This window comes from Phocoena phocoena, chromosome 20 (assembly GCF_963924675.1).
Source record: "Phocoena phocoena chromosome 20, mPhoPho1.1, whole genome shotgun sequence".
Classification (NCBI taxonomy): Eukaryota; Metazoa; Chordata; class Mammalia; order Artiodactyla; family Phocoenidae; genus Phocoena; species Phocoena phocoena.
The window spans coordinates 25,692,558-25,794,171 of record NC_089238.1 but is presented as its reverse complement, the minus strand read 5'-3'; the positions used below and the strand labels follow the sequence as shown (position 1 = coordinate 25,794,171).

Below are 101,614 nucleotides of genomic sequence, written 5' to 3'. Positions count from 1 at the left end.
GGATTGAACCCAGGCCCTTGGCAATGAGAGCGCAGTGTCCTAACCACTGGACTTCCAGGGAATTCCCCCTTTAAAGGTCATTCTGATGAGAGGTCAAAGAAAAGAGATCTGTAGAGAAAGACTCAGTTTTCTTTGGGGATACCTAAGTAGTCATGTACGGTATGTTGGTAGAAATATGAATGGTAAATGCCATTCTGGTGAGGTCTCAGATGGAAATGAGGAACATGTTATTGGAAACTGGTGGGAAGGCAATCCTTGGTATAAAGTGGTAAAGAACTTGGCTGAATTGTGTTTGTGTTCCAGTGTTTTGTGGAAGATAGAACATGCAAGCAATGAAATTGGGTATTTAACTGAAGCGATTGCTAAAATAAAGTGTCGAAGGTGTGGCTTGGCTCTTCCTGGCTGCTTATAGTAAAATTCAAGAAGAGAGAGATGACTTAAAGACAGACGGTTAAGCAAAAGGGAAGTAGAACTTAATGATTTGGAAAATTCTCAGCCTATCCATATTGCAGAAAATGAGAACACTAAGGATATGGCCAAGTGACCATTTGGGGCATCAGGAAATGAGTAAGGATATGGCTGACACCCCAGGAGGAAAACTGCCAATTTAAACTGAAGGAGAAGAAAATAGGAAGGAATGAAGGAAGGCTGTCAAACTTTGTGGATTTTACAGGATGAGACCGTAGAGCTATTTGGTGAGATCATGTGCTATTCTTCAAGACGAGAGAAGAGTGACCCCAAAGGCGATTCAGAGATCATCAGGGCTGCCTCCTTGGTTTCAGAAAATAAGACCATTGCCTTGCTTCTACCAGGCTAGACAGCCTCTGCCCAGAGCCGGATGGGCAGGGCTGCCCAGAGCTGTGGTGATGGGGCTTCCTAGCAGAGTCCTGGGGGCCGACTCTTGCCTAGTAGGGCTCTGGAGGCAGCACCTCCACCCCAGTGGAGGTGGGGCCACTGCCCCAGTGGGTCAGAAAGGTGGGATTTCTGCCCCAGTGGGCCTGGAGGGGAGAGCATGGAACCAAAGAGGGTTATTCTGGAGCTTTAAGATCTCATGGAGTTTGGCTTGCTGGGTTCTGGACTTGCTTGGAACCCATCACCCTTGCCTTCTTCCCTGTTTCTCCCTTTTAGAATGGGAATGTCTGTCCTATGCTTGTCCCATCATTGTATTTTAGAAACACATAATTGGTTTGGTTTTACAAGTTCACAGCTAGAAAGGAATCAACCTCAGGATGAATCATACCTTAAGTCTCATCCATACCTGATTTGGATAATATTTAGATGAGACTTTGGACTTTAGACTTTAGAGTTGATGCTGGAATGAGTTTAACACTTTTGAGCAGATGTATTTAGTGTGTGAGAAGGACATGAATGTGGGGGATCCAGGGGAAGAATATTATGGATTGAATGTTTATGTTCTCCCAGCCCCTACTCCCTGATGTGATGGTATAGGAGTATGGGGTTGGGGGGTGGGGGGGAGTTGAGTATACAATTAGGAATAGATGAGATCATGAGGGTGGAGCCCTCACGAATGGGATTGGTGCCCTTAAAGAGTCATGAGAGAACTAGCTTCCTCCCTCTGTTTTCCACCATATGAAGATACATTGAGAAATTGGCAGTCTGCAACCTGGAAAAGGGTCCTCACCAGAACCTGACCATGCTGGAACCCCAACCTTAGGCTTTCAGTCTCCAGAACTGCAGGAAATAAATTTCTGTTGCTTATAAGCCACCTTGTGGTTTTCTGTGGCATTCTGTTATAGCAGCCTGGACTAAGACACTTGTTCATGAAAGTAGTTTCCAAAGCCCCTGTGGAGAATCCAGTTTTACTCTTGCTGTTGTTCTACTTTGATAGTCACCTTCTGCTTTATGCCCATCAGATTAAGTGTGGTCTTCCCTGCAACAAAACCATTCCTACTACCTTCAGACAACCTCCGGACCTGCCCTATTTTACCTCCAGGACACACTGAAAGTCCATTCACTTCCGTCTCCTCCCACCCTATTCTGCTGAGCCCGGGCCACCAACACTCCTTGGCTGGGCTGCCACAATACCATTCCAATTGTTGTCTCAGAGCATCCACACTTTAACTTCTCAATCCAACATGTCACAGCAACCAGAGTGAACTTTTAAAAATATGAAGTTGAGGGCTTCCCTGGTGGCGCAGTGGTTGAGAGTCCACCTGCCGATGCAGGGGACACGGGTTTGTGTCCCGGTCCGGGAAGATCCCACATGCCGTGGAGCGGCTGGGTCCGTGAGCCATGGCCGCTGAGCCTGCGCGTCCGGAGCCTGTGCTCCGCAGTGGAAGAGGCCGCAGCGGTGAGAGGCCCACGTACGGAAAAAAAAGAAGTTGACTATATCCTTCGCCTTCAAGTGTATAATAAAATCAAACTCTAGATTTTTTCTGTCCAAACCCATTCCTCCCACTGTCTTCTGCATCTCAGTAAATGGTGACACCATTCTTCAAGTGGCTCAGGCCCAAATCTTTGCCATCACCCTTAACCTTTCTCTTTCCTTCCCACCGCCCATCAATTCCACCCTCAGTGCTGCAGGCTCCACCTCAGACTAGATCCGCCTACTTTCCAGGAAACACACCAGCGCCACTTCCATCCAAACCATCATTGTTTCCTGCTGAGATGATTAAAACAGCTTGCAAACTGGTCTCCCTGCTTCCACCGACGCCTCCCTTCAGTCTGTTCTCACCCCAGGAACCATGTGATCTTTTGCAAAGGTAAGCCAAACGACGTTTCTCCTCTGCCCCCAATTTTCCAATAGCTCTGCATCTTGCTCAGATCCTTACACCCACAAGGTCCTATCCCATCTGACCCCATCTCCTCTCTGGGCTTGTGTCCTTCCGCCTGAGCGATGGCTTGCAGCAACACCAGTCTGCCGACTTACAGAACTCTCCAACAAGTCCACAAGGTAGGGCCTGTGCACTTGCTGCCTCAGGCTGGAGCCCACTTCTATTAGCTCTCTGTGCAGCTTCCTCACTTCCTTCAGGTCTCTGCTCCCATGTTGCTGCCCCTGAGAGGCCTGCCCTGACTACACCCTTCACTTCTGTTCCATTTAGCCAGATTTATTGTTCTGCTTTAGCATTTATTTGCAACCTTTATCTGTCTATTCCTTTGTTGTCTGTCTTCCCCTACTATAATGTAAGCTCCATGACCACAGGGGCTTGGTTCGTGAGGCGACAGACTCTAAGACGCATGCCCCCACCCACGATCCCCACTTACTGGTGTTTAATTCCTTCCTCTTCCATGCGGATGGGACCTGTGATTTGTTTCTTTTATATATATATATATATATATATATATATATATATATATTTTTTTTTTTTTATTTAGGCTGCGCCAGGTCTTAGTTGCAACATGCAGGATCTTTGTTGTGGCATGTTTTTTAGTTGAGGCATGTGGGATCTTTAGTTGTGGCATGCTGACTCTTAGTTGCAGTATGCAGGCTTCTTAGTTGCGGCACACGGAGTGTTAGTTGCAGCACACGAACTCGTAGTTGCGGCATGCGTGTGGGATCTAGTTCCCCAACAAGGGCTCGAACCCGGGCCCGAACCTGGGCCCCCTGCCTTGGGAGCACGGCTTCTTACCCACTGGACAACCAGGGAAGTCCCATGTGACTTGTTTCTAACCAACAGAATGTGACAAAGTGATGGGCTGTCATTCCCGTGATTATGTTACATAATATAAGACTGTCTTGCTAGTGGATCCACTCTCACTCTCCTGCTGGCCTTGAAGAAGCAAGCTGCCATTTGTGAACTGTTTGAGGGTGGCAACTGGGAACTTAACACCTCTGACCAACAGCCAGTTGAAAACCTGAAGCTCTCAGTCCAGGCACCAAAAGGAAATGATTCTACCAACAACTGGAGCGAGCTTGGAAGCAGATGAAGAATCCAACTGAGCCTTCAGAGGAGAACACAGCCTTGCGGACATGTTGATTGCAGCCTGCCCAGAGCCTGAAGCAGGAAACTCAACTAAGTAGTGCCCAGACTCTTGATGCACTGAAACGGAGAGACAATAAACGTCTGTTGTTCTTAGCTACTGAATTTGTGGTAATTTGTTATTCAGCAGTAGAAAACCAACATAGTTTTTTTTCTTCATTGTTCTATCCCGAGTACTTAGAACAGGATCCAGCATATATTAGGTGCCCAATAAATGTCTGTTGAATTACTATATTATTATGCAAAAACAAAACAGAGAAAACAAAGCAGACAATTGTGTTATAATATGCTATCACTTGTGTGTGTATGTGTGTACCGGCATAAATTTCTCTAGAGGGGTCTACAAGAAACTGACAAAAGTCTGGGGAGGAAAACAAAAGTATTAGAAATCCATGAAGGAGGGAGACTTTCATTTCATTTATACCCTTTTGAACTGTTTGAAAAATAGTTTTATGCTATAAATGTATTACTTAAACACATACACAACAGAACAAAATAGCCCCCGTGACTTCAGATTTGAATGTTTTCTAAAGTAAAATCACTTCTTCAGCACTTACTCCTTTAGGCAGTGCTCTGCCTGCCCCATCCAAGCAACACCCTAGTCTATTATTCTTCCACCCAATCCCCCTCCAGGATGTTTCGTGGCAAGCATCTTCAACAAAAGAATTGCTACGGGGACTTCCCTGGTGGCCCAGTGGCTAAGACTCCATGCTCCCAATGCAGGGGGGCAGGGTTCGATCCCTCGTCAGGGAACTAAGACCCCACGTGCCACAACTAAGAGATCGCATGCTGCAATTAAAGATCCTGCATGCTGCTATCAAAGATCCCACATGCCGCAATCAAAGATCCTGCATGCTGCAATGAAGATCCCACCCGTGGCAATATGCCGCAACTAAGACCCGTTGCAGCCAAATAAATTAATAAATATTTTTTAAAAAGAATTGCCACAGACAGAACTAAATATATTTTGGACTTGCACATCATGCTTTGACTGCCTCACAAAGAAGCAGAAAGGCAAATTTTGTTTCCAGACATGTGTAAGCTAAGCCACCAGGGCCTTTTCTACAGTCAAATGCGAGTCAAAATGTGTCGTTTTTCCCTTATTGTTATCATGTATCCAGTCTAAAAGGCATCTCATTCAAGAAAATTTTGAATAACTTAAGCTATAGAGTTATGCTGGAGTTTGGGGCTGGTCTGATAAGCTTTGAAAAATGTGGCCAAAATAATGGGAGGGGGGCAATTTCCATATTGGTTTGGCAGAAGGGAAAAAAAGCCAACTGAAATTTGCAGGTTGAAGACAAATGGACTCGTTGCATAGCAAGGAAAACCGAGTCAGAGGGTATAGCGTAGAGCTCTGAGAGGCCACACACCATGTGCCACAAATAGAAATTGCCAAGGTTACCACTTACCAAAACAAACAAACAAACAAACAAAAAACAAACACACACACCCGCCCCCGTAGACATCATGCCAGTGGAATAGTTTCAAATCTGTAACCCCGATCTGTTTTAAAACTAGCCCATATAACAAATTTAAGATATACTGAAAGCCATTTCTTAGTGCTCTAGAAAATATTTGACATAATTATTCACTCTCAGTAATTAGCAAGGTACTATGACCACAGCAACACAAGGTTACTGACCTTGTTCAAAGTTCTAGAACTGAATCAAGAAAACACACAATCATGAGTGGTCAATGATTAATCAACATCTGTGAATTAACAGCTAAAAAACAGTGAGTAATAAGATATCATGGCTATCCAGCTTCTCAAATCGTAATTCACTTCGTGCGAGGGTATATATGTGTAAAATACTTCAGTTTTTCATAGGTTGGCTTGATTGTTCCATCTGTTCAAGCCACGAAATTTGCCAGTGTGGCTACAAGGTCATGACTTTGAATGCTATGAAGATCAAAAGTTGTGCTCAGCCTCTTGGCCAAAATAACATCCTTCCCAAGAAACATTTGGATACTTAACTAATTGGTATTTTTGCCATTCATTCATACATACATACATTTACTCGTTTCATCAACATTTAACACTGGGGTACATAGAGGCATAAGTCAGGGGCATCATTCATAATCCAGTGGTCCATGGGTGTGTGGGTGTGTTTTCTAATCAGTATATGTCATTGTAGCCCAAACTTTTTTATTTGGCTGGAATGCAAGCACCTGGAGGACAGGCATAGGGGATGTATAATTCAAACGGGGCACCTGGGAGCCCCTGGAGCAGAGTGTCCTGGTGACACATCCTTGTACTCCCAAGAAGAAAGAAGAATGATCAGTAAGGAGCTAGCTCAACATATCTCAAAGAAAAAAAATTGCACGTCTCCCTCATTCCTACGTCTATCAGTCTGTGGACACATGTAATAACAACTTCTGTTCTAAAACTGTTCAAATACATTTCACATGGCAATCAGGCAGTCGAGAAAATTTGACTCTAGTGGAAACTTACATTCATCTATAATATTATATGACCTATAGCTCATTTTTCCAAATCACAGTGAATTAAATATCTTACTACCAAATATGAGAGACCCTCCCAATAATGTTCTCTTACCTTTATTTCTTTTATAGCCATTTCAACTCATGAATTATTAAAGAAGCAAGAGGAAATGGAAAGTGAATAAGAAAATTACTTGAAACGTCCCTGTGGAGTTGGACGAGCTTTCACGTAATACAACATGATGGGCTTCCAGGGATGGAGAGGGAGGATAAAGGATTCACTCTAAAAGTCACACACTCATTTGGAAAAAAATCTTAATTCCAAGAAAACATTAAGTTACATACATACATTTTTTGTGTCTCTCAAATTGACAAAGATTAAACAGTGTGATTATACCCAGTGCCGGTGAGGATACAGGGGAAATAAGCTTTGTTTACTGTGTGTGGAAGGGTCAAGTGGAGCAAAACTTCAGAGGATTATTTTGGTCCATCTATCAAATTAAAAATGTGTATGTCCTTTGTCCCAGTGTTTTAGTCTACTCGGGCTGCCATAACAGAATATCACAGACTGGGTGGCTGGCTGAAACAACAGAAATTTATTTTCTCTCAGTTCTGGAGGCTGGAAGTCCAAGATCAAGGTGCTGATGGGGTTGGATTCTGGTGAGAACTCTCTTTTTAGCTCGTAGGTGACATTTTTCCCCTGTGTTTAAATGTGCACACAGAGGAAAGCGATCTCTGGACTCTCTTCCTCTCCTTAAAAGAACACAAGTTCTGTTGGATCAGGGCCCCACACTGATGACTTCATTTAACCTTAATTACCTCCCTAAAGACCCTCTCTCCAAACACACATTGAGGGTTCGGATTTCAAGATGTGAATTTGGCAGGGGGCAGGAGTTAGGGTCACAGTATAGTCCATAACACCCAGCAAATCCAGTTTTGGAGATTTATCCGACATATGTGTTTGCATTGTGCACAAAGATCTTTAAATAACGATATTTAAAACTGTATTGTCAGGCTTCCCTGGTGGCACAGTGGTTAAGAATCTGCCTGTTATTGCAGGGGACATGGGTTCGAGCCCTGGTCTGGGAAGATCCCACATGCCATGGAGCAACTAAGCCCGTGCGCCACAACTACTGAGCCCGCGTGCCACAACTACTGAAGCCCGCATGCTAGAGCCCATGATCTGCAACACGAGAAGCCACCGCAACCACCGCAACCAGAAGCCCACGCACCACGACGAATAGTAGCCCCCACTCGCCGAAAGTACAGAAAGCCCAAGCACAGCAACGAAGACCCAATGCAGCCAAAAATAAATAAATAAAATTTTAAAAAAACACAAAAACTGTACTGTCTGCTGGAGTCAAAAACTGTAAATAACCTAAGCATCCATCAGGAGAGGGCTAGTCAAACGAATTAAGGTACATTCAGTCAATAAAATACTGCTATGCAACTGTTAAAATGAATGAGCCAGCGTTAAACACGGTGACATGGAGAACTCACTAAACTATATCATTAAGTGGAAACGGCACGGTGCAGAGCAGTGTACAGAATATGATCCAATTTCTGTAAAAAGAAAAAAAAATTAAGCACCAATATTTTCTGGAAGGATTTACAAGAAACTATTGGCAGTCATTACCACTAAAGAGTGAACTTGGAGCATGAGGAGGAAGAATTTGTTCCTTATACCCTTCCATACTGTTTGTGCTTTGCCCACCCTCACTGCCAGGTGAAGGCATGTTACTCTTTTTTTAAGGTAAAAAATTCACGTAGAAAAACATTCACCATTTTAACCATCTAAAAGCGTACAATTCAACAGCACTTAGTGCCTTCACAATGTTACGCAACCATCACTTCTCTCTGGTTCCAAACATTTCCATCACCCCAAATGAGCAATGGCTCTCCCTTCTCCACCCAGCCCCTAGCAACCACTAATCTGCTTTGCATCTCTATGGATTTACCTTCTTTGTATATTTCTTATAAACAGAATCATAATAGTGTGTGGCCTTTCTGCCTGGCTTCCTTCACTTAGGATAGTGTTTTCAAGGTGCATCCATACCGTAGGACGTATCATTCCTTTTTACGGCTGAACAATATTTCATTGTATGAATATCCTACAGGAAGATTTTCTGTTCATTCGCAGTGGGCATTTGTATTGTTTCCAACTTTTAGCTACTGTGAACAGTGCTGCTATGAACATTTGTTTACATGTTTTTATTTGAATACCTCTTTTCAGTTCTTTTGGGTACATACCTGGGAGTGGAATCGCTGGGTCATATGGTAATTCTATGTTTTAACTTTCTGAGGATGAATATTCCTTTTCATTGTATTTTAATATTTAGTTACACGCCATAAATGAGAATGTATGTGACAGGATCTTGAAAGATCTTTCAGTCTGGTCTCTCTTTGACAACGGATATTATTTATCGTAGTTAAAGCAGTAATGTGGGTTTAGCATTATATTTTGTCTTAGGGTCTATTAGATATCCTGTATAAAATGGAAAGTCTAACGTTCTTGCTGCTGAATTGAACTGAAACAGTGCATCTCAGAAGGATACAAGTATTCTTCTGTAATATGAATATCCTTAGACAAGATGCCATGCAATAAACAGTCATTATTCTAATTTTAGAAATATTGTTTGTTTATTTGTTTATTCAAAAAAATAACTATTGCCTACTTCACTCCCATTAGGAGGGCTATTATCAAAACATAAAAAGTAGCAAGTATTGTCAAAGATGTGGAGAAACTGCAACCTCACACTATTGGGGGGATGTAAAATGGTACAGCTGCTGGGGAAAACATCATGGTGCTTCCTCAAAAAATTAAAAACAGAACCACCACACCACACAGCAATTCCACTTCTGGGTGTATACCCAAAAGAGCCTGCCTGTAGCAACCAAAAGGGCCCGCACGCAGCCACGAAGATTCTGTGTGCCGCAACTAAGACCCGGCGCAGCCAAATAAATATTAAAAAAAAAAAGAATTGAAATCAGAGACTTGAGCAGATACATATACACTCATGTTTATAGTAGCATTTTTCACAATAGCCAAGAGGTGAAAGCAACCCAAGTGTCCATCAACAGATAAATGGATTTAAAAACATGTGTTGCATGCTCAGACATGGATGATCCTTCAATACATAATGTTAAGTGAAATAAGTCAGTCACGAAACAACGGATATCATATGGTTCCACTTATATGGAGGTCCTAGAGTAGTCAGATTCATAGAGACAGAAAGTAGAATGATGGTTGTCAGGGGCTGTGGGGTGAGGGGAGTTACTGTTTAATGGTAGAGTCTTGGCTGAGGAAAATGAAGAACAGTCTGCAGGTGCACGGCGGTGACAGCTGCAAAGCAGTGTGAGTGTCCTTAATGCCACGGAACTGCACACTTAAAAGGGTGAAAGTGGCAAATTTACGTCATATTTAAAAAATATATTTATGTATATTTTGCCACAAAAAAAGAAGAGCAACATACGCACATATATGCACATGAATAAAAATAACTACTGAGCTCCTGCTAAGGACACTGAAGGTACCTATAGCAGTGAACATAACGTATAAAACGTAGCCCTTGATTTGATAGAACGTACTGTCTAGTAGGGGAGAAAATACAAAATTTTAAAATTCAATACACACACTCATACTCTTAGACACATACATATGTATCTTTATAAAAACATATTATTTGTCTTAAAAATATAGATGTGTATTTTGAAATGTAACTTTCTTTTCACTTAGCAACCTTAGAGATCTCTCGGTGTTAATACATGTAGATCTACTTTCCTCCTTTTTCTTTTTTTTTTTTTGCGGTACGCGGGCCTCTCACTGTTGTGGCCTCTCCCGTTGCGGAGCACAGGCTCCGGACGCGCAGGCTTAGCGGCCATGGCTCACGGACCCAGCCGCTCGGCGGTATGTGGGATCTTCCCGGACCGGGGCACGAACCTGTATCCCCTGCATCGGCAGGCAGACTCTCAACCACTGCGCCACCAGGGAAGCCCCTACTGTCCTCCTTTTTAAACTCCATACGGAATTTAGCCACACCTCTACAGATGGGCATTAGGTAGTTTGCAATCTATTGCTATCATAAACACTGCTGTACGGAAGATCTTCATAGGAGTCTATGCAGTTCTGTATCTTAAAATGCATGTCTTTTAATAACGACTTTATTTTTATTTTTCTAAATTAATCCCCAGACCTATCCAAGTAATCATCAAGGTGATTCCCCTTCACAGATGCAGAAATGAGGCACAGTTTAGATAAGCAAGTTCTTATATTTTTTATACCTGTCATCTCTCCTGGATTAAAACACTGTTTTTCAAACTAGGTGTATTGCTCTGATTTTCCAATATCTCATTTCATCTCATTCCTGTTAGACAAGAACTTATCAATTGGCTTTCCAAGTGCAATTTCATGTGTAGTTCAGCAAGTATTTCCATCCACACACTCATAGGTTAGATCTCAAAAATCAGCTTTGAAGTTAGTTGTTCAGACCTCAGAATCCACCAGCAATTATGAGTTTCAGGATGAAAGATTTCCCTCTTGAATTTGTTTCCCACGTAATTGGCAATGACATGACAAACATGGGGAGTGCCATCATATTTTCCCACTAGTATTTTTTAACACATTTTTTTCAAATAGCTATATTATTCTGATCCTAAGTAGATCAAAATATAATTCAATCGATCATCAAATCCATTTCTGTTAAACAGATAAGTGAGCTGGCGTAAGCAGTTTTTGATATCTGCAGAAGGAAATTAGTTCGATAAACAGAAATGAGAATTATCTTCTATCCCAGGGCAGGAAATCTCAGATGATCGCCCTGCACGTTGACTAGAGCCACTCCATGGATATGGCTAACGCACAAAACTCTTGCACACCCAGAATGGAAATGTATGAACTTACGAATTTTACACACACATAGTTTTGCCCCCTAAAACACAACTTAAATATGTCTTGTGTTGCTTTGGGTTCTCCGAGAAGCAGGCACTGAGCCAGGGTTTTAAGTGCAAACAGTTTACGTGGGAGGTGATCCCAGGAGACCCCAGTGGGAAGAAGGAAGGCCAGATGGGGAAGGGAGGCAGCGATGAAGGGTTTGTTTTAGTCTTAGTTACCAGTGTGAGTAACTAAGACTTAATCCTGCTGGATCATGCGGGCACCTCAGAGCCACACCCCATCCAGGGGACAAGTGTGCTGGGTAGTTATTACACCACTGCCTGCCAGTCGTTGATGGAAGGAATGGGAAGGGGGAGGTTTCATCCATTCCTTGTCATGCTGGGGCAAAGAAACACCTGGGGGCCAAAGAAAGTCCTCAGGCAAGGAAACGTAGGGGCTGGCAGCAGGAAATTAGGCAGGTGTGCGCCAAGGGGCAAGGATGAGGGCAGATCTGTAGGATAGCATCTGACACATCTGTCTTCCTAAAACTTCTAAGCAGGATTAGTTGCCTCTTTCCCCCTGTTTCTTCCAGAATTTATTTGGCTGCCCATGTCATTACAAATCGCAGAGACTCACAGGCCTCTCATTCTCTGCAGGGACACTGCAAGCCCCCGGAAGGCAGGTACAGCGACTTCCTCGCCTTCCAGCGCTAGCAGGAAAGGGCAAGTTGAGCGCCAGGTAACACGCGGCTTCCAGATCCCTGTTCTTTCTAAAGCCCTCTTTAAAGCAATGCAAAAACCTAGAACACAGGAGGTTTCTCCAGTTTCTGGTTGCTATTCTTTCCAAATGTAAAGAGAAGAAATCTGGGCCGATTTATGGAATTAAAAATATAATGTTCTAAATAAAAGTATATATCAAATGGTGATAAGTACTAAAGAAGAAATATACAGCAGAGTAAGGGTGTATAGTGTGTGCTATTTTATTTTATTTTATTTTATTTATTTGGCTGTGCTGTGTGGCTTGCAGGATCTTAGTTCCCCAACTAGGGATTGAACCAGGGCCCCAGCAGTGAAAGTACTGAGTTCTAACCACTGGACCACCAGGGAATTCCCAAGGGTGTGTTATTTTAGATGAGGGGTGTGGGAAGGGACATCATAATATATGTTATACATAATATATATAATACATTATATATACATATAAGTGTGTGCATATACATATATATATATATATACTTCTTTTCCTTTAGTAATTCAAGTGCTAGGATCTTGTGCATAGATATTCACATAAGTACTAGAATACTCACTTCAGCATTGTCTGTAGCAGCTAAAGACTGGAAACAGTCTAGGTACCTATCTAGGTAAGAAACATTTGTATAGCTTTTAATACGTGTTAGGCACTGTTCTGCGTTTTACAAATATTAACTCACTTAACCCTCAACGACAAACCTATTAAGGGTCTAATGTCATTATTCCCTTTTTCAGATGAGAAAACTGAGGCATGCAAATTAAGTCACTTGTCCAACTTAACACAATGAGGAAGTGGTAGAATCGGGATTCAAACCCAGGCGATCTGGCTCCAGACTCTAATCTCTTGACCTGGATGCAATGCTGCCTCCCTCTCTAAGGGGAGATTAATTAAATCATGCTTCCAGCCTTTTAATGGTATTCTATGGAGCTGCTAATAAAAAGGGGGGGTGGGGGGCAGTTCTATAAAAGTTGATATGGAAATATCTTGAAGATATTAACTAACAACATGAAGATACTGAATAGTATGAAGAGCACACTAAGATTTTTATACAAAACAGGGGCAGGGGGCTTCCCTGGTGGCGCAGTGGTTGAGAGTCCGCCTGCCGATGCAGGAGACACAGGTTCGTGCCCCGGTCCGGGAAGATCCCACGTGCCACGGAGCGGCTGGGCCCGTGAGCCATGGCCGCTGAGCCTGCGCGTCCGGAGCCTGTGCTCCGCAACGGGAGAGGCCACAACAGTGAGAGGCCCGCGTACCACAAAAACAACAACAACAACAACAAAAAAAAAACTGGGGCAGAACACATGTATGAGCTTTATCATGCAAAGAGCATTTCTAGAAGGATGCATGTAAAACCGGAAGGGGTATGTTTTTTGGGGAGAGGAACTGGGAAATAGAAAAAGTTTTCAAGGACTTTTCTGGCATTGTTTAATTGCTTATCATACACATGTAATACCTCTTGAATATAATTTTTAAAAATTGAGGAAATTCCCTGGCAGTCTAGTGGTTAGAACTCGGCGCTCTCATTGCTGTGGTCCAGGTTCAATCCCTGGTCAGAGAACTAAGATCCTGCAAGCCGCGCAGCACGGCCAAAAAATAAAAATAAAAAATTTTTTTAAATTAAAATAAATAAATAATTGAAAGGAAATGTGACCTCTTTCAATAGAGCAATGGGAAATGTCATCTTCTGAATTTTTCAGAACTTATTTTACTTTATACTTTAAGGTCAAAGTGAAAGACCAAAGGTGAAAACTTCCTTATCTTTCATACGGTTTAAAAATTTTTTGGTGGCTTATCAGTTTTACTTTTATCAAATTGTGAAACACATTAAATTCATGTGTAAATTTTAATGAAAATAATTGCACGATACGGAGTTATTTCCTTTGAGTGTGAAATGTTTTTAAAATGGCCATGGGACTTCCCTGGTGGTGCAGTTGTTAAGAATCCACCTGCCAATGCAGGGGACACGGGTTTGAGCCTGGTCCAGGAAAATCCCACATGTCGCGGAGCAACTAAGCCCGTGCGCCACAACTACTGAGCCTGCACTCTAGAGCCCGTGCTCTGCAACAAAGAGAAGCCACCGCAATGAGAAGCCTGAGCACCGCAACGAAGAGTAGGTCGTGCTCACCACAACTAGAGAAAGCCTGCACACAGCAGTGAAGACCCAACGCAGCCAAAAATTAAAAAAGAAAAAGAAATGGCCATGATTTTAAACTTCTTTTCTGACTAATCTTTGAAATAAAAAAGGAAAAGGAGGCGACTATTTCTAACACCTTTGTGAAATCATTTCAGCTCCATGTTCTGTACCTATTCCACTATCTGTAATTTAAAATCTCATGGCCCTAAAAACAAATCCATTATTCCTTTAATTCAATAGCATTCAGTCTAAAAACAAAAACTTCATTTCTTCCTATTTTACTTGAATTACTTTAATTATCTTTATGTTAAATAAACTCAGGAAATTGGTTCCTACAAATGAGAGTAGGAAAGCATTTTTCCTGGTTTCATTCATACTAAATGAAAGCAATTGAAGACTATAACTTCTTTATTCAAAAAGAATTTGTTTTTTTTCATGGACAGGCATACATTCCTGAAAATGTTAAAAGTTTAGGGTTAACTGTGTTGTCATAATTAGGATTCCTATATGAGATTAGGGAGGATAAAAATATATTTAAGGGCTTCCCTGGTGGCGCAGTGGTTGAGAGTCCGCCTGCCGATGCAGGAGACACAGGTTCGTGCCCCGGTCCGGGAAGATCCCACATGCCGCGGAGTGGCTGGGCCCGTGAGCCATGGCCGCTGAGCCTGCGCGTCCGGAGCCTGTGTTCCGCAACGGGAGAGGCCACAACAGTGAGAGGCCCATGTACCGCTAAAAAAAAAGAAAAGAAAAGAAAAGAAAAGAATATATATATATATATATATTTAAGCAAAACTGGAAATCATTTGTTTGTAATTTCTCACTCTGCCTAGAAAAAAATGACTCAAGTTAATTCTGTTCATTAAAATAAGGGGACCAAAATAGTTTCAATTGCAGATATAAATTTCTCTAATACGGCAAAGTTTGAGAATCTTCCACTATATGAAGAAATAACATTTTTTTGGTTAGACAGTAAGACTAAGGTGAACTATTAACTCAAAGACAGGATAAGATGAAAAGAGTGTGCACTAAGACTTTGAAACTCTCAATGTTTGTTACCAACAGAAGCAGTAAACAGGTTTTGAGGTTTGGGGAGGAAAAAAGCAACTTCTTTAAAAGCTAAATTAAGATTTCCTAGTTAGGGACTTCCCTGGTGGCTCAGTGGTTAAGAATCCGCCTGCCAATGCAGGGGACACGGGTTCAAGCCCTGGTCCAGGAAGATCCCACATGCCGCGGCTCAACTGAGCCCGTGTGCCACAACTACTGAGCCTGCGCTCTAGAGCCCACGAGCCACAACTGCTGAGCCCTCGTGCCACACTACTGAAGCCCATGTGCCTAGAGCCCATGCTCTGCAACAACAGAAGCCACTGCAATGAGAAGCCCAGGTGCCGCAACAAAGAGTAGCCCCCGCTCGCCGCAACTAGAGAAAGCTCTCGCGCAGCAACGAAGACACAATGCAGCCAAAAATAAATAAATTAAAAAAAAAATTTTCCTAGGTAAATGCTTCCTCAACTCAAACTACAGGTACTTTCCTCCTAACCTGAGTCTTGCTTCCCATCTCCAATAGACAAATAGACCACTATTCAATTAGTTCCATAAGCTGGAAGCCAGGATGATCCTGGGATTTTCTTTTGCTCTATCGTCCATATCCAATACATCACCAATTCATTCATTTATAGTAAATGAACACATGTGACTCCTTTCTTCAGCTACTGCCTTGTCTCCTTTTTCCCTTCACAAACCTCTCGGAAGACTGGTCTCCGCACTAGCTTCATTTCCTCCCCTCTCACATTCCACCAACTCCCTCCAGGCTGACGTCTGACCTGATCACTCCATGGAAGGAGCCCTTGCTACTGACACCGGTGACATCCGAGTCACTAAACTGGTGGCTGTTTTTCATCTCTCCTCTTCCTGGACCTGAATCACATTCCACGATCTTGGCCCCTTCCTCCTGAAAGCATTCCCTAGTGCCCCTGTCTTTGCACTCTTCTGGTTTTTCTCCTACCTCTCGGGTTGCTCTTGTGTATCCAGGTAAGCCTCCACTGACCTCGCTGACTAGAGCAAGTCTCTCTTATGGCCTCATAACAACCTGTACTCTCTGTTTGTAGCACTTCTCACCTTTGTCATTTACGTTGACTATGTCTGTCTCCTGTGAGTCCACAAGCTCTATAAAGACATTTTCCTTACCTTGGTGTCTTCAGAAGCTGCGTGCTTGGTACACAGGCAAGTGCTAGCATTCTGATGAAGAATGAACTGCTACAAAGGAAGGGTATATAGTACAAGATGCTATGAGTGGCTAGAACACTAACTCCTGACCTTGTCTGGAGGATTAGAGAAAGTTTCCCTGCGAAATTGCTATTTGAGCTGAGTTTTGAGGGATGAATAGGAGTTCCCTAAATTAAGTGGGAAAAGAAGCCAGATGGTGGGTTTGCGTACACATGTGACACAGAGGAGCATGGTGCATTCAAACAACTGAATAAAGGACAGAATGGCTGAAACTTAGCGAGGCAGATAGCAGGAGGAACCAGGGGTCAAGCAGGGGGTTATGGTTAGGAAGACCATTTAATTTAATGTCTAAACTGGAGAACTTTTTTCCCCCTAATTAAAAAACATTATTTTTCTAAGTTTTAATTTTGATATAATTTCAAACTTAACAAAAAGTACAAGAATAGTTCAGAGAAGTCCCATGTACCCTTTACCCAATTCACTAGTTCTTTACATTTTGCCCCATTTGCTTTATTTATTTCTACATTTATATAGAGATGAATTTTTGTTCTGAATCATTTAAGTCAGAGACCTCCTGCTCCTTTACTCCTAAATGTGTCAATGTGTATTTCCTAAGAACAAGGACATTCCCTTTCATAAACACAGTAATCAAATCAGGACATTTAACAGTGATAAAATACTACCATCTAGTCCACATTACAAATTCAACTTGGTCAGTTGTCTCAGTTATGTCCATTAGAGCTGCTTATATCCTGGTCCCAGACCCAATCCTGGATCTTACACTGTCTCATTAGTTTCCAGAGCACTTCTGATAGTCAAATAGAGTGGTGTTAATAATTATGCTGGACTCTCAGGCAAACCTGGACATGTAATCACGCTTCTTGCAGGGGATAGCAAGGATTTTAAACTTTATCTTATGGGTGATGGGAAACATTGAAGAATTAGAGCAAAAAGCAAGGAAGCAACGTAAGTTATTTCATGTTTCAAAAAGACTACTCTCACTCCAATGTGGAGAAAAGATAACAATGGGGGCAGTATTTGTTTAATAAAACACTAAATGTTGAATGAATAAAGAAATCTGTTAATAGACAATTACATCTAGCTCATCATTAGAGAAATGCAAACCACAATGAGGTACCACCTCACACTAGTCAGAATGGCCATCATTAAAAAGTCTACATGGGGGGGCTTCCCTGGTGGCGCAGTGGTTGAGAGTCCGCCTGCCGATGCAGGGGACGCGGGTTTGTGCCCCGGTCCGGGAAGATCCCACATGCCGCCATGGCCGCTGAGCCTGCGCGTCCGGAGCCTGTGCTCCACAATGGGAGAGGCCACAACAGTGAGAGGCCCGCGTACCGCAAAAAAAAAAAAAAAGTCTACATGGGGGACCTTCCTGGTGGTCCAGTGGTTAAGAATTCGCCTTCCAATGCAGGGGACACGGGTTCGATCCCTGGTCGGGGACCTAAGATCCCACATGTCACAAGGCACAGCCAAAAAAATAAAATAAAATAAAAAATTTTAAAATGTCTACAAATAACAAATGCTGCAGAGGACGCGGAGAAAAGGGAAACCTCCTATGCTGTTGGTGGGAATGTAAATTGGTGTAGCCACTACAGAAAACAGTATGAAGTTTCCTTAAAAAGCTAAAAATAGAGTTACCATATGATTCAGCAATCCCACTCCTGGGCATATATCCAGACAAAACTATAATTCAAAAAGATACATGCACCCCTAAGTTCATAACAGCACTATTTACAACAGTCAAGACATGGAAACAACCTAAATGTCTATCGACAGATGAATGGATAAAGACGATGTGGTACATATACAACAGAATACTACTCAGCATAAAAAAGAATGATGCTATTTGCAGCAACATGGACGGACCTAGAGATTATCACACTAAGTGAAGTAAGTCAGAAAGAGAAAGACAAATACCGTATGATAGCACTTCTATGTGGAATCTAAAATATGACACAAATGAACTTATCTATGAAACAGAAATAGACGCACAGACATAGAGAACAGACTTGTGGTTGCGGGGGGGGGGGGAGGCGGGGAGGGGGGATGGGGGAAGGAAGGATTGGGAGTTTGGGATTAGCAGATGCAAACTATCATGTATAAGATGGATAAACAACAAGGTCCTACTGTATAGCACAAGGAACTATATTCAATATCCTGTGATAAACCATAATGGAAAAGAATATGAAAAAGAATGTGTGTATATGTATAACTGAATCACTCTGCTGTACAGTGGAAATGAACACAACATTGTAAATCAACTATACTTCAATAAAATTTTTAAAAATTAATTCAATAGACAATTGCATGTAGAAGTGCACAGAATACTTTTTGACTTAAAGTTAGAAGAGTAACCAACTCAGTATAAAATCACAAATCTCAACCTGATGTCCATGTGTGAACTGAAAAAATCCATAAACAATCTGAACTCTGATGCAGAATAAAGGTATGTATGTTTAAAAATATGTCCACCAATTCTTTGCTATTCCTTTCTTCAAGATGTGGAACCTAATTCTCCTCCTCCTGAGCGTGCGTTGGACTTATCGGTTCACTTACAACAAATAGAACATGGCTGGAATGATGGTGTGTTACTTCTGAAAATAGGTTATATTTATTTAATTTTTAAATTTTATTGAAGTATAGTTGATTGACAATGTGTTAATTTCTGCTGTACAGCAAAGCAATTCAGTTATACATATTCTTTTTCATACTCTTGAAAATAGGTTATAATCAGCTCGGTGCTTTGTGACAACCTAGAGGGGTGGGATAGGGAGGGTGGGAGGGAAGGAGACGCAAGAGGGAAGAGATATGGGGATATATGTGTATGTATAGCTGATTCACTTTGTTATAAAGCAGAAACTAACACACCATTGTAAAGCAATTATACTCCAATAAAGATGTTTAAAAACAAAAAAGAAAAGAAAAGAGGTTATAAAAGGCATCTCAGCTTTCTCCTCTCTCTCTTGGAATATTGACTCTGGCGAAAGCCAGTTGCTGTGTCATGAGGACTGAGGTTTCCTGCCAATAACCAAGTGAATGGGCCACCTTGGAAGAAACCCTCCAGCCCAGTCAAGCCTTCAGCTGACCGCAGTCCTGGACGACATCGTTACTGCAACCTTGTGAGACCCTGAGGCAGAACCACCCAGCTAAGTTGCTCCTGAATTCCTGATCCACAGAAATTGTGAGATAATAAAGTTTGTTACTTTAAGCTATTAAATTTGGGGTAATTTGTTACACAGGAGATAACTAATGCAGTGCATTTATTTGAAGCGTCTATAATTTTCATTAGATTCTCAGCATAATTAATGACCCAGAAAAGGTTAGGAATTACTACTGTAAAATACGTACTAGATTTCTAAAAATCTTTGGTCCCCATCTTATAGTTTCTATCGGTTTATTTTTAATAAAAGTTGGGGATTAGGTCCAACAAATGAGGAGATTCAATTTTCCAAACCACTGGAAGATTCAAAAGAATGTTTAAAAGTGCTGTCTCAAGAACAGGCCTAGAGATGCAAACCATTATATATTGAATGGATAAACAGCAAGGTCCCACTGTATAGCACAGGGAACTATATTCAGTATCCTGTGATAAACCATAATGGAAAAGAATATGAAAAAGAATGTATATACATGTATAACTGAATCACTTTGCTGTACAGCTGCAATGAACACAACATCGTAAATCAACTCTACTTCAATTAAAAAAAAAAAGAACAGGCCTAGAAAAGCAAATTCACCCCAACCTATCAAGCTAAGCTCTAACAGACGCTCCAGTGGAAATGAAGTGATTTTTCACGTTCAAGAAGAAAGGTTTACCCTAAGACCTAATCACGATTCTGACGTGACAATACATCCCTGAATTACTGTTAAAGAAAAAAGCCAAGCTGCAGAACATAATGTGCCTATTGTAGAAAAAATATATTCATGTATGTCTAGATGGATGTGCCCAGAAAGTTCTAGAAGGATACCTATCAACCAGGGTTTTTAGGTTGCAAGCAGCAGAAACAGCATGGCTATCAGAAAATAAAGTTTATTATAAAGTTCTAGGGTAGCTCACAAAACTGATGAGAGGGAGGGAGAATCAGTTTCTCTCAATGGGCAGGAAATGCAGACACAGGGCACAAGGGACCTGGTGCAGCCATAGGAACGGCCTAGCAAGAAACTGCTGCCCCAAAGAGGACACCATTGTGACCACAGGCCTCTTGCTCCTGCCACAAATATCTCACGAACGCTCGACTTGGTGTTGGTTCCATAGCAGTCCAAGTCCTGGGGCAGAACCATCCAAAGGAACACGAATTACTTTGGCAGCAGACAATCTATCAGTATCACAGTCCACTTATAATAGAAATAAACACTTAGAAATAAATCTAAGCTTACAATGAGGTACCACCTCACACTGGTCAGAACGGCCATCATTAAAAAATCTACAAATAACAAATGCCGGTGAGGGTGTGGAGAAAAGGGAACCCTCCTTTTCTCACTGTTGATGGGAATGTAAATTGGTGCAGCCACCATGGAAAACAGTACGGAGGTTCCTCAGAAAACTAAAAATAGAGTTGCCGTATGATCCAGAAATCCCACTCCTGGGTATATATCCAGACGAAACTAGAATTCAAAAACTAGAATTCAAAAAGATACATACACCCTTATGTTCATAGTAGCACAATAGCCAAGACATGAAACAACCTAAGTGCCCATCGAAAGATGAATGGATAAAGAAAATGTGGTACATATATATACAATGGAATATTACTCAGCCATAAAAAGGACTGAAATAATGCCATTTGCAGCAACATGGATGGGCCTAGAGATTATCATACTAAGTGAAGTATGTCAGAAAGAGAAAGACAAATACCATATGATATCACTTATATGTGGAATCTAAAATATGACACAAATGGACTTATCTATGAAACAGAAACAGACTCACAGACATAGAGAACAGATTTGTGGTTGCCAAGGGGAAGGAGTGGTAGGGGAGGGAAGGACTGGGAGTTTGGGATTAGCAGATGCAATCTATTATATATAGAACGGGTAAACAACAAGGTTCCACTGTATAGCACAGGGAACTGTATTCAGTATCCTGTGATAAACCCTCATGGAAAAGAATATGAAAAAGAATGTATATATGTATAACCACATTACTTTGTTGTATAGCAGAAATTAACACATTGTCAATCAACTACATGTCAATAAAATAAATTTTTAAAAAAGAAATAAATCTAAGCAGTAACAAGACGGAGACGATAACAGATTTTATTTTGAAGGGGACAGAATATATGGACTAACCATATACTATAAATCCATATTTTATAAAAATAAAATGGCAAGTAAAGGAAGGAAGTGTTCTGCTCCTAAAAGCGGATGTTTTAAACTAGTATAATACAAGTTTACTGTTGCTGAAAACAAAGTGTTTTTGGATGTGGAGAAGAGAGTGTTAAAATTGCTCGTGTCCTATATATCAGTTAAATTAGGCATACCTTGCAATTCACAGATAGCGGCGTTTTTTACAACTTTACTTGCTCTGTGTTTGTGTCACATTTTGCTAATTCTCACGATATTTCAAAATTTTCATTACTGTTATATTTGTTACAGCGATCTGTGATCAAAGATCTTTGATGTTTACTATTGTAATTGTTTCGGGGCACCACAAACTGCATTTCGTGTGTGTTCTGACTGCTCTACCAACGGGGCTGTTCCGTTACTCTCCCTCTACTGGGCCTCCCTATTCCCTGAGACAAAAAGATATTGAAATTAGGTAGTTACAGACCAGCCCTAACTGGTCTGTAAGTGTTCAAGTGAAAGGAAGCGTCGCATGTCTCTCACTTTAAATCAAAAGCTAGAAACGATTAACCTCAGTGAGGAAGGCATGGGAAAGCCTAGATCAGCCAAAAGCTTGGCCTCTTGCACCAAACGGTTAGCCAAGTTGTGAATGCAAAGGAAAAGTACTTGAAGGAAATTAAAAGTTCTACTCCACCGAACACAGGAATGATAAGAAAGTGAAACAACCTTATAGTTGAAATGGTTTTAGTGGTCTGGATAGAAGATCAAACCCACCCACAACATTCCCTTAAACCAAAACCTATTCCAGAGCAAGGCCCTAACTCTCTAATTCTATGAAGGCTGAGAGAGGTGAGAAGCTGCAGAAGAAAGTTTGAAGGTAGCAGAGGTTGGTTCATGAGGTTTAAGGAAAGAAGTTAACCCCATAACATAAAAGGACAAGGTGGAGCAGCAAGTACTGATGTAGAAGCTACAGCAAGTTATCCAGAAGATTTAGCTAAGATCATTAGTGAAGGTGGCTACACTAAACAACAGATTTCCGATGTAGATGAAACAGCCTTATACTGGGAGAAGATGCTGTCTAGGACTTATAGCTAGAGACGTTATGTCAATGCCTGGCTTCAAAGCTTCAAAGGACAGGCTGAGTCTCTTGTCAGGGGCTAATGCAGCTGGTGACTTTTTAAGTTGCACCCAATACCCCTTTACAATTCCAAAAATCCTAGGACCCTTATGAATTATGCTAAATATACTCTACCTGTGCTCTATAAATGAAACAGTAAAGTCTGGATGACAGCACATCTGTTTACAACGTAGTTTACTGAATAGTTTAAACTCACTGTTGAGACCTACTGCTCAGAAAAAAAAAAATGCCTTTCAAAATATTAATGCTCATTGACAATGCACCTGGTCACCCAAGAGCTCTGATGGAGATGTACAAAGAGATTAATGTTGTTTTCATGCCTGCTAACTCAGCATCCATTCTGCAGCCCATGGATAAAAGAGTAATTTCCACTTTCAAGTCTTATTTAAGAAATACATTTTGTAAGGCTATAGCTGCCATAGTCAGCAATTCCTCTGATGGACCTGGGCAAAATAAACTGAAAACCTTGTGGAAAGGACTCACCATTCTAGATGCCATTAAAAATATTCATGATTCATGGTAAGAGATGAAAACATCAATATTAACAGGAGTTTGGAAGAAGTTGACTCCAACTCTAATGGATGACTTTGAGGATTTCAGGATTTCAGTGAAGGAAGTTACTGCCGATGTGGTAGGAACGGCATGAGAACTAGAATCACAAGTGGAGTCCGAAGATGTGACTGAATTGCTGCAGTCTCATTATAAAACTTTAATGGACGAGGAGTTACTTCTTATGGACGAGCAAAAACTTAGTTGACAAGGAAGCAGTAGGGTTTGAGAGGATTGACTCTAATTTTGAAAGAAGTGGATAAAATGCTATCAAAAGCTTTGCATGCTACAAAGAACTTTGTTTGTGAAAGGAGGCGTCAAGAGATGCTTCACTGGTGACTTAAAAAATTGCCACAGCGCCCCCAGCCTTCAGCAACCACCAGCCGGGTCAGTCAGCAGCATCAACATCCAGGCAAGAGCCTCCACCAGCGAAAAAGATTACAACTCACTGAAGGCTCAGATGATGGGTAGCATTTTTTAACAATAAAGTATTTTAAAGTTAAGGTATGTAGGACTTCCCTGGTGGCGCAGTGGTTAAGAATCTGCCTGCCAATGCAGGGGACACGGGTTCGATCCCTGGTCCTGGAAGATCCCACATGCCGTGGAGCAACTAAGCCCGTGCGCCACAACTACTGAGCCTGCGCTCTAGAGCCCACGAGCCACAACTACTGAGCCCACGCGCCACAACAACTGAAGCCCGCGTGCTCTAGGGCCCACGTGCCGCACCTACTGAGCCCGCGTGCTGCAACTACCGAAGCCCATGCGCCTAGAGCCCGTGCTCCCCAACAAGAGAAGCCACCGCAATGAGAAGCCCACGCACCGCAACGGAAGAGTAGCCCCCGCTGGCCACAACCAGAGAAAGCCCGTGCGCAGCAACGAAGACCCAACGCAGCCAAAAAGTAAAAAAAATTATGTACATTATTTTTTAAACATAATGCTATTGTGCACTTATGCACTAGGAAATCAAAAAATTGGTGACTCACTTTATTACAATATTTGCTTTGACGCGGTTGTCTGGACCAGTATTGGCAACATCTCCGAGGTCTGCCTGTACAATCAAGTATTGGTCCATGCAATTTCAAAAAGGCAGGAAGCAAGCCTGCAACAGAACTGGCTGAACAGGAACGCTGAAGAGATAAGGACTTTCCCTATCTTGATTACTCAAAGGTATTCCTTTGAAAGACTAGATAAAGGCAAAAGATAAAACTACAGATAAAGAAATGTAATTAAATGACTAATATTTCAAAATCAATTCTATCTTAAAATGAGTTTCCATCTTAAAGGCAAAAAGAAAAAGAGAGAAGTAAAGCAGTGATTTTTATTTCCTTGGATAAACATGCCATGGCAGGTTGGACACTTAAAAATATTTTCTAGAAAAAAGGCTCTCACATGAGCTTATACTTCAACTCTTAAAAGAGTGTATATGCTTAATGGACTATTCTGGATAATTTGCAAATAACTGTATTTTAAAGCAGACTTTTTTGTCCTACATAAAAAACTACAGTTTCTATTTTACTGTGCCATGAATAATATTCATACGCTTGCTGAGCTATTATGTAAACAGCTGTAGAGTATATTTAATCTTTTCCTATCTTTATTGTTGTTCTGAGTAGCAAAATTAAATGGTAGCAGTACAGACTCTTAATGCCTCAGAGCCTAAAACATTGGGGGGATGGCACATTTCCAATGTAATAACTCACGTTCCACTGTTCCATAGGGTGATTCTGCATTCAAAAACTGCAACAAGCTTGCTTATTAAGACAGAAAATCACTAACATTTATTTGTTCGACAAATATTTATCGAGAGCCTGCTACGTACTAAGCCCTGTGCTAGTTATTTTGCATAATGTTTATAGGTTGGAAAGTGTGGGAAAGATTACAAAATTGGAAATTTTATCCTCCTTGAAAATGAATATATGCTATAAATATCTGAAGCAGGGAGAACTCTGCAACTCTTCTTCATTGGAAGAATTTGTCTCTCAAAACCACAATGAGCTATCACTTCACACCTGCTACAATGGCTATTTTCAAAAAGACAAGAGATATTTGTTGGTGAGGATGTGAAGAAAAGGGAACCCTTGTGCAATACTGGTGGGAAAGTAAACTGTGTAGCCACTATGAACACAGTAGGGAGATTCCTCAGAAAATTCAAAATAGAACCACCATATGATACAGCAATTCCACCTCTGGGTATAGATCTGAAGGAAATGAAATCACTGTCTCAAAAAGATATCTGCAGGACTTCCCTGGTGGTGCAGTGGTTAAGAATCCGCCTGCCAATGCAGGGGACACGGGTTCGAGCCCTGGTCGGGAAAGATCCCACATGCCGCGGAGCAACTAAGCCCACGCGCCACAGCTACTGAGCCTGCGCTCTAGAGCCCGCAAGCCACAAATACTGAAGCCCACAAACCTACAGCCCATGCTCCGCAACAAGAGAAGCCACCACAATGAGAAGCCTGTGCACCACAACTAAGAGTAGCCCCTGCTTGCCGCAACTGGAGAAAGCCCCCAGGCATCAACGAAGACCCAACGTAGCCATAAATAAATACATACATACATACATACATTTATTAAAAAAAAGATACATGCACCATTTGTTCATTGTAGCATTATTCACAGTAGCCAAGACATGGAAACAACCTAAACGCCCATCAGTGGACGTATGGGTAAAGAAAATGTAGTGTATATACACAATGGGATAGTATTCAGCCATAAAAAAGAAGGAAATCCTGCCATTTGTGACAATGTGGGTAGACCTTGAGGACATTAGGCTAAGTGAAATACATCAGAGAAAAACAAATACTGTATGATCTCACTTATATGTGGAATCTAAAAAAACAAACAAAAAAACACCCGAAAACCAAACAACTGAATGCATAGAGAGAATAGATTGTTAGCCGCCGAGGTGAGCAGTGGGGGGCAAGCAAAATGGGTGAAGGTTGACAAAAGGTACAGACTTCCAATTATAAGTGACTGGGCATGTCATGTACAGCACGGGGACCACAGTTAACAATACCGTATTGCACATTTGAAAGTTGCTGAGAGTCGATGCTAAAGGTTCTTATCACAAGGAAAAAAAATGTATGTGAGGTGATGGAGGTTAACTAAAGTTAAGTCCTGTGCTGGGTATTGGGCCTTTTAACAGGTCAACTGAGATCTACAGTGGGTAAATTTTCAAATCTCCAACAACTCTTCTGATCAGGCAAATGGACAGACAACAGACCTGGTCCAGGGGCCCCACTCCGACAGTGATGCGCACTGAAGCTCCCTCCCTTTGCTCCACCTGTCACCGTACTACCTCAAGGACACTGACAGTAATGCTGGAGATTCTTGGTATAAAGTCTTGTTTTTAATAGCACACATATATTCAAAGCAAGATCCATTAGCAAGCAAACACGCAGTAATAGGATTATCTGATATTTTAAAAAAGATCTTCCAAGACACAAAGCTTTCAATTAAAAATTTATTTATTAAAAAACATATTCTTCCAATTCTGATTCCATTTAAATTCCAATTAAATAAGGAGTGATGGTCCAAAGCAGTATCCGATCAGATCCTTTTGTACAGAGGACGACGATGACCTCATGAGCTCATTAGCTAGTAGTACAGTCTGCTAAATAGTGGTATATGACTCCAACTCACTCCCCTCTTCACAAAAGGTAAGCATAATTGATATACTTCATACCAAAAAAAATTTATAAAGCTTGTCTTCATATTTCAGTTAAAGACTTAGCTAATATAAAATGATAATGGCTTAAAAGAGCATCCAAGCAATGCTTCGGATTTTCATTTTTTGCAAAATTCAAGGAAAACATGATTGTTTGGAAGTGTCTTCACTGCTCATGAAGAAGCGCCTGAGATTTCCTTGTGTTTCCACTCTTCGTGTTTCCAGTGATTAAAATATGCCGGAAACATTTCTGAGAGCACTAGAAATGCCACACAGATCCCAGAGCTTTTAAAGAGTTTCTGACAGGTTCTGGAGTTTTTATGAACTTCAAACTAGTGTACAGGCATTAAAAAATGACTTTCAGGAACACACACACTGAAAGGAAACCCTCTAGTATTCTTCAGCTTTGAACGCTCTGAGGCGAGGACTGGTCTCTTTCAAGTAGTCAGTTTTTTCTCAACAGTTTCTTGATAAGCGACAAACCTTCTCAAGTTCATCTTCACGTTGTCGAGAACACACAGCTGATCTGGACTGTATTTAGCTCTCCCTTCTTTCCGTAACTGCCAAAAAAATATCATATGTGATTTGGTATATATCACTAATTCCTTTAAATAAGAAAGCATTTAATTTGCGGCGTATTTATTTTTAGAACAAACAGCAGTCAGATTTTGGTGAAACATTTTCACTTCCAAGGTGATGGAACACAGTACATTAGCCATAATAAAGATAAATTAAGATTGTACACCTTTTAAATGATAGTTACAAGAACAACTGAATTGTAGACTTTAAAAGAATGAGTTGTATGGTATGTGAACTATACCTCACCTCTAATCCAGAGCCATGGTTCTCAAATTTTAGCATCTGGAAGGCTTGTTAAAAACCAGACTGGTGGGCCTATCCACACAGTTTCTGATTTTCAGTAGGTCTGGAGCTGGGCCTGAGAATTTGCATTTGTAACAAGTTACCAGGTGATGCTGGCGCTGCGGATACCGGACACTTTTGAGGACAGCTGCTCTCAAGAAGTTTTTTTGGTAAAATGCATTGTATTGTGCTGAGATGCAATTTGGGGCTAAATATATACCAAACAGCCTTTAATGCAACTGTGGCTTCATTCACAAAGGAGCTTCATATAAAAAACTACATGTTGCCATTCTGGCTAACAGAGAAATTTCATCAGGGCTTTATAGCTTCGAGAAAAGAAAAACAATTAAATATCACCATCACTGCAATGCATACTAAGTAGGAAAATCAATCAGAACAATGGACATTCCAGAGGTTAGGGGTTGCTTTCCTAGCTCACAGTTTACATCGCTGCTCTCGAAGCGTTCGCTTCTACACAGTCTGATGGCTCAACTGCACCTGCTTTCCTTGCAGCTGCAGGGAAAGGGGACATCTTCTCCTTACCATGCAGACTGCTTTTTCAGAAGTTTAAAGGGCCTGTGATCTTTAAGAACAATGTGGACACCCTCCACGTACTGGTATGGAAATGTCTCTAGGAGACAGTGTTAAGTAAAAGCACATAAAGTACAGGAATGTTAATATATTATACTACCTTTTGGATAATGAAGGGGGAAAATATTAAGGTGCATTTGTCTTTGCTTAGAGAAACACCATTCAGTTTGGTTACCCATGAGACAGGGAACAGGTGGGAATAAAACTTCTCACTGCTTAAAAAATAAACACTAGGCCTTTGGGATCGGGGTGGGTAAAATGGGTGAAGGTGGTCAAAAGGTACACACTTCAGTTCCAGCTGACCCCTGAACAATGCAGTGGTTAGGGCGTCCACTCCCCACCCGCCAGTCAAAAACCTGGGAATAAGTTTACTGTTGGCCACGGATTCAACCAACTGCGGATCATGGGGTACTGTAGTATTTACCACGGAAGAAAATCTGTGTATTTGAGTGGATCTGCCCCGTGTTATTCAAGGATCAACTGTATAAGAGAAATACGTCCTGGGGATGTAATGTATAGCAAGGTGATGACAGTTAACAACACCGTACTATATATCTGAAAGTGACTAAGAGAGTAGGTCTTGTAAGTTTTCATTACAAGAAAAAAATCTGTAACTATGTGTGGTGATGAATGTTAACTAAACTTATTGCGGTAATCATTTTGCAATAGGTACACATATCAAATTATTATGTTGTATACCTAAAACTGACACTATATGTCAATTACATCTCAAAACAAAACAAAAGCCAGACAAAGAAACAAACAAAACTACAGGCTTAAACAAAGCATAATTAAGAGTAAACTGATCAATTTTCCCCCCTCAAGACTAAAGTCACCTACTGGTGAAGCTTAACTCAGTAAGTGTCAGCCACTATCGCTACATTTTTAAATGTGGGATGCCAAAACATGAAAATGTTAAAAACAAACCAATTATTAATGTTCCTAAACTAATACTGATGTAACTGTGACACAGAATGTGCATGGCATGTGCTATTTTTTTCTTCTGCAAAAGAAAACTATTTTTTATGCCTTAAAAAAAATTCAAAAAGTTTAAATTTCTAAACATACAATCCCATTCACCTAAAAACTTATCACAGAGCTCCGGCCACAGGAACTGAATTCTGCCTTAGAAGCTTGTTAGAGAAAAGAAACACGTATTGGAGAGCAACAAAAGTAAGCTACTTTTCCATTAAAGCCTCTATTCTCTTGACAAAGCTTTAAAAGCAAAAGTTTAACTTAAAATGTAAAAGCAAAAAATACAAATATTTTTATTTCTCAAAATGAAATAGAGATTTAGATAAGAGGAGAATTGATAAACTTACATTCGTGGACATGTGATCAAACGCTGTTTTTAAAATTTCTGGTTGCCTTCCCCCAACCACTAAGACAGTTTTTGAACATTATTTTTTTGACTCAAAGTTAGCTTTGATGCTTCTGATGAATCAGTCAATCAATCAATCAATAAAAGGGCAAATGAAGGTAGCTACGTTCTCCATTAGAGTCTAACTTGGAGCTTGTTTGCCTTTTTTTCAGAGCACCAAAGGGAAATATTCGTAACAATGAAATCAGCCTATAATGCATTACATGATATAAAATAAATACAACATGTCTATGAAAGTGCTTTGCAGGCCAGACCGTAGTGCTTACACATAAGCACTGTTAACATTTCTAAACCGCTGCAGAAAGAGGAACGTGTCGACACCATTTTGGCTCATATCACAGTGATTCAACAGAAAGGGAGACTGAGCCCTGACTCAGCCAACAAGCGTTTACACAGAACTGGGGATGGAGTGCTATATGAATCACTGAGATTGCACGGAGGGAACCACACACACCCTCCTCCCATAGAACACTGAGACTTCAGTATTTCTAAATAAAATGCTACATACCTTCATTTTGAAGACTGGCTGGAATTCTTTCAGAGCAGATAACAATTTAATTTGAACTGAGGCCCTTTCAGCTTCTTTACCATCTGCAAAAACATCAAAGAGGGCATCCAAAGCCTCTCCTGCTACTACAAGGGAGGGATCTTTGGTGGCAACCTCAAGCAGAAAGCACCCGATGGTCTGGAGACAACAAAACACAGTTACCATCCAACATCCTAAGTCAGCTTTCGAAATAAGTACTAACTCTAAAGGTGACAACAATTCACGCATAAAATTTTACATAAAAATGCTAGGGAGGGACTTTCCTGGCAGTCCAGTGGTTAAGACTCTGTACTTCCACTGCAGGGGGCGTGGGTGTGATCCTTGGTTGAGGAACTAAGATCCCACAAGCCATGCTGTGTGGCCCATAAATAAATGCTAGGCAAAAATTAAAACTTTAAAAAGCTCAAAGTCAACACATATTTATAAAAATACCAAGTATAACAAAAGCAAGATAAATTTAAAATCTTAGAGTTTATATTCCTAAATAAAATGAATTAAGATCCATAAATGATATATGAAAGACAGATATTGGAAGTTATTAAAATTTCCCCATCTCCATCAAAAAGGCTTTTCCCATGGTCTCAAAATGCATATAAATATTATCTGTAACAAAAAACCCTCCTTTTTAAAATTTTTTTTTTAATTAATTAATTTATTTATTTTTGGCTGCATTGGGTCTTCATTGCTGCAGGAGGACACAACTCTAGTTGTGGCGAGCAGGGGTTACTCTTCGTTGCAGTGCGTGGGCTTCTCATTGCAGTGGCTTCTCTTGTTGCAGAGCACGGGGTCTAGGTGCGTGAGCTTCAGTAGTTGTGGCACACGGGCTCAGTAGTTGCAGCTCGCGGGCTCTAGAGCACAGGCTCAGCAGTTGTGGCGCACGGGCCTAGCTGCTCCACAGCACATGGGCTCTTCCCGGCCTAGGGCTCCAATCCATGTCCCCTGCATTGGCAGGCGGATTCTTAACCACTGCGCCAGCAGGGAAGCCCCTGCTTTTTAAATTACATGAAAAACACTCTAAGACAATTAAAAAACTAAAGAGCACATAATCTCATTTTGCATCACTGTGATGATTTTTAACATCTACCCATTTTTTTCACAATTAGCTAGCTAATGAACAGACCATTCCCAACCTGCAAAGAACTGTTTAAGAGTAAAGTTATTTTGGCTGTTCTGCTTCACACTTTATGTCTTAAGGGCGATGTGCACATCTGTATTACGGGCGGGAGAGTGGAAATGCTGAGTCCAGGGCTTCCCTGGTGGCACAGTGGTTGAGACTCTGCATGCCAATGCAGAGGACACAGGTTCGAGTCCTGGTCTGGGAAGATCCCACATGCCGCGGAGCAACTAAGCCCGTGCGCCACAGCTACTGAGCCTGCGCTCTAGAGCCCACAAGCCACAACTACTGAAGCCCACGCGCCTAGAGCCCCGTGCTCCGCAACAAGAGAAGCCACCGCAATGAGAAGCCTGCACACCGCGACGAAGAGTAGCCCCCGCTCACCGCGACCAGAGAAAAGCCCGCGCACAGCAACGAAGACCCAACACAGCCCAAAATAAAATAAAATAAAATAAAATAAAATAAATTTAAGAAATGCTGAGTCCAAACTCCAGCTCTGCCATAAATAACGGGGTGACTCTGGGACAGTCCCGTTACCCATGCTGGGCCTCAATTTTCTCATCTGAATATAAGTGGTCTAGATAACCTCTAGGATAGTATTTAAATTTAGTATCTTATCATACAACATGAAATATACAGCATTGCCTACGAAGTAGTTTTACTGAAAAGATTAATCTGAATCGAACCTAGCTTTTAGATCTAACTTCCATCTTGCGGGAGATTCAGAGGATAAAGGAACAAACCTAATGTCACAAGGAAGCAATCAGACAAATCCAGAAGCTGAACATTATGAGCCACAACCAACCCGGGAGCTGAGGAGAAAACAGGGGTTGGGAGGTGGCGCAAGAAGGAGCACAGCTCTAGATGAAGAGAGGCTTAGAAGACCCCCAAACAGGCACAACATGTAGACTTTACTTAGATCCTGGTTTAAACAAACCATCCACAAATAGATATTTTTGGAACAACTGGAAAGTTCTGAATATGGACCAGGTATTAGACATATTAAGAAATAACTGTTAATTGTGTACAGCATAATGGTGGTTATATAAGAGAGTGTCCCTCTTGTTAAGATATGCGTACTGAACCCATGGGGGCAAAATACCAGGATGTCTTTAACACACTCAGCAGAGCAACTACTTGAAGTATATATGATAGAAAACCAGTAATTCTTAAATACGCTTGATGGCTATACAAAAATTTACTGTACTTTCTACTTTTCTTCATGCTTGAAAATGTGACTAAATAAAAATATTTTAGAAATCTTATGTTATGCCTGAGAAAAACTCGCTGTTCCCCTGAAGTGGACCTTGGACCTTACAGTCTAAAGGGGTGGGAAGTGATTACACCTACACATGCTCATCGGTATATGTGTACACGTACAGAGCCACACGGCCATGCTCTCTCACTTGGTGTCTATATATAATCAAAATCCCTGGAACGACACAGAAGAGACGGGTAACAGTGGCTGCCTCTCTAGAGTGGAACTAGGGGAACCGGATGTTTAGGAGTGGAGATGTGTCTTTGCACTATAGATTCTTTTCTGCTCTCCTAAATGTTTTGCTATATGCATGTATCACCATTTCAAAATAAGCTTCTAAAAAATACCAGTCACGTTGTTTAGCTCTTAGCAAGTTAAGAAAATACTTTATAATAATCAGTTTATAATCCATTATCAGCAATCTACACTTCAGCAATGATGATTAGCACAACAAAGGGTAATTTTACTATTACTGTTCTTTTAGTTACTAGGCTGTATCTCTGGCAGTGCAGTTCCTAAGCAACTTGTTGAGATAAAGTGCTGGAAGCAAACATGCTGAGTGAGTTCCTAGCGTGCTGGCACTACCAGAGTTGCTGCTTAAAATTTATGAGAGGTCTTAGGATGAACTGGGTGGCTTCGTGCAGAATGCACTACAGCCTGGTGTGCTGAGGAAGCTGTCTGGACTGTTCCTTCATCAGGAGGAGAATACAACATGTACACATCCAACGCAACAGCAAAGGCAGAGGCATCCTGAACAACTCTGAACCCTGGCCTTCCACTGAAGACAAATTTATTTGATAAAACATCTCCGGAGTAAAGTTAAATGGCAAAATGTGACAACTCTTCAAGTACCTATCTGATTCATGGAGTTAGATTAAGCCAAAGGGTATGTTTTAATAATATACCTTAGTAAGCAACTTTTTTCTTGCAATACATATATATATATATATATATTTTTTTAGTTTTATTTTTTGGCTGTGCCGCACGGTAGGCGGGATTTTAGTTCCCTGACCAGGGAGCAAACCCATACCCCCTGCATTGGAAGCTTGAAGTCTTAACCACTGGACCGCCAGAGAAGTCCCCAGTAAGCAACTTCTTGATATGATTTCTTCTCATGAAGTCCACAGAAGTTTTTAAAATCCCACACCAATAGTCACTCTTCTCCCATTTCTAATGACTTAATGATTTAGGTTGGAAGCATATTGTTTTTACCTTAAGAGTGTCAAGTGTGCCATCTTCTTTGGCTAGGACGCTGCCAGTGATTCCTAAAATACTAACCACATTTACCCTCACCCCAACATTACTACTATGGATGCCTGCTCTGCATAGTGTCAACAGCTGGTCGGGAGTCATGCACTGTTGAAAGAGAAGGAGAGAGTATTTAGCATGTTAACCTCAGCCAATTCCAACAGCATGTGCAACGGGATTGGCAGGAGCCTCTTCTGCAAGAGGCGCGATGCTACAAGTGACACACACTCTCGGTGGAGCAGTTATTACATATTCTAATCACTCATCAATAACGTTGGTAACTCTGAACTAGGACGAGGCCTGCTCATGTCACTGTCACCACTTTTTCTATCCCATGGCTGTAAGCCTGTAAAAGAACCTTCAGATCCTATTTGTCTCATTTGAAGACTTTCATTCAGAGGTACACAGACCAAAGAGATTCTCATTTCTTTTCAACGTTGATCATAAAAAATGTAAATAGGACCATGCAGCTTTAATAAAAATGGGCTGAAATCTATACAAGGTAAGAACTGACTCTGAGATTTGTGTGTTATGGTAAATTAATAAAGATTGTAAAACCCATTAAATTATATAGTGCTTCCACCAAGTAGTGGTAATTTTCATTTTAAGCTGATTTGAACACACAAGTGGACACAGGTATCACAAGAGAGTGCAAATGTCACTTTGCCTTTCATAGAAACTGAGGGTCAGAAGTTACGTTCTTTTTTTTTTAGAAGTTACGTTCTTGAAAAAAATTCTCAAATATACAAAGAGAAAAAATTTAAAGAGTATATATTAGAGGCCAACATCATGTACTATATTTAACAGTAAAACACCAGAGACTTCCCATTAAACTCTGGAACAGGGCCAAGTCTGGGTTAGCACTGCTCTAGAGGTGTGGCCATGCAATGACTAAGGACAGAAGGAAGACAGGCCACCAGAGGAAAGGAGGCCCAAGAACTGCGAAGCCAGGTTCCTGGGAAGAGCATCCACGTGGATTCTGAAATCACCTAGAATCATGACGGGACCAGTGAAAAGTAACAGAAACCAACAGCAGGAATCTTCAAGGAACGAGGGGTACCCTTGGGGATGGTGGGTGACTGTAACCAAGAGAGGTGGGGTGGTGTGGTCTAGTGACATGGTACTCAGAACTGGAGGATTTTAGAAAGGAAGCAGTGAGGACGGTTTAGAACTGTAGTTCTCAAACTTCAGAGTGCATGACAATCACCTAGAGGACTTGTTAAAACACAGACATCTCTGGGCCCCTCCCCAGAGTTTCTGCTTCAGTAGACTGGGGGCAAAGCCCTAGGATTTGCCCTTATACACACAGAGGAAAAAGACCACAGACCCGATAGCAAAACTGGCAAAAGATGGGAAAAGTTACAGAAAAAGAAATGCAAAGGCCCTTAAGACACATGAAAAGATGTCCAACCTCCTCACAGTAAGAGAAATGCAAATTAAAATTGAGATATAATTTCTCACCCATCAGACCACTTAAAATCCAACATTCTGACAACATATTCTTCTGGTGAGGCTCTGGCAGAACAGGCACTCTCAAACGCTGCTGGTGGAGATTCGAAACGGCTCAGACTCTAAGGAGGGGACTACAGCAATACCCAGAGCAAAGCTACAAATCCATCTGTTCTCTGAGCCGGCAAGCCCAATTCTAGGAATCGATCCCAAAGACACAATGGCAAAAAACACAACAGAACTTCTGTAAAAAGGCTATTCACTGCAGTTCTATTTGTAATAGCAAAAGACTGGAAACAACTACAATATCCATCGATGCAGACATGTTGAATATGGACTATGTACACAATGGAGTGATATGAAGCTGTAAAAAGGAAATGAGAAACATGTCTATGGTGATTAATAAGGGAGAAGAGCAAAGTACAAAAGCACTACTTTTAAGGAAAGGAGTGGGGCTTCCCTGATGGTGCAGTGGTTGAGAGTCCGCCTGCTGATGCAAGGGACACGGGTTCGTGCCCCGGTCCGGGAGGATCCCACATGCCGCGGAGCGGCTAGGCCTATGAGCCACGGCCACTGAGCCTGTGCATCCGGAGCCTGTGCTCCGCCACGGGAGAGCCCACAACAGTGAGAGGCCCGCGTACCGCAAAAAAAAAAAAAAAAAAAAAAAAAGGACTGAAATACATACATATTTTGCTTATGTTTTCCAAAAAAGAACAATAGAATGATAAATTAAAAAATCAAAAAGGATGATTACCAATGGCACAAAGGAAAGAACAGGGGCAAAGGGACAGAAGCTAGACCTCTCTAAATATATATATATTCTTTTGGGGGGTAAAACTTACCATTTCAACCATATTTAAAAGTACAGTTCAGTGGTAGTAAGTACAGTACATTCACACTGTTGTTGGTGCAACACCACCATCCATCCCCAGAACTTCTTCATTGTTCCATACTGCAACACTGTACCCGTTAAACAACGTCTCCCCACACACCCCACCCTTACCCCAACCCCTGGTAACCACTGTTCTACTTTCTGTCCCACAAATTTAACTACTCTAGGTCCCTCATATGAGGATTCATACAATACTTGTCCTTTTGTGTCTTTCATTTAGCATAATGTCTTCAAGGTTCATCCATGCAGTAGCATGTATCAGAATTTCATTCTTCTTTAAAGCTGAATACTATTCCATAGTATGTATATACCATATTTTTCTCTGAATATACCTTGTTTCAGTTTTAACTCTGAAACTGTGTAAATATTTTATATAATTAAAAAATAAAAATTAAAGCAAACAAAAAATGCTTTAATAAAAGCTGAAACAACTGAAGCTAACTTTATAACAAGCCACAAAGAGAACTTTTCAAGCAACTTTAAAACACAGTAATTTGTGTAGTCCTAGAGGGATTTTTTTCCCTAAGGACATGAAGAATCACAAAGAAATCTTAAACTGCATTCAGTAGTGTTATTGTTAGTAATAATACCATTATTTTGAAATTATTAACTATATTCTGTAGGGTAAATAATTAATAATGAGTTTTTAATGATGGTTTAAAAAACTGGTTATTTTTAGAGACTGCTAGGACACCAACTCATTATTCTAGAAAAAAGGGTGGGGTGGGGGAAGGGAGAATCATACCCTATCTTTTTCGGTATGAAATTTATTTCAAAGTTACCAACTAATTGATGAAATAGGAAGTTTTTATTTACAGAAGAATCACAGCTAATAAATGCTTTAAAAGGAATGACAAAATTAGGATATCTCCATTTTGCAAACCCTATAGTGGTTTGCAAAATAGTGGATCCATACAACAAAAATCACTGGTTGCTACAAGTGAATCCACTGATTAATCTTAACATCACTATTTTACAACAATATGTGATTTGTGATATAAAAGTAGAATATACATACAGCACTGTGAATTATTTTTGCCTAAACGATCTGATTCTGAATCTAATTAAGGCTCTAGACCTAGCTCCCAATTTATAGGCAATATGGGAGACAGAGGGACCTGTTAAATAATAACATTGTTAAAGCAGCCATATCTGAGAATGGGGGAAATTCTTTAGGACAGATGACAGCATCTTCTTCTTCTTCTTTTTTTTAATATTATGGCGTTTTCTGGGTTTTTAAAAAAATTTAATTACTTTATTTTTGGCTGCATTGGGTCTTTATTTTTGGGTGTACGCGGGCTCTTCTCTGGTTGCGGCGAGCAGGGGCTACTCTTCGTTGCAGTGCACGGCTTTCTCATTGTGGTGGCTTCTCTAGTTGCAGAGCACAGGCTCTGGGCATTCGGGCTCAGTAGTTGTGGCTCATGGGTTCAGTAATTGTGGCTCGCAGGCTCTAGAGTGCAGGCTCAGTAGTTGTGGTGCGCGGGCTTAGTTGCCCCGCGGCATGTGGGATCTTCCTGGACCAGGGCTTGAACCCGTGTCCCCTGCATTGGCAGGAGGATTCTCAACCACTGCGCCACCAGGGAAACCCGATAGCTTCTTCGATGAATAAATAGTATGGGGAAAGGCGGGCGGGCAGGGGAAATGTTATAAATTCAGAGATTTAAGAATCTGTCAGTATACTAAAAACTACTGAATTGTATACTTTAAATGGGTGAACTGTATGGTATGTGAATTAAATCTCACTAACCCCGTTAAAATATATGTATTTAAGAGACCAAAATATCAGCTAAGAACAATATATGGATCCTACTTAGATGCTGATTTGAACAAACCAATTGAAAAAAAAAAATTTTTTTTAAGCAATCAGGGGAAACTGAACTCAGACTGCCTATCAAATGATAATTTTAAAACATCTGTTGATTTGGGGGTTTGGGATAATGGTACTGAAGTTAAGATTTTTAAAAATTCATTTTCTGTCACAGACACATAATGAAGCACACAATAAAACATTCATGGGTGAAATAATATGATTTGCTTTAACTATTCCAAGAAGCTAAAACAAAAATGTAGGGAAAGTGCAAGAAACAAGAATGACAGGATGTTGGCAACTCGTTGACACTTGGTGATAATGCTTTCAGGTAACAATACTATTATCTCTGCTTTTAGAAATCTTTGAAAATTTCCTTCATAAAAAGTCAAAAATAAAAGTGATAAGGCACCTATCACAGAGGTGCAGACAGATCACTGTGGAGGACCTGGAGTACATGCCTGTAAATTTCTGTAATAAAATGTTTAAAAAAAGACAAATGATTTCCAGAGAAAATACTTCCAACACAAATGCCAAACACATTATATCAACTAAAGAACTGTGTATGTTTTGATGGGGGTGGTGGGGAGAAGGAAAAGATTTTACTTTCACACTTTCAGTACTTTTGTTTCCACTTTACAAGGATCGTGCATTACTTTTTCAATAGAAATAAATACTTAAAAATAGTCAAGCAATAAACCTTGCCTCCGTAATACAGAATCTTGGCTAGTTCCACAAAAAAATTTTAAAACCTTACCTGAGGAATGTTCTTGGAGGCCACCGTTTGCAAAAGGGCCCTCAAGGCACTACTTATAGCTTCTAAAAAGTCAACATGCTTAGCGAAATCTAAAACACAGAAGTGAAATATAAATTTGTTTTTGTCTTTCTCTAAGAAGAGTTATTTTATAGAAAAAGAGTCAAAACAAAGCATGTTAAATGTTAATATATGCTACAATATTAAAAACATTTGATATTTAAGCCCAAACTTCCACTTCACAGCTCCCTGTGAACTGCATATTTGAGTCGGAAAGATGACCACGATTGAAATAATCAGGATAGTGCTGAGAGTCCTTGACTTGTAGATGCTGGATTTTCATTTAACTCACACTTCAGCACGTGATAAGCCTGAGCTAACCTTTGTAGACTGCATTCAGCTTTTCACAGATTGCTATCACGGTGCTGGGCAGATATAGGGTAGAGTCATCTCCCAAGTCAGAGTGCCTCCTCGCCAACCCAAGCCCACTGCCCAGCCAAGAAGTGTTGCTTGTGCAGGGTCAGGCCACTATGCCTCTGGTTTTCAGTGGCTCCTGTGGTTTTTACTGACCCAACTTCCCCTTCCCACTCTTGCTCATTTTAACTCTTTTCTTATTGTCCCTTCTTCCCACACAGGATAAACAGAACAACAGCAATAAACAATTATGCTAACACAGCCATATAGGAGGGTGAGGACCGCCTAGGTGAGCTGGCTCCCTAACCCCTTTGGTGGGAAGGGGAAGCAATTGATGTGGTGTGATAGGTTATATTTTCCAAAAATAGCCACAACAGGGCTTCCCTGGTGGCGCAGTGGTTAAGAATCCGCCTGCCAATGCAGGGGACACGGGTTCAAGCCCTGGTCCGGGAAGATCCCACATGCCGCGGAGCAACTAAGCCCGTGCGCCACAACTACTGAGCCTGCGCTCTAGAGCCCGCAAGCCACAACTACTGAAACCTGCGTGCCCTGAGCCCATGCTCCGCAACGAAAGAAGCCACTGCAATGAGAAGCCAGCGCACCGCAACGAAGAGTAGCCCCCACTCGCTGCAACTACAGAAAGCCCGTGTGCAGCAGCGAAGACCCAACACAGCCAAAAATTAAAAAACAAATAAATAAATAAATGTATTTTTTTTAAAAACCCAATAAATTGATTTAAAATTTAAAAAAATAGCCACAAGAGTATTTCCAGGTCTGCATGATCTTGCAGAACCTTGCCACTTCCCATAAAGACTGTGGAGTCTATTTCCCCTCTCCTTGAACCTGGGTGGGACTCTGTGGCTTCTTCAACCAGGACAACATGTGAAAGTGACAGGCTAAGTGGTAAAAGGCATGACTTCCACCTGACTCACATGCCTTTGCTCTCTCCTCTCTCTCAACTCTCGCCCTTGGAACCCAGCCACCATATTATGGAAGCCCAGGTCACATGAAGGGATCAGAGGTGGGTGTTTTGGCTGACAGCCCCAAACCAACTACCAGACATGTGAGTGAATAGGCCTCAGATGATTCTGGCTCCCAGTCTTCCAGCAGAGGCCCTAGGCTAGGGTTTCTCAACTTCAGCACTATGGACATTTTGGACCAGATCATTCTTTGTGGTGCATGTGGAGTCACCTGGGCACTAGGATATTTAACAACATCTCTGGCCTCTACCCTCTAGATACCAGCAGCAACTCGCAAATTATAACAACAAAAAAGGTCTCCAGACATTGACAAAAGTCCTCGGGGGGCAAAAACTGCTGCTAGTTGAGACACACTGGCCTAGAAGTCGTGGGGTAGAGAAAACCATCTCCGCTGGACCCTTTCTAAATCCCTGACCCATAGAAACCACGAGAAATAGCATATGATTACTGCTGTTTTAAGCCACCAAGTTCTGGGGTGATTTGTTATATAGCAGGAGACACTTTGTCTTTCTCCTCTGTGGTGCCCTTGGCCAAATAAAGCTTCTGATGCCCCTTTCTGGGCTGCATGAGAGCAAGGCAGCTTCTGCAAATACTAGAATTAAGGCTTGTTTTATCTTTCGGCTCTCTCACTTTCAGATATATGTTATGCACAGAGGTAGGGAATTCCTGTAAGTATCACAGAACAGATACTAGGATACTTTAGGATCAGACAGACCAGGGACAGAATCCAGCCTTTGACATTATGTGACCTCTCATTTTGGTCTCAGCCCAAGTGTTAGCTCCTCAAAGGGGCCTTTCCATACTAACTAGTGTGACACCTCATACCATTCTGCTTTTATGTTTTTCCTTCCTAGCCAAAATGACCTTAAACCTTTATTTATATGAAAATGCAAGCTCCGTGAGCATGGTGGCCTTGCCTATCTTGTTTATGCCTGTATACCTTGGACCTAGAACAGCGCAAGGCATAAAGTAAGTCAATAAATAAATAGTTGTTAAAAGAAGAAACCCCCCCTGAAAAAAGTTCCTAAACCTCTAAATCTCAGCGTCCCCATCAGGCAGGTGGAGTACTAAATGCCTAGCTCATAAAACCTAGTACCTAACAGGCCCTCAAAAATTGGTATAAAATTGTTACTATTAAACTTCCAAAAGTCACCATACTGGCTCTGAAAAGTAACTTATATTTGATTAAAGCTGTAAGTGTAGTCCTGAAAACCTGTCAGCTGCATATAAAACTATTAAACCATGCTATGAAGAACTAACTTGATACAAACTAGAACACATCTCAGAACCAATTTTTTTTCTATCCTCTATTCTTAGGAAAATAACAATTACCTTAGATTCAAAATCCTAATCTAAACTACACGACTGTTTTACATTACGTGAAATTCACATTTTCCCTAAATTTGGATGATTTTTATTTAATCCACATTTCTGTTCATTTATCCAAATTAGGGAAGGAAGTTCAAACAACTCTCCCTTTCTGAGAAATTCTCAGTAAAAGGTCAAGACGTGGTATTGTCAAAAGAAATTAAGTAAATGTCAAAAGAAGTTAAACAAAAGAGGTGATTCAAAATGTCTTTCCCCGCAACAACTTTGTACAGCAGCTAAGAATTTGTAGCACACCTGAATGTAGGTAAATAGTCAACCCACAAGTAATCAAGCAGCAAATTATATTTAGGTGAATTCTGCAGACTGATTTTCAATGTTCTGATATGGAATAAAAACCATACCCCAGAATGGGTGCTACCACCATTCTAACTGTAATGAAAATGAGCTTTCTGCTCCCCAAAATCTAGGGTAGCAGGGAATCCTAAATGATTTTAGAACCCACGTAATGGAAAAAATGACAAACTGACCCAATCTGCAAATACAACATTGCTAAAAATTTCTTATGTTTTGAAGATCAATATTTTAAATGAAGGAGACAAAGATGTTGGTGTTTTGAACACAAGGACCAGACTCTACTAAAAACTTGCTCATTTTATCTCTGATGTCAGCCACAAATCTATGTAGGTATGTATCAAAAATTTTGTAAGTATTCAGAACTGTATTTTAGCATCAAAACTAAAACAAGTTAAATACAATACAGCTGTACGATCCTCATACATTTAACTCGCAAACATGGTAACACAAAAGAGGGAAATTTAGCCCCATTCTCCCCACCAAATTCTTCAATAACAGTTCACATTATCCATGTAGAGCTCACAGGGTTACACTATTTTATAAATCCCAAATATTTGGAAAGACTATACTAGAATAGTATTAATATAAGCAATTATCCTTTATGAAAAATTTCATTCTGATAAAAAGGTTATGTCTACAATAGCTAGGAAACTGGAATTTATTAAAAATCTAAGTGTTTAATTATACTTTCTCACAATTCAGAAACTTTCCATTACTTCTCTAAGGCTCAGCTTGTTATGGTTTTCCTGTGATCTTTCCAGGTAATAAATGTGCCTGTAGCAGTGACCAAGAACAGCCAGCTGAACTAGGAGAAACACACCTAAGTGTTTTCTGCATAAGCAGAGGCACAGAATATGTGCACTTACTTCCAGTGAAATAAACTCTTCATGCTGGCAAGGGATGGGGCTTGTGGGACCTTGACTGGACTCTCATGGAGAAATGGCCCAGAGGAAAGAGATGGCAATTGTGAAACTAGGGCAGACAGGGTTCTCTCAGGTTAAGCAGGTCTTGGAAGCACTAAGAGGTCTGGGTAGGTCCTGCTCGCCTGGGGGCCTAGCTGTGGACTCCCCTATCTGGCCCTGCCCGTTGCAGGGAGCCCATGGGAATGCGTGGATGGGAGGAGGCATGAGTAATAGCAGTCTCCCCCAGCCACCCCGCCACAGGACATCCTGCTGGGCTGACGGAAACCATCCCTCTTGCCCCCCATGCCATCCAGATCTCCTTACGTTTATAAGGCTGGGAGAGAAATATAAAGCGATAGTCATCATTTGGCCAGCTCACAATGACCAGTCACCTCTGTGCTCCAGAGCTGGCCCAGTATGGGCTTGGAACGGGAGTGGGGCTAACACTGCTCACATCCTGTTCAACATCCTGTCTTAGGTATGGCTGGGCATGTGGTTTTCACATGACGGCACCAGCTAAAGAATACACAGCGTGAGATCACTTGAAAATTCCACCTGTTAATGGACAAATATTGATAACTATATAATGAGTTTCTAAATATTTATTTACTTAACCTTTAAAAATTAATCTAGAACTTCTAAAACATGCACCATTAAATACACAGCACCTCTTCATAGAGTGCAAGATAGATGTCTTAAAGAATCAGAGACCGACTCTTGAAGGAATGCTTAAACAGAAACTTGTATTGAGTCAAAAGTGACCATATTTTGATCTTCTAAGAGTTTCAGCTCTTGGACTTAGTACTGTGTCTCAGAAGGGGAAATGTTAAACAGTTTTGCACAGAAATAGAGCAGATTCATATCTCCCATATTAACCCTCACTCCAGACATACATGCGGGACAGAGTAACGCAAAGAATTTTCCTTTACTATGTAAAATATCTCTATTTCCTTTCTCGGTTTTGTGTGAGCTCCTATAGTTTAATGTGCCGAAGTTAAATGAGATTCTACTACAGTGAACTATGACAATCTGTTAGAATAGCATGCATTATACACTGTACAGCTAGATCACTTCAAAAGAACAGTTAACAAACATTCTATGATATTGCGTATATGTGGAATCTAAAAAATGATACAAATGAACTGATATACAAAACAGAAATAGAGTCACAGATGTAGAAAACAAACTTATGGTTACCAGGGGGAAGGGGGGGAAGGGATAACTGGGAGAGTGGGACTGACATATACACACTACTATATATAAAATAGATAACTAATAAGGACCTACTATATAACACAGGGAACTCTTCTCAATACTCTGTAATGACCTACATGGGAAAACAATCTAAAAAAGAGTGGGTATATGTATAATTGATTCACTTTGCTGTACAGCAGAAACTTACACAACACTGTAAATCAACTATACTCCGGTAAAAATTTTTTAAAAAAAGAACACCTATCTAATGTACAGTATCTCTCTAGGTTTCTGCGTACAAATGAAATTAATCCATATCAGATACCTGTAACTTAGAGATTCAGCTTATACCATGCAAAGGTATTTGAAGAAAGAGATGTGTTAGAAAAAAAGCAAGGTGTAGAACTGTGTGTATGGTAGTCTATCATTTGCCTTAAAAATACACATACATACTTTGGTATCGAGAATCTCTCTGGAAGAATACACAAGAAACTGGCCACAGTGACCAATTCTGGGAGAGGAACTGGGTAGTGTGAGAAAAAGGAGGGAGGCTTTCCACTTTATGTGCTCTCAAACCTTGTGAATTCTGTCATACACATCTGTAGCACCCAATCAAATGTAAATCAAACGATTTTATATTTAAGAAGAAAACTAAGGAATAGAGAATTACCCAAATATCTTAATGAACCCTAATATTTATGATATTTGTGACGCAGCCTTAATTGTCCTGACGTAACTGGATGCAAGCAATTTTAATGAAAAAGATAAATATACCCCAGAGGCCTGCCTGCATACTTTGTTGACTCTATACCACCGGCAACTATAAATATATGACTGCTAGTGTCTGGGAAAGGTTTCTGCAGGTTGGATGAGAGACCGTATAATTACAAACTCCAAGTTCCTGGCCCTTCAAAATTCTGCTCCATCCCAGTCGTTTTTCACAATAAGGCCTAAATCTTTACCTGGCTGAGAAAAAAGCAGTTGTGACAGATGCTGTGCAAGTGTCTGAAGGGCTGCAGGTCCTCCCAGATGGTCCACATCCAGGAGGGAGACAAGGCTCTGGAGACACACGAGGGCTCTGCATTGTATAATGCTCATTCTGCAAAGGAAGAGAGAGAATGCTGTCTGTTCCTCTCACAGTAACCCAGCAGAATCCAGCACTGACCTTGAAACTAAGTGTCAGATTCTGACAGGGACCACCTGTAAGCAGAAGGAGGTCTAGGGCCGTGAGCAAGGATTCGTAAAGTGAACTGTTAATCCTACCAGATCAGGCTTCCCTGGTGGCGCAGTGGTTGAGAGTCCGCCTGCCGATGCAGGGGACACGGGTTCGTGCCCCGGTCTGGGAAGATCCCACATGCCGCGGAGCAGCTGGGCCCGTGAGCCATGGCCGCTGAGCCTGCGCGTCCGGAGCCTGTGCTCCGCAACGGGAGAGGCCACAACAGTGAGAGGCCCACGTATCGCAAAAAAAAAAAAAAAAAAAAAAATCCTACCAGATCGAACTGCTTGAGCACTCAAGGCCTCTGAGGCACAGCGCATTTATGAGTCACATGAATCTGCTTGAGAAAAATTTCTATGCGTGGCAGTATCTTTAAAATTATTTTTAATTGTGAAATATGACATACATAAAGCGCTCAACGAATATACAGAGTTTAACGGTTTACAAAGCAAACACCTGTGCATCTAGGTAGGAAATAAACAATGCTAGCACTATTTAAAGGACATGGAAGCAACCTAAATGTCCAACGACAGATGAATGGATAAAGAAGATTTGGCATATTTATACAATGGAACATTACTCAGACATAAAAATGAATGAAATAAAGCCACCTGCAGTAACGTGGATGGACCTAGAGATTATCATACTAAGTGAACTAAGCCAGAAAGACAAACGTCATATGATATCGCTTATAGGTGGAAACTAAAAAAAAAAAAAAGATACAAATGAACTTATTTACAAAACAGAAATAGACCCACAGACATAGAAAACAAACTTATGGTTGCCAAAGGGGAAAGGGGGGGAGGGATAAATCAGGAGTTTGGGATTAACATACACACACTACTATATATAAAATAGATAAGCAACAAGGACCTACTGTATAGCACAGAGAACTATAGGGTAATGACCTATAAGGGAAAAGAATCTGAAAAAGAATACATATATATCTGAAACACTTTGCTGTACACCTGAAACTAACACAGCACTGTAAATCAACTATACTTCAATTAAAAAAAAAGAAAAGAAAGAAATGCTGCAAGCGCCCTCACGGCCCACCTATCCCTTCCCTATCACGCCCCACCTCCTTGACCCCAAAGGTCACCACTCTCCAGACTTATAGCAGAACATTTCCTTGCTTTTCTTTACAGGTTTACCACCTATGTATGCATCACTAAAGGAAACAGTTTAGTGCCAGTGTTCTAGTTCAGATTTTTTATTGCTGTATGTGTTCATCTAATGTGTTAAGAAGTAGCTCAGCTGTATGTCTTCTACTGTATGATTATGTCAGCATTTATTTATCCATTCTGCCACTGATGGACATTGAGGTTGTTTCCAAGTTGGGGCAACTGTGAACCACACTGCTATGTACACTCTCCTGTCTTAGTGAACATATGGGCAGACTTCTCCAGGGAACATACACAGGACACAGGGGGAGAGATCTTGAAGGGGGAGTCGGCATCTTCCATTTAATGGTCCATCATTTCATATAATAACATAATGACAAATGGTTTTGAAACTAGAAAAGTTCTTACTTTCTAATCAAAGGTTTCCAACTGGGGTTCCTAGAACACACGTCAACTGCAGTGCTGTTTGGAAAGGCAGTTTTCTCAAAAATCTAAATTTAAAAAGGACGTAAGGCAAAGGTTAAAGAGTAGGGTTTTTACACGATTCCTTTATAAAATCCCAACATGTGACTTCTAAGTGAGATGGTCAGGCTTGATAAAGAGGTGCTCAGGAATTCCGAACAGCCCACCTCCAGTGCTGGTCACCGTTTTGTTTCCCAGATCTGACCAATTACCCACACCTGGCAGTATTAGCGTACTTCTTTTGCACACAGAAGGAACAGCTTTCTTCAGCCTTCCCTGTGCTCTAGAACGAGCCTAGACTGAAAACAGATTACCTTCTTTGGGATGAGGTAGTTGGTGAGAGCGGTGTGAACCTCATGGGAGAGGCAGAGGGGAGACAGCAGCTGCCCACTGCATTCACTGAGGGAATTCTCCATAAATGAGTCGCTTTCATCACTGCTGGAAAGCTCTTCCCACTCATCGTCAGTGGGATCTGGGAAGAGTGCAGATCACACAGAACTGGACTATTTAAGATAATCCTCATGGAAGCTGCCCTCCCAGTCCAGGGGAGGATATCTAAATGGGAACTGGTCACAAACCTTCACTGCAGCACACGTTGACAATGATTTCCAGAGCAGTCTGCTGAGCTGTCAGCAACGCTATGGTCTCTCTCAGCTCCTTGTCGGTGGGCTTAAAAAAAAAAAAAAAAAAAGCAAACGACCAACTCTCAAATGTGTGGAAAAATATTTTCATGTGACTCTCCCTAGTTAAAGCCTACTAAATGATATTTGCACTTGGAATAGAAGACATGGGTGGGGGTGGGTAAATAGAAGAAAAGTCATAAAGTGCTGGAAGGACAAACAGGCATTATGATTCCTCTTGGCACTGTGCAGTGTGCCACTGTTCACCGGGTTTCCATCTATCTGCACGGTTATTTTCTAAGTGTTGCTTAGTTAGCTGGAGAGAACAGAAAAATATTCAGGAATTCTGAACTAAATTCACCCTGAAACTTAATCTAATGTGTTAAGAAGTAGCTCAGCATACTAAGATTAAAACAAGAGTTCATTTTGGACACCAGGCACTTACACACAACAAACCTGCTTTTAGACACTTACACAGTTTCTTGGAAAAGACTTCATTAACCAGAATTACTAACAGGCCCTTATATGACCAACAGAACTTGACTAAGGAGCAGACAGGCTTGCTGCTTTCTGGCTTTCTTTGAAGACTGCAATAAAGCATTTCTTAAAGACTGAAGGAAGAGGGGGACCTTTTCTCCTGGGAATAAATAACATGAACCTAACTTATCAATTAACATTCTCAAAATGGGTTGTATAAATTTATATGACCTTAATTCTCAAGTCACCTATGAAAAGTGAAATAGCTTCACTCCAAAACAGTACATAAGCTAAAAGTAATGTATATTTTGTTGTCTGAATGTTTCCCAATTTCAAAAGTTTTCTGTCTTTTCAACGGCTGTAAAATATTCCATTAAATGAATGTATTATAATTTATTAAGCATTCCTCTAGCATGGAATATTTCAGATTACTTGGTTATCTTATTTCCTCAGATTTACTGGATCAGAGGTTAAAAACACATCTATAGGGCTTCCCTGGTGGCGCAGTGGTTGAGAGTCTGCCTGCTGATGCAGGGGACACGGGTTCGTGCCCCAGTCCGGGAAGATCCCACATGCCGTGGAGCGGCTAGGCCCGTGAGCCATGGCCGCTGAGCCTGCGCGTCCGGAGCCTGCACTTCTGGAGCCTGTGCTCTGCAACGGGAGAGGCCACAACAGTGAGAGGCCCACGCACCGCAAAAAAAAAACAAAAAACAAAAAAAAACACATCTATAGATACTGTGACATATTCCTGTTCTTTTCCAGAATGTTGTACTCATTTTTAATCCTCCAGCAACTTCTTGTGCAACGATTTAACTGTAATTTTGAACCACATTCTTAAAAAAAAAAAAAAAAAAGACAGCTTATTTAATAGATGTAGCATAGGAATCCCTATGTTTATATTCATTTTATTGCTGGCAAGAATGTATCTAGGGACTTCCCTGGTTGTCCAGTGGTTAAGAATCCACCTTCCAATGCAGGGGATGCAGGTTCGATCCCTGGTCAGGGAACTAAGATCCCACATGCAGCGGGGCAACTAAGCCCGTGCGCTGCAACTACTGAGCCCGCGGGCCACAACCACAGAGCTCACGTGCTCTGGAGCCCATGCGCCGCAATGAAAGATCCCATGTGCCACAACTAAGACCCGACACAGCCAAAAATAAAATTAATTAATTAAAAAGAAAAGAACGTATCTAAAATTTATTCCTACTCACTTCGTGCGTGTATGATATTCAACTAAACATTTCTTAGAGGCGACTCAAAGCTACATGAGACATGCCTTTGCTGGGCTCTCATCCACTTAAAACCTACGAAGATCTGGCTTAGAAGAATTCTGAAACTAAGTTCCACTTCTTTACCTGACTTTCCTGCTCAGAGCATTTCCCTGCTTCTTTTTTTTTTTTTTTTTTTTTTTTTTGCGGTACGCGGGCCTCTCATTGTTGTGGCCTCTCCCGTTGCGGAGCACAGGCTCCGGACGCGCAGGCTCAGCGGCCATGGCTCACGGGCCCAGCCGCTCCGCGGCATGTGGGATCTTCCTGGACCGGGGCACGAGCCCGTGTCCCCTGCATCGGCAGGCGGACTCTCAACCACTGCGCCACCAGGGAAGCCCCCTGCTTCTTATTGTTACCAAATTGACATAAAGAACCAATCTAGAGGAAATGTTATGACAGCTGAGATTTGCTTCAAAATATTCAGTAGTTGAGAGGGGAGAGTGGGTAGGGAAATAGATGAAAGAAAACAGACTGTGATTTGACAACTGCTAACTGTGGAAGCTGGGTAGGGATTGCCCTACTTCTGCATGTTACAGCCACAACTTGGGTCAGTTCTCTCTTTACAGATTTGTGCTTATACCTTCTTAAGTTAAATGATGCAATTAAAGGTTCTGATTCTCAAGGATCCCTGCACAAGCCACTGGGCAGCCTGGAAGACCAGAGCTGCCTGGCTGTAAATTTGTATTCCTGGCACGTGGCAGCACGACGCTTAGCACACTACTGGCACTTCAACACTGGCTGCCTGATCGGCATGTTAATCATCCAGTCTACTCAGCTATGGTGAGAGGCTTTAAAAAGCAAGCTTTCGTTAAGAGAAAACACTGCATTTTCTAAGCACCAAAATTCTATTTCTAAGTAATACTTGGGAAAGTGAATCTCTGAATAACAGTTAAATATCGATACTTTTAAACAGTGGCACTTCATCTTGGTGGATGTGGATCTCAATCCCCACTCACTCATTCCCTGTAGGGCCCCTGAAAGCAAGGCTGGAGATGAGGAAACCCTGCAGGAGTGCTGTTCTCCCAGCCAGAGATGTCCGATCTTTCAGAGTCCCCTGACAGCCCAACTGGGATTTCCACTTCTGCTCTGATGGGAATTCGGGGTGGGGAAACATAGTATAGATGCATCTGGCAGGATAAAGTGACCTGGTCAGCACGATGCAATACCTGCAGAAGAGCCTCCAAACCCTGACCTGTGATAGCTGATGTTCCACATGTGGATCCCAGATCTGTAACTCACCTCCATGTGGTACCTGAGGGGATGCTGCTGGGGTTCTAGAAACACCCTTTGGAATGACAAGGCTCATAGCTATGCCTTTGTCTATCTTGCTTTACTGATTTTAAATTCTACCCACTCTGACTCAGATGCACAAGTGAGACAAGGAGTAAACTGGGGGTTCACATACACGCCTCTTGCACCAAAAGGGGGTGATATGATTTTTTTTTTTTTTTTTTTTTTTTGCGGTAGGCGGGCCTCTCACTGCCGCAGCCTCTCCCGCCGCGGAGCACAGGCTCCGGACGCGCAGGCGCAGCGGCCACGGCTCACGAGCCCAGCTGCTCCGTGGCATGTGGGATCTTCCCGGACCGGGGCACGAACCCGCGTCCCCTGCATCGGCAGGCGGACTCTCAACCACTGCGCCACCAGGGAAGCCCGGGTGATATGATTTTTAAGCCGCTCTACGATTTGCAAGCAACTCAAGCGCAGGATGGCCTTTTCATTTTCGTATTCACCCCAGCACTTAACACAATGCTTTGCACCTAACAGCTGTTCATGGGGAGTGTGGCACATATATACAATGGAATATTAATCAGCCATAGAAAGAAACGAAATTGAGTTATTTGTAGTGAGAAAGTAGTTCTTAACTACAACATTTGACTGCTTTACAAGACTTCATGAATGTAGGGCAGTGGTATACTGATGAGTTTATGCCCACTAAGAATTCTTTAAAAATAAATCTATCAAAACTCTAAGACACTGACCTAAGATACTTCTCAGTTTCAGTTCATTGTACATGAATCAGGACAGGCCACGAGTGAGATGGTAGAAAGTGTGACAGGACATTACTAGGGTTCTTCCAGTTCAGGCTTCATTGTCTTTCTTCCCAATGACTTCAGCAGCCTCCTGTCTGGTCTTCCTGCCTCCAGTCCCCTCAAACAACACTAACCCGCTTTCACCATGCTGTTTCTTACGCCATCCTTTAAGACAGCTAAGGTGTTCTGTCCACAAAGCCTTTTCTGAGAGCGTCTTCCTTTCTGCTTCCATCAGGGCTGAGTCAGGTGTGCCTACTCTATAGATACGACCCCCTCAGAAGTCTGTGCACAGCCCTATCACCGTTCATAGCACAGGCATTATAATAAATTATCATTACATGTCTATCCTCTCAAGACGGAAAAGGTCCCTGAAGACAGGAAATATGCCTTAATCATCTTTCTATCAGCAGCACCTGGCACAGGGCCTGGCACACAGAGTAAGCACAGAAAATGTGCACCTAGATGAATAAAGCCCAACCCACTGTCCTCCTTGTCTTCCTGACGACCTGCTCTCCTCCTTGGGAAAAATGTTTTCCCAAGGTATGGCTCCATCGCTGCTGACCGGCTCAGCTGAAGTGTTCCCTGCACCCAAGACTGCTCCTCCTCACCCCACCGTCACACCCACTAGCACAAATGAGCCCCAGTCAAACACTATAAACCAGGGACTTCCCTGGTGGCACAGTGGGTGAGAATCCGCCTGCTAATGCAGGGGACACAGGTTCGAGCCCTGGTCCGGGAAGATCCCACATGCCGTGGAGGAACGAAGCCTGTGTGCCACAGCTACTGAGCCTGCGCTCTAGAGCCCGCGAGCCACAACTACTGAGCCTGCATGCCACAACTACTGAAGCCCGCGTGCCTACAGCCTGTGCTCCACAAGAGAAGCCACTGCAGTGAGAAGCCCGCGCACCGCAACGAAGAGTAGCCCCTGCTCGCCTCAACTAGAGAAAGCCTGCGTGCAGCAACGATGACCCAACGCAGCCAAAAATAAATAAATAAATTTATAAAAAAACAAAACAAACAAACAAACAAAAACTATAAACCAGTCTGCAAAAACTACAAACCATCATTAATTTTCATAATCACCCAACCTCCTCTGATCGCCAGTAGGGGGTAAATGAAAGTTTGGCTTGCTACTTTGGTAAGGCTAAACACTAAAATAAAAGAGACAAGAATGCAAGGGACAATTCAAGCAAAGTAAAAATTCCTTTAGTTTGAAGACAGTCTGGAAGAGAATGTGTAACTGAAGTGGGAGATGACCACATGTCTCTGAAGTGCTGCTGCAAAAGCATCGGTCTACCCCATCTTTCAAACCTTCTCTGTATAAAAGTTTTGTCTTAGGACATTTTTTTTTCTCCTTTGGGAGATTTCTGAGTTATGAGTTAATGGGAAAACAGGACTTTTTTTTTTTTAACGGAAATTCACTTTATAATTAACTTTGCTGTAACATTTTCCTACAAACCTTAGGATACCTATTGAAAGAAAATAGCTGTATTAATCCATGTCTGAAAGCATCAATCCGACTTACTGGAAGTAAATCTGAAATGAAAGCTTTCCTTCTGACTTTCCTTCTATGAGGAATTTCTTCCATTTCATCATCCTCAATCAAATCATCACCATTAACATTCTGTAATGTGTCCTCAGTCTCTGCAGCAGTTTTTATCCTTTGAGTTTCGGCCTCCTTCATTTGAAGAACCGTTTCACCAGCATCCATTTCCAGAACTTCAGATAAGATCTTTAGTATGGCATTTATGATTTCTGCCTGACTCTTGGATGGAATAATGTCCTTTAGATTCCAAATTGTGCCTGTGGGAAAAAAAATGAGCATAAGGACAAAGAAATCAACTGTGAAATCTTTTATTAAATACAGTTTCCATGAGAGTGGCTCTTTAAGCTCAGGTGTAATTTCAAAAAATCCCGATCCCACTGCCTTTGTTCAGTTTTTATTAAACGTCGAAAAGCTTTGCACTGAGGCAGCTCCCTTTATTACAGCAGTCCTTCACAATCGTCTCCTTTTCTTGGCACACAATGCCTTGCTCTGATACACCAGAGAGCAACAGATCAAGAGAACACCGATCAAGTTTCTTTTACCACGACAAATTGAGTTGCCTGGCTTTCTTTCATCTTAACCTGAGCTGCTCTCCTAAGCAGCTTCTTATATTCCAAGAGTGGAATGGAATGCACTAAAATTCCAAGGTCTCACAGACAACCAGAGAGCAGGTTCTTGGTTTTTTGCTTATGAAACTAGAATAGCTACCACTAAGTAGTTAGACTAATTAAAAAAAAAAAAAATGTGACGGTTAAAATAAAAATCATTCCTGGGTATATATATTCAAAAAGAATTGAAAGCAAGGACTCACATGGACATCTGTAGAACCATATTCATAGCAGCATTATTCAATAACAAAAAGGTGGAAGCAAGCCAAGTGTCCATCCACAGATGAATGGAAAAACAAAATGTCATATATACATACAGTGGAATATTATTCAGCCTTAAAAAGGAAGGAAGTTCTGACACGTGCTATAACACGGATGAACCCTGAGGACATTACACTAAGCGAAATAAACCAGTCACAAAAAGAAAAATACTGTATGATTCCACCTATTTGAGGCACTAGAGTAGTCAAATCCATAGAGACAGAAAGAAGAATAGCAGTTGCTGGGGGCTGAGGGGAGAGGGAAGTGGAGTTGTTTAATGTGCACAGAGTTTCCGTTTTGCAAGATGAAAAGTGTTCTGGAGATTGGTTATTTAACAACGCGAGTGTACACTGCTTAACTATACACTTAAAAATGGTCAAGATGTTAAATCTTATGTTATGTGTATTTTATCAGTTTAGGAGAGAAAACCACCTCTCAAGATAAATTACCCGTGGAAGACCAAAGGCAAGAGGAAACTATATAATAAGTTTCCTACTACTTGACATGTCATCAGATCATTTCTTCTTTCTGTATTTAGAAATTCTGGGGAGATGCATTGCGGGTGAAGATCTTATAGGAAAGTGAATGGTCATTTCTTAGATGCCTACACTACAGTCAACTTCTGAACTCACTGGTTCATAAATAAGAGGGGGTCCTGACAACAGCATTTTTTATCAGACAACAGTAGTTTGTTAAACTAAAAACACATTTAATCTTAGAAGGCTTTGAAACTATGCAGAACCACTTGAATTAAGGGTCTCCACTAAAATATTAAAATTTTCAGAACAGACTAAGCACAGAAAGCCCTGATGTGGTGAAATGGGGGAATAACTTTGTCCCCCATCTCTACCTACTACAAGTTACTAAAAAAGCACACTATCACATATGGCTAAACTTTACCTGCCACCAATGTCTTTAATAGAATATATTCCATGGAATTGACAGGAGAAAGCATTGCTGATTCCAACACATGCAATGCTGGGGCACTGAAAGATTTCAGTAGCTCTGGGTTATCTTCGGTCACCGTCTGCAAACAATATGCTATAAAGACAAACATCAAATATTTAGAAAAAAATGAATTCTGCTAGGATAATTTAAACCAAAATAACTCATCAAAAAACATTTGCATCTGTACAAGTTCTTTGGACACAGGTAGCTTTTGTAGGAGATATACGCTTTCCCTCAAACACGGAACATGCAAATGAGGCTTCCCAAACTATCAGAGGTATAAAAGACCTTTTTTCCTTTTTTCTTAATTTCTAATCCTTTATAAAACTATACTTTTAAAAAATATAATTTAAAAGCCTCTTAACCGCCGTGACAATGTGGAATTACTATAAACATTTATAAAGGTTTAGCCTCTATTTCTGTACTCATCGCAGACCAGTAGCAAACAGCCTGCAGACCAAACACCAGTGCACTGACAACACTCTCAGGGTAGTTCTGTTGTCAAAGACAAGCCCTAGGTTTGGGAACATTCTGGTTTCGCTGAAATTCAGCACGACCTTAAAAGTTAGAGTTATTTCTGGTGAAACGTATTTAAGGAAAAAAGTGTTTTATATAAAAATATGAGCAAGTTAAGAGATGGGTAGAATATTAATAGACATATGATTTACTTAGCACTTAACTGTTCTCTGGCATTAGAACAAGACAATGGATTACAACTTGTAAATTAGAAATAATTAACTGAAAGTATAAAAACAGTTGGGACTGCATGAAAGGTCTGACTGAAGCACAAATGAGGAAGCAAGCCCAAATCTGTTTTCTTTGAGATACTGTAGACCATACAAATCCATTTCTTTCCAGGTCTAAAACTTCCAAAGCAGATCGTTCCCACCCAAATTAGTAGTCAAAATACACGCTATTGCTGTGCTCTATTTTGGTTTCCAAAATACATTTATATATAAATCCATATATATGCATATATGTACATATACATATATCCCAATGTAGTATTTTTTTCATTAAGAGACTAATTAAACTCACTTTAGCAAAAAAACAAGATAAGTTGTGATTGCTATGACAACACAAGCTCAAAGAAAGCTGTATTAATACATAGGATGGAATCTCAGAATTTCACTTTACTATATGTAAGCCGTGCTTGATTTTCAAAACAAAAGTAGTTTGACACTTGTTTAAAAAATCATGAACCTAGGTAAGTGCCAAGGAAAACACTGCTATACAATGCAAAATAACTTTATTCTGACCCATTTTTTTGAAGTTCTTTAAAAAAGTTCTTTAGGAAAAAAACTAAATAACCAAATCTACAAATCTTAAGGCCCCAAAACAGAAGTGAAGTTTCTCTTTTAAAAGCTATGAACTTTCCTGAAATTCTCTTATTGTAATAAAGACTTACCTCTGAGACTAAAAGTCACCTACCAATGTCCTAGTTCGACTGTTTTTAAAATTCTCATTTACTCACAAATCTCCCCTTTGCTAAAGATTCCATTTTGAGAAACTGATTTAAAAATTTTTCTCAGTAGTATTATTCCACTATTATTTTTTCCTTTTCTGTTCTATGTCCACTAGAGCCAAGAGAAACACTGGTAAGGGGAATACACTTCAGTAAGTGGAATAAACTTGTCCTTGCCAGGAGAAATACACAGTTAAATAAAAGGACAGCCAGATGCCTATATTATGATGGGTAGAAAAAAATGCTTTTCACCCACTATTTCTCCACTTGCCCCCAGAGTTCTGCTGAGCCACCCACCCTCTGGTTTCTGTCTCCTCCACCTGCTGAGTAAGGGTCCCCGGTGGCTCTCTAACCCCATGTACAGAAGGCGAGGGAGCCAAGGCAGCTGAAGCTGCCAGACTTTGCTTTCCCTGTCTGGAAGGCAAGCAGGCCTATGTGAAATTCCAATCACTTATTTTCCTCTCTCAAAAAAAACACAGGTTATCAGAAGTATTCTTCTGGAAGTATGAGATAGTGGTACAAGCCATTTAAATAAGTCTACATTCCAATTAACTATGGCTCAAAGGCCTGATAGCTGTGGGTTACTGTTTCTCGGCAAATGGGAGATGAAAGCTTCCAGAATTAATAAAGCTTCTAAGAATGGTAGTATACTAGAAACCACATACGCTCACATAATTACTTTCCTCCCTCTCAGGGTCAAGAGCGGGAAAACTACATGAGTAAGTAAAGCATTAATCACAGACTTTAAAAGATTCGGAATAGAACTCAGCTATGCATTTACATACAATGAGGAAAAAAATCACTCCTGTAGAATAAACATGCTATGTCTGAATTAAAAATTTTGAATAAGGCCACACATACTTTTCTTCACTTACCTACTGAAATAGCCAGGTCAACATTGGTTGAAAACCTACTTAAATACTTTAATACAATCTCCAAACACCCTTCTTTGTTGAATATAGATACTGCTCTACTACTGCATTCACTAAATTGAAGGGGGGAAAAAAAAGTTTTACTATTCACATTTTAACATTATCAACCACAGAAATTCATGAAAAAATAATTAGGCTTTGTAAAAGAACCAAAGAGTTGTAGTCAAACACCCACCATTTTTATAGATGAAGAAACCAATGCCCATTCATAGTCACTGTGCAGGAACACAACTGGCTATCTGTATTTTCTTTTAGCCAATCTCTTTACCCGCATGCCAATTTCCTTACAGGAGGTTAAAGATGGAAGAGAGCTTAGAAATCATTTACTTCAATTCCTCATTTTGTGGGTAAGGAAACTCAGACCCCAAGAGGTGAAGTGATCTGTCCAAAGATCACACACTTTGTTACTGGTCTTTGGGTCCAGCTTAACTTGTCTTTCCACTGTATCACAGTAATAATAAATTAAAGTAAGGATAAAAGGCCTCTATACTTATCACACAAAAAGTACAAATTTAAAAGAAAGTAAAATTAAAATTTTATTCATTCCATCTAGACTCTTATAATTTTAACAGAATTTGTAGATTGCAACAGAGAAATTGTTATAAGTATTTTTGAAATTACACTACTTTTTAATAAAAGAATCAGAATTAATGTTATCAGTGTTATTAATTAACATATATGCTAAATATAGGGTAAACAGAGCTAATTATAATAATTTTTTTCCTGGTTCCAGAGAAGAATATTCCTCCAGACATACCATATATACACATGACAGACTAACAGCTAACAGAGCTGACTAAATTCAATCCTGCTGTCTAAAGATAAACTATTTTCTGTTTGTGTATCCATCTATCCATCCATCCATCCATCCATCCATCTAGCTACTGCAACACTGCTATGAACCTCCCCTCAAGAAGCCCATAGTAAAGTAAGGTATAGTCAGGAAAATAAAGCATAAATGTGTTAAGATAATGGGCACTCAGGAAAGAGAGATCACTGTGGAGACCATTTTTTCAGGCACTTTTCAAAGAAAACTTTTTTTAAATTTCTGAGTTCAACAATTTATATATTAAAGTTATCTGAAAAACAGCACCCACTAGCTTGCTTGAATAAGGCATTTCCTCAAATCTGATCTCTCCAGTTTTCCTGGTGGAATGCATCCACTAGTTTAAAATGAAATCATGGTGGGGGGGACGGATAAATTGGAGGATTGGGATTGACGTATACACACTACTATATATAAAATAGATAACTAATAAGGACCTAGTGTAGAGCACAAGGAGCTCTACTCAATAACTCTACAATAGCCTATATGGGAAAAGAATCTAAAAAAGAGTGGATATACGTATATGTGTAACAGATTCACTTTGCTGTACACCTGAAACTAACACAACATTGTAAATCAACTATACCCCAATAAAAATTAAAAAATAAAAACTAAAAAAAAAAGAGAGAAATCATAGGCAAGTTTGGATTGCTGTGTAAGCAGCTTTCCAGGATCCAACTTAACCTTGTATTCTATGAAGTACCTGTGCTTTAGGTCAGAAATAATCATCACTGCTGACTGAAAATAAGGAAACGACAGATTCTTGCTAGAATCTGGCTAGAAATGTGAGACAATAAAATGGCATAGAAAAAAAGGCAGGTTGTGTTTCCAGCCATCTCCATTCCTAAAAGCAAGTCCACCCACCCCCACCCCTACTCCCACCCTCCCCCGCCCCCGGCCATTGTTACAATGATGGAATGGAGCGTGGCCTTCTTCCTACTGGGACCAAAGGAGCTCTTCTCAGGCATCTACTTCTCTGTCTAATGGCACCTGCCACGGCAGAGGAGTAAAGCACCCACTGAGGTCTGTGGTCCCTGTCTCATTCCAGATGCCAGGCCAAAGCATCTACTGCACTGGAGGCTGGCTGGCTTGAAGACAACTGCTCCTTAAGGTACATGGGTAGTGGGGGAGGAAGGAGGTGCAGTGGGTACTAATGACCATGATTCCTCTTATTTTTGTCAGCAGCAATGACTGGAGAGAAGAGCTGTAAAGCAAAAAAGGACGTAGTGATGCTACGAGGAAAACGGCTTGGGAAGGACAGTTGATCTTAGGTCACTTGATGAGACCTCCGACCAAGCACTAACATCACAGATTTACACGCCTACCAAAGAGAACAGAGATTCCCAGAGGGAGCAGCAGCCTCAGGAGCACTGAAGCAGGAGGCTGCGTCTGGAAAGCATCTTACCACATATTCCACAGCACGTTTACGGCCTCATTGGCTATGTTTTCAATAGAATTTCTGTTCTGATCTTTTTTTTCCGGTGGAGACATCTCATTTGAATCCAGTCCAGTACTACACTGAAATCAAATACCGTGATTAGTACCTTTGTTCAAAAGAATAATTAAACAGAAAGACAGTGAAGGATCACACAAAGTAAACATCAAAAATGATAGTGGTTGCCTATCTGGGAAAAGAATCTAAAGAAAAAATAAGAGTGGAGATATGTATATGTACAACCGATTCACTTTGCTATACGCCTGAAATAAACACAACATTGTAAATCAACTATACTCCCATAAAATTTTTTAAAAAATGACAGTGGTTAACAAGCCCATCAAATTCTCAAACAGTACAGTTCCTGTAACCCTGCGCCCTTCTGGCAAGAAATACAGACAAGAAAGGTTCACAAGTCACTGTACAAACTGGATAAAAAGCATTTCACATTTTAAGTGAAAATGTAAAATCAATACAAAATATTTTATCTAATGTGGTAAAGATAGTATATAAGGCAAAGAAAAGTAACACATAATAAGAGCTAACATCTATACAGTACCTTCTTTGCGCAAGGCTCTATTCTAAGCACTTCATGTCTGTTAAGTCATTTAATCCTCACCACAAACCTATGAAGGAGATGAACTCTTATCCCTAATCTCCTGCTACAAATAGGAAACAGGTACAGAGAGCTTGCTGAAGGTGTAGCTTAGTATCTAGCGAAGTGGGATTCAGATCCAGGCATCCTGGCTCCGAACTGGGTGCTCTGAACCACTCTGCAGTTCTGCCCCTCCTAAAATCCACGGCACTCCCTAAAGCAGGCTTCTTAATCTCGGCACTACTGACATTCGGACGGGATGATTCTTTGCTGCGGTGCACGTGGCTGTCATGCACAACGTAGGATGTTCAGCAGCATCCTTGGCCTCTACCCACTAGATGCCAGTAGCAACCCCTACTCCAAAGCCATGACAATCAAAAATGGCTCCAGACATTGCTAAATGTCCCCTGCAGGGCAAATCATCCCTAGTACAATCACTGTTCTAAAGGGAACAAGACAGACACCTCTCATCGAAACTGGATATCCTTTATATGGCCTCAAGTGAAAATTACCCATCAATACAGAAGAGTGGACCAGAGGCAAGGCGGAGGAAGAGCTCCTTAATCCCTGAACTACATCATGCAATAAAGGTGGCATGATATTAAATCTGAGAACATAATCTAGTCTTCTCGGCAAATTCCTAACGTCTGCGCTTCAGCTTCCTCATCTGTAAAACAGGAATAACACTACCTGCCAAATAGGACTGCTCCGAAGATTAAGTGAAATAATACACAAGACAGCACCGAGCACATAAATAAGCAACCAATAAGTACAAATTATTTTCATCGTATGAAGTTTAAAGTCTAAAGGAGTCAGTCTATAGTTTTAGGAAGGTCTTTTCTAACAAGCAGATAAATAAAGGTAGTGGGGACAAACTAGAGACTAGTATCTGTGATGAGATCAGTGTTTCCAGGAAAGAAATACAATTCCTATAGAATGTTTTGAGGGAAGACAAAATAACTAACACCAAAGTACTTAAAAAGCAAAACAGGGACTTCCTTGGTAGCACAGTGGTTAAGAATCCACTTGCCAATGCAGGGGACATGGGTTCAATCCCTGGTCCGGGAAGATCCCACATGCCGTGGAGCAACTAAGTCCGTGCGCCACAGCTACTGAGCCTGCACTCTAGAGCCCACGAGCCACAACTACTGAGCCCTCGCACCTAGAGCCCGTGCTCCGCAACAAGAGAAGCCACTGCAATGAGAAGCCCAGGGACTGCTACGAAGAGTAGCCCCGGCTCACCGCAACTAGAGAAAGCCCGCGCGCAGCAACAAAGACCCAACGCAGCCAAAAATAAATAAATAAACTTATTAAAAAAAAAAAAAAAAGGCAAAACAAAACCCCAAACCGTCTGAGTGTGTATTACTAACAGCGACCTGGGAAAGTGGCATACCTCTTTCAGCAGTGCGACCAGCGGAGTCATGATATCCTTGGTCACCATGTCATCACAAACTTCGAAACCGCCACAAGCACTGAGATTTCTACACAAGAAGTTTAAAACAGGTTTTACTTTCAGACCACATGTCACAAAACATATTAAGCGCTCAAGTTTATTTCTATTTCTACCCATACTTAAGGTTTCCCGGAAGAAATCGCTTATGATTCCTGTAAGATGTTGCACAGCCAATCCACAGATCTCCACCTATGCTGATCCTTGCTCTACATGAAGTAAACAGATGTCTCTGTCTTGTAACAGCTTAGTTTTCAGGACTGAGACGATACACAGGGAGAGGGAAGACTTCTCTTATTTAATGTGAATCAGTCATGGCCTGATCTTTTTTTTTTTGGCCACACAGCCTGGCTTGTGAGATTTTAGTTCCCCGACCAGGGATTGAACCCGCACCCTCCGCAGAGAGAGCACGGAGTCCTAACCACTGGACTGCCAGGGAAGTCCCCTGCCTGATCTTATATGAAGGGAACTTTTCTTGGAATCAGGACTTCCAGGGTAGGAAGGGTGAGGCTATTGAGAAAGACATTCCCTTGAAGCAATCCTAACTAAATTTAGTTTTGATTGGAAAGACAGTGCTTGCCCTCTGAGTGCACAGCACTGTGCTAGGCACTCAGGATATGAAGCCTCACCACCTTCCAGGACCTCTCAGTGTGTGTATGCTTTGGGGGGAGGGTAGGGCTTTCCACACACTGTTTCCTCCATCAAGTGGTTAATCCCCACTCAACCCCCAGATCTCACCTCAAACATCACGCCCTTAGGGTTTTCTTCCCTGAACCCCCAGGTATACCTTCTCACAGCATCTTTTGTAAATATCATTGGCTGTAATTACACACTTGTGTGATTAATTGCATAATGCCTGCCTCCCTCAATACTGTAAGATCCATTAAGGACAGAAATTATGTGTCTTGTTCACTGCCACATGCCCACGACCTAGCCCACTGCCTGGTGCACAGCAGGCACTCAATATATACTTGCTAAATCAATGAATGAAACAGAATAAATAAAGACAGAGCTATGAAAACTACGAATATTAACTTTACTCTTGCCCCCCCTACAGTCCATTCTCTGCACAGCTACCAGAGTGGTCTTTTGAAAAGGTAAATTAGACCAGTCACTCCTGCTTAGAATAGGTCCTTTAGCTCTACACCACCGGATCCTTATCCATCTCTCCAGCCTCAACTCTTACAATGCCTGCCCTCCACTCTATTCGGCCACATAACCTTCCCATTCTTTAACCATGCCAAGCCCTCTGCTGTTGCTGTTCCCTCTGTCAGGAATGCTCTTTCCCTTGTTTGTCCACGCCTGGCTCTAGCCTCCAGAGCCAGGAGGCTAGAGTTCACAAATGTCATCTAAAGATCACCCAATTTAAAGTAACTTCCCACCCCCAACTCATCATCCTCTTGGTTTCTCCATAGCACCACTTACGATCTAATGTTATGTTTCACCTGTTTACTGGTTTCCTGTCTGTCTCCGCATCAACACGGGTTCTGTGAAGGCAGGGATCTTGGCTGTCTTGCTCAATGTCCTGCCTGCTCAAAATCTACCGCACCTAGAACACCTGGCATTTATACTGGAAGAGTTCACTGAACCTCAGGACTCCATGGAGGTTCCCTGGAGAGGGTACAACGTGCGCTAGGCCTTGAGGAGAGGACGTTTGACAGGTGGCTACTGCAGGTGAAGCAGCAATGCGTGTAGTCCGGGGCTCATGGGGTCCTCCGGAGTCTGAAGCCTGAGTTCAAATGCCCCCCTCTGCAAACAGGAGAGACTCTGCAGTTCCTGGCCCTCCCGAGCTGCCGCAGACAAGTGCACTGAGGATGAAGCCGATTAGCTACGGTGCGTGGCACACAGGAGGCGCCAGCTGGACGCCGTAGGCCCGGATCCGAGGCACCACCCCGGACCCCATTCCCTGCTCACCTCAGTGCGCCAGCCGCCGTCTCCCTCACCGCCAGGCTGGGGTCGAGCAGCAGCGGCCCGAGGCGTCGCACGGCGTCCCGCCGAGCCAGGCCCGGCAGCGCCGGCCGCTGCTGCACCAGCCGGGCCAGCCCCGCGCAGGCGCACTCGCGGACCTCGGCGCTCGGGTGCTGGAGCTGCGGGAAAGAACAAGTGTCAGAGAGCAGAGCGCACGCGCGGGGACGCGGCGGCAGGGGCGTGTGGCGTTGCTGGGGGGCTCCGGGCGAGGCCTGCCCCCCCCCGCCCCTCCCCGCACGGCCCGGCGACCCCTCGCCTCACTTTTTCAAGCAGCTCCGCCGCTGGCCCGTCGTCCTCCTCTGGCTCAGTCCCGTTCGCCGCCGCCGCCTCGGCCTGACAGTCGCCCGTAGGGGAGAACTGAGGTCGCTTGAAGCGTTTCGTCCGGCTCTTGCCCATTGTGAATAGCGCTGGCGGGAAGACCGAGAGAGGAGGGCAACAGCAAGACGGTGGAGTCTGCTCAGCTGGCAGCAAGGTCTTGCAGTCTAGGGGTCTATGCACTACTGTTCAGCTGGGCCCGATGACGGCCCGAGCCCACATGGGGAAGCAATGCGCGTGCGCGTGGCGTGTCAGCGGCGGAGCGGGGTGGTGGCTAGCGCGGGGAGAGCGCAGGCGTAGAGGGGAGGTTGGGCGGGCCCAGACCTTGCGGAGGGGCGTGTTTTATGGGTTTTCTCAGGAAGGGGAAGGCTGGATTTGAAAGGTAGAACCGACTCCGCCTCCCACCAGCTAGTGACATTTATCAAGTTACTGAACTTGCCAAACCTTTATTTCCATAATAATCAAATGCGATTAAGGGTGCCTAACTTGCCAGGTTATTGTGAGGCTTAAAAAAATATTATGTAAAGCGCCTAACTCCAAGCCTGATGTATGCATGTAGTAGGTGCTCAAAAAATATTAACCACGATTTTATTTTGTGCCTAGCACAGCTCCTGTCACAGACAAAGTCCCTATTTGATGGACTCCCTAAGAAGTTACTAAACCTTCCTGCCTCAGTTTCCTCATCAATGAAATGGGGATACCAATAATATATACGTAATGGAGTTGTTATAAGGATAAATGTGTTAATGTGTTTAATATGCTAAGAACAGAGACTGGCACATAATAAGCACCATATAAATGTATGGTTGAAACTTTCATTTAACAAATAACAAAAGGATTCTTTCACAAATATTTATTGAGTACCAGGTACAGTGCTGGGCATTGGGATAAAACAATAACCAAGACAGATATGGACCCTGTCATTTGTCTTTGTCCTTATGGAGTTTACAGTTTAGTGAGAGATGTGTTAAATATATAATTATGTAAGTATTTAATTACAGTTGTGGTAAGTACTCAGAAAGAAGAAAAATACAGGAGAATCTCCTGTAGTCTTTATAATTACATGCATTTATGGAGCACCCAATAGATATATAGCTTTCAGGTCACTAATGTATGGGAGAAAAGTTCCATCCCATGGCAACCCTACCCTCAAAGAGTTGACTGTCTAGTAAAGGAAATGACTAATTACTACAGCATATTTTGGAAAATAATCACAGAGGTGTAGCTGAAGTTGTACAGAAGCTGAGGCCCATCAAAGACCAACTTTAGGCACAAGGAAAACTTGGAGCCCCCAGATACATGTTGGTGGGTTTTACTTCCTAGATCTCTCTTTTCTGGCTACTGATCTCCTAACCTCCCTAGTCCAAGCTACTATCTTCTCTTGTCTTGACCACATGGGCTTCTGGTCTCTTTTTCTACCCTCACCATCCGTTGAGAAGCTGGAGTGATTTCTTTCAGAATGAATATCCCTCCAACTTTCTCATATGCACTCCTTTGCTTGAACCCTTTCAGTGGCTTCCATTTCTCTTAGGATGGGGATCAAAATCTTAGCCGGCTGCAGTGTCTCATCCTGGCCTGCAGCTTCATCTCACGTCACCTCCTGCATTCTGCCCTTAAGCTGCCCTCCAAAGGGCCTCTTCTGCCCCAGACCCCACTGCTGTCACGGTGAATGCAAGAGTCACATCTTCATAGGTGCCTCCTCTGATTTTGAAGTCTGAGATGGGTTTCCCTTGAGATGGCACATATCCTGTTCCTTTGCTTCAAAGCACAGTACAAAATTACGTTATAACTTAAATTCGTGTATAGTTCTACACAATTCTTATACCCATACTCTGCCCAACTGCACACTAAACCTTGTAAGGATAAGACTGCCTGTTTTCACACATCACTGTCTTCCCAGCACTGGCCAAGACGTGGCACAAAATAAGAATGCCATTTCTTAAATGAATAGAGACCACATAATCAAGAAAGAGTAGGACATGCAATCTAGACAGAATAGGGGGAGACAAAACAGATTCTTGCTATTTCTCTCACTGTGGGGATGAGCAAGAAAAAATAGTTCAAAACCTTGGTCGGGGGAGAACTATGGGATCTATTTTATTACTATTTCCTGTGAGAAATTATATTTCTGCTAAAAATGAATGATAAACTAATGAGCTTAAGAGCCCTTCCAGGACCCACCTAAGATCACCAGTCTTAGGGAAAGCCCAGTGACCTTTAACCATCTAGTAATCCAGGTTAACCATGCATTTTAAAAAATCCAGCCAAGCAATGATTGACATGATCAACGTCAATGATCCAGCCAACCATCCCCTTTTCCTACAAATTATCATTGTCAAGTGGGAATTTTTGAATTAGATTGCTTAGAAGCCTCTTTCCTTTTGAGACAATAAAAATACTTGTAATCAATTATTTGCAGATAAATTTTGTTTTAAATAGGAACTAGCTGTTCTCTCAGACTCCTGTTTCTCCCCCTTCACACGTCTGTTGGGTAATCTTCCTAAAAACACACTCTGATCAATATTCGTTGAAAACCTTTGACAGTCCCCTTAGGTGCATAACTGAACCAGGTAGAATCAGGCTCAGACTTTTACATGACATACCTGTGCAGCCACAGCACCCTGCCACACGCTTCCAACACCTCATCTCTTGCCTGAGAGCCTCCTCAGTCACCCCAGAAACTCCCTCGGACTTTCCTTTACCCAGGCCTGGGGGCTGTATAGCTCAGCAAGCTTCCCCAGTACACCCTGGCATTAATCATTTCCATTTTCCTGATACACAGTCTTAGATCCACTTCCAGTTCCTCTGAGTGTTACAGACTCATTGTGGGATAGGAGATGTAAACCAAAAAGATGGCTGTCCTGTGGGGCCTGGCCTGTTGTCCTCCTGTCCCAGCAGATACTCTATCCTCAGCCCTCCATGTACCGTTTTGTACAGTGCAAATCTACACCAGGGGTTCTAAACAGGGGGGATGACTTTGCCCCTCAGAGGACAAATGTCTCCCGGGCAGCAATATTGCCCTAGGTTGAGAATCAGAGAAATGTACTTTTGTTGAGTGACTATTTGCTTATTGGCCTAGATTCTATGAAGTTAGATACAATTTATAGATTGATAAATTACAAATGATTTTGTCCTATTGAGATGCAAATTATTTCTGTCTAGTAGAAAATATAACCTCAAAGAATACAATTTCCTTGCCTTGTAGGACATAACCAATTTCATACCTAACCTAGCAATCTTCTTTTTTTTTTGAGGTATCGTTGATGTACATTATGTAAGTTTCAGGTGTACAACATAGTGAGTCACAATTTTTAAAGGTTATATTCCATTAGTTATAAAATATTACAATTTATATAAAATATATCCCCTGTGTTGTATAATATATCCTTGTAGCTTATTTATTTTATACATAGTAGTTTGTACTGTTTGGTGTTTTTTTTTTTTGGCTGCGCCACGTGGTTTGCGGCTTGCGGGATCTTAGTTCCCCAACCAGGGATCTAACCCATGCCCCTTGCAGTGGAAGCAAAGGAGTCTTAACTGCTGGACCGCCAGGGAAGTCCCTAGTAGTTTGTACTTCTTAATCCCCTCCCCCCCTTCCCTCTCCCAACTGGTAACTACTAGTTTGTTCTCTGTATCTGTGAATCTATTTCTTCTTTGTTATATTCACTATTTTATTTTTTAGATTCCACATATAAGTGATACCATACAGTATTTGTCTTTCTCTGTCCGACTTATTTCATTTAGCATAATACTACCCTCCAAGTCCATCCATGTTGCAAATGGCAAAATTTCATTCTTTTTTTATAACTGAGTAGTATTCCACTGTATATATATATACCACATCTTCTTTATCCATACATCTGTTGATGGACATTTAGGTTGCTTCTGTATCTTGGCAATTGTAAATAATGCTGCTATGAACATTGGGGTGCATGTATCTTTTCCAACTAGCGCGTTTGCGCGCACTCTCTCTCTCTCTATATATATATATACACACACAGGAGTGGAATTGCTGGGTCATATGGTAGTTCTATTCTTAGTTTTTTGAGAAACCTCCATACTGTTTTTCACAGTGGCTGCACCAATTTACATTCCCAGCAACAGTGTGCAAGGGTTCCCTTTTCTCCACATCCTCGCCAACATTTGTTATTTGTGTTCTTTTTGATGACAGCCCATTCTGACAGGTGTGAGGGGATATCTTACTGTGGTCTTAATTTGCATTTCTCTGATGATTAATGACGTTGAGCATATTTTCAGGTGACTGTTGGCCATCTGTATGTATGTCTCCTTTGGAAAAATGTCTATTCAATTCTTCTGCTCATTTTTTAATTGGGTTGTTTGTTTTTTTTGATGTTGAATTGTTTATATATTTTGGATAGTAACCCCTTATCAGTCATATCATTTGCAAATATTTTCTCCCATTCAGTGGGTTGTATTTTCATTTTGTCGATGGTTTAGTTTACTGTGCAAAAGCTTTTAGGTTCAATTAGGTCCCATTTGTTTATGTTTGCTTTTATTTCCTTCAGTTTAGGAGACAGATCCAAAAAAATATTGCTGCAATTTATGTCAAAGAGTTCTGCCTATGAACACAACGTTGTAAAGCAACTATACTCCAATAAAAATTCATTTAAAAATAAAGATAAAAAAAAAGAAAGAGTGCTGCCAATCTTTTCTTCTTTCTAGGAATTTTATGGTTTCCTAGCAGTCTTGTTTAAGTATATTATTCCTCACTAAATAAATTTCTGTTCCTCCTTTATACCAATTTTACCATCTTCCTGTTTCCTTCATTAAGAAACTCACTATACTCACTATACAGATACTCACTGTACGTTTATTTGATGAATGAAAATTTAAACTTGTTGAAAATCATCCTTTGACAGTGTTTATTCATAAGGCAAGAAAGGTGTTCACCAGGTACTATGAAGCAAAAAGGCAGGTTACAAAGCAGCATATATAGTATAATCCCATTTTTGGAAAAACACACACAGAGGTAATACCTATGAAAGTATATATACCAAAGTGTCACCTGTGTTTAACTATAGGGGGAGTTAAGGGAGATCATTTAAATATCTTATTTTTCAACTAGTTTATTTTGGGGGTTTTCTAGAATGAGCAGGTAGTATTGGCATAATTTTTTATTTATGTATTTATTTTAGGCTGCGTTAGGTCTTCGTTGCTGTGCGCGGGCTTTCTCTAGTTGCAGCGAGCCTGGGCTACTCTTCGTTGCGGTGAGTATTTAGGGCAATACAGATTGCCCTAAATTCCATCTAACTCACTTAACCTTTGGAAAGCAACAAACCTTAAATGGTTTTGATCCAAACAGAGTGATGGGAGAACATTTTAAGAGCGTCCTATTTACCCAAAAGTCAACAGAGTCAGTTCTAACTCCTCGCCTAAACCAGTATTGTCAGTCTTTCTCATTTTAGCCTTTTTAGTGGGGGTATAGCTCCTGGAACCTTCAAACATTGCTGGTGGGAACGTAAAATGGGACAGCCTCTTCAGAAAACAGTTGAGTGGTTTCTTATAAAGTCATGTATACTCAGCCCATAATCCAGCAATCCCACTCCAGGTATTCCCAAGAAAAATGAATATATCCACACTGAACTGTACATGAATATTCACAGAAGGTCTATTAATAACAGCCCCAAACTGGAAACAATCCAAATACCCATCAACAGGTAAATAGAGAAACAAAAAAAAGCAATGGAAAGGGATGAATTACAGATACATATATTAACATAGACAAAAAAATCTCAAAAATATGTTTAGCAAAAGAAACCAGACTAAAGAGTACTGTATATTATGATTTCATTTATGTGAAGCTCTAGAAACCACAAATGTAAAGAGCCGAACAGACGTTGCCCAGAGCCAGGGGTAGGGGATGGAACTGACTGGGAAATGGGGGGATGGAACCCTTTGGGGTGACTGAAATGTTCTGTGTCTTGCTTGTAGTGATTGTTACAGGGGTGCTACATTTATCAAAATCCATCAAACTGTACAGTTAAAAACTGTTTTTTATAATAATTAGAGAGTAGTTTTATGTAAATTAACCTCAATAAAGTTGATTTTTTTAAAAGCCTTTAGAACCTATCCCTGTTTTGATCAGTTCCCCCATATTCATTGGTAATAATAATGGGTTCCATTCCCTATTTGGAGAGTGAGGGTCCCACTGACAGTATGTGAGCCATCATTATGTGCCAGACACTGCTCTAAGAGTTTTGCACGTGTTAAGCTATATAAACCGTCCACAATCCCATGTGACGTTAGCATCCCTATGTTAGAGATGAGAGAACTGAAGCACAGAGAAGTTAAGCTACTTGCCTAAGAGCACGTGATTTGCAAACGACAAATATGGGACCGACCCTACACAGTCAGACTTGAGTTATAATAAATGCAATACACTGTCTCCTAATGAATTTGTGGGTATTTACTGAAGAGCTAGCAAACTGAGGAAACCAAAGTTTTAATGGGTAACACCAGATAAAGGGAGGAATGTAGAAAATGACTAAGTATAAGAGCAGAGCAAGGGCTCCCAAATTGGGTAAAATGCTCTCTATACCTGTTTCTCCACTCATAAAATGAACTACTCCAGCTAGCAAACTCATATTCATTTTGCTACCTCACTGAAAAGAAGTATTTATACATATACACAATTTGAAAAGCATAAAAGAACGGCAGTCCCTTGCTTTACTTCTTCCCAACCCCAAGCCCATTCTAGGAAGTAGACATTCTCAACTATTCTACCTGTTTCTCCTACTATTATCTCCATACTCCCAAATGATAAGCTATTACTTTTTCTTATTTGTCAGTATTATATACTATTTCTTACCTTCTTGCCCTGGTAGGTAAGGACTTAGCTCTCCTGTACCCTCTCCCCCATTTCTCCTTCATCCAACAAAACTGTACCACAATTCTTGATTAAATCAGTGATCACTATCCAAATTACTAGGACAATGCAAATACTGCTCACTGCTAAACTTCTAAGAAGTCCACTAAAGCCAGTCTCTTTCTTATACAACCTTCATTTTTCTTGGAGTTAATAATTGCCTTTTTTTCATTATCCTGGCTTTCCATCAATCTGCCATTATTTTTTTCCAAATGTCTAACATCTTTGTCAACAGTATTTGCCATATGTTCAAATATATCCATTCCAGTTTCTTCCTGTGATCTCCTTCCTTTCCTCCTGCCCTTATCTGGACTGGGAATTCTCTAAGGATGCCGCACAGCAGTCAAACTGGACTTTCATTGTGACTTGAGTATTGGGTTCCCCATTTCCTTTGAAGTTGTTAATACATGAAGAGAGAGCAATGGTGTTAAATGTGATAATGTTGTTTACTGTGGAAGCTCTTAACTGGAATCATTTTATTTATTGAAAAAGTATTCTATGTGCATGAGTTCACAAATGTAATCAGATATAATTTCAGAAACCCAGGCCCGGACCCTAGTTTGGTTTTTTTTCCAAACTGTTGCTATTTAAATTTACTTTATCTGATTCTTGATTCAGACAAACCAACTCTAAAAGAGATAGTTATGAGGAAACTGGGGAAGTATGAGCTGAATATTTGATGGTATGAAATTATTGTTTTAGGGGCTTCCCTGGTGGCGCAATGGTTAAGAATCCACCTGCCAATGCAGGGGACACAGGTTCAAGTCCTGGTCCAGAAAGATCCCACATGCCGCGGAGCAACTAAGCCCATGCGCCACAACTACTGAGCCTGTGCTCTAGAGCCGTCGAGCCACAACTACTGAGCCCACGTGCTACAACTACTGAAGCTCGCGTGCCTAGAGCCCGTGCTCTGCAACGAGAAGCCACCGCAATGAGTAGCCTGCACAGTGCAACGAAGAGTAGCTCCCACTCGCCGCAACTAGAGAAAACCCGCGCGCGGCAGCGAAGACCCAAAGCAGCCAAAAACAAATAAATTTTTTTAAAAAACAGCAACTTCTAGCAAGGATATACAGTATTTCTCTTTTGATTTACTTAATGAAGTTATAATAGACTTAGCTATTTTAGTTTCCCTACTGTTATTTACCTTACAAATCTTACCATTTAGCCTTCTATCTTAAGAACCTCCCCATAAAACTAGATACATTACGTAAGAAAACTTATGACTTGGTGTAATTATGTACAAAATTTAAATACCAAAGTTAAGGTTCATTCACTCATTCAACCAACAGTAACTGAGCATCTTCCAAATGCCAGGTGCTCTAGGGTACTGAAGATACACAGATGACAAGGACTCGGAATATAGGGACTTTAAGAATAAGTCACCTGCCTAAGTGGTTAATGGAGGAACCAGGACTATGACCCAAGTCAATCTGCCAGGCTGGACTCTTCCACTACACATGGCCCAGAGACCCCTTACCTGGCAGATGACATCACGCTTGGTTTGAAGCAGCTCCCTAGTCCCTTACAGGGATGGGTCAAGTCTCCTCAAAGCATGCTCTTTGGAACATTTCTTCTGTGTAATATTCTGTAAGTCAGGGTCTTATTGGCAAGAAAGAGAAGCTGACTTTGGCTGATTAAACAGAAGACAGACTATCGAAAGGGTTGGGTACCTCACAGGACTTTGGGGAGGTCTGGCTAAACTTTTAGAAAAGAATACCCAGACCCATGCCATCAAGCTGGCCTGATGAGGACACTGGTGCCACTACCACTGAGCACTACTAAGTACTCTGCAACAGAAACTTATCTTTATGGCCTCACCCTCGTCCCAAATGCAAAGGAAGGGAGTTTTCTGGGTTGTCTTCAGAGACTGGACTCATTCAGCTGGCACTCCCCACACCTAGCAAGGGCATTCAAAACAACCTTGGTAGACAAATATCATGACAAATACCCAAATATCCACAGTGTACGTTAACAGGCATTTCACAAAACGTCAGGGAAACAGGTTTCTCTACTGCAGGACCACTTGGAGCTTTTAATATGCTTTGGAGCATAGGGACTCTCTAAGAAGATAAAATAGTTCCCAATCATTGGTGATCATCGAAATTTTATTTCTGTAACAGGTAACAGGATGGAAAAAGTGGTAGACTTGATGCTCAACTCCTCCCTCTCTTGGCCTCCCACAAAGTCCCACTCATTTGACTAATGAAAGCTCTTACTTCTCTGGTTCAGGAGCCCTCATCTCTCACCTGGACTATATAGCAGCAGTTCCTAACTGCCCTCCAGGGCATGGCCCTTCAGTCCACACAGTAGCAGTCATGATCATAAAATGCAAATCCAGTTAAGTCACTTCCCGACCAAAACAGTTTGGTGGCTTGCCACTACCCTCACAAGACTCCCAACCCCAGATGCCTACTTACTTCCACAGCCTCAGCTCTTGCCACAATTCCTCTCCAACTCCTCACCACCAGGCAAGTTCAAGAACTGCCTCTGCCCCACCCCTACCCCCCACGACTGACCCTTCAGATCAGAAGGAAATAACCTCTGTCAAGTTGTGTCTGGGCTGGCCCACTTCCTCTGGGCTCCTATAGCGTCCCACACTTTTACCCCTCATAGCACTTAAACCACATGGTAACTGCTCAATCACTGGTCTGTATTCCCCCCAGGCAACAAGTTCTGAGAGTGCAAAAATCCTCCCTCACACAAATACCCAACAAAGCACTTGCCACTTAAAGGGCAGTGTACAAAGGTGATGAAAGAGCACACCTAAAACTTTCAGGTAATGGATATCCTTTTACTTTCTTGTCTCTCACACAAACAGACTTGCACGGCACACAATCATTCACTAAAAACATCAATTTAAAAAATGTTTTGTGTTCTCTGATGCAGACAAGGTGCACCTATTTTTAGTAGAAAAAGATAGAAATTATACTTACCTAATGTAAAGCATATAGAAAGTGTAGTCTGGAAACAGAATGAGACTCAAGTTTCATTGGTTTCAACAGGAGAGGAAATGATAGAGCCACTTTAGTTGCTGATGAAGGCAGAGCATCTGTCAGCCAGAAGGATGTAGAGACTCAAGTCTCTACAAAATGCCCATCAAGAGTCCAGTTCTAAAGGAGAAAAGAGCCACTCAAAAAGCAGCACTATCAGGCAGTCACAGCCTTTATGTTTTCAGTGAAGTTGCTTGAGAAAACACCTAGAACCATTTTAGGTTTCTGAAATCATTCGAGGCCAAAGAGCCTTTCTCTTTGTATTTAATCCAGTATTCAGGAGTTTGCCTGATTCAAAAGATAAGCACAACTTCCTCCTGGCTATCTCAACTGAGATGTTGATATTACGTCAAGTTGTAACAATGAGGTTTTTTGTTTTGTTCCTTTTTTTACTTTTAGTGTTTGGTTTAACAACTAGATTTACTGAGCATTGACTCTGTAGCCAAGCACTGTTTAAGTGCTCTCCATGAATTAACAATTTAATACTCAGTATAAGATGACTGGCGATATACCTATATCCTATACATTATCTTCCTCTACCGAGGAGATTGGCATTATACCCATTTTATAAATGAAAAAACTAACGTTACTGATTTGCCTAAGGTTACAAAACTAGCAAGTAGTAGATCTGAGATTAGAATCCAGTTTGGCATAAGCGTCTACATTCTTAACCATACCATTATAATGGCTCATGACTTAAGTTCAACACACACACATAAACATCCTTTCAATCAGAGTCAAGAGACTTGGTGTTAGTTGTCTTCAGTAAGTCATGGGGACGTAGAGTGAAGTCACTTTGAAAATCTAAGACTGTCTTCCCCACCTGTAAAGTTAGAGGACTAGACTCAACAGTAATTTCCTAACAGTGTGGAAGAGCGTATGAGAGAGTGAGGGCGCTGGTGATGAGAGGCTAACCTAGCAAGGATCCTTGGGCCATTTCAACCAGAGCAAAGACTTTTTTGGAAAATGAACTGTTCTGTTAGAAGTAAAGGTATGAAAAATCTTTGGAACTGTAACAAAAGTTTCTTTCTTGGAGCCAATGGATTCCAAGTAGCCTGGCATCAGGAAATCCTTGAAAACCTCTCCAAGTACATGCACCGTATATGTACATACACAGACATATTTTTCTAGGGGAAAAGATTCAAGGATTTTGCTAAATACAAAAAGTAGCTGATGATTCCAAAAAGGATTTAGGACACATAAAATCCCTCTTCAGCTTTATACTCTTGGAGGAAACTAGTGATCCAGGTTTGTAGAGCTTAATTTTTGAGAAATCCTGCATTTCCTAATTAAACACCACATATTATCAGACAACGATGAATAAGAAATATTAAAAGGGGACTTCCCTGGTGGTCCAGCGGTTGGGACTCCACACTCCCAATGCAGGGGGGGGCCCAGGTTCGATCCCTGGTCAGGGAACTAGATTCTGCATGCTGCAACTAAAAGTTCCCACATGCCACAACTAAGACCCGGCGCAGTGAAAGAAAGAAAGAAATATTTTTTAAAATTTAAAGTATTCACAGCCTAATAAACTGGGTACCTTCAATTGCTACTTGAAATTTGCTCTACTGGACACACAGTTAAAGTATCTCATTTTACTCAGCCTGTATCTGACTCATTTTATGTTAGCCTGTACCTGACACACTCAGTATGTTTAAAATTTTTTTCAGTTACAGACTTAAAATAAACCAAGGAAAAAGCCCAATCACTAAATATATATAAAGTATTTATTTTTATGCACATATTTACCTACAAAATTTACAGGAAATAAAACAATGCAGAATATATGGAATACCCTCTTAAAACTTCGTAGGAGCAGAGGGGTTTATTGCTGCAGTTCAAAGAATGAAATTTTATACACGTGAAAGCCAAGATGAACACATTTAAGATAAACGGCAGCCTTGTTAAAAAGGTTTTTTGTCCTGTTTTTGAATTTTCAGCCTTATGTTAAATGAAATTTAAAAGACTGCTCGTGAAATAATTTAAACCTTTCAAAATCTTCTAATAAACAGGTAAAAGGCACCTCTAGTCCTTTAAAATATTTACAGCAATCCCAATAGTTTAATTTTAAGGGCTGTTATAGTACATGTGGCTAATATGCATACACAGTATGTCATTAACACTCTCTAAACAGTGAGAATTGTAGACTCTAGTTTGTGGCACTGCTCCCAAGTTATCCCTGTGATGGTGTGGCTGATCGATCACACCTGCACGATACTAGTGTAACAGCATGTCTACCACAGCATAAAATCCCATTATCTAAAACAATGACTATCGAATTCCCCAGACAATACATAATTTATAACTAAACTTGTCTATTCAGAAGCCTTTGGAGTGTTCTTAAAATCATTAAAAAAATATAAAGTATATTTAGCATTAAATGAAAACAATGAACTGGAAAATATCACAATAGTGGCTGAAGTTCACTATCTAGTTTTAACAAAAACTGTTTCTCAAAACACCTATAATTTCTTAAAACATAATGGAGATGAATTTTCCTTAGTCTAAGCTCAATCCAATGTTTTTCCTGCATTATGATTAAAAGAGAGGTGTAAGAGTGAAAGGCACAGCTATACGTAATAGCTGGTTTTAAAGAGCTGTGGAGATGGCAAGCAGATGTTCCTGAAACACTGGTGCAGGAGAACAAAGTCCACATAACGTTTCCTTTTTAACACTGGCATTGATTTGCTATTTACAGTAGTTTACAAAAATACATTATAAAAACTGGATGAGGTTCTGTTTCTAAGTTTAACCTAGTAACATACATACATACTTCATCTGCAAAAATCTCTGCAGGATCTGAAGTACTAAAGTGACACTAATACTGAAACACAAATAATCAAAGGTACCAAAGCACTGATTACGCGAGTCACCACCATGAAGATAATCTGGGTAAATATTGCACATTTCTTGTCAGTTGTTGCTATGACGTTCACATATCCAACTGTAAAAGCAATCCTTTATGGCTTTTTGCTGTATCACTTTTTGAAGAAAGGTTGTTTTAAGTCCCATAACAATGAGTGCAGATTGTCATTGAACATGAGGCCTAGGTTTCAAAATTAGTTTTCCTGTCTGTAAAAATGAAAAAAAAAAAAAAAGTTTAAAAGCATACAGTTCTATTAAGAACACCACCACTTACCTAGAAACCTTAAAGGGCATTAGAACACCCCCTATATTTAGTCAAGATTAAGCAATTAATAATTATGTTTTCAAAGTGTTCTTTGTGTGGAACTTTCTCCTAAAATCTTTAGTACTTCAAAACATACACATAAAATCTTTTTTTGATGAATTCCCTATCCACTGGCTACCAGAAAATCAGCCAACCAATCCAGTGGATAAAATAAAAGCCCAACTTATATAGACTAATTTATGCCCCTTACCATAAAACAGAAATAAAACTATGTATTTGAACAAAAAGTTTTCCCTTTTTCTAACATTAAAATTTTAACTTCCTCAAGTTAAAATGTAAACCAATGGCTGGAGCAATAGACACTCATACACTGCTGGTATTCAGTGTATGTGGATACAACTCTTCTATAGGGCCGTCATATTTATCAAAACAAAACAAAAAAAGCATATACCATATAATCCAAACAATTCCACTTCTAGGAATTTATCTGAAGGAAACTAGGTGCAAGGGTAGATGTACTTTTAAGTGCTATTAATTCAGTATTTACTGAGTGCCCATTAATGTGCCAGACGTGTGAGATGCTAGGGACCCAGTAATGAACTAACTAGACAAAGTTCCTTGTCTTTACGGAGCTTAAGTTCTAGTGAAAAATGCACAACATATATAACATGCAAAATGTGAACGTAAGGGATTAAATTATGATGTGTCCATAAAGTGGGACAGTATGTAATTAAACAAAATGGAAGATCTTGAGATCATGCAGAAAAAAAAACAGGCCTGGGACCTTTCACTGTTAACCTTCAGTATACGGTGGCTCTTAAGTCCTAATGTTGGGTCAAAGAAGCAGGTTTGAAAAATTCGTAACATCTTTTTATTTTTTTAATGGTTCTTTATGAACTTGATTATAACATCTTTTATAAAAGTAAATGAGAATACACAATAAAATATAAAACATGGTGATTATCTTTGGTTGGTAAAATTCTAGGTGGTTTTCAGAAACACACTTTATTGTCCTCAGGTCAAGCGTTGTCAGGATTCTGGCTCCCTCTCAATTCTCACTTTCACTTTTTCGGTAACTCCTTGATATCTTGGTAGAACTTTGATACTAATTTTTCTACCGTTTTACTGAGGTATAATTCATGCACAGTGAAATGCTCAAATCTTGCGTACAGTTTTATGAGTTTTGACAAATGTACATACCCACGTCACCACCACCCAGATCGAGCTACAGAACATCACCACCACTCAGAAAGTTCCTCCATGCTCCTTTCCAAGGTCAATGGTACCCCCCACTCCCTACATAACTGCTTACCACAGGTTAATCTGCCTCTCTCTGATCTTTAAGTAAATGGAATCACACAGCGTGTTCTTTTTCATCTACTTCACTCAACGTGTTTCTGAAATTCATCAACATTACTATGTTTCAGCAGCTTGTACCTTTTTATATTGCTATTACAATACAGAATGTATAGTATACCACTGTATAAAAATATCAGTTTTAAATCCACTTTAAATCTATTTTAAATTACATAAGACATTAATGTAATCTCATTATAAAAAGTTCAACCAAGATGAGCTTAAAGTCATCCTTTCCATTCACCTCAAACACTAGCCCTCTTACAGAAGAAACCAGTTTTAGCATGAATTCTTCCAGATTGTTTCCTATAGATTTACATTCACATATATGAATAAAAATTTGGTGCTTCTATCATGCTGATTGAGGGTAAAATACATCACTTGGGATTTGTTTTTAAATAACCTGATGACAGGGAAGGTTGGCAGGGGTACACATGAGTTAAGAATGGCCATGAGGTGATACCTCATTGCAGCTTTGTTTTTTGTTTTTTTTTTGTGGTGCGCGGGCCTCTCACTGTTGTGGCCTCTCCCGTTGTAGAGCACAGGCTCCGGACGCGCAGGCTCAGCGGCCATGGCTCACGGGCCCAGCCGCTCCGCGGCATGTGGGATCTTCCCGGACCGGGGCACAAACCCGTGTCGCCTGCATCGGCAGGCAGACTCTCAACCACTGCGCCACCAGGGAAGCCCCTCATTGCAGTTTTGATTTGCATTTCTCTAGTAATTAGTGATGCTGAGCATCTTTTCACGTGTCTCTTGGCCATCTGTGTGTTTTCCTTGGTGAAATGTCTACTTAGGTCTTCTGCCATTTTTTAACTGGATTGTTTGTTTTTTTGATATTGACCTGTTCGTCTATTTTGGAGATTAATCCTCTGTCTCTTGTTTCATTTGCTAATATTTTCTCCCATTCTGAGGGTTGTCTTTTTGTCTTGTTTATGGTTTCCTTTGCTGTGCAAAAGCTTTTAAGTTTAAAAAAGTCCTGCTTGTTTATTTTTGTTTTTATTTCCGTTACTCTAGGAGGTGGGTCAAAAAAGATCTTGCTGTGGTTTATGTCAAAGAGTGTTTTTCCTATGTTTTCCTCTAGGAGTTTTATAATGTCTGGTCTTACATTTAAGTCTTTAATCCATTTGGAGTTTATTTTTGTGTATGGTGTTAGGGAGTGTTCTAATTTCATTCTTTTACATGTAGCTGTCCAGTTTTCCCAGCACCACTTATTGAAGAGGCTGTCTTTTCTCCACTGCATGTACTTGCCTCCTTTGTCATAAACCAGGTGCCCATCTGTGCGTGGGTTTATCTCTGGGCATTCTATCCAGAATGGCCATTATCAAAGAATCTAGAAACAATAAAAGCTGGAAAGGGTGTGGTGAAAAGGGAACCCTCCTGCACTGTTGGTAGGAATGTAAATTGATACAACCACTATGGAAAACAGTACCGAGGTTCCTTAAAAAACTAAAAATAGAACTACCATATGACCCAGCAATCCCACTACTGGGCATATAGCCTGAGAAAACCGTGATTCGAAAAGAGACACATACCACAATGTTCACTGCAACACTATTTACAATAGCCAGGGCATGGAACCAACCTAAGTGTCCACTGACAGATGAATGGATAAAGATGTGGCACATATATGCAATGGAATATTACTCAGCCATAAAAAGAAACAAATTGAGTTATTTGTAGTGAGATGCATGGACCCAGAGTCTGTCACACAGAGTGAAGTCAGTCAGAAACAGAAAAACAAACATCATAAGCTAACGCATATATATGGAATCTAAAAAAAAAAAAACTGTACTGATGAACCTAGTTGCAGGGCAGGAATAAACGCATATATGTGGAACCTAGAAAAATGGTACAGATGAACCGGTTTGCAGGGCAGAAATTGAGACATAGATGTAGTGAACAAACCTATGGACACCAAGTGGGGAAAGCAGCAGCAGGTAGGGGTGGTGGTGTGATGAATTGGGAGATTGGGATTGACATGTATACACTGATGTGTATAAAATGGACGACTAGTAAGAACCAGCTGTATAAAAAGATAAATAAATAAAATTCAAAAAACAAACAAAAAAACAAGGCTTTGAATACATTTCAGGGAAGAGGAAAGCACCAAAATAGGAAATATTCAAATATGTCTATTTGCAATGGTAATCATTTCACCTTCTAATTATGAAAATAAAGCACCATTTAAAAAAAAATTAACTTAGAAAAAAAAAAGGCGGGGCAGGAATAAAGAGGTAGACATGGGGGGGGGCTTCCCTGGTGGCACAGTGGTTAAAGAATCCACCCGCCAACGCAGGGGACACGGGTTCGAGCCCTGGTCTGGGAAGATCCCACGTGCTACAGAGCAACTAAGCCTGCACACCACAACTACTGAGCCTGCACTCTAGAGGCCAGGAGCCACAACTACTGAGCCCACGTGCCACAACTACTGAAGCCTGCATGCCTAGAGCCTGTGTGCTGCAACAAGAGAAGCCACCACAATGAGAAGACCACGCACCGCAAGGAAGAGGAGCCCCCACTCGCTGCACCTAGAGAAAGCCCACGCACAGCAACAAAAACCCAACGCAGCCAAAATAAATAAAACAAAAATAAATTTAAAAAAAAAAGAGATAGACATAGAAAATGGACTTGTGGACAACGGGTGGGAGGGCGAAGCTGAAGCGAAGTGAGAGTAGCGTCGACATATATACACTACCAAATATAAAATAGTTGGCTGGTGGGAAGCAGCAGCATAGCACAGGGAATCAGCTCGGGGCTTTGCGATGACCTAGAGGGGTGGGATACGGAGGATGGGAGGGAGGCTCAAGAGGGAGGGGATGTGGGGACATGTGTATGCATATGGCTGATTCACTTTGTTGTACAACAGCAACTAACACAGTATTGTGAAGCAATTATACTCCAAAAAAGATTAAAAAAAGAAAAAAAAAAAAGAATGGCCATGAGTTGATTTATTGTCGACACTGGCTGATGATACACAGGAAGTTCATTTAGCTCTTCTCTGCTTTTTTATGTTTGGAAATTTACATAATTAAAACTTAAAAAAAAAAGGTACCAAATTGACCATATTGTTTGATAATTTACTTTTTGCTCCTAACATTATGTCTTCGAGATACTTCCATGTCCATACTTATAGATTTACTTCTGATTTCCTATGATATGGCTTTACCACACCCTATTTTACCACTGTTGAGAAACAAAATTTCTGTTGAGAAACAAAAATTATTTCCATTTTTTTCACTACTGTTAAGGATATTACAATGAACAATCTTGTACTTGCCTCCTTGCGTACATGTGTGATGGTCCCCCCAACCAGGGGAGTTGGGGAAAAGTAGAATAGTTAGGTCATGAGACATGCACATATTACATTTTATAAGAATGATGAAAATTGCCCTTCAGAATGGCTGCATCAATGTATATTCCCAACAAGCAGTGTATGGCTGCATCATTTCACCACAATACTGGAGTTATTTAATCTTTACTAATCTGACAGGTAATACAAATGAACTCAGTTTTACTTTGCATTTCCCTGATTACAAAATGAGGCTCTCCAGTCTTTACATGTTTATTGGCCATTTGTATTTCCATTTCTGTGATACGACTTACCTTTTCCATTTTAAAAATGTACTATTTGTCTTTTTATTTTGATTTTTAATAGGCCTTCAAGCATTCTGGATACTACCCTCTATCTATTAGGTACATTACAAATGATTTCTTCTAATTACTGCTTAACTTATTGTGTTCTAATGTACAAAATCTTCAAATGTTGGTGCAATTAAATGTATCCAACTTCTTCCATTATGGCATTTCTGTTTTGTGACTTAAGAAGATGTTTTCCTATCCCAAGGTTATAAACATATTCTTCTGTATTTTCTTCTAATGCTTTTATGGTGGGATGTATATGTCTTTTTAAATCTATTTAAGACTTTACCTGGAATTTAGTTTTTTTAATTGATGTGAGGTAGAGGTCTAAATTCATCTTTTTCCAAATGAAGAGCCAACTGTCTCAATACTATAAATAGCCTATTTCTTCCCTTTTGACTTGAAAGACTACCCTTATCTTCTACTAATTTTTTTTCTACTAATTTTTAAAAAAATCAAAGTGTTTAATCTTTATTCTCTTCCATTGATCCAGTTGTCTTCCTGCCCTAATACTTTTTTTTGTTTTTTATTTGAATTTCCTATACTGGGTAGGTACTACTTAATAGTTTTTTAAGTTGAAGGTAAAAATGCTTTTATAAATAAATCAAAATTGTGAGATATTCTTATATTGATATGTGATCAACTTTTAAAAATACGGTACGTTCATATGTCCACAGTCCATCAATTAAACTATGACTCTACATAAAATCCTACATATGGAAGAGTGTGAGATACATAACAGTAGTTTACAAAACCATCCCACTGAGCCATTTTTGGCCAATAATGACCACTGTTTATTTCTTTGAATCTAAGATAGCTTCAATTAGAAGATGGATCATGACTTTATGTCATTAAGAAAGATTAAACTCTCAACTCTACCAATTTAATTGTAAGACACCATTGATTACTGGATGCATGTCAATCTTCAGAGATGTTACAATGTAAAAAAAAAAAAAGTGTCTTAGAATCAATGCTACAACGAATATCCCCCCTATTAATTCCATGGAGACAATTTATTGTTAATAAAATGTTTGTTTTACTTAAGCCAAAACACTTCAGTCCTTTCACACGTGTCTACAGTTTTCTAATGAAAATACTTACATCATCACAAGACATGTTGTACTCTGCTAATACAGTTCGACATCGAGCAGCTATACTGAATGAATGTGGTCAAAGGAAAACTTATATTTGAAGAGTAAGCTTCTAAGAACACCTAGAGATCGGGAAGGTGGTTTAATTTAGTTCAGAGAATAAAACTCAATGCATGGTAAAGGATACATTGACGGTGCAACTACTCTCTTGTGTATTCCAGCAAAGAACAAGCCTATTAGAGTGATACAGCTAATGGTGAAAAATGGATGGTTCCATAATGATGTGAAGAAGGACACCTGTAAAAGAGTTGGAAAGATAAAAATGTTAAAAATCTTAGAACAATATTGATTCCTACCTCCCCACTTGTGCATGAATGTATATAACATTTAATTATCTAAAATATGAGAATTTGGAAAGTTCCCTGGTGGCCTAGTGGTTAGAATTCTGGGCTCTCACTCCTGTGGCCTGGGTTCAATCCCTAGTCAGGGAACTGAGATCCCACAAGCCGCGTGGCATGCCCCCCCGCCCCCCCCCCCCAAAAAAAAAAGATAAACTATGAGAATCTGGAGACTTCCAAAAATCCTAGTTCTCCATATTGCTATACTATGAAAATTAAAATAATGTATGTTTTATATCTTCAGTGTAGCAAGACAATGTAGCAATATTCCCTCCATTCATTCCAAATGCTTCAACCATTAAAAATTTACTCCTATAATAAAAAAACACCCTACCAAAAATATTTACTGAAACCTTCCTAGTGAGAAGTACTTTAAAAAGCAGAAGACTACAAGTTCCACGAGAAAAGGGACACTGTCGTGGGCATCATTATTCTCCCAACACCTGAAACAGCACTTGGCAAGTATAGGTGCTCAACAAATATTGTTGAATGAATGAAGATGAGGCCTCTGACTCTCAATGAAAACACAAGTCAGACGTGATCTGGTTATCTTCCCTGTTAAAAAGCAGAGGTGAGCAAACTCTGCCGTTCATAACCTGGTCTCAGTCTAATCATCTCCTGCCACACTTGCACACTCATGCTACCATTTTCCTTTTCTCCTCTTCACCTGGCTAGCTCCTACATATCCTTGTAAAAGTCAGTTCCAGCTTCACCCTTTCTCTTTGAAAGAGGCAAAACATGAGTTTGGTTTTGAAGCTACTAGGTTTAGATGGCCACAGAACATCCCAGCAGGGGAAAATGATTAGTAGCTATCAATAAAAAACTAGAGTTCAAGAGAAACAAAGGGCTAATTTAAGATCTGAGAATAATCAGTTGACAGTAGAAAACAGAAGCATACATAATTCTAAGAGTAGGTAGAGGGACAAGGGTACAGGATGCAGGATTGGAACAAGAGTAGGCACTAAAAAAAAAAAAAAGAGTAGGCACTGAAGCCAGACCACTGGGGAATCGGAATGTGGACTGAGAAGACAAGTATTTAGAGTCCAGAAAAAGAAATGGAGTGGACTAGAAACTAAATGGGAGCACAGAACCAAGCTAAGAGCATCTGCTCTCCGCTCTGATAAGATATGTATACCTGTTTCAAGACAGACAACTAAACTTATGAAGAGCACTGGCCTAGCATGGTACTGGTTAAATAAATTTGTCAAATGAAGAGATGACAGGTTGAAAACATCAGGAAGGAAGAAGCTCCCAGAAGGACGAGATCCTGAAGAAAGTTTAATATTCCAGAGTAATGCCTTCTTAAACCTCTGAGGACAGTTTAATTCCCACAGGAATTACGTGCCTATGTTTTACGTGCCCTGTACAAGACCAGCACATACAGTGTTTCAATCTTCATTAGACCAGTCAGTTATCAGCCTGCCTTCCTCCACGGCAACAATCAACTGCATCCAGGTAACAGCTGCCTCCTTTAGTTCAGGCATTTGTGTACTTTCCCGTTTGCCATATTCCTTCTCTCCTTGTGTTCTTCCAGCTAGCCACTGGCTTTTGAGTTTGCAAGTCCTCTTACAGACAACTGCTATTCAAAACTCTTGTCAGGTTTGAGGTTATTAAATAGTGAAACGTAAAGAGCCAACCCTTAAGCTAATAGTTATACTCTCACCTAATTTAGAAAATTATATTAACTACAGAGTTTTGGGCCTATTTCAAATTACATTTAATTCTGTGTTTTATTAAGATCTCAACTAGCTGAAATCAGCTTATATTGTTCACAATTAGAAGTCAGATTCATTTCCCAAGATAGACCTTTTTTAATCTTCTTGCCAGCCTCCTTCACTCTTCCCCTAAAGATGAGTACCAAGTGTAGCCTTAAGATCAGATTTTTATAAATGAACATACAGGAGAGTTTCCTATCCATCATAAAAACCCCTCTATTAACATGAGATCCCATCACCAACCTCCCCTGCTTCCTATTCTTTTTTCTCCACCTCAGTGGGTAGTGTCAGGGAGACTACATGGTAAACAACCCCCTGGCTGTCTGAACTGTCATTTAGACTGCTGACAAAAGCCTTATTATTAGGTTTTTCTTTTGCATAACCCAAAAGGTTGTAAATAAAGCTACTAGAAGTAGTATACCTAATTACAGTTTAAAAGGGAAAGTAGGGTTAAATCTGTGAAAACTACAACATCATTATTACCTAAATAAACCTGAACTGGGGGAAAAAAACTTCACTGGAAAACTGAAGACGATTACTTCTCTAATAAAAAAGCCCAAGTTTGAAATTAAGGCACAAATTGGTAGAAAGAGATAGAAATTTGAGAAACATGCTACCAGCTTTCATCAAAGGATGCTTCAAGAAATAACATTATGAAATCTGTTATTACATTTGGTACAGGAATATTCTTAGTGCCCAGTGGGAGATCTCCCAGTGTTTCTTATATTAAACTTCAGGCAGAATTTTTTTTTTAAAGATAAATGATGAGAAAGAAAACCTTTGCTAGCTTAAAGAACTTACAAATGTGTTCTCACAGATAATGAAAACCGTGGAACTAGCTGTGACTTTAGAGACTAATTTAAAACTCAACCCTGGCAACTCTGCTGGCCCACAGGGCCTATGATATCAGTAACCTGGTTTCCTTCCTGGTTTTGACCTCGTACTCTGTTTTTACTGGTCTTGACTGTTTATTACATTTACATTTGCTATTTTATCATAATGTTTCCTGCAAAGTTGTCTCGAATGCTTTATGAGATGAGGGAAAGAATTAACAAAGATAATTCATAGAAGAAAATGTTGTTTTATAATTTTTAAAAGCTGGCACTGATGACACTAAATGAACAAAACAGAACAAAGACAACGTTTACACTGAAATATGTAAAAATGAGATACGTAAAAACTGTACACAAGTTCAGAAATGAATGAGAAGTAATATAAGTGAGGTAGCATTTCTTAGGCCTTTTTCTCTGCAAAGATACTTAACCCACAGCAGCCAGCCAAAGTTTTTCTCAAGCAAATTAAGATAAAGCATATTTTTAATACAATGATTAATATCACTACTAGTACTAATAGGTAGCATCTGATTAATACTTTACAAAGAACAAAGCACTGCTGTATCCACCGTCTCAATCTGTTAAAGATTTTAAATCAAAACTTCTACCTTTTGCGTCTCGGGATCTATTAACCAGTTCCAGGCACCAGTAGCTGTACAGACAGATACCACTATAAGAAGCACTGATGAAAGATAAACATGAAATTAGTAAGGAAATAAGCTATTAATATGATACTCCCACCAGTTCTTAATACGACAGCCAAAGGATGCAGCGCTTCATTAAACGGAGAATGGACTCCACTCAGGACTTAGAGGAGACTTGCCATATGACCTTGAGGAATTCTCTGAAACAACGTGAACCTTAGTAACTGAGGAGGATACTGTCCCCCTTATTACTTTAGTCAAAATGCCTGAAGATTAATGAAATTAAAAGCAGTAAGAACCAAGATGGTAAAACTTTAATGTAAGATTTTCTTATGTAACTTTCAATGTCTTTACACTGATGTTACAGATCTAATAAATTCAAAACAAAACCCCCCCCAAACCACCCCAAAAACCTCATTTTTCAAATGTAAACAAACCAAACAAAGACTCTTTCATGAATGCACTGAGAATTTGGACTAAAGACTTTTGCCTTGCAGATAACTGCTTGTTGTTGAATTAAACAAAGGTCAATGTCAGGAAGTGTGGAGCACACCAATCAGTATCAGATTTTCTTTAAGGGGCTTAAGGAAGGTTGGGGTAGAAATTATTGACAGTAGAAGTTCGAAAAAGTTCCTTTCTCCCCACTAAGCTAGAATTATTTTAAAAATTCTATATAGATCATAAGTAAAACTTAAGAATATATGGTATTACTAAAAAGTAATAAAGGGGCACCAAGACCTAGTTACTATTCTGGAGACCAATCAGTTACTATCTTTCAGTTGGGATGTATACATTTTTAAAATGTAGAGATCAAGCTTCAAAGTGCAACATAAATACAGTAAAACTTTATCTAGAATTCGTGGTGATATACTTTTAGAAGAGGCAAGTCATAGAAAAACAATCTCATTTTAGATATTTAATAAAACGCAAAATTTCAAACTTATGTTCTCAGCTCAGAACAGATTAAACTCAGTTTCTTATAATTCTACACTTCCAATAAGAAACATGCTAAAGTATACAGATTTTTTTTTTTTTTTAATGAAGCAAAAGCAAAAGCAAACCCACCAGAAGGGACCTCATACACATACTTTGGTACACTGAACAAGCTGATGGCATTTGTATGTAAGCACTTAGACTGTGAATCAGAGAAAAAGCGTGTTCATTACACTTTATAAGATAGAAAAGCATCATATACATTTTAAAAGAAGCATCATATACATTTTAAAAGATTCTCAAGTAACAGTGAAACAAGGTTTTGGGGGTAATTCCTAGGTAAACTGGAGAACCTGAGAAAAATCATTACTTGTGAATTCTAACCAATCAGAATTCCTGTAGCATATGACTAATACTTTGCAAATAGATTTAATAAAAATACACAAAAAATCTCGACACAGGAGAAGACCCTTCACTTCAATAGGGCTCTTCAGTTTGGTCCCACAAAGTGAATTATACTTCAAAATAAAGTATGTCCTCAACATGTGCTGCTGTACTTCCTTCTTGGCAGAAATTAAATTTCAGCAAGGAACAGCCAAGAAATTAAGACTGTCCCAACATAAATTAGCAAAATATTTTGCTTATTGAGGTCATCACTTGTATATTCGTCTGCATTTCCTATATATTTCCATGGGGCAGTAACCACAATTCTTTCAAATCATATTTTACAGCACTCGTTGAATATCATTTTCCTTAACAAACTTTATTTCAGTAGTTTGTAGGCAAAATTGTAAAACTGCTAGACAGACTACTGAAATTTTTATTACGTGTGCTGGTTATCAGATTTGTAATATTTGTTTAAAAGTATACGCATTTTAATGTAAAAATAAAAATTCAACCACACAAAATAGACTATTCTCTTAGGGTTGTCAGTTTCTTTTCTTAAAATTTCTCTGTAATGCCATTATTTACAATGTTAAATAAATGTAAAACTGTCCAAATAAAAGGGAATCGTATGGTTTAATAAAGATTTGCAAGCATTTGTAAAACAAAAGTTTTACAGAGAAGCAAATCATTGCTAGGCAGGAATAAAAGTATCAATTTTAACTTTATTTTCCCTTAAAAAACATCCAGGCACTTACTTCTCCAACGTCCAGTGGCAGGTTGCAAACAATGAATATATTCAGTAAGTCTCCTCTCAAAAGCCTTGAGATCTAGGTAAAAAGATTTCAATTTTCTAATTAGCTACTCTTACTAGTTTGAATCTATTAAGATGAATTTTAGGTACTCTGCTTCAGGTCTTGCACACCAACTTACATGTATCACTGCACTGTTTACTTCTTTACTATGACAGCTTTAAACACTTGACAAATACATTAGGTTTCTTTAATTCCAATTTCACATATAAGGAAACTGGCCGATTCACTTTTAGAAGCGTCATAAAATGGTATGTGGAAAATCAACAGCAGCCTCAGCCGGCGCCAAAAGCTAGAAATTTGGGGGTTGCAAATAAAGGATCAAAATCAGCTCGAGTTTTAATTCCGTTGGAACCAACAACTCCCTATTAGACAGAACAACGTTATTACCTAACACCGAAGTCTTCGAAGTCAATTTGAACGCAATTACCCAATTCCGAATTCCAGCCCTTGTATTTAATTAATGGCTACGTTTTCAGTCTGGACTTCTGATACGGCTAACAGGTGGGTATGCAAAGACGCTCCCCTTTCCTCCCTCCCAAGAGGTTACAATTGATCTTCGTGGCACTTCTGGAGCGCCGACGCCTGGTTCCACAACACAGGGGCACCCAAGGTACTCGCTCTGAATGAGCAAGGTGGGGTATCACTTTCAGTTGTGTTTTTCGTTTTGTTTTGTTTTTTTTTTGCGGTACGCGGGCCTCCCACTGCTGTAGCCTCTCCCGCTGCGGAGCCCAGGCTCCGGACGCGCAGGCCCAGCGGCCATGGCTCACGGGCCCAGCCGCTCCGCAGCATGTGGGGTCTTCCCGGACCGGGGCACGAACCCGCGTCCCCCGCATCGGCAGGCGGACTCCCAACCACTGCGCCACCAGGGAAGCCATCAGTTGCGTTTTTTGAACTTTAGAAAAGGAGACCAAGAGGCACTCCCTTACCCCGGCAGTTACCAGAAACCACGGCAGAAATCAGGGATACAATTCGTGCAGGTATCAAAAAAAAATTAAGTGAGTTAGCATACTACAAGGCACGAAGTAAAAATGTTTGCTAATGAATGAAAAATATAAGCAGCCGGGACGAGAAGCTACCTGGTCTAAGCTCGGGGAAGGGAGGAACTGACGCAACGCGCCCCCGACAAGCGCCGGCTGAGGCCACGCGCGCCGGAAGCAGCGACCGGCCGGATACTGCTGCCCCTTGGCCCCTGGACCGACCCCCGCGCCCCCAGCCCCGGACCCCGTCAGTCCAATTCTCGCGGCCTCCTCTCTCCGGACCAGGTTTCCACGATTCAGGCCCCTCCGGAGCCCCGCCAGCTTCCGGGAGAAGCCCGGAACCGGCCCAGGCGGCCCACCCTACCTTCCGCCTGCTCCAGCGAGTTCATGTCGGGGTGCAGCTCCGTTCACCGGCGCTGCGCCGTCCGCATTGCAGCTCCGCTACCCCCTCCAGGCCCGCAGCTCCAACTCCCACCTCTAACAACTCCCCTGCGCCCCTCCTCTTAGCACCGCCCCTTTCCTAGACCCACTACGTTCACTGGACACTTCTGCCAGACCCCATGACTAAGACGGCTTTCTATTGGCTAGCTCCTGCACTAGCTTGGCTCCTGGAGTTGGACGGTCAGCCAGAGGGGCCAAGACCTGACGGCAGCCGAGTAGGCGTAACACTGGCGCCGCCTCCTGCCCTGGGGAGGAACTGCAGCCTGTCCGCGCAAGTCGGTTCATTTCGTATATTCCTCGTTTCCTGCTTGGTTCTTTCATTACTTGAATACTTATTGTGCATCCACTACCTTCCGGGGAGTGTTCTGGTCACTAACGAGGGATGCAGTAATCAACGAGCTAGCTCTCCCTCTAGGATTCAGAGGGAAATAAGGTATGTACAGAACCAACTAGAAACCAAATAATGGAATTTCTTACTTTATAGTACCTCTTTCCTAGATACCCGTGCCACAGCTACTGAAACCCGCGCACCTAGAGCCTGTGCTCAGCAACAAGAGAAGCCCCCACAATGAGAAGCCCACGCACCGCAATGAAGAGTAGCCCCCGCTTGCTGCAACTAGAGAAAGCCCGCGCGCAGCAACGAAGACCCATCGCAGCCAAAAATAAATAAATAAATTTATTATTTTTTTAATGTTGAACATGACTTTGAAAGGGTGCACATTTTTATCCTGTCACTGGCATCTGCATGTATGGATCACGGGCGCTTGAGGAACAGTAAGGGAGGAGGAGAGGAAAATAGGCGCTCACAGTTAGGCTAAAAAATTTGGAACCTGAAGTAATGGGGAGACCAAAGGATATATATTTGTAGAAACATCATATCAATGAGATTTGTCAAGAAGATAGTCAACAAATATTTAAGGAATACATGTTCCAGGCACTGGGATATGAGCCGAGAATGCAAAGGTCTCTAGGAATCACTCCTGCCCTCTGTAAAGATAGAGTTTAGTGTAAAAACAAAAGACAAAATGCTAAAGACTCTTAAAACATCAGTGATAAGATGAAGATCTGCTTCAAAGAGGGATATCCATACAATAGCTAAAGTTTATTACATTTTACTGGAGGTCTGGCGCTACATCTTTTATAGTTCAGGAGAATTAGACTTCTTTTAAACCCCACAGCAGCTCTATGAGCCAAAACGTGTTATCAAATCCATTTTAGAGTTGAGTTTATAGCTATAAGTAGATGAGTTGATCAGCTCCAAACCCTGTAGCTGGAATTATCATCGATTCTCTCTCTCTCTTTCTCTCCACATGATACATCAGATCAGGTAGCAAATCCTGTTGGCTCTACTCTGCAGCTACCGCTCTGATCCAAGCCACCATATAGCCTGGATTTACAGCTGTGGCCTCTCACTAGTCTCCTGTTCCCACCCTTTCCACAGAGTGGTTTGTAAAACACTAAAAGATCACAGTAGTTTTGTCCTCAGACCCTACCAATGGCCCCTTGCAGTGACTACAACAGAGATCTTCATGCCATTTCCATGGCAATACCTTCTAAAATGATTTTGACAAGTTATATGCCTCCTCACATGTTTTTAAAATTACATCTGAAATTTTCATCATGGGCTTGAATCCTTGTGAAAGATGTAATTTCTGGTATTGTATACATTGACATTTGGAAAGAAACTCTTATATCACTCTTTTAAAGGTATTCAATGGGATTTAAATACCATGGCAATTTGACACCCACCATCATCCCTTTAAAAATACATGAATATCTCTTATGAATATGGACATAAAAATCCTTTAAAAAATTAGCAAGTCACATCCAGCAACATATAAAAAGGATTATACAGCAAGATGAAGTGTGTTTTATCCTTCGAATGCAAAGTTGGTTTGACATCAGAAAATGAGTTAGTGTAATGAATCATATAAATAGAATAAAGGACAAAAACCACGTGATTTGACGAGGATGTAGAGAAATTGGAGAATTCATACATTGTTAGTAGGAATGTATCAATAAAATGGTGCAGCCACTTTGGAAGACAGTTTGGCAGTTCAACAAAAAGTTAAGCACGTAGTTACTATATGAATCAGCAATTCTACTCTTAAGTATATACCTGAGAGAATTGAAAACATGTTCACGAAAAACCTAGTACATAAAATGTGCATGGCAGCATTATTCATAATAGCCAAAGAGTGGAAACAACCCAAATGTCCATCAACTAATGAACGGATAAGCAAAATGTGATATTTCTATAGAGTGGAATATAATTCAACAATTTAAAAAATGAAGTACTGATAAATGCTACAAAATGCACACCCAGAGAGACAGGACTTAGATAGTGGTTGCCGGGGGCTTAAGAAAAGGGAAAATAGAAAGTATGATATTTCTTTTTGGAGTGATGAAAATGTTCCGGAATTAGATAGTGATGATTGCATAACTTTGTGAGTATACTAAAAACCACTTTAAAAGTGAATTTTATTATATGTAAATTATATCTCAATTTTAAAAGTATGGGAAATCCCCACATGATCATCTCAATAGTTGCAAAAAAAGGATTTGACAAAATCCAACACCCTTTCATGATAAAAACACACAACAAACTAGGAATAAAAGGAAACTTCCTCATTGTTGGTAAAGAACATCTACAGAACCCATAGCTAACTTCATACTTAAAGGTGAATGTTTTCCTCCTAAGATCCAGAAGTAGACAAAGATGTCCATGCTTACCACTTCTGTCCAACATCATAATGGAGGTTCTATCAGGCAATTAGGCAATAAAATGAGATCAAAGGAATCCATATTGGAAAGAAAGAAGTAGAAGTAGAAGACATGATCTTATACATAGAAAATCCTAAGGAATTCACCAATAAAGTATTATTGGAATTCACCAATAAAAAAATGGGTTCTGGAGCTTCCCTGGTGGCACAGTGGTTGGGAGTCTGCCTGCCGATGCAGGGGACACGGGTTCGTGCCCTGGTCCGGGAAGATCCCACGTGCCGCGGAGTGGTTGGGCCCGTGAGCCATGGCCGCTGGGCCTGCGCGTCCGGAGCCTGTGCTCCGGCAAAGGGAGAGGCCACAACAGTGAGAGGCCCGTGTACCGCAAAAAAAAAAAAAAAAAAAAAAAAAAAATGGGTTCTGCAAGGTTGCAGGGTATAAGATCAGTATACAAAAATCAAGTGTATTTCAAGTGTATTTCTCTGCACTAGTAATGACCAACCCCAAAATGAAATAAATGTAACTACACTTATATAGCATCAAAAAAAAATTAAGAATACATTTTAAAAAAGAAGGGCAAAACTTGTATTCTGAAAACTACCAATATAAAACATTATTGAAAGAAATTAACGAAGACCTAAAAAATTGGAAAAACGTCCCATGTTCATGGATTAGAAGACAATATTGTTAAGATGGCAATAAAAAAAAAAAAAGATGGCAATATTCCCCCAAATGATCTACAGAGTCAATGCAATACTTATTATAATCCCAGCTGGCTTTTTTGCAGAAATCGACAAGTTGATCCTAAAATTCATGTGGAAATGCAAGAGACCCAAAGAGCCAAAATAATTTTGAAAAAGGAAATAAAGTTGGAGAGCTCACACTTTCACATTTCAAAACTTACTACAAAGATGGAGTGGTACTGGCCTGTGATAGACATATAGATCAGTGGAATAGAATTAAGAATTCAGAAATAAACCCTGCATTTATAGTTAATTGATGTTTGACAAGGGTGCCAAGACAATTCAATGGTCTTCTTAACAAATGATGCTGGAACAACTGAACATCCACATGCAAAAGAACGAAGCTGTACCTGTTTCTTTACCATACACAAAAATTAACTCCAAATGGATCACGTAAGAGCTAAAACTATAAATCTCTTTGAAGAAAACTTAGGAATAAATCTTTGTGTCCTTGAGTTAGGCAAAGCCATATTAGATACAATAACAAAAGCACAAATGACAAAAGGAGTATTGGATAAATTGGACCTCATAAAAATTTAAAACTCTGTGGGGACTTCCTTGGTGGTCCAATGGTTAGGACTCTGTGCTTCCACTGCAGGGGGCCAGGGCTCAATCCCTGATTGGGGAACTAAGATCCCGCATGCCTTGTAGTGTGGCCAAAAAAAAAAAAAAAAATTAGAAACTTTGTGCTTCAAAGGACACCACTGAGAAAGTGAAAAGAAAGACAACCCATAGAATGGGAGAATATATTTGCAAATCATATACCTGATAAGGGACTTATATCCAGAATATATTAAAAACTCTTACAACCCAACAATAAAAAATGGACAAAGAATTTGAATAGATATTTCTCCAAAAAGAAAATACCAGTGGCCAGCAAGTGCATGAAAGATGCTCAATATCATTATCCATTAGGGAAATGCAAATCAAAACCATGATGAAAAACTACTTCCCATCCATGGAGATGGTTAGAATTAAAAAAAAAAAAACAGATAATAAGTGTTACGGAGGATATATAGAAATTAGAACCTTTGTACATTGCTTCTGGGAATATAAAATTATATAGCCACATTGAAAAACAGTTTGACATTTTTTTTTTGTTTTGTTTTGTTTTGTTTTTTTTTTTGACATTTTTTTTTAAAGTTAAACATAAATTCCCATATGGCCCAGCAATTCCACTTCTGTTTACCTACGAAAAATGAGAACATATGTCCCTACAAAGACTTGCGTGTGAATGTTCATAACAGCACTATTTATAACAGTAAAAAACTGGAAACAAATGTCCATCAAATGGTGAATGGTTAAGCAAAATGCGGTATCTCCATACAACTGAATATTATTTAGCCATAAAAGTGAATGAGGGGGGACTTCCCTGGTGGCCCAGTGGGTGGGACTCGGTGCTCCCAATGCGTGGGCCTGGGTTCGATCCCTGGTCAGGGAACTGGATCCCGCATGCATGCTGCAACTAGGAGTCTGTATGTTGCAACAAAGATCCTGCATGCCATAACTAAGACCCAGTACAGCCTAAATAAATAAATAAATGTTTTTTTTAAAAAAAGAATGGGGTACTGACAAAGGGTACAACAGACGAACCTTGAAAAAATTTTGCTAAGTGAAAGAAACCAGTCACAAAGGACTCATATTGTATGAGTCCATTTATATGAAATGTCAGACTAGGCAAATCTGTAGAGATGAAAAGTAGATTATTGTTTTTCAGAGCTGAGGGAAGTTGGGGGAAAATGGGGAGTGTCTGCGAATGGGTAGGGGGTTTCTTTTCCAGGTGATGAAAATGTTATAAAGTTGATTGTGGGGATGGATGACTGTACGACTCTGTGAATATACTAAAAACCACTGAACTGTATGCTTTAAATGGGTAAATTGTATGATACGTGAATTACATCTCAATAAAGCTGTTACAAAATAAACAAATGAGCTCTTTGTTAAAGTAAACTGTTTTACATTGTTCCTTTCCTCTTCGGACTACTATTTCCTTTCCCTTTTACCATGGAATTGTTCTCTAACATAATCTATCTTTATGCTTGAAAAAATTTTTAATTGATTATCCTATCATACTTCTCTGTAATAAAATTGTGTATCTAAATTAAACTTTTTAAAATGTAAATTTCTTGTGTCCAAGAGGCTCTATTAAAAAAAGTATTCTGGATTGTGTTGCATAATAAATTATCATTTGTAAACAATTGATCAAGGCAATATAAATATATTATAATAAATAATAACAAATAGGACAACATTTGATTGGAAATGTATTTCTTAATGAGTTTTCTAAAAATTAGCTCATGAACATTACTTAGTGCTAGAATGACAGTATCCAATTGCAATTCCATTCTTTTCCTTCAGCTTTATTGAGGTATAACTGACAAATAAATATTGTATCTATCTAAAGTGTACAGTGTGATGATTTGATATACCTATGCATTGTGAAATGATTACCACAATCAAGCTAATTAACACATTTTTGTGTGTGTGTGATGAGAGTACTTAAGATTTATACTCTCAGAAATTTCAAGTGTATAGTATAGTATTATTAACTACAGTCACTGTGCTGTACATTCCCAGAGCTTATTCATCTTAAAACTAAAAGTTTATACCCTTTCACCAACATTGTCCCATTTCCCCCATCCCTTAGCCCCTGCCAACCACCATTCTACTCTCTGCTTTTGGGAGTTCAACTTTTTTACATTCTACATATAAATAAGATCATACAGTATTTTTCTTTCTATGTCTAGCTTATTTCACTTAGCATAATATCCTCAAGTTTCATCCATGTTATCACAAAGGGCAGGATTTCCCTCTTTTTATAGCCAAATAATATTCCAGTGTGGGGACTTCCCTAGTGGTACAGTGGTTAAGAATCCACCTGCCAATGCAGGGGACATGGGTTCGAGCCCTGGTCCAGGAAGATCCCACACACCGCAGGGCAACTAAGCCCACGAGCCACAACTACTTGGCCCATGTGCCACAACTACTGAAGCCCACTCACCTAGAGCCTGCACTCTGCAGCAAGAAAAGCCACCGCAATAAGAAGCCCGCGTACCTAAACAAAGAAGAGTAGCCCCCGCTCACCACAACTAGAGAAAGCCCACGTGCAGCAACGAAGACCCAACGCAACCAAAAATAAATAAATAAATAAATTAAATAATTTTTAAACATTCCATTGTGTGTGTATCTCACATTTTCTTTATCCATTCATTCATCAACAGACACTCAGGTAGATTGTTTCCACATCTTGGCTATTGTGAGTAGTGCTAGAGTGTGAACTCTGAACTCAGGGGTTCAGATAGCTTTTGATATACTGATTTTATTTCCTTTGGATATATACCTAGATGTGGGGTTGTTAGATCATTTGGTAGTTCTATTTTTAATTTTTCTTTTTTCTCGCCATGCCACACGGCTTGCAGTATCTTAGTTCTCTCACCAGGGATTGAACCCAGGCCACAGCAGTGAAAGCACCAAGTCCTAACCATTGGACCTCCAGGGAATTCCCTACTTTTTATTTTTTAAATTAAATCTCCATACTGTTTTCCAAAATGGCTGTACCAATAGCAATTCTATTCTTATTTTTCATTATTATACATTTAAGTACCGAAAAACCTTTTTCACATAAGGAAGTAGACAGGCATGGAAGGAATTTTGTAAAATCAATGTTCTTTAAAGTCCTTTTGAGTCATCTGCCGAAATCATGTGATAACACCTCACCACTAGGATGGTTACTGTTAAAAAAAAATAAGTGTCGGTAAGGATGTGGAGAAACTGGAACCCCTGTGCACTGTTGGTGGGAATACGAAATGGTACAGCTGCTGTGGAAAACAGTATAGCAGTTCCTCAAAAAATTAAAAATAGAACTACCATGTGATCCAGCACATCCATTTTTGGGTAGATAGCCAAAAGTATTGAAAGCAGGGTCTCGATGAGATATTTGTACACCCATGTTCCATAGCAGCATTGTTCACAGTAGTGAAAACGTAGACGCAACCAAGGTTTCCACTGATGAATGAAGGGATAAGCAAAATGTGGTGTTTATATAAACTTGAAGTGTTATTCAGCCTTAAAAAGAAAGGAAAGGGCTTCCCTGGTGGCGCAGTGGTTGAGAATCTGCCTGCTAATGCAGGGGACACGGGTTCGAGTCCTGGTCTAGGAAGATACCACATGCCGTGGAGCAACTAGGCCCACGAGCCACAACTACTGAGCCTGCGCATCTGGAGCCTGTGCTCCGCAACAAGAGATGCCGCGATAGTGAGAGGCCTGTGCACCGAGATGAAGAGTGGCCCCCGCTCGCCGCAGCTAGAGAAAGCCCTCGCACAGAAACGAAGACCCAACGCAGCCAAAGTAAAATAAAATAAATAAATAAATAAAAAGAAATGCATTTCCATTTAAAAAAAAAATGAAAGGAAATTCTGACACATGCTCTAACGTGGATGAACCTTGAGGACATTATGCTAAGTGAAATAAGCCAGTTGCTAAAAGACAAATATTGTATGATTCCACTTATGTGAGGGGCCTAGAGTAGTCCAGATTATGGAGACAGAAAGTAGAACAAGTGCTTGTCAGGGGCTGGGGGAGTGTGCTGAGGGGTTGGTGTTTAATGCACACAGGGTTTCAGTTTTACAAGACGAGAAAAGTTGTGGAGATGATGGTGGTGATGGAAGCACAGCAATGTGAATGTACTTAATGCCTCTGAACTGTATCCTTTCAAATGGTTAGGATGATAATCTCATGTATATTTTACCAAGATTTAAAAATAATTTTTAAACCTATCATCAAAAAGTATTTTTCTTGCTCTCACTGGATTAGATCCTCCTTAGTATTGTGGAAACTTCCTCTTTTGCAAAAGGATTTCTTACTGGGTCCTTAGATCTTCTCACCTCCCCAGTTTCTGGAAAATATACCAGAAAGGCCTTACCAAAGCTTATCAAATGGGAACTAATTTCACCTGGTTCTCCTTCACTTGGAGACAACTCGTGTAACCCAATACACTAAGAAGCAATTGGGAAAATGGTAATGTTGGTAATTTAAACACATCTTTGCTAATATTTTTTTGAAAGTAAAAAAGCTTTTATCTTCTACCTTAAATATATTTTCATCAAAAGCTGGAAGAAGCTGATTGAGCTCATTTAATTTATAGACACTCTTCACCATTTACTGTAATTGGCCCTATCAGTCCTTGTTGTGAAAACAATCAGCGAAATCACACTTCATTTGTCAGAAACTTTCCTTCCATCTTCAATGCAAATCCCTGAGAAAAATCAACAGGAGCCCAAATTGCTGGTATCCAAACAGTGCTTCGCTCTTAACAGAAACCTGCACAAGACAAGAAAGCCAAGAGCATAGACAGATTTAACATACCTTGGTTTAAGGAGGCCTTGAAGGTGTTCTATGTCAAATAAGATGCCCTGATTGTTCCTGCTGCCCGCACTCCAGTCCTTCCTGCACCAGGCCCCATTGTAATTCAGGGTGGTGAGGGGTAGGGCTTTCCTTTGTAAAGTGGGCTTAAGAGTGATCATGAGAGGACTTCCCTGGTGGTGCAGTGGTTGAGAGTCCGCCTGCCGATGCAGGGGACGCGGGTTCGTGCCCCGGTCCGGGAGGATCCCACATGCCGCGGAGCGGCTGGGCCCGTGAGCCATGGCCGCTAGGCCTGCGCGTCCGGAGCCTATGCTCTGCAACGGGAGAGGCCACAACAGTGAGAGGCCCGCGTACCGGAAAAAAAAAAGTCCCAGGGGAGGAAACTGGGCATCCTTGTTCTACAGAGCCCCCTTCCCTCGCTGTGATAATCTGGGGGGCAGGGGACTGCTCAGATGATGTGCACTTACGTGGATTCACCCCTAAACCTGCTGTTTACCCATTTTCACCATTGTAGTAAATGACCCAGCAGCCACCGGTTGCTTCAGCCAAGAACCCGGGGGGTTGTCCTTGAGTCCTCTCCCCTCCCCACACCCCTTATCCCATCCATCAAGTTCTGCCAATTTACTTCCAAAATATATGCCAGATTTAGTCACTTCTCACTTCCACTGCTGTCACCCAAGTCCAGGCCACCATCACCCTTGCGTGGAAGATTGTAAGAGCCTCTCAAGTGTCTTCCTTCCTCTCCCTTCCTTTTCTCCTACAAACAGTAGCCAGAGGGGGTCCTGTCCCTCCCTTGTGTAAAACCTCCTCATTGCTTTCCTTTGCACTTGGAATAAAATCTGAATAATATCTGACCTAGTAGGGTGACCAATTTGTCCTGGGCCAAACCAGGACAGTTGGTCACCCTATATGTGGCTCTGTAGGCGCTGACCCTGCCTACCTCCTAGACTGCCTCTCAAGGACTCCTCTCCTCCCTCCCTCGCTCCGCTTCCTCACTCTCACTTTCCCTCCCCTCTTCAGCTCCTTTGGCTCCAATCACACGGGATCCTTGCTCTTCCTTGAAGGAGTCATGTGTGTCTCAAGACCTTTGAACTCGCTCTTTCCTCTCCTTGGAACTTTTGTATGTTAGGATCCAGCTCCCTCCTCAAAGAGGCCTCAGATCACTCCAGCTGGAGCCGTTCTTTCACCATCACCACCTGGCCCCCATTCCTTCCTGCTTATCCACAGTGGAATTTGAAGCTCTCTGTGCTTCACTTTTTTCCCCATAAAATGGGGACAAGCGCTATCCCCCAAAGGACTGGAGTGAGGAGACAATGCGATACTCTTTGCTAAGCCCTCAAATCACCGCTGGAACATAACAAGTGTTTCATAGCAACTGTGATTTTTGCCCTGTCCTGTTTTCTTCCTAGCACCTGTCAATATCCGATACAATTATATGTATTTATTTCTTCCATGTTTATTGTCTGTCGCTCCAAATAAAATGTGGGCTGCATCAAGACGAAGCTCTGTTTTACATCCTTCAGTGCCTAGAACAGTGCCTGGTGCATGTCAAGAGCTCAAGGTGCGTGTGAAGCATGAATGAAGCTTGATGGTTGCCAACAGCGTGGATGCCACTGAATTGTACACTTAAAAATGGCGAAAAGGGTGATATTTGTGTTATGTTTATTTTACCACTGATGTCACATAATACATATCTGTTAACTTTCTTAGTCACAAAAAAAGAAAAAAAGAATGAATGAAGCTAAGTCCCAGCATCCCAGGAGTGGTTATTCACTCAGAGAGAGGGGAGCTTGCAGCTTTCTGGGACTTTTTTACATAACACTCCACCTTTTCACTATCTCTCATTGGCATGCACAACCACCCTGGGGAGGGGAGCGGAGGTGGGGCCTGGGAATCCCAGGAGACCTGCCATAGAGGTGGAAACACTCTGAGAATTTTCCCTCCTTCACATAGTACTCCAGGGGTGCGAGCTTGACACACTACTTTTGTCACTCTTACACGGACAGTCTCTGCAGCTGATCAATACTGCATCTCAGGTAAGTTACTGACCTTCCTGTGCTTCCCAATAAATGGCAACAGTAAGAGAAGCTCTCTTTCAGTATTGGTGTGAAGATTGAACGGGATAAACCATGTAAAATGCTTAGAAAAGTGCCCGCCCTGTACATAAGTGCTGTGTAAATGTTAGCTATTATTATTAATCTTTATTATCCATCCAGTTACTTTAGCTAAAAATTAAGGCGTGGGCTTCCCTGGTGGCGCAGTGGTCGAGAGTCCGCCTGCCGATGCGGGGGACACGGGTTCGTGCCCCGGGCCGGGAAGATCCCACATGCCGCGGAGCGGCTGGGCCCGTGAACATGGCCGCTGAGCCTGCGCGTCCGGAGCCTGTGCTCCGCAACGGGAGAGGCCACAACACTGAGAGGCCCGCGTAATGCAAAACAAAATAATAATAAATAAATTTTTAAAAAATTGAGATATAATTGACATATATATAACATTGTATTAGTCTTAGGTGTACAGTATAACAATTCGATATATGTATATATTGTGAAATGATTACCACAATAAGTTTAGTTAACATCCATCACCACATATAGTTACAAAAATTCTTTTCTTGTGATGAGAGCTTTTTAAGATTTATTCTCTTAGCAACTTTCGAATATACAATGTTGACTGAAAGAAATGCACAACCTAAAAGTTACGAATTATGTTTTATTTGGCAGACTTTCTGAGGACTCAAGCCCAGAAAACAGCCTCTCAGATACCTCCGAGGGACTGCCAGGATATATAGGAGTTTTTGCAACAAAAACCAGGTAGTTGGAACATCAAAAGTTTATTGTTAAAAAAAAAAAAAAAAAAAAAAAAAGTTTATTTTTAATTAAAGAAAACTGGATATCTCAAGTTAATGGATTTAGCTCTTTTCT

General features: G+C 40.7%; 2 protein-coding genes across 4 annotated transcripts; both read right to left on the bottom strand.

Moving 5' to 3' along the window:
* Window positions 1-26,797: 26,797 nt before the first annotated feature.
* HEATR3 (HEAT repeat containing 3) lies at window positions 26,798-63,856 on the bottom strand. 2 transcript variants are annotated; one of them, XM_065898852.1, is made up of 15 exons: window positions 63,583-63,856; window positions 63,268-63,440; window positions 61,297-61,384; window positions 59,279-59,391; window positions 56,991-57,100; window positions 54,603-54,743; window positions 52,813-53,090; window positions 47,471-47,561; window positions 47,207-47,364; window positions 46,839-46,921; window positions 45,053-45,189; window positions 38,921-39,009; window positions 33,980-34,123; window positions 30,357-30,533; window positions 26,798-27,575 (listed from the first exon to the last, which is right to left on the bottom strand). In XM_065898852.1, exons 1-15 carry the CDS (start codon window positions 63,715-63,717, stop codon window positions 27,453-27,455), a joined length of 2,040 nt encoding a protein of 679 aa, XP_065754924.1. In that variant the 5' UTR covers window positions 63,718-63,856; the 3' UTR covers window positions 26,798-27,452. The 2 variants fall into 2 exon arrangements, with proteins under 2 accessions (XP_065754924.1, XP_065754925.1); XM_065898853.1 differs by lacking the exon at window positions 63,268-63,440 and having other exon boundaries at window positions 27,453-27,575; window positions 63,583-63,614.
* An 11,369-nt stretch (window positions 63,857-75,225) lies between these two features.
* Window positions 75,226-89,945, bottom strand: CNEP1R1 (CTD nuclear envelope phosphatase 1 regulatory subunit 1). 2 transcript variants are annotated; one of them, XM_065898978.1, is made up of 7 exons: window positions 89,792-89,816; window positions 89,377-89,427; window positions 88,394-88,465; window positions 86,283-86,356; window positions 82,916-83,025; window positions 82,739-82,793; window positions 76,543-76,584 (listed from the first exon to the last, which is right to left on the bottom strand). In XM_065898978.1, exons 1-7 carry the CDS (start codon window positions 89,814-89,816, stop codon window positions 76,543-76,545), a joined length of 429 nt encoding a protein of 142 aa, XP_065755050.1. The 2 variants fall into 2 exon arrangements, with proteins under 2 accessions (XP_065755051.1, XP_065755050.1); XM_065898979.1 differs by lacking the exon at window positions 89,377-89,427 and having other exon boundaries at window positions 75,226-76,584; window positions 89,792-89,945.
* Between the last annotated feature and the right edge of the window lie 11,669 nt (window positions 89,946-101,614).

Excerpts from the sequence above, each read along its gene's own strand:
- HEATR3 (XM_065898852.1), bottom strand. The coding sequence starts at position 63,717 with ATGGGCAAGAGCCGGACGAAACGCTTCAAGCGACCTCAGTTCTCCCCT. Across the intron at positions 59,392-61,296 it reads TGGTCGCACTGCTGAAAGAG|TGTAGTACTGGACTGGATTC; the intron begins GTATGCCACTTT and ends ATTTGATTTCAG. Across the intron at positions 53,091-54,602 it reads ATTAAAGACATTGGTGGCAG|GCACAATTTGGAATCTAAAG; the intron begins GTAAAGTTTAGC and ends TTTTTCCCACAG.
- CNEP1R1 (XM_065898978.1), bottom strand. The coding sequence starts at position 89,816 with ATGAACTCGCTGGAGCAGGCGGAAG. Across the intron at positions 89,428-89,791 it reads CTCGCTGGAGCAGGCGGAAG|CTGCACGAATTGTATCCCTG; the intron begins GTAGGGTGGGCC and ends TTTTTTTGATAC. Across the intron at positions 86,357-88,393 it reads TGCCACTGGACGTTGGAGAA|TGCTTCTTATAGTGGTATCT; the intron begins GTAAGTGCCTGG and ends ATCTTTCATCAG.